Source organism: Callospermophilus lateralis, chromosome 9 (genome assembly GCF_048772815.1).
Source record: "Callospermophilus lateralis isolate mCalLat2 chromosome 9, mCalLat2.hap1, whole genome shotgun sequence".
Classification (NCBI taxonomy): Eukaryota; Metazoa; Chordata; class Mammalia; order Rodentia; family Sciuridae; genus Callospermophilus; species Callospermophilus lateralis.
The window spans coordinates 33,008,446-33,130,341 of NC_135313.1; the positions used below are offsets into that span (position 1 = coordinate 33,008,446).

Sequence of the window (121,896 nt, forward strand, 5' to 3'; positions counted from 1 at the left end):
CAGTGAATCTACTCCTAGAGATATACCCAAAGGAAAGAAAAGCATACATTGCCCCAAAAGTGTGGACATTATTCATAGCTCCCAAATGGAAACAACCCAGATGTTCCACAACTGACAAATGGATGAATAAAAATGGTACATCCATACAATGGAACATTATTTAGCCATAATAAGGGATAAAGAACTAATGCATTCTACTATATGACGGACTCTTGAAAATGTGCCAAATGAAAGAAGCCAGATACGAAAGAGTACAAATGGTAATATTTGGTAATATTTGGTTTATGAGAGGATAGGCAAATCCATGAAGACAGATTCATGGTTGCATAAGACTGAAAGGAAAGATCAGAGGTTGATGGCTAAGCATTGTGAGGTTTATTTGTGGGGAAGAACTGGAAACATTCTAAAATAGACTGTGAGATAAAGCAGAAGAGACACCACTCTTCCCAAGCTGTCTTTGCTTAACTTCCTAGGTCATCTCCTGACGTCACCCCTGCCACCCCGCCATCATCCCACACTCTGCCCCACTTCTGTGCCTTCACAGATGAGATGCCTTCTGTCTTCTGTGACTTGTTTCCACCCTCCCAACTCCTTGTCTGGCAAAATTCAATTCACTCCTTGGGAAAGAAGAACCTCTGGGCAGCCTTCTCTGGACCCCGGGCAGTGTACTTGTGCCCATAATTCTTTGCATGACTCACCATCTACACATGCCCTGAGATTCTCTTTTATCCTGTCCATCTCCCTCACTCCACTGTGAGCACATCAAGGTCAGGGATGACACGATGGAGATTTATGAATCCTCAGGGCCAAACAGCACTCCTGAGACATAGCAGGCCCTTGGAACACAAGTGGAACGCTTGAGGGTCCTGAACTTGGGATAGTAAAAGTGCATTATTTTAGTAAGTTATGTCGTTTTCTCGCCCTTTTGAAACTGAGAAGAAGCAATCAAGTTTATGTATAAACAGAACCTTCAAGAGTTGGGTTTCATTCTTGTGGCATCTTTTGAACAAGAATCCAGTTGTAGTGTGGAATGGAGACACATCACCCACCTCAGGAGGAACATCTCTTCCCTCTGACTCAGGATCACCCTCTTCTTTGTTGAGGGAAATTCCTGAGCATCTCAGTTTGTAGAAGTTAGGGAAAATAATGAAAGGTTCAATGTCTCTGGGTCTAGTTCCCACCGATAGAGACAAAGAGGTTGGAAAAGTGGTGAACCTTGTGAGAAAACCATCACGTGGCCATTGTTCACCTCCAGAGACTGTAGCATGTGTCTGCAGCTTTGCCCCTCCCCGCCACCTCCGTGGGTCTTCCTAGCTTGTCCCAATCTATGCGAAGTTTTTACTTATAAATGATGTGTGTACTACTGCACTAATTGTATACAGTTAGAATCATGCAAAGGCTTTATGTATACCATGATCTCTTGGAATTTGCTAGGGGTTGGTTCTAGGACCCCTGCAGCTTCCTAGAACTGCAGATGCTCAAGTCCCTTATATAAAATGGCCTAGTATTTGCATATAACCTACGTTTAATCCTCCTCTATGCTTTAAATCATCTCTGGATTACTTATAATACCTAATACAATATAAGTGCTATGTAAATCATTGTTATACTGTATTGTTGAGGAAATAAACATGAAAAAGTCTGTACACGTTCAGTAGATATGTATTTTTTTTTTTAAAAAGACTTATTTATTTATTTTTTGGGACATTGGGGATTGAATCCAGGGCCTTGCACATGCTAACCAAGAGCTGTATCACTGAACTACATTACATCCCTGACCCTTTTTATTTTGTTTTTGAGACAGGGTCTAAGGCTTTCCTTGAGCTTGTCATTATCCTAACTTAGCACCCTAAGTAGTTGGTATTATAGGTGTGTGCCACCATGCCAGGTCAGGACTGACTGTTAATACACACACATACACACCTCTACATATGCATGTATATAAAGTAAACAACTTTTGCATTATTATAGATTTACATATTTAATACAAATTTATATTTGTTAATATTTATGTAGTATCATGTAAATGTAATAATATTGACATATACTCAATTTTTTTTTTCTCAGCAGCTTACTGGATCTTACTCTGTACTACCACTCCCTTTCCACTCTGCCCCTTAATTTGGGAACGACCCATCTAGCTCAGCCCAAGTCCAGAAAGCAGAGCTCCTTCTCTCCTATGTAAGGCTGAGAACAATAAGGCTTATGAGTTATCAGAAGAGCCCCAAGCCCCACAGCTAGTGGATGACAGAGCCAAGTCCCAAACCTTCCTAGATAAAGTATTACCCTCATTCCATTGGCCCAGCTTCTGGGAGGGGTGGGGAGCAGGGCAAGTTGAGGAGTCTGTGAGAAATCTAAAGGGCAGCTACAATTTGGGCAGGACCCAAAATGTTGTGTAAATCATTTAGGAATAAACAGAAACTGACCCTTTTGAAAATATTAAAACATGTAAGAATAAGTGTTTTAGCAAAGCATCTCTGCTCCATACAATTCCCGGACCTGAAACATTATATGCAGCAAGCTTTGAGTTGATAGTGAACCAGCCTTCTGTGTATATACAGAATAAGTGATGGCCCCATAAAACATGGATTTCTTTAATCTACTGAGGGAGCACCACTGACAAGACACCACGAGGGCACAGCTGTGTTTACTCCGGGGTGACCTGGTGTTATTTATAATAAATGCTTTCGCTTTTGCACTTTGGATATGAAGTATGTTACCACAGGACCAGACGCTGTTAATGGGCCCACACGGCAATGAACACACCAGCCGGTCCCGGATTTTATAGCATCCATCATGGGACACCAGGATCCTTATTAAAGAGGAGAGCTTTTACGGTGTTTTCCAGAGCACCATATTTTCTGGACTCAGCCCGCAGGGAGAGTGCTACAGTGAGCGATATTGAACTGCAAGCCTTTAGATGGGGTCTGAGGCCTTGAATGTGAGGGGAGAAAATCATCAAACGGTATTTATTATGTGCTGTCCTGGGTTGACGCAGTGTTAGGGGCCGTATAAGGAAAGTTAGAATGTCTTGACACTTTTCCCTTAGGAACCTCCATCCAGAAAGAGAACACTGAGGCATAAGTAAAAATTATGACCCACTTCACCATGCACACTGTGGAGTAAAAATGTAATTAACTTTGATTTACAGCATGTGGTACAAACCTTAATCTATTCAACCCTCTGGCCACCAGAAGTTCTTTTTCATTTCAACCCTTGTTTAATGTCTTATCAATTGGTCTTGGGCCACTTTTCCTATTTAGGAAGCTGAGTTCACTGAATATAATCTTATCTTTCTTTGAGAACCAAGAATCTCTCGGTGTTAGATTGATGTTAGTGGATGTTAGTTCTCTTCCTGGGGACGCATTTCATGTGCTCTGTGGTGAGCAGTGGATGAAGTGGACTGCCTTTGATGTCCAAACCCGGCTCTGCCACTTTATTAGCTGAGTGGCCTGAGACAAATAGCTTCACCAGTTGTGCCTTCTGAGCCTTAGTGTTCTCATCTGTAAAATGGAACTAATAATGGTTACTTTACCAAGACTAGAGATAGTGATTGCAAGGTTCTTAACATAAAGTCTGCTTCATAGACAGCACGAAACTAATAATGGTTCTTACCTGTCATATCAAGTCAACATGGAGTATATAATATATTGATCTCAGGTGCATACTTACAAATATTATTGCTTGCAGTGAATGTTCTAGTGTCTGCCTGGCTCAGGGCCAAATCACCTGTCCCCCAACAGCTGAGACCATCCACTGTTGATGGCTCACAGCATGTTTCTTGCTGGGCTTTTTTCTCAGCTACCAGGAACTGCCCCAACCAAAGTTATACTCCCTCCCAAAATGGATGGTGTGGATACAAAGATCCAGTTTGGGACAACTCTGAAGGGCCATTCCAGGTCCATAGTTACCTGTAGGATGGGCTAAATCTTTCGAAGGCAACCATATTATAGGCCAGCATCCGTGGGTCCAGCTTTCCTCACCTGAGACCTTTCCCAAGTAGGCCTGTGGCACCCAAGTCATGTCAGAGTCTGTTTCTGGAGAGCTTAACCTAAGATCTTGCTTAAAAGTAAATTTCTGATTTAACTTTTTCTTGAGATTTGAATATTTCTCTTAGAAGTGAAATGCAGGAAAAGGGTCAATGAATCATGCTTTCTGGTCGTTTTAGTCTTAGTAACCCATTTGTTTCCACTCACTGCTATGACAAAAAGAAATCGAGTGGTTTAAAATAACACAGTTATTATCTTATAATTCTGAAGTTTATAAGTCTAAAATGGGTCTCAATGTCTCAGGAGGGCTTAGTTCTACTTCGGAGGCCAGAGGGGAAAATCTGTTTCCTTTTCTGCTTCTAGAGGCTGACCATATTCCTTGGTGCATGGCCTTCTTCCCTTATCTTCAGAGCCTACAATAGCAGGTCCAGTTCCCTGTCACAGTACTCTGCCTTCCTCTTCTGCCTCCTTCTGACTCTTTTAAGGACCCTGTGATAACACTGGGCACACCAGGATAATCCAGGACACTCTCTCTTTATTAAGGTCAGATGACTGGCAATCATGATTCCATCTGCAACCTTTATTCCCCCTTGTCATGTAATGGAACACAGCCTTAGGTTCCTGGGATTAGGACATGGGCATCTTTGGGGGACCATGATCCTGCACACCACACTAATCAGAGTTTTACTGTTCAATCGATAAGACAAATGGGAACCACACCAAAGTAAGACAAGTACAACATGTAGACATTTTATTGTATGGCTTATTTCAGGGTTGTGAACCCCTGGGAAGCTCAGTATGGGGAGGAGGTGCTTTGGGAGGAAGTGGGCATCAGTGTAGGCAAAACCAAAAGTGACAAGTTCGTGTTACTGCAGAAAGTAGAATGCCGAGCTTTGAGTAAATTAGCAGAGAAGCACCTCAGTGGAGTCTGATGTAATGACTCAGCCCAGTGAGAATGTCTTTGGGCTGGGTTAGGCCTACTGGCTGATTCATCAAGTGTTGGGGCTGAGAAAGGCCAAGGAATGGTAGTCCCATAAGTCTGACATTGAATTGATTATCAAATGTCAGGCCACATAAAAGAAAACACATGGAAAAGTCGACAGTTTTTTGTTACAAGTTGTCTGGCTCTGTCTGGGCTCAGATGCCACACCAGGTGTCCAGCAAGTGGGAGGCATATAGATTAAGCTTAGGGTAGTTGCATAAAAAAAGCTGAACTCAGTACTCAAACTGTCTCTTCAGAGCCGCGAACTATCCTTGTAACTGCCATTTCTGTCTTAGAGTTCAGCCTTGCAGAACTGAGATGGGTCTCTGTGTAAGTGTGGGGGTGTCTGTTTCAGTGGGATCTCTTTCCTCAGTGGAGCCTTTTGTTCATGTTTATAAACCTCTGAATAAAAGTTTAGAAGTCCAGGGAAGACACAGTTCAAAAGAATTTGGTGACCTCATCAATTTCCCCTACATCGGCAAGGTTGAGCGTCTGGGGCACCCAGGGAAGTTACTTGTAAATCTGTGGAAGGAAATTTAAGGTATGTTTTAAATAAACATACCAGAGCGTATGCATCCCACATGAGTCGCCCCTTCAAAGCAATGTCCTTGGAAGACGAATCACTTATCCCAAAGATGCTGTTAAAAATCCCCTGGATCATTTCTTTTCAGACACTGCAGTGAATTCTTTGGAGTATCTTGACGAGGGGAAATATTTATCTTTTAAAGGTGGATTTGATTTTTAACAACAGCCAAAATTCATTCAGATCAAAGCCTAGGGAATAAGGTGCATAATCAAGTTAAGTAATGCCATTTTAGATTAAAAGATGAGATTGATAAAATTGAATTAGATTAGCTTTCTCAGGAGGCTTGTGTATGGACCTAAAAGTGGGAACAACGGCGGCACTGACGGGATGAGCCGACAGCTTTCAAAATGCTTTCTTCAAAATACAGCACACCTTTGAGTAGCAATATTAAGAATTTATTTCTTTGTAAAAGTCTAGTATGTCAGAGAGGCACCATACCATAGCACTTAGCACAGGCTCTGAAGTCAGTCCTGGATTCTAAATTCAGCTTCCCCCTTTATTAGCTGGGTGACTTCAAGCCAGTCACCTAATCTTTCTGAGATTCATTGTCTTTCTCTGAACAGGAGATTATAATATCTTGCAAGGTGGCCACAGGAAATAAATAAGATCATGTATTAAAGCACAAAGTCATGTATATAAAGCACCAGGTCTACTAGATGACACATAGTAGGTGCTTGGTAAATGGTGGCTGTTGCTTTCCTTCATTGTCACATTGTGGACCCACAAATACATATGCCTGTTCACAACTATGTGGGAATAAATAACATTGATTGCATTTGTGAAGGATATGATAATTCTAGTAACTGTCATTTATTGAGCACTCCCGGTGGGTCAGACCCTTTCAAGCTTATCATAACCCCCTCAGAGGCAGGTACTATTATTGGACCCATTTTTGCAGATAAGGAAAAAGAGGCCTCATCAGGTTTAGTAACCTGCTCACAGGCATTTAGGTACAAGGCTAGGGCACTGGGTCGAATCCAGCACTTGACTTACAAGCTGGCACCTATATCCCCTTCCACGCAGCTGTTCTGGAAGTCCAGTCAGTCTTCTGCAGCAGGAGCAGGGCTTCAAGTATGGACACTGGAGCCCCACGGGCCAATTTGAGCTTGAATCCCACCTCCGAACCTGTCCTGTGTCCCCTGGGGCTGAAAAAGAGGAGCTATGGGAGCAAGGTCTAGCATGGAGCTGGTCCTCAGGAAACAGGGGCTGTAGTTAATGTAAGTGAAAACCTCAAGTAGCCCAACGTGCCCCCTGGCTTTGGTGGCCTACCACCTTCTCTTAAGGCACTGCCCCCCTGCCCCAGGTGATAGCAGTGCCCTGATGTGAAAGCCTTTGGCGATAACCTAAGTATGAAAAACAGCCTTACTGATAGTGGAGGATTCTCTGAAAGTGGGCAAAGTGTTTCCATCAGATAGTGGCCCAATTCCAGCTGGGGTGGAGGAGGTGACAGACAAAACCACTTAGTGTTCCTCCTCAGCCCACACTTTTCCTAACACACATTCCTGGAGAGTGGATGGCTATCTGGGCTGGGGCTGGGGGCTGCCTGCGGAACTCAAGTGACCTGGGACCTGCCCCCTAGTGCTTTCTCACATGTCAGGTGAAGTCGGAATGGACAGAGGAAAGCCTCGCGGTGTTTATGGCTCAGTGTGTGGCTGCAGCACTCATCCCTTCAAGTTTCTTCCACACATTAATTTCCCTTTCTTCTGTATCTGGAAGGTTCCATGCGAGGCTGTCGTGAAAATGGCTTTCAGACCTCCCAGGAGTGACTCGGCTCTCGGGCTCATGTCTGTTGAGGTGATCCATTTTTGAAAAGCAACTTATTTACTTGGTTATGTCTGCTACATGCTTTACCTATTAAATGACCCAAGTCGAGCTTCTTCCTGCCTGTGAAAGGACAGCAACATAAATTTAAATGGATACTGAGTAGAAAGCACTTTGTTTCCCACGAGAGGAATTATACAATCCAGAATTGAAAATATTCAAAGGTGCCTGCAGGGAATTTTTCTAAAATTTATCTCAGTCTCCCAATTTCTCATTAGGTGCCAACTAGGGGCTTCCTAGCGATGGAGCCCTTCCCCAACAGATCGCTGCTGAGGGGACTTGCTTTCCTACTTGGTCAACATCAACTTGTAGCTTTAATGTTGAAATTAAAATGGCTTTCCTGACTCGTTGCCTTCATCGCCTCACCTTGTGAGAACCTTTAAAGGTGACCTTTGACACTCCTTCCAGCTGCCACTGTGTGTGAGTTTTGTAAGATGGGCACTTCTGTGGCTCTCCAAGCTTAAACAGCAAGCCACCATTCTAACCCCAATAGCATACATTTCATTCACTAACTTAATAAATGCTCGTTGAATGAGTGACTGAACTCATTAATGAATGCCTACGGTGTTCCCGCCCCAGGGAACACACAGATAAATCAGACAGTTTCCACCTTGGAGTTCACACTCTGAAGGGGAGACAGACATATAAACACAAGGGTTGTTCCGTTTAGCTTTCTTCTCAGTTAGTTTTGCTTGTTAGTATAATAAAAAAAAGTAATTTATTTAGTGCCTAGTCTGTGTCAGCCAGGCAGCTGGGTGTTACACTTACTTTACAACGTAGGCAGTATCAACCCTGTTTTAAAGATTAAAAAAAGAAGGCCCAGTAAGTGACAGAACCTAAATCTGTTGGCTCCTGGTTATGCCTGTGTGATTCCTGAGTCATACATGTATGGTATGAGCTATATGGGCTCTACTGATTCTGGAAAGAAAAGCAAAATGGTACCATGATTTGATCTCAAGGAAAGACAGCGAGTGTTGATATGTTTTCGGTCCATTCACTGAACCAATCAGGACCTCAGATTGATCCTAATTCAAAATAGGTGTGGCCTGACAATGTGTATAGTTTGTATTTCTTCTATTAGACATAGAAGTACCCATCTTCTCTCCTGATTATTTGTTTAATTATTAAAAAGACTATGATGATGTCTTTTTCACCACTGGAAAAATGGTAGTATTTTTATACATATAAATTAATATATATATATATATATATACACACACACACCTACACACACATATCTCTCCATGTGTGTGTAATTTAAAAATTGTGAAGAACCAAACTTAGATCAAAAATGTTTAAATGGGCTGGGTTTCATGGTGCACACCTATAATCCAGAAGATCAGGAGGCTGAGGCAGGAGGATTGTAAGTTCAAAGCCAGACTCAGCAACAGCAAGATGCTAAGCAACTCAGTGAGACCCTATGTCTAAGTAAAATACAAAATAGGGCTGGGAATGTGGCTCAGTGGTTGAGTGCCCCTGAGTTCAATCTCCAGTACAAAAAAAAAAATAAGTTTAAACGGCCTTCACCATTTTTTCCCATTCATCTTCACCCATGAATTTTAAAAGGAAATAAAACCTTTATTTCTTTGTTACATGGATAGTTTTGTTTTCCTTTTACTTGTGAGAGAAGTCTAGAGGATTCATCTGAGCCTCAGTTTCCTCATCATAAAATTAGGGGTTGATTTCAGTGACAGCCAAGTACTCTTCCGGCTCCAGCATTTCTAGAGTTTGGCTGTGATTCTGTGTCAGTTTTGCCACAGGATCTCCAAGAGCTGGTAACACTGAAAAAGTTTTTTTTTTTTTTTTTTTGGCTGGTTTAATTTAACTTTTTTAGAGTACATTTCTATAATAAAAAAAAAAAATAGTAAGGCTCCATTGTCAGAGCTGTGTCTTAAAGGTGTTTCCAAACTTGTTTCTTATTCTTTACTTGACAAGTGCTGTCACAGGGCTCCATCACTCCTGGGCTAACAGCTACCAATAAACAGAAAATTATTTCCAACCAGCTAACATGCTGTTTACTTTCCAGAAAAATTGCACTTTCCAATCTGACAGTTGATCAAGGGGTATCCCGCTGCTGTCAGCAGGAAGAAATGTTTAAACACAGAGATGGGAGTTTAAACATTTTCTCATTATCACAGAATAAGGGGAAAAAACACAAATAAATAAATAAGTAAAAATGGCATCCAGACTCTCTAACCCCCCACTGGGAGCGTAATGAAGCTGTATCATGTGACCAGAAGGAGTGGGCTTTTATCTCTGGCCCCAGTATCTTACTCAAGTGACACCTGTCACATGACCTAACTTGGGTCTTTTATCTGCCTTCCCCAGCCACCCTTTTGGGGAATCGTCTTTTCCAGAACTGCGAGGCCCATTGCAGCCATCGTGGGCTCTGCTAGGGCTGTTAGCTTGGCTTTTTGTGTTTCCTGCCTTGAATCCTCCAGATCTTTTCTCAAACATTGTTTACACATAATAACAAAACCCCAAAAGAATCAGAGATGAAAAAAATCAATGCCATTATTATATTTTATAGAAGGAATTGGAATGTGACTGAAGAGAACGGTATCTGTGTTTTTAAACACTGATCCTCAATTTTAAATCTGTGTGTTTGACTAAGAGGTCAGGGAAAGCCAAGTACACGCCTTAGAAAAGTACCCGCAGCCATACCTAGTCAGGCTCACCGGGAAGAACCGCAGTCACAAACAGAATTAGGGGTTGTCAACTACCTCCCCATGTCATTCCCAGAGCCAGTCTAACTCTGGAACCTAACTTGATATCTTATTACTGCCACCTGAACTACTACTACTAGCTAACTTTTGAAGTGCTTACTATGTTCCAGACGCTAAATAAAGCTGGGTGTGGTAGTGCATATCTATAATTCCTACTACTCAGGAAGCTGAGGCAGGAGGATCATGAGTTTGAGGCCAGAACCGGCCACCTAGACAGACCTTTTCTCAAAAAATATAATATTTAAAATGTATTAACTCATTTAAACCTCATAAGCAAATCTCTGAGACAGGTACTGTTATTATCTGTGTCTTACACAGGAGGAAGTAATAGCACAGAGAAATAATTTGCCCAAAAGTCAGGCAGTTAGTAAATGGCCAGATCTGAGCAGAAGTCATCCTTCGGCTCCCAATCTTGTACACCTGCATAGCAGCTTCTTAATATTTGTATCGGTGTATTTTTTCCTTTTCTCTCATCTCAGAGGACACACCACTCTTACCTTCTCCCAGGCAAACAGAGACTCTTTGTCTCATTTCCTTCAATTCTGAATCTTTACTGATTTATTTATTTGTTTGTTTCATAAATATTTTGTAAACATGACTATGCATCGTGCACAAATCCACGTGCTTAGCATACATCAGTGAGTAGAACGTGTCAGAATCCTTGCTCGTGCAGGGCTCACACGGAGGGAAATGGAGGACATACAATAAACAGAAAACCTGGGTGTCTCATATGTGGAAAAAAAGCCAGAACAAACAGACAGGGCAAGGGAGAAAGGGAACGCTGGGCTGCCTGAAGACATGGAAAAGGTGTTCAATTCATTCAAAAGACACTTGTTGAGGACCTACTATGTGCAGGGCACTGATCAAGATGCATCAGTGACTAAAAGAATAGATTCCTGTATTTGTGGACCTTGCATTTTAGCAATGGAGAAATAAACAATAAATGTCATAAAAAGGAAATAAGTTATTGAGCATGAAATTGAGTGATAATGTATTGGAGAAGCACACAGCAGGTTAAGGGGATTGATGTGCAGGAAGGTGATCCCCTTATTTAAGGTGGTGTGGCTGGCTTTACTGACAGGTGACAGGAGTAAAGGCTTGCTGTAAGCTAGGGAGCTGTCTGTGTGGACATTGGGGGAAAGAGGTCTAAATTGGGAAAGAGCCAGACACAAGCCCCAGAGTGGAGCAAGCCTGGTGTTTTTAGATTATTCGATGATTCCTCCTCCTCCTCCTCCTCCTCCTCCTCCTCTTCCTCCTCCTTCTCCTCCTTCTCCTCCTCCTCCTCCTCCTTCTCCTCCTCCTCCTTCTTTTTAAATTTAGCCCATAAAAATGCATAGCTTTCCTTTGCTAAAGAAAATATGAAACCTCCCATTCCTTCCACTCTCTAGCTAGTATCCCAAGTTTTTCATCCTTTCATGAAAAAATTTCTGATAGATGTTCCTTGCTTCTGCTTTCTTACCAGTCACTCTCTTTAATCCATGTTTTTCTGTGACCGTAATTCCATGAAAGCTGCTCCCTTGTAGGTTACCAATGACCAACTGTCAACACAACCATGACCCTTCTGAGTTTACACCCTCCTAAAGTTTTTCTCTGGAGGCTACTCAGTCTCAGAATGCTCTTCTTAACTTTTGTCACATAGAATGACTCTCGTTTTTTCTCCCCTCCTGATAATACCTCCTTTCTCCATCAATTTCTAGCCACTAACGTTACATCTCTGTATCAGTCCATTTTCTGTTATTGTGATATAATTCCTGAGAAAAGAAGAAAAGAGATTTATATAGCCCATGATTCTGGTTACTGGAGGATCCAAAAGCATGGCTCCAGTGTTTTGGCAAGAGTATTCTGGCTGCATCATCCTGTGGAAAAGAAATGGAAAGGGAACCAGCTTCTTGAAGAGGGGCAAGCATGTGGAATGACCTACTTCAGAATAATCCATTATCTAGAGATCTAATTCCCTTTGTGAGACCAACATTAATTCCTTCTGAGGGGAAGGCCCCAAATGGCCCAATTACCAGGCATTGTGCCCCCACCTCTTACAGATTCCACCCTGAAAATTCCTCCACACTGGGGATCAGTCTTCAGGATGTGAACCTTTGGGGGACAAACCATATGCAAACTACAGCAATCTCCTTTGCCAGTTCTGTTTTCTCCCACTCCCTAAATGTGGGCCTAGTCTAGTTCTTGTACTTCTTCCCTTTGCCTATGTCCTTTTGGGAAATCACACTGGGGAACTTCAAGGACCATCAGTATTAGGTGATGCCCAACATGGCCAGGCTCCACTTCCTGCAGTTGGGCCAGTGGTTCTAATTGTCTGGTGAATGCAGTACTTCAAATTCAAGATATCTAAAAATGAGCTCATAACCTTCTCTCTTAGACTGATCACCTGACTGTGAAGGGTGTTACAAGTCATCCTGACCCCAGACTGGAAAGCTTCCAGCCATTCTTTACACCCCCTGAGCCTCCCCACTTGACCCCACAGTCAATCAGTTGCTGTAGATTATGTTGTTCCTGCTTCCATGGGGAAGGGGCAGACTGGTATGCTGGCATGACTACCCAGGGAAGGTGGTCCTGCTTCAGGTCAGGAAGAGATCATGAACCTTCTAAAGTGGTCCTCTAATTCTCCCTGCTAGCATTCAATGTGACTATGTGACAGCTTGATCAGTAAGGTGTAAACAGAACTTGTGCTTTCTTTTAAAAAGAATCACACAGGAAGAGATCCCCTCTGCTTCCACTGCATGTGATGCCTGGAAGCGTGACATCCCCCTTGTGACCATGAGGGGAACCAGCCTGAACACTGAGGCAGCAGACCCTGAAGACACAGAGAAGAAGGACAGAAAGAACCTGTGTCCTTGGGTCCTTGGGTGTCATTCTCCCATTAACTTAATTCTGGAGCCAACTAATTTAAACTTTATATATATATATATATATATATATATATATATATATATATATATATATATATATATATTTATTCTAGATGGACACAATATATTTATTTATTTTTATGTAGTGCTGAGGATCAAACCCAGTACCTCACACATGTGAGGCAAGTGCTCTACCACTGAGCTACAATTCCAGACCCTTGAACTTCTTGAGACCTTTAGACTGGGGTTTTCAATTCCTTATAGTCAAATACATCCTCTCCCTTCTACATTTCCCTTGCACAGGGCTGTTTCCATTTTTCAATTCCGTGCCTGGCAAACTCCCACTTCAAGACAAGGCTTCCCATCATCTCCTCTGTGATAGGATAGATGGATATGTTGCCATGGGATCTTATGTTTACTTCCGTCTACCTCTCCATTAGACCATGAGATTCTTGAAGCCACTGATAATCTTTGTATTTCTAGTGCATAGATGTTTGTTGAGTGAATTAACAAATGGATTGGGAGATTATTTTATGTTTTGGTTCAGTTTTGCACTCCCACAATACGTTTTTGTAATATTCAATGGTAGTGCTTATAATGATGATAGTGAACTTGGATGAATTCATTACTGAGCCCATCAGATCTCATATTCATGCACATTAAACCACCTAGGGATAGAGAAGAAAAATAAAGAAGTAAAAAATGCAAAGTTCAGAGACTCTGAGAGGATGAACTACAATTCAATTACTTGGGAATTAATTTATGTAAAGTGGTGGCACAGGCTGTAATCCCAGCTACTCAGGAGACTGAGGCAGAAGGATCGCAAATTTGAGACAGACTGGGTAATTTAGTGTAACCCTGTCTCAAGATAAAATGAAAAGTACTGGGAGTGTAGCACAGTGGTAAAGGATCCAAGGGTTCAATCCTCAGTTCCATCCAAAAAAATAAATTAATTAATTAAATAAAATAAAAATAAAGGTATCAAGAGAAACAAAAAGATATTAATCTTCTTTATCAATGTGACTTTCAGGAATGAACTTTCTGAGCTCTTTGGTTCTAAAAAATGTAACTGCTCAGAATGATTTCTTCCACAGGGTAACCTCCATTGGATGCTCCTAGAGATTTAGTTCATTCATTTACTTATTTTTAAAATTTTTTTTACATTGGTGCACTATAATTACAAATAATAGTGAGATTCATTATACTATATTTGAACTTGCACTTAACATAATTGGATCAATCTAACTTCTCAATCTCTTCCCCTTTCCTCCCCCAACCCACTTGCTCTACTGATCTCCCTTCTATTATTATTATTTCAATTAGTGCATTATAATTATATGAAGGATATATATATATATATATATATATATATATATATATATATATATATATATGAAGGATCAGAGATTTCATTTTAAAACTTAAAACTTTATAAGACTAACTCCAAGGTGGTATTAGATGCACACACTTAAAATATCAAGGCATGTTAGAAGATAGCATTACCAACTCTTATAAAAGTCCTAGCAGTCTATCAGCACTAGTTGATAGAACATTTTGCAATGATGGAAACATCTGCATCATGCAGCATGGTGGCTACTAGCCATATTGTCTAATAAGCCCTTGAAATGTGATCAGCATATTTGAAGAGCTGATGTTTTAAAGTTACTTTAATAATTAATTCAAATTTAAATATAAACAGTCACATGTAGCCCTGCATGTTGGGCACTGCAGTTCTGAAATTTTTGTGCCCCACTACTGGTCAGGATAGGCTAGATAACACTGTAGTAACAAATAACCCTAAAAGACGAGTGGCTCCAAACAGCGGACAGTTTTATCTCTCTTTCCCACTACACATTCATCACATGTCATCTGGGGAATTCTGTTCCATGTTTCCTTATTCTGGGATCCTCTTGAATGCTGCTGGTCTCTGTAACAGAGGGACAATTTTTTAAAAAAAAGTCTGAAGAGCCTTGCACCAGCAACCAAATGAAAGCTTGGCCCGTGAAACAGACCACTTCATGTCACAATTCGTTAGCCAGAACCAATCATGTTGCCCTATCTACCCACCAAAGAGCCAAGAAGTGCCATCCAGTTATGGATGTCAAGAGAGAGAATTTTAGATGATCAGCACTCATGACTAAATAAGTAAGCATTACTAATAAAATTGAGCAAAAATAAATAATGCTTTTAAAATTCAAGTGTGTTTCTATCAAAGGAACCAAAGGAAACATGGGAGGGAAAAACTGTGCACAAACACCAGAAATGCTCATTTTATAAAATCAAGGAATGAAGGAGGATTTGAATGCTGTTTCAGAATCTTACACATAATTTTATTAAGCTTTTAATAGGCAGATCTATCATTTGAAGGAGAAAAAAGAAGGAAGCATAAGCATAATTTACTTTTCATTATAAAGAGGATAATTTTGTCAATTTAGACTTAAGTGAAAAGATATCTTTTTTAGAAAATAAAATAAGTCTCTCTATTCTTGCAACAGTAATATCGTACCCGAATTCCAAGTATAATCTGTCCATATTTATTCACAAACCGTTATCAGAGAATTTTGAGAGAAGATAGGGCCATAAAGATCAGCTGTTCTAACCTCCAATATGAGAGTCCTTCCCATAGAAATCTGTATCTTTGGGGTGGCAGAGGAAGTCTGCCACTGTGTGGGAACACAGTCGATTGGTGGACAGGAGAAAACATTTGGGGACTCCTCCTGCTGCATCAAAAGTAGCATCAGATTGGGTGTGGTGGCACATGCCTGTAATCCCAGCAACTGGGGAGGCTGAGGCAGGAGGATCAAAATTCCAGGCCAGCTTCAGCAACTTAGGGAGACCCTCAGGAAATTAGTGAGAACCTGTCTTAAAATAAAAAAGGACTGGGGATGTGGCTCAGTGGTAAAGTGCCCCAGGGCTCAATCTGCAGTACCAAAACAAAACAAAAAAGCATCCTACAGCTTTCCATCTGTCCTAGCTGGGCAGCCACCCAGTGGGGGCAGCTGCTTTGCTTTGTGACAACCCTTAACTCTCAGGAAGGAGTCTGCCTGGCCTTTGGCCTTTCTCTTTTCTGCTACTGTTTCTCCCTGTGGCTTGGCCCACATGCCCTCTCTTCTTGGAGGATGCAACAGAGTTGGAAGTAGGCTGGAGAAAGCACGGACGCTGGGCACAGAGAGTATGGGCATCAAATTCTAGCAACTAATATTTGATTCTTAATGTTCTTCTCTGTAAAATGGTGACCAAGGGCATTGATGTCTTAGTCTCATTAAGAGGATTAAATAGGATTAGATCAGCAGACTAATTGGTGCACAATAAATATTTATTTCAGCATGATGTTTCTTTTAAAATGTGATGTGTGGAGTTGAACATGATAATTTAAATGTGGTCTCTTCTATAGGGAGCAAGATACTTCCCTTCTCTGGGATATCATCTTAGTCCTTCATTTATGTAGCCTGAAAGTATTAGCACTATCTTTTGAGGGCAGCCAGATTATACTATTTATTCATTCACATTGTACTTAACAGTGCCAATTTCCTCTAAGTCACCGCTTGACTTAAGTTGTAGGCATTTTAAGCCCAACATGCAAGAATTTAAATCAGATAAAATTTGATAAGAATGAATATTGCTTCAGCTTATTGCTCATTAGCTTCTAGCCAAAGCTTAATCCTTTGAATCATGATCCAATGCTAAATATTAACTATTTCTTCAAGAGATGTATATTCTATAAATCTGATATGTATGTGGTTCCTGGAAAGATCACATTGGAGACAGCCAGACCTGAAGTTTGCATCTGAACTCTGGAGTACTCCCAGGGAGGAATGATTAACTTTGTTAAGCCTCAGTTTCCTTTTCTGTTAAATGGAACTAACACATGCATAATAATAGTACTTCAGTGAGTTGTATGAATAAGCTGTCCACCTTCTCAGATTTTATTTGAGCAATTAATAAAAAATATTTGACCAGAATAAGACAAGTCTAAACTCTGTGCCACACAACCATCAGCCTTTTTTAAAAGCTGGACAGTCATTATTTTTGAGCACACATATCTGCCCCATGATCTAGCCTACACTGTTCCATTTCATCTTTTAGGTACATCTGGGCAGGTTTTGTTTAATGCCTTATTAATACTCATAAAGGCAGTTTTCATGGGACTATCTGTATGCATCTTTCTTTCTTCCATCTGAAATTTTGGATGGATAGTTATTCTTTTTAAAATTCTCTGTTAATTGGTCCTCCTTTTTCTTCTGAAGGATACATAGAGGTCTCTGGTTTCTAGGCTACTAAATTTCCCAAAATGAAGTTAGAGTTTCCCTGGTTTCTTTTAAAGTCATTGCAGTAAATGGGGGTAGCCTTAGTCAAGACAGATCTCCTTTAACTCCAGGGCTATGTGTGTGTGCACACATGTGTGTCCAATAGTGCAACTTGGCTTGAATGACATTTGTGGACTCTGCTCCTGTCTATTCAGTATCTCCACTGTCAAATGGGAGCTAAGGTTCCTCATCACTGTCACCATAGACAATTAGGATTCTGAGGGAGACAGTTTGAAATTCAATTCTAACCAGTGGCTCAATCCAAACTTGAAATCTGTGTGGGGTGGGACGGCAATGTGTTCTGATAGGGCAGGTGGTGAAGGAGAAGCGCCCCCTACCAAGGCATAACAACCAGTCTTAAGTAAGTCCTTTTGTTGATGACTTTATCCAAGAGACCATTTTCCCTGGAGACTTTTCTCAACTTTAGACTAATCCTTTCCTGGCCACACAAGTCCTTTTGTTGGGGGACATTGTAAGTGAATATAAGAGGGACAGCCCTCTATAAGCACCAGCTCTATCTACAAATTCTTTCAACTGCCAGTTTCCCATCTGTCCTGTTGGGAAATTGACTTTCTGGCCCAAGAATCTCTCTCAAAACAGATGAAATTGTTCAGAAGTTCTCACTCAGAGAACCTTAGTTTCTGCCCAGTGTTTGAGCCAATCACTGTTAAATTCTAGGCAATGACCATAACAATCTTCTGTGGCTTTTTCTTTGAGTATTATGAACCATTGCCTTGAATATCATATTTAAAATATCCCAGGTGTGCAGTATGGAATTAGATTGGAAGCTTCTTAGTAAGCTGAAGCAAATGAAAACTGAGGCAGCATGAAAACAGCCCTAGAAGGGAATAAAGAATAAATAAGATCAAAATAACGAACAACAATATATAGTTTGAGTCAAGAAAACCCCGTTAAACAGTATTGCAAAGTTTCTAGTGGTAAGTATACGAGGCAGTATATTGCCCCTGATAAAAGAACTGAGACTTAAAAAATAATCCAAATCTAACTCTGGGTGTACAAACTACAGTTTTAACTCACCCCAATCCACTACTCACAATGCTTTGAAATAACATGTGAACAGGGCCCACTGCAGTGCCTGGCACATGGAATGCATCCAGAGAATTTTAGTTCCTTCCCATTTCTCCTATAGATAGCAGTAGACATTTTTTTTTTTTTTCATGCCTGAAACTGACATTTTTAAGGATCTATCATGAGTTTTAATTTTGAGGAATTGCTGCCAGTTACCAAATCCTAACACCTCAATTTACATTTTGACTCTCCTGAAAAGTGAATATTTTAACATAAATTCAATTCAGTGGAAAAGATTTACAGGCCCCCAGTGTCTGTGTGATTACAGCTCTTAGTCTCTTTAACTCCAGCACTCTCAGATTTTGCAGATCCCAAGCCATTTATTAAACAGTTTAATTGCTCTAGCTTTTCCCTCTTGTGGTTCATCTCCTACCGGTTTTATCTCCTTACATTAGTCTCAAGGCCTAGGGATATCATGAGAATACTCCAATCGAGACTCAATCTGCTTCTTCCCTTCTTCAGTCGCTGGCACAGGCACCAAACTTGACCAGCTGCAATTAATTGATCTTCTATTGTGACTAATTTATGCCTATAGGTGACAATTCTTTGTGCAAAGTCACTGTAGATCGGAAAGGCAAGGTTATCTCCCCACCTTCTGGCTGCTAAGTAGGGCCAAATAACATAACAACAGCAATTGAAATCACCATGATAATGCTAAGGACCACCACCATCTGAGACCATTTTCGTTAGTATCTTTGATCATTTTATGAAGGGCACATGCTTCACTTTATTGATTGCAGTTGAAGTTCATCCAGCTCTCACACCTAGGTGGTTTGATGTGGCATAATTAAACAATAAAAACTCTGCTCTAGAAAATATTTTTCTTGAGGAATACCATGCTATTGCATTGCCAATTGTAATTCCAGTTGTATATTGTCAAAATACAAACTTAACGTATTTCATAAAATACTCTGGGGAATAGCTCTAACTCTAAACTTCCCTGTTCTTTGAAGTCTAGATCATTGTTGAAGAGCCAGAAGGCAGACATCCTTGATGTACATATGCCTTTAAATAGTGACAGTCAAAGATAGAGATCCAAGAGAAAGACAAAGAGAAATCCAAAGAGCTGAATCCTGCCATGTGAGTAAGTTGGGTGTGTGTGTAGGGAATATGTTGGTAATTACCATCTAGGCCCCAACAGCTCTGTTAGCAAGCACGGCCCAGCTGTGCCCACCAAATGGATGGTCAGATTGTAGTATAATGCTTGTAGTTTGGGACATAGCCAGGGTCACCTCAAGAGCTGGCTGGCCCTATACATGAGTTTCAGCTTGACTTCTCTGTCTAGCCTCCACAGAAGAACCATGTGGGAAGTGCTCCTAGGGATGTCTCTACTATGGTGGCTTTTGGGGTTGTCCCACCTGGTTTTTGGTTCCTATTGGCAGAATTTCTTTTAGAGTATGGTAGCTTTGGAAAAATCCTCCACAATATCACTTCCTCCTTGAGATTACCTTGGAAGGTCATTTGTACCATTAAGGTGACTACTTATCCTAGTTTACCAGGGACTGTGCCAAATTTAGCACTGAATGTCTAGCATGGCAGGAAACCCCCTGTTTGGGACAAACTAGGACGATTGGTCACCCTTTCTTATGGTCTTGCTTTGTCAGACAGCCACCTAAGGAAGGGGAAAACGAGGTCAGTTGTAACGTTTTGTCCCAGCTGCATGGGCCAAAGGTGTCACAGTGATCTGGAAGCTTTCTACAGAGCCCCACCATGCCAGGAGTGAGAGAGACAGGTGATATACACTGTCCTCTTCCCCAGGGTAGGAAGTATGATAATGGACGTCTGAGGCATAGGCCACCTGTTCCTCAGACCCAGAACAGAGATGCTCTGAACTGGTGAATAATGTTCTCTCTGCCTGGAGGCAACTGCTTTTCAGTTCTGTCCATAAGGAGCCTCCTTGTTGGGATCACTCACCTGGAAGAAATCTTGGTGACTCCACTCCTTCTTTTCACCAGCATTTGCTAAACCAGGCTGGGTGGTGACCTTTCTGGTAGGAGGCCAAAAGGTCACACATTTCTGGTTTTAGCCTCACTCCTGAAACTGTAAACAAAGACTCTTCTGTAGGGAAGAAAAAAAAGCACCAACATATTATTTCCTGGGATGTTTCACAGTATGTTATATTTTTATGTCTGTTGTAACATTCGTCACCTGAAGAGATGTCAAAACACAAGCCAGACTTATTTACAAGTGATTCATAGTGACTCAAGGATGACTCACTTTACCAAATCTACTAATAATCGTCAAGTTCTTCCTACTTGACTCAGGTCACGGCGTATTTACCAAATGAAGACTAGGGCAAGGTAGGGTGCTATGCGTGGCAGATGGTAAAAACAGAGATTGAGTTGGGAGAGACCTACAGACACAAGCAAGGGCGGAAAGTGAGGTGCAAACAAAAGAATTTTGATAATCTGTCCCCTTGGGGAACATCAAGAAAGAGCGTCACCAACCTGGAAAAAGATCAAAATTCAGAATTCTAAGTCCAGTTCTCCGTTGGTCCCTGCTTCCAAAATCCAAGAATCCAAATCCTTTTATATAAAATGGTACAGTATTTGCTTACAACCTCTGCAGATCCTTCTGTATACTTCAAATCATCTGTAGGTTACTTATAATACCTAATATAATACACATGCTATGTAAATAGTTGCTATATATTGCACTGCTTAAGGAATAATAACAAGAAAAACAGTACATATTCCGTCCAGATGTGAGTTTTTTTTCCCCTGAATATTTTTGATCTGTGTGGTTGGTTGAAACCAAAGTCGGTAAACCAACTGATGAGGATCCTTTGGGCACAGAGGTCTATTGTAAGGTTTCTGTTGGACGTGTGTATGACTTCTGTGCCATCAAAAAGTTAAAAAAATATATATATAAATAAAACCACTGTCAATTAGGGACAATTGGTATTTGGTTCATTGAGCACACTGGCAGTTTGCATGTCCACAGACGCCTGTTTTTATTAAGCGCCTATTGTTTCTGAGTGCTTACTAAACTACAGTTATGGGCCAAATCCTCCAAAAGTTAACATTTAAGAGTTCCATCTACAAATGGGGAAAACAGAAATTCCTGGCAGATTGCTGTAAATTTAAAGAAGTGAACATATGCAAAACACCTTGAGGAGTTCCTGCCATACAATGTTTCTAATAAGTAGTAGCCATTGTTAGAAACTTTAACAATGGCACCAAAGCAAATCTACTATAGAGCTTGGTCAGGTTTCCTCCAAGTCTCACAATCAGCACAAACCTGGGTAGCTCAGAACATTTCACAACTCTATAAAGAGAGAAATTTCTATGTTTGGCTTGCCACATGCATAAAATGTCTTAATGATAGTGTTTGCTGGAAGATGCTCTCACCCAAAGGATAGAAATAAACCTGCAATGCTGGCCCTGCCTCGCTTGGCCAGAAAAACTTTCTTAGATGCTGTGGGGAGTCTGTGGCTCTTACTTCTTTGGTTTGGAATTATATATTTGCTAGACTAGAAAGGGGAGACAAGTTTTGTCAATATGCATTTGACATCCCCACAGGGACATTATAATATGCACTTTTGTAGTCAACTTTCTTTTAGCTCATGTCATAGCATGAACAGTTAAATGGCTAAAATAAACAGTGTGTACACTTTACAGGTGATGCTCAAATCCAAACAATGTTGGGAACTTCTATGGGGGAGAAGTCTCCGTATGCCTTGGGGACAGTGGTGTGAAAAGCTGGGATTTCCCCCAGGCTTCTTTGCCTATCAAAAGCAGCTCCTCAAAAACACAGAGGACTGCGAAGAGAGGGAAGGAGGAAGAGAGAGACAGAGAGAGAGAGAGAGAGAGAGAGAGAGAGAGAGAGAGAGAGAGAGAGAGAAGGAGACAGACAGAGAGAACAAACAAGGAATCAAAAGGATTCTGGTTTGACTGTGGACTGCCAGGCTCTCCTTCCCAACTCAGAAAAAGAAAAGAGAAAGGTGGGAAAGAAAAAGAAAGAAAAAAGCCGTAGAGCCGCTCTTCTTCTTCAGCAATCTCACAAATGCAAAACCTTCCACTCTGGTGACTCCTCATTAGCTGACTGAATCTGACAGCATAATTATCGCAGCTGCTTCGCGCTTAGAATAAATAAATACGAAAGTGGGTGTTTAAAAATTTTTTTTTGAGATGAGAAATTCAGTCATCTCGACAAGTCAGTAGGACAAGTTTATTTAAAACTTTTAGATTCTTATGTATTTAGATCATTTCGGAAGGAGATAATGAGATAGTTGTCTTTCATTCTAATTGAGTTCCCAAGCTCAGGGCTGTTGGCTGTCACCCCTTTCAAACTTTGCTTTAACTTTCCTTCCTTTAGAAATCTGATCCTGGTGTCTCCATTTACTCTTCCTGGGCTGATAACCTGGAGAAGGCGCGGTGCACTGGAGTGCAGAGAGTGACTTAATGGGATTGAGAGGCTAAATAACCTTTCACAGGAAACAAGATAATCAAATCCCTTTTACTTGTCTGTAATGGCGAAAGGAAAAAGCGTAAGTTAAAAAGAAAGCTTGGAAATTATGCCATCCTTTCAAAATGTCTTGCCATTCCCCTCATCACATCGTCTTTGCACTATGCTTACATATCATCAATCCATCAGCTGGGGTTGCTTAGTGCATGCAATTATTCAGAGTGCACACGTAGTCCTGACTAGGCGGTAATTTTAGCTCATGTGTATGTATAGAGGCTTCATGTCTTCAAAGCCCAAAGGATCACACAGTACCTTAAATTGAAGCTGCTAACTAACAAGGAGTGCACTTCCGACTCTGACTAGGGGCACGGCACATATGCATTTCCCATTAAAGCAGATGATCTTTCCTTTTAAAATTAATTAATGCCTATTTATCTTTCCTCTCCCTCCTACTTCTCGTTCTCCTAGGATTACACTTACATGAACCAGTGAGCTAAAAGTTTTACAAAATAAACATCCTGTTCCATTTGGGGTAAGGGAAACTTGTGTTGGCCCACTGTGCAGATGGAGAAATTAAGGTTTATGAAGGCCAATAGTGCATGTTGGTTAAATGGGGGAAAAAAGAAGAAAACATAGGTATTTAACTCTCAATCTAGAACCCAGGCTCCCCGTACCATTTTGTTTTAATCAATTCTTTTAAACAATAAAAATAATTCAATATCAATTTTTAAAAAAATTTGAAAGGGGAAAAAATAATCTACAAACCCCCTAAACTGGAAGAACATTTTAATTTTTGTGTGCTAACTTTCAGTTTTATTCATAAGTATGGTAATTTTCACAGGTACATTATAATTTTGTATTCTAGTTTCTTGCAGCTCATGTCCCAGCAGAAGCATTTCCATAGTACCGCACACCTCTGTTAATTATGTTAATTGGCCGCATGGAACTGTATGTTGAATCAACATACACTTTCCCCAATCCTTTCTCTAGTGTTTAATATTTGAACTTGTTTCCCTCATTTTTATTTTATATTTGTAAAAACCTTATAGATACCACTGCAATGAACATTTTCATTAACCTAGTTTTTATTTTATTTTATTTTTTCCTATTCAATCATTTCTTTGAATAGTTTTCAGGAATAAAAATACAGGGTAGAATAGTTGATGGTGTTTGATTTCTAATGTAATAAATCAGGCAGGAACCACAAGTCTGCATGATTTCAAATTAAAAAAAATAAAGTAATGGAAAAAACCCCAGCTTTTTGTATTGATTGTTTTGATTACATACATGTCAAAACTGATCAAATTGCATGCTTCAAAATATGTGCATTTTATCGTACTTTAGTTTTACCTCAATAAAGCTATCAAAAAAAAAAAAAAAAAAAAAAAAAAAGAACCCAACACAGGGTAGAAGGGTATGACCATTTATTTGTGTGATTCCTACCCTGATGCTTTGCAAAAATTGCCCCAGTTTACAGCAGAGAATCATTTTACCACAACCTCACCAGCCCTGGGAGTCATTAGGTAAAAGGGAGAATTAACTAACTTAACAGTTATTTGTGTTTATTTAACCCCTAGTAAAGCTGTCTGTTTATTCCATGTATCGGTATGCTCTTTTTGTTTCCTCTTGCATAAACTGCTATTTTATGCTTTGCCCCATTTTCTATTTGATTCCTGATGTTTGTCTTGTAAAACGGAATGAGTTATAGAGTGAAACAAAAACCATAACCAACACTGAAGTCTTAAAACCCAAGGGTGACTGTGTATGTTATTATAAAAAGAAAAGAAAAAGAATAGAAACTAAGATCAGATGGCACTGAGGAAGGAGTCAGTGGTACTGGGCTGTGAGTCTATTAAATCTAAAAGTGAACCTTCAAGTGTTGCATATTAAACATATTACCTAGGGACGTTCGGAATCTTTCCCAGGAAGATTTTAAACTAAACATAGAACATGAGACAGCAGAAAGGGCAGGGACTGGGAATCCAGCTCTTGGTTCCGCTCCTGGTTTTGCTCTGAAGTTCTTAGGAGGTCTCTACAAGAGCAATATGTGGTGGGAAGAGAGTGGGCTTGGAGTCTGATGTGAAGTCAGGTTTAGACCCTACCACTCACAGCCATAAATTAAGCAATTGGCCTCTCTTAGTCCAATTTCCTAATTTCTGTAATATGAAGATAATAATCCTAGCTTCATCGATTAGTATATAGTTTGAATGAGAATTATGTAAAGTACATGGATGCTCAATAAAAGGCAGTAATTACCATTCTGCCCTGGGTGTCAGCAACCCATCTCTGTAATGAAGGTATAGAACAAGTAGTCTGCAAGTCCTTTCCCTTTCCAAGGGTCTCTCTTTCCTCAAAATTTCATCCTTACTTGGAGATTCTTTCAGAACATAATGATAACAAATTTAACCAATTTAAGAGCTTGCCAGGGCAGAGGGACTTGGTTTACCCAGCTGTCTCCTAGCAACAGTCTATGCAACACCATAAACCATATCTCAAAATAAACCATATTTCAACCTGAGACTTCCTCTACTGTATTGTAATACATTGAGGACAACTGTTGAGTGTAGAAGGTATGAATAAGTGTTTTATGAAAGCCATTTCCTAATTTGTTTCTTTTCTTTCTTTCTTTCTTTCTTTCTTTCTTTTTTTTTTGTACCATGAATTGAATCCAGGGTACTTGACCCCTGAGTCACATACATCCCCAGCCCTATGTTGTATTTTATTTAGAGACAGGGTCTCACTGAGTTGCTTCGTGCCTCATCTTTGCTGAGGCTGGCTTTGAACTCTTAATTCTCCTGCCTCAGCCTCCTGAGCCACTGGGATTACAGGTATGTGCCATGGCACCCGGCACTCAATTTATTTGTTTCTTTTCTTTCTTTCTTTCTTTTTTTTTTTTTTTTTTTTTTTGTGGTGCTGGGGATTGAACCCAGGGCCTTATGCATGCAAGGCAAGCACTCTTCCAACTGAGCTATGTCCCCAGCACTCCCAGTTTGTTTCTCAATGTATTGTTTTTAAAGTACTGATTAATGGAGGATTTGAAAATTGGAGAGAGTGGTGTAAGGTATGTTGGAAACCCCTAGAAACTGTATAAAGTTCAGACAGCTGGCTCAGAATCTGCCTTCCCTCTTCCCTACCACCTTCAATTCCTGAAACCTGGCCTCCAGAATATTCTGGTTAAACTCTGAGTAAACAGACAATAAAAATGATAAATGAAATAAATCTGAAATCACATAGAAGCATATAAGTTAAACTTCACTAGTCAATGTTAAAGAGTGTTTAAGAGTGTTAAAGAGTGTTGCAAGAATATACACAATGATAAAAGTAAAAATTACCATGGTATATGAATTAAGATTGTGCTACTATTATTAAAATGAAGACAGCTTTAGGATGATATTACATGGTTTGAAGAGGAACATGACATTCCTTTCCCTGGATGTCCTTTCTCCCTGGCCCTCCAGACTCATCATCTTTTAGGACTCACTCTTTCAAAGTCATCCTGGATCCCCACAGCTGGCTTTAATCTGATTAATCTCTGCTTCTCGGAGCATTTAAATATGTTATCTGATCTGTAATTGTTTACATACTTGTCTCATCTCCTTAATAGTCGACTGGAAGCTGTTTGAGGACAGGGTCCATGAATAACTCATTTGTATCATTTTCAAAATCACAACTAATAGACACTTGTAAATCTTTGTTGAATGAACTGGAACATAATTCTCCCACTGTATTAGAAAGCTGAGTCTACACTGGGTTCAGAATCTTTGAGATAAGCAAAATAATTGGAATGGATTAACAATAGACTAAGAAAGTGGAAAAATCAGCTGGGTGTGGTGGTGCACGCCTATAATCCCAGTGGCTAGTGAGACTGAGACAGGAGGATTGCAAGTTCAAAGCCAGCCTCCACAACTTAGGCCTTAGTGAAGCAACTAAGGGAGACCCTGTCTCAAAATAAAATATAAAAAAGGGCTGGAGATGTGACTCAAAGTTTGAGCGACCCTGTGTTCAATCCTGGGTACCCCCCCCCGCCCTGAAATAAAAAGCAAAAAGAAAGAAAGTGGAAGAAACAATCTACATTTGGAAACAACAACAAAAATGGTGGAAGATATTCAGCCTAGAGAAGTGACCTTTGGGAAGGGATATCACAGGGATTTTCCAGTACATTAAAGTAATGTTAAAAGAATTTGTTTAGAGTAAAACAAAATATGGTTTAGATTTTAATGGGGCAATCTGAGTGGGGCTTGCTGAAGAACTTGAAGCATATAGGTATTAGGGTGGTGTAAAGACGGGCAGGGCAAACGCCATGCCTCCTTCCACCCTGTGTGTACAAAAGTACATGATGTGGCACATTGTTTTCAGAAACTTACTTGTGAAACAACTGCAAGCTTTTAAGTTTTAATTTTTTTTCCCTAAGATGCTAAAATCTGTTTTAAAGGAGAAGGGGGATTTAGTACAGGAAGAGGAACAGTAGACACTGAAGCCTGGGATTTGGAGAGAAAATGGGACCAACCCAGAGAGAGAGAGAGGGAGAGAGAGAGAGAGAGAGAGAGAGAGACAGCCTTTGATGTCTTGACAATCAAGGATGGTGGCTTAAGGACCAGACTCTTAAATCATGTGGCATTTGCTGCCCCAGATTAAAAAAAAAAAAATACTTTTCTGGATCAGTGTGTGTAATTCAAAATGGCTAGGTTCCAAAATCAGTCTTAACTTTCCAAGGGCAACATTTGGAAGGCTTCCTGTAAAGACCAGAGTGGAGCCAGTTTCTAGAAGGGGCAGCTTAATGATTTTCTACTCCCCCCGCCCCCAGATCATTAAGCAGTGCTCCTTTCCCAGAGCCCAAGTTCATGCTGGGGGCAAAGGGAATTAAGTGAAGAGGCTGAACCTGCAGCTAAGATTAGAGAGTTGCCAACAGCCTAATTTTAGGTCCTTGCTGCCCCAGCTGACGTGCTGCACTGCTGGCTCAGCCAGGGGGACCACAAGTGTGGCCGTAAGCTGGTGCCTGAGTGGGGAGAGCGGCTCCCTGGCCATCTGCAAAAGCAATTAGTTTGATGTTGGGTGTGTTTTGAGAGGGACTACCAATAATTTCTCCTTCAACAAATGTTTCTTCAGGTGTTCAAGAGTCAATGAGGGAAAATGTCAGAGCTTGGCTGAGGTTCCCACATGCTTTCCATTCCCGTATTCACGCTTTTCCATTTAAGAGCCATCTCCAAAAGGGAACGAATCCTGGAATTCCTGGTTTTTCATGGCAAATAACCCTCTGATAAATTTCCTCTGGCTCTGAGTGGACTGCTACAATCTAGAGAAAATGTTATTCGGGACTTGGTTTGATGAAAATCAAGTTGGCTGGATGTGGGAGCTGTTCTTTTGGGGGGAAAGGCTAAGCCAGGCTTCTGCTGAGATTTAGGCTATTCCTTTGCCCTCCACATATTTCCCAGGCACAGGTTTCATGCTTTAATTGTCTTCTTCAGAGGGCAGACAATAATAGCTGGCATCTTCCAGATCAAAGGGGAAACAGAATATATTTTAAAGTGACAACTCTGTTATCCTGCAACCAGAATAATAAATTGATATAAATATAAGCTCCTAAATGATTCCATACTCAAATGCTACCAGAGAGTAAAATTTCTTGCATAATTATGGTCAGAAAACTCTCCTTACAAATCACCAACGAGGGCGTACCTCATTTTTGCTAGATTCTCATGCCTGGGGCAGCAGGTGATGGAGATTTTATGTCCCTGCAGGTTGGGAACTGTGATTACCCACTGGTGCTGTCTATCTGCAAAAGAGACTCTTAACAAAGGCTCTTTGCCAGAGGCAATGAAAAAGCAGACTGGCACTGCCAGGCCCAGGGAATGCAGCCCTTCGTGGATAATGCGCCCTTGGCAAGGGCCACTGTATCGAAGGTGCACAAACTGGCTTCAGGGGCTTCTCTCTCTTCTTCTACCTCTTTTACCAATTTTCCTGGTAGCGTTGCCTTTCCTCTCTACTTGTCCCCTGTCCTAATGTCGATCTGTCTCTTTATGTATTTCTACCCCCTCCCCATAGCATACATGCACACGCAGGGGCACATGCACACACACACACACATATGCACGTGCACGCACACACACTCGCCCCCCTCCCCTGTCTCTTGGCGCTGGCCCTTTCATCTTCTCCCTCAGGGATTCGAGATGTCGCTGCAGGAAGTGCTTGTCCGCAGAGGCAGCAGCAGCAGAGCCCTGTGGCTTTGACAAACCTCATTTAATTGGGAGGAAGCCAGGAGAATTTGAAAGAACTGAAACATCCACGAAACTCCTTTTATCAGGCATAATTTAAACTCTGCATGGAAAAACCCCTATATGTATAAAGAAAAGTCAACTTCCCTCCTGCTGCGAGCACCCCTCATCTCCCCCCAGCACAGGCAGGCTCCTGCAAGATTCCATCTTTTCATTTTTCTAAAAGTGTCAAAGTAGATTTGGGCTCTGTGGCTGGGTGAACAGAGAAGGAATACAGATTGTTCTGTCTCTCTCACCCTTGCGCGCACACACACACACACACACACACACACACACACACACACCTCTAGACATACATGCACCAGGGCCCCTCTGTTGGTGGCTTTGCCAGGAAGAATCAAAACTCAAGTTTCCAACAACACATCAATTGGACAGTGATTGTTTCTTCCTAATTACCCTTCATCAAGAAAAAGCTGGTGCCCAGAAAACTTTGAAGATCCCCCAGCAGTTCTCAGAATAATAGACCCTGGAGAGGGCTGATGGGGGAGGTTTCTTTTAAGTGGGGAGAAGGGTGTGTGTACACCCAAGCATGGACACTTGCACGATGTGATGGAGTTAGGAATCCCAAACCCCGAAGAAGAAAGCTAAGAAGGAAAGAGCTAGGGGCTGAGGTTGGGAAGAGGGGATTGGGATGGGAGAGGACAAGGTGGGGCTGAAGTGGGGCAGAGGTGCCAGGAAGGAAGTGAGAACTGTAGGTCGGCCTGCCACATCTTTCATTCCACCCACATGCCAAACCCTGTCCCTCCCCTCCTTTTGAATTCCATTTCAGATTCACCTCCAGCCTAATCCATCTCACTTGAATTATTCCAGTTTCTCCAAAGAACTGCCGTTAGCACACGCAGTCCTGAACATCTGCAGTTGATTACGCACAGATTTTAGCTGTTTAGATATGATTTGTGCTAATATGTGTACGAGGGTGCCCTGTTTCCTCTTCCTCACCCTCTTTTCCTCCCACTCCTTGAGGCCAAGGACAAGTCTCTTGTTTTCTTCAACTTTTTATAGCACTTCATATGTTCTTGACACTTATGTCAACTTAATAAATTCGAATGACTGATTCTTCCTACAAGGGTAAGTAAGACATTAACCCCAGTTGTATGATTACAGTTATTTTTGGAGAACTTAAATGACTCACTTTAATAATAAAATTCCTCAACAAGTCCCAAACTAAGAGTTTTGAACTACTGCAGGACAATGACACAGATACAGTGGAACTGCAAACCCTGGCCACTTGGACCAGACTGTGTCTACACCTCCTGGGCAGTAACTCCTCACCCCACTGCACCCCAGTGAACCTCATTCCCCCTGCCCCTCCTCCCATCTCAGTCCCCTCTTCACAGTCTGAACCCCTAGACCCTCTTGCTTTCCTTCCTTTTCTCTGCCTCAGGATGCCTAAAAACTGTTTTCAGTTGAATGGTGGATATTTTCAAAGAAACCCCACCTAAGGACAGTCCCCTCAAACAGCCCAGACCTTGACCACAATGCCCACATCCTCCTTATAGCCCTTCCTGGCCACATTCTGAGGAACAAGAGGACAGCTCCAACCACATGACCCCTCATCAGATTTCAGATTTGGAGGATGACTTCAGGCCCAGGCAGCAAAGGCTGATTTCAGGGTAACTTGCCTCTCCAGCGGGCAGCTGGCCTGGGAGGGTGCTTCCCTCCCCCCAGCGCCCCACCTCCACACTTCCTTCTGCAGCATCATGTTACCAATCAAGAAAGGCCCAGCTCTGCTCTCTGACATATCCATGTCACCTATCATCTTACTCTCTATGGAAAGAGAGAAGGGGCTTGTTAGAAATTTTGGTTTTGCTTCTCCTGGCAGATGCTAGCTAAAGCAAACAACTCAGAGGGAACTTTCATCTCGTCCAATTTCTAAGTGTAAGTTGTGTGTTTGAAATGTTGGATCCTTGTCACCTCTCTACCAGTGCTTCAGGGTTTTAGAGAATCTCATGCAAAACTCAGGCAAGATTCGGTCCCATCTTGCATTCCTGCAGGCAAATTAATTATTATCTTCATTTTATGATTTTATGATTCTCCAGGTTGAACACTGAAGACATGGAAACTTAACACCCATGCGCATGCACACACTCCTCACTCACCATCAGGAAGCTGGTACAGCTGGGAGGGCAAAGCACTGAAATAATCATGGCCCAGTGCTTCCTGGGCGGAGACCCGGTCTCTAGGAAAGCCCTTCAACATTTGGGAGGCCAAGTCTTCAGCTTCAGGAACCCTGCCCAGCCTGGAAAAGGGGGAGAGAGAAATAGAATTTCTCCAAGGCCTTCATCCTGGAAAATAAAGGTTGGGGGAGGAGGGGGAAGGATGTGTGTGTGTGTGTGTGTGTGTGAAATGTATAAAAAAGGAAATGGCTAAAAGTATAGAAAATGCTAGATGTAGAATAATGTTTCAAAAAGAACTTTCCTGGGATTACCACAATTGTTGGAGTAATAACCTTCATCCTGAAATTCTTATCTGTCCTATTACTAAGATTAAGGGGGAAAAAAAATCTCAAAGTTCTATCCTTCAGCTTGCCTGCCCTCCATCATGTCTCTGGGCACCATGTACACGTAAAGGACACTGTTTTGTAATTATAGAAACAGAAATATATAATTAAGGATTCTTCTTGGATAGACACAGCAGCCTCAACCAAGCGGAAAAGCCCAATTGACAATGCTTTCTAGGTCTGGACTCCAAAAGCATCAAGCATGGAACCCTGGAGGGAGAGAGGTGATTCTGGAGGGTGAAGCTCGAGTGGAAAATTCAATTATTTATAGTGTTTCTGAAGCTCAGCCCCAGGGTTTTTAGCTGGGAAGTCCTCTTCGTTCTTCCTGAGATAGATAGAGCAGAACAAGAGAGATAATTAAGCACCCAAATCACACGAAGGATGAGTTTTTAACTTGACTTTATGTTGAACTGTATATTTGGAGATGAATAAAATAATTTACCAAACAATTATTATGTGCTAGTGAGTGGTTGGCTCTGGGGGGTATGGGGCAAGACTGTCTTCTGGCATCTTGGTCTAGTAAGCCAGAAGTTCACCAAATTATCACAAAAATGCATAGAGACCATTTTGAAGAAAAGGCTCCTGCTCTAGTCTGAATGCTTCTGTTTTTCCTGAAATTCTTAGGTTGAAATCTAATCACCAAGATGATGGTACTGGAAGATGGGGCCCTTGGGAGGTAATTAGATTATGAAGATAGAGCCTCATAATGGAATTAGTGCCTTTATAAAGGAGACTGCCCCTTCTACCATATGAGGACACACCAAACAGACACCATCTTTGAGCACAGAGTTCTCACCAGTTACCAAATCGACTGTGGCCTTGATCTTAGTCTTCCCATCTTCCTGAATTGTGAGCAATAAATTTCTGTTGATTATACATTATATAATCGCAGGTATTTTATTATAGCAACCCAAATCAAGACAGCCCTGGTACCTGGCCCAGAATGGGAGAAGGCAGTCAGGGAAAACTTTCTTTCTTTCTTTTTTTTAAAAAAAATTTTTAGTTGTAGTTGGACACAATATCTTTATTTAATTTATTTTTTTATGTTGTGCTGGGGATCAAACTCAGAGCCTTGCATGTGCAAGGTAAGCACTCTACTGCTGAGCCACAACCCCAGCCCCAGGGAAGACTTTCTTGAGGAAGTGACATTTGAGCTGAGAGCTGAAGAACTGGGGACAGGCAAGGAGAAGGCATTGCTGCAGAAATCTCTGGTGCTCATTCAGAGCCTGGAGTGGAAGGCAGAAGAGTGAGTTTAAAGAAGGGAATCAAGGCTTAGTGACTGGCCTGGAAAAAAGAGAGGGAGAGGCGCCTGAAATGAACCTGGGGAGAGTGGTAGGGTAGGGGACGTCCTTCCTGTTGCCTATTTACTTACAATGCTTTAAAGTTTTTTGCTTATCTAGTGCCTATCATTTAAGTACATCCATCTCTACAAGCCACAAATAGGTTTACAAGTAGAAAGCCACAAGAGGGAAAACTATGCAGATCCTGGAAGACAATTAACCACAGGACTGATGTTTGACATTCAAAATTAAATTGCATGGTCATGAAACAATCAAGCAAAAAACAGAGCAGCTTACTTAACATCAAATTCACATACCAACTTAGAGCAAAAGCAAGAAAGTGGAGACTTCTTCCCTCTACATTCCATGGTGCTGGGATGCTGGAGGTCTTGGTGCACATTTGTAATTTGCCTAATTTTTGCACTAGGCTTGCATAAGAAGTTTTCAGGTCCCTGATTTCCATGACATAAGACTGTTTCTGCAAACAGATTACTATCCTCCAACACAGGAATAAATTCTTCATAGACAAGATGAAGAAGAAATTTGGAAATCCCCAGTCCTTACAGATTTCCAGGTCAGTTAGGACTAAAAGGAGCCTGAAGGAGGAGGACTGAGGAGGTCTGGCAGGTATACTCTCCATTCAGGGTGCCGAGCCCAGTCTTTGTGATTATGTCAAACACTGTCTATGAACCCATCATTCAACATATGTTAAATCTAGTTGTTCTCAGAAGAATGAGACAGTGGTTTTAATTTCTTAGCACAACCTGGCTCTAAGTATGAAAATCTCCACCCCTGTTGCTGCCATTGATCTTTGCAGCACAGGATGAGCCTGGTTACCTTGAGCTTAACTGGGTTTTTTGCTTTCCCCCCAGCAACCATAGAAAGGAAAAGGGCAGGAATGGAGTAGGTAATTTTCTTACTGCTTTCAGTTTAGGACATGGTAAAGTAGATGCCCACAGGAAGCAATCACTGGCATTAGGAAGAAACAACATCAGAGAAGCTGTCTTACAATTTGCTAATCAGTCTAAAGAATGTGTCTTACTAGGTCCACATTAAAGAGGTCACCATCAAACCCCTAGCGAGAACCTGTGCCCATTTACAGGCCAGAGCATAGTTCCACCACACCTCTGTAGGAATTATGTAGAAAAGTCATGAAAAGTCAGCTGCTCTTGATTTAACCACACTAACAATTGAATTGTGGATTCAGTTGGCAATCCATAGAGACCTGTACACAAAGTGAATCCTGACTCCACCAGCTACCTAACTGGATGACCTTGGCCAGGTTAGTTAGCATCTCCGATCCTCAGTTTCTTCCTCTTTGACATGAAAATGACATTTGTAAGGATTGAATGTAATGATATAAGCAGCACTCTGCTAAGCACATAGCATGTAGCTCACCTAATGCTACTGCTCTTTGCAGGGCTCTTTTGAGCATCAAGAATTTTCTCATGTGATAATCTAGGCCAGCACTGCCCGAAAGAACTTTCTACGAGGAGCCAGGTGCCATGGTGCACACCTGTAATCCCAGGAAGCTAAGGCAGGAGGCTAAGATAGGAGGATCACAAATTGGAGGCCAGCTTCAGCAACTTAGACCCTGTCTCAAAATAAAAAGAGGTAGGGATGTAACTCAGTGAAACTCCTGGGATCAATCTCCAATACTGAAAAAAAGAACTTTCATTGATGATGGAAGTATTCTATTTCTGCTCTGCCCAATATGGTAGCTACTGCACACATATGGTTCTTGAGTCCTTGGAATGCTGCTTGTGCAACTGAACAACTGAACTTTAAATTTAATTTGGAATATTTAAGTTTAAATAGCCATGTGTGACTAGTGGCTTCTGTATTAGCACAGCTCCAGACATTATCCTTGTTTTGAGAATCTGAGCAGAGAAAAGCCTGAGCAGAGGCAAACCACTGCCATGGGCAAGGGGATGGGCAGAGGTGGTAGGAGTTGTGTAGTCAGAAAAGTCAGAGTAGGGATTCAAGTCGTGCTTGGCCCAGAAGGAAGGGCTGGTGGGCAAACAGCAGGAGGCTGCAGCTCCAGACAGCATTAGGATGCCTCACAGGTGTGGAGGTACCATTTATTTTGAAAACCAATAGTGGAATGAAAGCAAGCCATGGGCAGTGTGAAAATCCAAATGTTTCTGGCTAGGGGTTAGGGAACCTGACTATACTGGCAAGAGAAAATGTGAATGAAATGATAAGCAGCAATTCTCTGGAAGCTTCCCCTGAGTTAATGAGGAGTTTCAAGTCATCCTCCCAATACAAGGTCCTGTGGTAGTCCATAGCTTTGTTTCCAACGTATTTACCCTTTGTGCCCTGGTATTCGGTCTACGTGGTGACTTTTTAAAGCATGCAAAGAGTAGGAATGGAACAGTCAAACGACATTTGGTTAGATTCAACTATTCCATATTTTCAGTCAAGAACAATGTTCAAATGTTCGGTTAGGATCTTGGCTTGTGAAACTCTTCACTTCTCCCCACCTGTGTGAGTGTGTTTTTCTTTGACATTTGAGCTCGTTTCCCCTGTCTCTGATGTTTTCCTCACTGCCCTTTTTGCCTCCTCACTGAAGCAAAAAGAACAGAGGCTCGGCTAATTACTCTCAGATCAAATAATACTGGTTATTGTAATTGGTCATTGTCCGAAAACACTGAGTTCTTCTTAGCCTCGAGGTTGCCTGGCACAGCTTAGTTAGCTAACTATTCCCGGAATGTCTCTATTATCTGTTTTACTTTGCAAAAGAAACTAGGGATTTGTTGAAAGCTGGTAATAAAAGTCTGCCCTGGTCTGAGCCGAGACTGCGTTGAGAGGGCCTGGGAAAGCATGACCTCCATGAATCAAGTTCCCCCTCCAATGACCACTCAATGATGTTATTTGGTTTCTCTGTGTCAGAGAATAATAAACCCACTAGGTTTTCTTGCAAGCCAACACTCCCTGTTCTCAGGGCCTGGGGCATGACTGAGGGGCACAAAACAATTTTAATGACCAAACTCACTGAAAGTAAAATGGTTCATAGAGAAAAACCCACATTCACAGGGGGCTGGGTCTCTCAGAACTTCTTTCTGGGACTCAGAGCCCCCAGGTCAAGGCATTGGAGGTTGTTCAGTGGATCAAGGTCCAGGGATGTGTCTCTTCTTCCTGCCTAAAAAACAGCTTCCCCAATGTGATGCTCACCTGTTCCAGACAATCTGAAGGCTCTGAGGCTTCGACAGCGGAAACCATTCTGGAAAGCACAGAGAGAAACATTAAAAAACAAAAACAACCCTCCCATATGTTGCCAAAAATATTATTAAAATTCTAAATACTCTTCTTGGCCTGGGTAAAAGAGGACTCAAGGATCAGCCGGGTGCAGTGGTGCACGCCTGTAATCCCAGCGGTTTGGGAGGCTGACGCAGGAGGATTGCAAGTTCAAAGCCAGCCTAAGCAATTTAGCAAGGCCCTAAGCAACTTAGTGAGACCCTGTCTCAAAATAAAAAATAAAAAGAGCTGGGGATGTGGCTCAGTGGTTGGTTACTTGCCCCTAGGTTCAATCCCCAGTACCAAAAAAAAAAAAAAAAAAAAATTAGATAAGCTAACTAATGACTTCTTAAGGCCTCTTCTCACTCTGAATTTTTATTTTGAAGTCTTAATTGCAAGCATCTCACTCAGAATATGACTTTTTTTTTTTTTTTTTTTTTTTTTTTTTTTGGTGACAAGGATAGAACCTAAGGATGCTCTACATAGCACTGAACTACACCCAGCCCTTTTGTTTTTTAATTTTGAGACAAGGGTCTGGCTAAGTTTCCCAGGTTGTCCTTCAACTTGTGATCCTCCTGTCTCAGTCTCCTGAGTCACTGGGATTACTGGCACACACCATAACACCCAGCAGAATATGACCCTTTATGGAAATTGGGTTATTGCAGATATAATTAGGTAAGATGTAGTCATTAGGGTGGACCCTAATATAATTTTACTGGCTTCTTCATGAAAAGGGAAAATTTAGCTGGGGAGGGTGGTGCACACCTATAATCCCAGCCAATTGGGAGGCTGAAGCAGGAAGAATACAAATTGGAAGCCAGCCTGGGCACCTTAGCAAGACCCTATCTTGAAATAAAATTAATGAACTGAACTGGGGAGTGTAGTTCAGAGGTAGAATATCCCTGGGTTAAATCCTTATTACTCACCCACCACACATATACATACAATAAATAATAAAGACCAAAATCATAAAATAAAAGGGACTGTGGATATAGCTCAGTGGTAGAGTGACCCTGGGTTCAATAGCCGGTACTGCAAAACAAAAAACATCACACACACAAAAAAAATTTGGACGCAGAGGTAGACATTTACCAAAGTATATGATGTGAAGAAATACAAAAAGAAGATAGACATCTACAAACCAAAGAGATAGGCCTGGAACAGATTCTGTCTCATAGTCCTCAGAGAGAACCAACCTGAGGACATCTCAGTTTCAGGGTTCCAACCTCTAGAACTGTGAGACAATAAATTTCTGTTACTTAAGCTACTCCATTTATGGCACTTTGTTAAGGCAGCCCTAACAAACCAATAGAGTCAAAATATTCAGTAAAGTCAACAAACATTTATTTGACATATATGGTGTGCAGAGCATGTATCAAGTGCTAGGAGAATATGAAGGAATCAAAAGAAACTTTGCCATAGACACATTGAAAAGCCATGCAAGGAACAATAGGGCAAAGTTTCAAAGACTTAAAAGTGGTAAAAAGGAAGGGGAGCTAATTTTATATGCCATTTGTGTTAAAAATAATAATAATTGTAATTTTAATTTGGAACATTCTAGAACATTTATATTTGGATACAGGGTTTTCCCATAACTTTTGGCATTGATACTAACCCCAAATAAAACCACATTGAAAGGGGACATTTTTCATTCAAGAAATCCAATGTCACCTCTAGGTGAGGGCCATGAAAAGATCCATAGAAGATGCTTGCTGATGTTGCTTATCAAATTTGCTGTATTTCTCATCCAAATTGAGAAAAGAGTATTTTGACTCTCATGTAGAGTGATATTTCTGCCTTACCTTTTTCTAAAGCATGAGATTTTGATTTTAAAAAATTTTCTTCTTTTTGGTTCTATACAAATGGAATATACCAATGCTGTATACTACAACCAAGAATTTCATCAGAGTTTGGCAAAAGAAAAAAACATTTTGATAATACTGACATATTCAAGCTGCTATGTGCATATAAACATGTAGAAGACTACTCACTAAATAGTGACTGTGGTTAGAGGGGCTTACCCTTTCTACTTTTGTGCCCATTTTCTCAAAAATATTAATAAAAAGAATATATGGTTGGCCTTTTATTTTTTTTAGTATCTATTTATTTATTTTTTGTGGTGCTGGGGATTGAGCCCAGGGCCTTGTGCATGCAATGCAAGCACTCTACCAACTGAGCTATATCCTCAGCCCAGTTTTTATTTTTTATTTCTTATTTTGGTAATAGGGATTGAACTCAGGGGTATTTTTAATCAATGAACTACATTCCCAGTCTTTTTTACTTTTTATTTAGAGACAGTGTCTCACTAATTGTTGAGGACCTCATTAGGTTACTAAGGCTGCCCTCAAATTTGCAATCTTCCTGCTTCAGCCTCCCACATCACTGGGGTTACAAGTGTGCAGCACCACACCTAGCTTACTGTTGGCCTTCTGTCTCTGCAGGTTTCTATCTACAGGTTTCCCATCCAAGGATTCAACCAACCATGAATTGAAAATATTTAAAAAATTGCTGGGACAATTGTACTGAACACGTACAAACATTTTTTCCTTGTCATTATCACCTGATCAATATATCATAACAACTATTCACATTGTACTATATACAATAAGTAATCTAGGCATGATTAAAAGCATATGGGACAATGTGCATAAATTATATGAAGATACTAAGATACTTGAGCTCCTGCAGATTTGGGTATCTCATGAGGTTCTGGAACCAATCCCCTGTGGATACCGAAGGATGTCAGTATCCTGCTGTACTTTCAGAAGCAAGTTCAATTAAAAGCTGAATTTATAGTGCTAAGAGTTGTAGAGTAAAAGGAGTGATCAAAGAAAATGGTTTGAATTTTCAAGGTCAGATGCAATCAAATGTGAACCACTCTGCCGGTGGTTTATAGTCTCAGGTGGGCACTAAGGGAAGCATTAGTATATATAGGTTATTTACTCTCTGTTCAGTACAATTGTGCCTGAGTTCAAAATAACCAATAAAGATAAGAATATCTGGTATTCGTTTGGTATGTTTATTTCCAAACCACTTTCTGCTGTCTATTTACAGTTCTTCCCTGGCCAAACAACATTAAAATATTTCCTCATTCAGTCATATCCCAAATTCCAATTAGCATAATGAAATCCATGTCAGTCCTCTCCCATTTTCTGTCTTTCCCATCGTAGAGCTCTCTGCGCTGTGTTTTTTAGCCTTTAGTAATTTTATACTATTTCCAGCTTTAGTGTTGTTCATGTTGGGAGTTAGCTGAATCCATCTGGGTACTGACTGCTGCTTTAGTTTTGTCAAGACATGAAGCAAATATTTGAACCCTGGTGACCCTCGGTTTCCTTAACCCAAGTTGCAGGTCACAGTCACCTTCAAGGACATTAAAGTAATTCAATTACACAATGACTGTAAAGTGCCTGCTCTGGAGCATTAAGCAAAATAAACCCTATCTGCCTTTTCTTCCTCTTTCTATGAAAAGTGATGAGCAGTGTAAACTGTATGGTGAGGCACTTGGACCCTGGACCCGGGTTTTCATTCCTCAATATACCATTTACTGATTGTGTGACTTGAAAGTGTGGCTTAACTAGGCCTCAGTTTTCCCATCTGTAGAAGGGGGATAATTACAGTTCCTTCTGCACAGGGTTGTGGAACTGGATAATAAGTGCCTGTAAGACTTTGCTCAGTCTTTCTCCTGCTCCTTTCCCTTGTCTGGTGTACCTTGTTTCTCTCTCTCCTCTCAGGTATCTCTGCTTTATTGTTCTCCTAGGAAACCTTCCATAACTGTTTCCTACTACTGAAATTCTAACTTGCCCCAAGCTCCAATTCTTATAGGCCTGGCTTGATTTCTTTTGAGGCCTCAGTGTGAGCCAGAGGTGTGTTTCTTAGCTGTGTAGTGCAGTAACCTGAACACAAACCCAGGCTCAGATTGCTTCCCTGCTTCTTAGGAGCACTGGGACTTGGGGAAAGACTGCCTAACCTCTCTGGTCAAGTAACCGAGAAAGCTTACAAATCCATGAAATGGGCACAATTTTCCAGTTGCTGGAAGGATTAGAAAAGAAGAAGCATTTGGTATACAGAGGGGATTTTTAAAAAAAGGTGTTTGTCTCGTTCCTTCTCTCTTCTTGTTCTTACCATTGTCTTGGAGAGGTCCCATGGTCTAACATGGTGGCTCTCAAGGGGGCTGCATATTAGCCTCACCTGCAGAGCTTTTAAAAGAAAGGCAGCCCTGGCTCCACTCCCCCCAGAGAGTCTGATTTAACTAGTCTGGGAAGGTCCAGGCATTGGTTAGTTGTTGTGCTGTTATTATGTCTTTAATGGTCTCCAGATGTCTGTAGTGAGGCTAAGACAGAGGACTGCTGGTCTAGCTAAGAGAGTGGGTCCAGCACTTACCAGCGGCTCCACATGCTTCTCTGAGCCTCATTTCCTCAGCTGTGACAAGTGAGGTTGTTGTGAGAATTCCATTAATCAATGTATATAAAAACTGCAGTAGAGTCTGACTCATACCTTAATATGTTGTTGTTCCAGGATGTAAAAGAGGAAGTGTGACAAGGCAGAAATCAGCTCTCATAAATTCAACCAGGAAAGGATGACTGTGAGAGTTGCCCCCAGACCCCAGGAGTGACAACATTTTGAATTGGAGGTTCCATGTTCTGTGCAGAATGATAGGGCTGGCTCTTGCCACTCCTATCTTGTAGCTACATTCTCACAGCAACTGATGTCGCCAGGAGCTGCTAGGAAGCCAAGTCAAAGCCTCAGGCCTATTGTGGCCTACCCTCCCACTCTTAAGCAGGTAACCAGATGTTGAATAACATCGAAACACCTTGTCTCTCTTCCATTGATTTTTCCCAGTAGTTAAGCTGCAAGCGATCGATGAGGGAACCGTCCACAAACAGATAGGCATTGTACACATCACCATTTAGCCTTCAAAAATAACAGATCTGGAGTAGCTTGTTTCCCTTCTCCTTCCATAGACGATAGTAAATCATTAGACCAGATTTCCCTCCATCTCCTCCCTCTGCGGTTCTCTTTTAAGAGTTCTCTCATTTGAGTTCAACTGAAATTTGAGGCAGGAAAAGCAAAGCAAGTTGCAAAAGAAAACTAAAGATGGGATAGTTAAATGTCCAAAGTAAGCGGAAGAAAATTCACTGAAGGCAGAGCTGTTGCCACCATAAAAATAAATAAATAAATAAATTCTATTTTGCATAAATGTTTAATAGAACTCATTTCACAACTGACTCAAATATGGGAACCTTAGTCAATAGAGATTTGTTGGTTGATTGATAAAACATCACTGGGACATTTGGAGTCTCCGCTCAAAGTAAAACATTTTCTAGTCTTGCCACAATCACTCTAAGGTTATCTTATAGTGCGGTCTACTGAACTACACCTCTGGAATTTCCTGAATACAATGCATTCTTGAGATACCATATATTTAGATAGTTGATAATGTTGTTAGCCTTACTTTGGTATCTCAAGCAGTAACTTTAAAAGTGCACTACCAAAATCTGTAGCCTTTTTCTCCTACCTGTGCCTCTTGTCCACGCCCCCCCCCCCCCCCACACACACACACGCGCGTGCGCACACTGATTCCCTACCTCCCAACTACTCAACTGCTGGCTTTGCTTTTCCTCAAGGAGCTAGCTTGGAAGGTTCCTTATTCTTTGGCTCCAGGAGCTTTTACCAGGCTTTAGATTCTTCTTTGAGCATCATCAGGACTCAAAAAGTCAGTGTTCTCCTGGGCAGGGTTCCTTGGCATTTGAGGTTGGATTCTGATTCATGTTTGTAACTTGCCACTTTTCTAACTCTGCATCAAAACTTTCTGTGAGTCTGAGAAGATACATCATCCTCTGAAGCCTGTTCCCAAGGTCTCTGTAGGTGAAGCAGCTGGGCCTTGCTCTTGGTGGATGAAGGTGAAGGGTGTGGGCATAGTCAGGACTCACCTCCCTCTCAGCAAGCAGTACCGAGGTTAAAGTTATCCACCCCAACAAATGGATTTTGAACTTGATCATGCTTTTCAGGGTTTATCATCTTTTCACAGTTGCATATTTGACAACATTTGTCATTCTCCTGTAGTCTCTACAAATATTTAAGGGCCACCAGGTCTAGTCATTGTGCTCAGTACTGAGAATATACACACATGGTACCTGGCTTCCTCCAGGAAGCTTACAATCATGTGGTTTTCTATGTTATTATTATCATCACCTCCTGGTCTTCTCAGCTCCCAAAGACTCTTTTCCTTCTATCAGGTCCTTTTGGTACTAGGTTGGCAGTGTCTTCTCTCTCCATATTGTCTCTCATGGGTAACAGGATTCACATCTTGGGCTTTAAGCAAATGACTTCCAATTCTGCATTTCTAAACTGGACTCTTGTGATCACATACTTGTATTTCTAATTGCTTTTTAAATATCTCCATTTGGCTCAAAATGTTGAAACTTTATATTTATTACCTTCCACATAAATCTGTTCCTTCCCCCTTTTATTTCCTGTCCCAGTGAATGGTGTGCGCTCTCTCTCTCTCTCTCTCTCTCTCTCTCTCTCTCTCTCTCTCTCTCTCTCTCTCTCCCCCTCTCTCTTATCCATAGAGACAGGTTTTTGTTCCTTCACAACTCAAATCTAATCAGTCACTGCTCAAGTACAGACATCCTATTGTCTTCTAGAATCTAGAGCATTGCTTATTGCCTCACCTTGCTTAACCACCAGTTTGATTCTACAGTCTTGCAAGATTTTTTTTCCTAAAAATTAAATCCTGCCATATCACTTCTCATTAAAAATCATTCAAGTCCTTCTCTTTGTTTACAGGTCAATGTGCAAATCCTTAGTATGATTACCAGGCATTTCCCAGTCTGGCTCTTGACTACTCTTCCACTTCATCTCCAGTGATGCCACCATTCTAGCTGCCCCAAGCAATTGACTGGCTTGGTATATTACCACATAAGCCTGCTTTCCTATGCTTCTATGTCTGGTCCCTTTGTCTGGGATCATCTTTTCCTCCTGCTCACCCCTATCACCTTTCCCTTCTCATTGTAGAATCTCAGCTCATGTTTCTTCCTCTTACAACGTTTCCAAACTCCCCAAAATAAAGATGGCCTCTCCCCAGCGTTCTTTAGGTCCCCAAGGCATGCTGCTATAATGTACTTTCCACCTTGTGTAATTGGTTTATTTCTCCCTCTGGGTTATATTCCTTGAAGGCAGAATTCCATGCTGTATTTCTTTTTTATTCTCCCAGTCCCAGCACCTAGCACTTAATAAATATTTGCTAAATGAAAGACAGAAGTTGATGCTTGGATAAAAAATAAAAATGCAATAAATTTAGTTAACCTTACTCTTAAAATGTAAAAGTAACTCATGAGAACCCACTTGTGTATCCAGCTCTGTGTGTAATAGAGATTGACGACTCCACAAGGCATTGGCACTAAAGTTAAGGAAGGAACCCCTGGTTTGAGTCAGTTCCATGACATTTGGCACTTTGAAAACCCTTTTCTTCTGAAACTGTACAAGAATACAGACAGGTTTTGCTTTAAAAAATTTTTTTTAAACATCTAATGCATTTATTTATTTTAATTAGACAAATACATACATATATATATATATATATAATTTATATATTCTATGTATAGCACACAACATAAAAATTGCATGTTTCTTTTCTCTTAGAAAGACATGTGTTTTACCTGTTTTCACTCCCAATTTTTCCTAATCTTAATTACTTTAAGATCATCTACTCCCCCTCCATAAAAACTAATAATTGCCACTAAATAAATTAAAGATGAGAAAACTAAAAATAAATGTAGAAACTAGAAGAAACTATTAATGAAGATCAAAGTGGGCTGTGTATCTAAATGAATTTCACTGACTGATGTGGGGGACGGGTTAATAAAGATGTTAATAGGAACTCCCCGGGAGCTTTCGGCAGCGCTCCAGAAGCGAAACAGTAATGAGCCCAATCTCGGTTCATAGATTCGGTGATCGCTGGTGGCTTCATTAGCTGTAGCAAGGGAGGGCTGCCAGAGTCCCAGGGTAGGGACGGCAGTCACATTACATTCCAGAAACCCGTCGCCAAGCTCACAGATTCGAACATCAAGACTAGGTGGAAAGACATAATCATCTGGAAATGGACTTGGAAAAGTGACATAGGATGGGCCCCTGTGTAGGACATTGTCCTAATCACCAAATCATTATCATTGCCATTTGACAGTTAAGGTAATGTGAAACACAGCTAAGAGCACCATCTTGGGGTTCAATGTGTCTGTAGATACTGGGTCACCCCTTACTGGCCAGGTGACCTAAGTAAGACATATACCTGTCAAAACTTCAGCACTCTTTTGTAAAGTATGGAGGATAACAGCGCCCTGATTTGATTGATTGTGAATCAATGTAAAATGATGCTTCTCATTGTTAATACTCAATAAATTATAGTTACTATTGCCCAGTAATAAAGTCAATAATAACTATATGTTTTTTTTTTCCTTGGGAAAGCAGACAGAACAGGAATAATTAGAGTCCTAGAGGGTGCCACTGGAATTTGAACCCAAGTTTTATAATTCCTAGTCATTGATTTCATTTCACAAATATCTACTAGAAGTGCTAGAAGTTTGGTCTGGAGAAAACTCTGTCTCTTTCCACCATGCCATCTTTGATCTTTGGGTAAAATGAATGAAGATAACACAAATGCTGTTGTGATTTGGTGGCCCTTACTGAATATTCATTATGTGGTAGGTAGTTCACAAGGATTCTCCTAGGGAAGGGCCTTGTGGACCTAGAATGGGCAAACATCTCACAGCAGTTCAGGTGTGAGGAGCAGAATGGACAGACCATTTGACAGGGACAGCCTTACCAGGCACTCAGACTGACTCTACCTGTTTGAACACTGAGCACCCACTCTTAGAATGTGGGGATTCAGGCAACATTTAGGTCTAAGCAAGCAAAAACAAAGTCAGTTCTGTTGTTGGGAGACACACCTGACATTTAGAAGGAGGCTATGCTTTTGAAGGAGCTAAATATAAAGAAAGAGGCAGCATCAGTTCTCACACCTGTCATTGGGTCTGCACCATGGTGAGTCATTAGGCAGCTGAACTTCTATACTGCAAAAAATAAAACAAAATAAAACAGAATGTAGGAGCTGGGCTGTGGCTCAGTGGTACAGCACTTGCCTAGCATGTATGAGGCCCTGGGCTCATCCCCAGCGCTGAAAAAAAAACAAAAAAAAAAAAAGCAAAACCCCCAAACCCTAATTTATTGAGCACCTACTGAAGGTTAAACACATAGAAAATGCAATTTAATAATTTCATTGACTTCTCAACACCGCCCTGCGAAATCAGACAGGGACACAACATGATTAATGGAGAGAAAACAAGGTTTGGAAGCAGATTTGACCCATTTCCAGTCAAGAAATGCCTCTTTGTGAGCCTGGGAGGAAGGCCTCTGTTTCTTCATCTGTAGGATGGTGTTATCCTTTCCAGCACTGCCGTTGGCAGGCCATGGTAGGGATTAGCAGTTATGTATATTAGCAACAAACATATGCATATTGCTATATTGTGTATGTACATCACATATGCATATAATTATGAACATTGCCTGGCATATAGGGAGCACTTTTTAAATGACAGGATTTTACAGATTTGGGAACTGGAAACAACTTCCTCAATTCCCTTGACATTAAGAAGGGGAGCTTGGACTTGCTATTCCATATGAGAATTGATGCCCCTAGTTAATGCCTTGTCTTTTCAACATTTTTCTTCAATCCACTGAATAACGCACTCGACTAATAGCTCATGTGACAAAGCTGATAACAATGCAGATGCAATCTTAGGTTGAATTCATAGCAAACACAGAGATATGCTCAGAACCCTTTGAGCCTAAAGCATAACAGCTCTTTATAATCCCAACGGAGATGGATTATTTAGATTTTATTCTTCCTCCATCCCACAGTGGTGTCAAAGGCAGTGAAACTCTCATGCTGCATTTAGTCAAAATTAGACATTCTGAGAGCGAGACTGTGGTGCTGGAGGGTTGCTCTGTGTCAGGACTCATTCCACCCTGGTTATTTCTTGCTTCCACCTGGTGGTCAAAAGTTGAAAAAGCAAGCATACCAAAAAACAACTGGGCGTTGCTGCCTATCCCTGGCCATGGGCCTATCACTTAGAGTGCATCTGATTCTGGTCCCTGTGGGGTTTTTTTGTACTGCTTTTCTGCCTTTTGATTTCCACTAAGTTCCTCCAGTGGAAAATCTTCCCGTGTGAGGCGTTCTTTCCTGGGACTGAAAGAACTGGGCTAATCCCGGATGCTTCCCTGTGGTGGAGTTCATGTCACAAATCAGGCATGATTTTCAGCAGATATTGCTTTAAAAGTTTGAAGGCCTCCGTGGACTCTGGTCCCTTCTCTATGGGAACAGGCATCAAAGAGACAGGAGTAAAATGCTTTGCACGCACATCAGGAACTAATTGCCAATTTGGCAAATGCATTGACTAATATCAGGGGCTGTTATTTCTAAATCCTCTCCTGTCCTTGAACCCTAGTATCTAGACGTAAACTTGGAACCATTAGTGGAGGAGGATAAAGTCTTCTGGTGCCTCAAATGGAATTGAGAGGGATTTAAACTCAGCGCTTTTGAGTGTGGTGAAATGAACTCAGCAGTGCATTAATGCTAGGATTTGAGCTCACACAGCGTGAGCGCTTTCAAAAACCGTGTTTAAGGAAGCAAACAGAGCCACGACAGACCCTTTCAGGGGAGCAAAAGGAGTTGGATGAAACAATCAACGACACATTAAAAACCACAACTGGGCTGCAATCATGTGGGCAGAAAAAAAGTTTCTCTTTATCACAGGATCTTTGCATCTAATGAGGTAGTGGGTGGACTGGGCAGCCCCTGGAGGAGGGAGGCCTCCATTTACTTGAGCTGAGATGTGTCCAAATATTTAGTTGATCCTCTGAAAAGCCCTACATGATTCTGTAGCAAATGGGTCTCTAAGGTATGATCTTATCAGGTCCCTATGGCCAACAGAAAACCTATTAAATGGGGACTTGGAAAAGAAAAACCAGAAAATATCATGATGAAAAGTACAAATGTTTGAACTTTTTCTCACAGAACTGGCTATTTTCAATGTCTTTCAAATACTTAGTTTAGGACCAACAACTTCCCAGTTGATGCCTTGTCTTAACTGGTTCTAAATGGCTGGCTGTTTTATTCCTGTTTGTCCCTGCAATAGTGAAACCTCTGCTGTGTGGATTGGCATGTCCTCTGTCTAGTGCTCTAGGCTCAAGGCTGGTGTGACCTGAGTGGGTGTGGAAAGGCTAGCTAAGACGGTTGAAGGAAGTTTGCCGAGTTGTTTAGAGGGCTTCACTGTTCAAATCCATACCACTATATGAACAGATTTTAGCCAACACGAATATCCAGTTTGCTCTAAGCTTCTGGGATCTTCTGAGTCACAAACCAACCACATCCCAGATAAGGCATCAACTGGGCCTTTAACTTTTTCTAATTCTCTGAGAGTAGAATCCCCTCCAGCGTTCACGTCTTTATTTTTGCTACCCAGGGTCTCTTAGGCAGGATCACCAAAATCTCTCCCTTCCCCCACTGCAGGAGGCCAGCACAGCCCCAGTTCCCCCCAGCCAGTTTGATTAATGTGTCTTGACTAATTGTGTGAAAGATGGCAGCCCTTTAGCAAGTGTGACCAGTTCATTGTTCAGCCAATCACGGGCACCTCAGTTAGCATGTGAAAAGGGGGTGTGTTGTGGGGGAGGGGGAGTGTTCTGGCGGCTGAGTCAAAGGAGGAGCATTTTGGGGGGTCAAGAGCAACACCCACTTCTTTGAGGGGATGTTACTATGCTCTACTAAACCTGTAAACCTCGTACTCAAAGCACTTTTTTTCTCCTCCCTCTTTTTTCAAGATCTTTTTTTTTTCCCATGGTGCAAGCAGGCAAGACACCGGCTACTCTGCAGATGGAGTTCACGTTCCAGGGTTTTTAATATTTCACTTTTATATTTCTGTTAGAGAATGATCCCGCTGAGCGTCTGGGAATCCGGGCTCGTCAGAACCCCCTCACTGACACTTGGATATATTGCTCTGAAAGCTATCCCAGGAGAAAAGATTAAACAAAAAAAGGCCTACTTTTCAAAGCCTACTTCTCAATCTGCCCACATCAAAATAAGACAACTGGCCCTTTGAAGTGGAGGACACAGAGTTCTCAGCCAGCTTACTTAAATGGGGAGTGGGTGAGAAGGAGAGCAAGGAAGGAAGGAAGAAAGGAAGAAGGAAGGAGCCAGACTCTAAAATAATACACCCCTTTCACCTTGCCAGATTTAATCAGGCAAAAGAGTTTGCATTGTAGCTAGAAAGCTTACCACCCTGCTGATCAGAGATCCAAGAAAACAGGTAACAGCAGAGATATCTTAAAGCTGAGTCAGCACCAGGTGAGTTTTCAAAACTGTACAAACAGAAACTGTGTTGTCCTCCTAGACAGAGCCCAGACAAAGCAGAGAAATGGAAGAGCGGACGTGGATGGACCCTGGATGGTTTTCCTAGGTTCAGAGCAACTGATTTCTCTCAAAATTGCAGTGGCTAAAGAATATATAAGGAACTCAGACAACTCTACAGCACAAAAATAAATAATCCAATTAAAAATGGGCAAATGACCGGCTTAGATAAATCTTAAGAGAAGACATACAAATGGCCAACAAGTACCTGAAAAATGATCAATATCGCTAATCATCAGAGATGCAAATCAAAACCACAATATCACCTAAATCCAGTTAGAATGGCTATTTTCAAAAAGACAGAAAATAGCCAGTACTGGGAAGGATGTGGAGCAGGGTGGGTGGCCCTTACACACTATTGGTGGGAATGTAAATTAGTAGAGCCATGATAGAAAACAGTACGGAGGTTCCTCAAAAAACTAGAAATAGAATTACCATACAATCCAGCCATCCCACTACTGGGTATATACAGGAATTAAATTTGGTAACGTCAAAGAAACATCTGCACTTGCGTGTTTAATGCAGCATTATTCACAATAGCCAAGATATGGAATCAACCTAGGGGTCCATTGACAAATGAATGGGGGAAAATGTAGTATGTATACATCATAGAATCTTATTCAGCCATAAAAGAAATGAGATTCTGACATTTGCAGCAATATGGATGAACAATATGGATTAAGTGAAGTAAGTCAGGCACAGAAAGGCAAATAACACGTTTCATGTTTTATGTGGAAGCTAAAAAGTTGATCTCAAAGAAGTAGAGAATAGAATAGTGGTTTCCAGAACCTGGGAAATGGTATGATGAAGGGAGAGAGGCTGGTCAATGGGTACAGGGTACAGTTGGATAGGAGGAATAGCTTCCAATGTTTTATGGCACAGTAGGAGAACTATGGTTGGCATATCTAGGTAATTACCTAGATATTTCAAAAAAGCCAGAAAAGAGGATTTTTTACTATTCCCCACACAAAAAAAGATTAAATGTTTGAAGTGATGAATATGTCAATTACCCTGATTTGATCATTACACCTTGTATGCACATATTGAAATATCACATTACACCCCATAAATATATATAATTACTGTGTTAATTAAAAATTAAAAAAATACTTATAAGATTATGCTGATTGAGTTCAAAGTTTCGGTGTTCTTACTTATGTGGAATGAAAGGGAAAGGTGAGGAAATCATGTCCAGAATGGTGTTAACATTGTTCCAACTGACACTTTTCCTGACTCCCATCTCCCCTTCAGTTGCCCTTTAATTGCTGGAGTTCATATGTATGGAAGCAGAAGCAGCACCTCAGGGCTAGGGATGGGGGTGACTCAAAAGGGACTTTCTGATTCACATGAAGGGATGTTCCTGGAACACAGATCCTGATGACCTTTTAAAAACATATTCCTTATAATTGAGTTATTAATAGTACTGACCCCATGCCCAAGATAGGATGAACTCTTAAGATTTGCAAAGGCAGGATTAGACATCTTGGCTCTGGCTAAGGTTTTGGCTCCCTTCCTTCTATAAACTCAGCCAGGCTCAAAGCCACAAGCCTCCCAAGCCCAAGGGAGCAGCACTCACAAATAGGCACCCTGCTAAGGAGGACCAGTGCAAGAGTGTGGATGAATGAATTCAACCTAAGCTTCAGAGATCCAAAAACACACTGTATTCATCCCCACAGCCTCAGCACCTCTCCTAATGCCTAACAGATAGTACTCAAAAATTTTTGACTTACTTGAATTAAGTTGAACTCTTACTAAAAACAATGCAAAGTATGAACCCTCCTGGTGTTAAACCTTGAGAGTTTTCTTTGTAAAAAAAAAAAGCACATTACTTTGATATGACAGTAAAATGCAACTCACTTCTGTTTTATTATAGCACAGATTTCTTATTTAGCATAGACTCTGGCAGGAAGGCAATTTTGGCCAAATTTATAGCATTGTTATTCTCATCAAGACATTCAGTATTAAGGATCTCTATTTGTTGCATGGACAACCTGAAACCCAAATGTTTGAAGTTTGGGGGAACAGCACATGTGTTTACCACAGCAGCTTTGTTTGGACCTCATGCACAATGTTTTCTGTGACTCCAAACTTCTGTTTGCATACATGTTAGAAAGCTGAGGAAAGTTAAGGGTCCCCTTTCATCCAGATGGAGAGGAGAGTGGACAGGAAGAAGTAGGGACAGGGTGGGAAAAGACGAGAACATCACTGTAACTCAATGACAGTGTGTTGGGGGGTACTTAAAAGTGAGATCATATTTTAAGTTTAGGGGTTTTTAATTTTAATTTTTTATTTTTGCCATCGGGCAGTTGGAAATGAATGAGGAATCCATAGTATTATTAATTCCAGATTATGTTTCAGTTTGCTACTTGTGTTTTACAGAATTGGGAAAACCAATCTAACGTTAACTACTATTTCAATGTCTTTCTCATAAAAGAATCAGGAAATAGATGAATTGAACTCCATCTTTTAAGTTAATTTCACAATGCAAAGCAGACACTCTGTGTGGCCAATGCTCTCCTGACATTGCTAATTCCAAACATTCAGAAGTTTGGATTGATATTACCTGGATTGTAGTTAGGTAGCTTGGTGACTCCAGGCCAAGTGTCCTCTGTAGGGACTCCCAACACCTATATAAAGACAGAAAAAGACAAATAAAGGTTGATGGGAAGACCAGGAGGATGAAGCAGGTACAGAGATATGAAGGATAGATCAGGGAGGAGTGGGGAAAATTTGATTATGTCATATTACACCAGCTAATATATATGAGAAACTGTAGTATTTCCAACATTGGGCAAAGTCTAGTACATGCCTATGGTCTGTGTGTCTTTGCTAATTGACTTGATATTCTGAGGCAGATCATATGGCCTTGCTTAAAGTTACCCTCATCTGCAAATATTTATTGCATGAACACCATGCACGAGGAGGTCATTTTAGCAGATGAGGTATAAACAAACCGGAATGACTGTCCCTTTGCCTTACATCACGTTACCGTAAGCATGCTGTCAGAGGACATTTGACAGCTTAAATCATGTCTCAGCATAGGCATTCAGCTGTTCCCAATGTGCTCAGATTAAAAAGGATTCAGATTACTGACCTTTAGGCAGTGGAATGTTAGCTAAAAATGACCCCTAGCCTAACTCCAGTCCTTTCTACCAAATTCATCTCATGGGTTGTTTTCTTTGTATCCAGCAGCCTAGAATATAGCATTTGGTTTTTTCACTAGTGAACTATAAGGTAGCATCACTTGAAAAAGAGCTAGCCTGTGCTTTAGATGACCAAATCAAAGGTCTTGATTCTAAATTAACATGCTGTATGAAAATAAAAGTTGTTTGGAACACAAAGCCAAAATACATTTTGGATGGTGCTGTCCTGGGAAGTTCCCCTATAGGATTCCTCTTCCCATTCTTTTAAGATGATCATGAAAGCCCATAGCTAGTTATATCTGGGAGTCTGAATCACACTGTTTTTGTGAAATACTAGTAAAGCACTTGTAGCTTCCAATACACTGCTATAGCACAACTCTTCATAGATGCATACTCACGATTACTCTTGAGAAGCATCTCGCAGAGACAGTCTGGAGGATCCATGTGAATAAAGATGCTGGCGCAATTTTTATGACAAGAAGTTAATTGCCCAACACCAGCAGTATCATCAATAAGGAATCCAGAATCTCAAATCTATCAGTTTGCTGACTAGGACTCTGACTGAGAGGTCTACTTTTCCAGCCTTTTAAGCTTGTCCTTAAACAAAAGATACTGAAGTGCTATTTTCCCTCATATATTTAAAAAAAAAAAAATCATGCCACCCAGCAAAATGTTCCTGCTTTGATCCATTCTCTAAACAAACTGAAAAGCGACCGAGGAGATTATAGGCTTTTCCTATCAACTACCCTGGGCCTGAGGGAACACTCAGAATCCTAGAATCCATTTTGAAAAACCAACTGGATTAATTCTTCTTTTGTAGGAAAAGGCCAGAGGACGGGAAGCTAATTCTTCTTTCTTAACCTACCATCATATGTATTTGCCCGGATGCAAGTATAAATGAGTGGGTGTGATTCATGTGCACCCATTCATCTTCTGATGGGTGGCAAAACATGAGGAAAAGAAAGCAAAGATCAAGAGAGAAAACAATACAAACAAAATAACAACCACGTTCATATCTTCTCTAGGTATCACCAGACTTGTCGGTTACTTAGTGTTGCATTTTGTGCCAATGAAACAGATACCAAAGTTTTTGGAAACTCTTATGAGCTAAAAGCTTTAAGCTTAAGATTTTAGAAGTGTAAACCAAAATATTCAATATGCTGTATTTGGAAATTTGATGCTCAGTTTCCATTTGAAAGTTAGAGAATTCTTTTTTACTTGAGAAAATTACTAAATTTCATCTTCATTTTCTGGGAAACTGAAACTCAAAAAAATTGCTGATTTTCTCTCTTCCCATGGGCTCTTGTAAGGCAGAGAGTTCTAGGTTTTAAACACAGTGGTTGGAGGAGCTGTTTATTTGCCTTCGTTGGAATGAAAACTAAAGGCATTTTGATGAATGGATTTAAAGTTTGCATAGTTTATTCTGATAGTTTACTCTGATTTTAGGACTGAATACATGATTGCTTGCAAAAACACTTTAAAAATATATTTTAAAAACACTTCAGAAAGTGTTGGCAGCTATGACTTTAGATGTAAATACATCACGTGTACATGCACACACACCCACAGACCAAAAGATGTTAAAATAAATATTCAGAACTTCTCATTTTGTCTTTATTGCTAAGTCTGAGATCTAACTGTAGAGAAAAATGTGGTTAGAGGTTGGGAAATTTAGAATGGGCCCATTGATTTCAAAGAAGCAATTCCTACATCAAATATCATAGAACCTCAAATAGCTTTCCTATTTTTATCTGTGAAGACCACATTTAGTAAAACACAAATTCAGAAACTATTTGTAATCTGTTTAATTTTCTAGCCTACTTCTCAGGCAACAAAAGTGAAAACAGACAAATGAGATTACATAAAACTAAAAAGCTTCTGCACAGAAAACAGAACAATAATCAAGAGACAACCTATAGAATGGTAGAAAATATTTACAAACCATGCATCTGGTAGGAGATGTTTGGAAAAAAGAAGGAAATCCTGTCATCTGCAGCAACGTATATAAAGCTGTAAGACATGTTAAGTAAAATAAGCCAGGCACAGAAAGACAAATGCCTTGTGATATCTTCGTATGTGGAATCTAAAGAAGGTCAACTCAAGGAAGTAGACTAGACTAATGATGAACAGGGACTAGAGCTGGGAGTTGGGCAGATGTTGGTTGAAGGATACAAAATTTCAATTAGATATGAAAAAGGTTAAGAAATATACAACATATTGATTATATTTATATAATTTTAAATTATATTATATTGTTGTATTATTTATCATAATACAACATGATGATTATAGTTAATGTATTGTATTCTTGAATATCATGGAGTAGATTTTAAGTATTCTCAATACACTTACACACACACACACACATACAGACACACACACACATACAGACACACACAAAGTATATGAGGTGATGCATATTTTAATTGGCTCAATTTAGCCACTCCAATATGTATTTTATTTGATTTTTAATTAATTTTTTTGTGTGTGTGGCATGAAGAACTGAACCCAGAAGTCTTCTACCACTGGGCCACACCTCCAACCCTTTTTGTTTTATTTATTTATTTATTTATTTGGTACTGGGGATTGAATTCAAGGACACTCAACCATTGAGCTACATCCCCAGCCCTATTCTGTATTTTATTTAGAGAAAGGGTCTCAATGAGTTGCTTAGTACCTCGCTTTTGCTGAGGCTGGCTGGCTCTGAACTCAGATCTTCCTGCCCCAGCCTCCTAAACTGTTGGGATTATAGGCTTGCGCCATGACATCCGGCTTTGTTTTATTTTGAGACAGTGTCTCACTAAATTGCTGAGACTGGCCTCCAAACTTGTGATCCTCCTGCCTTAGCCTCCCAAGTTACTGGGGTTACAGGTGTGCACCACAGTACCTAGTTCCAAAATATCTTTTAAAACATCATGCTGGCTCTAGGGTGTAGCTCACTGGTAGAACAATTGCCTAGTAGCATAAGGTCCTGGATTTGATCCCCAGCATAACAAAACAAAAAAAACCCAAGAAACATACTGTGTTGTATATGATAAATAAACACATTTTTAATTTATCAATCAAAAAGAAAGAAATCGATCCAGACCAAAGCACATATCCACTATACTTAGAGGTATAGTAGAGCCATATGGATAAGCTTATAGATATCGTGATGTCATCAAATGTAATGTTAGTGGCTTCAAATAATATTCAACAGGGTCTTTTTCCTCTCTATGGCCTTTTTGCTGTGACTTTATCTGTGCAAACTTGTCTATGTTGAAACTACTCTGGGACATTATTCCTCAACTGTAAAAATAAAAAACTGGAATCCACAGTTATATGCTCCCTTTGTAGATGTTCTTTCCTCACTTTTCCTCCAGACACTCACTTCCCTGATGACCCTATTGCTTCTAAAGCAATATATACTAATTACAATCAGATTTTACATATGGAGACCAAAGTGGAATACAAGTATTATTATCAATAATAATATGATTAGGGCTGGAGATGTGGCTCAAGTGGTAGCGCGCTCACATGGCATGCATGTGGCCCGGGTTCGATCCTCAGCACCACATACAAACAAAGATGTTGTGCCTGCCGAAAAACTAAAAAATAAATATTAAAATTTTCTTTTCTCTCTCTCTCTCTAAAAAAATAATGATAATAATAATATGATTATTAACTTTGCACTTTCCAGAGGCCAGGCACTGCACTGGGGAAAAAATAATTCTAATCTGCTTGAGATTAACCAGATGAGGTACAGTGATACAAAAGACAGCAAACCTGCTAACTCATGATTTTCACATTTTTCCTCAAAGTATGGAACTACAGATGTAATAACAAAACTGCTTGGAGAGGACAATGAGAAAATGAGCTTTCATGACTCTGAACTCCTAGTGCCCATAATCCACAGCTACACAATACAGAACTATCTTCTGGAAGCACAGGTTGAAAGTCAACAGTGAACAATGCAATTACATAAACTTGAAAAAAAAAAAACTGAGGGAAAAATTTAATGAACAGAGAATATTGTGATTAAAATTCATAGGAGCTACAGTGTTCTCTTTGCACTTTGGTTATTGAAGTCACAGAGTCAGAGAATCAAATACAATGGAAGACTCTGAGACCTGGGGCCAGGGGGTTGGATATACACTTGCTCTACTTCGTGCCTGAAGTTGGAGTTGTGTTCACGATTCCTGAGTCCTGACTTCAGACCAGTGTTATTTCAAATATGTCCACTTGTTTTACATTTGTAGTGGGTTGTCATAAATGTCAAAATAAAGACCCCTTCACTCATTGCAATGTGGTAAAAGTAACGGTAGACATGAACATGGCTTCTGGGACAGGTCCTGTTAGATTCTGTGGCCTCACTCTTTTTTGGTACTTTACATCCAGATTCAAGTTCAGCATCTTTCACTTACTGAATTACCTGACACATCCTTCAGGCACCCAATGTCACTTACCAAGGCCAGGCCTAAACACTTGAACTAATAGCTAGAGTGTCATCAGGTCCTGGGAAACAACTAGTCTGCTCTTTCTGTTCATGATTTCTAAGTGCTATGCTAAATGCAAAGAAGTATAAAATGATTGCTTTTTAAATGCATGGTAATTTAAATAGTGTGTGATATTTAAAAAGTCAGTTTATACACTGCTCTTTAAACACTTATAGCATATAAGGATATATTCTTTTAAAATATGCTACTTTTCAAATCTCTGAATATTACATCTTATTTCAATATTAAAATTTATCTTAACTATACATATATCCTTTCCATATATACATATTTGTTTGTTCTATATGTATTTACTTGGACTCTACCCATCATCCCACCTAGACCGAACAACTCTTGAAAACATAATCACGAATATTTCTTATTCTCTTTTTTTCCATGACTTGCTGCTTCCTATAAGTCCTTGAAAAGAATTTATATATGGTGAATGTTCAATAGGTATCAAACAGCTGGGAAAAATTCTTTGAATGTGTAAAGAGTTCTTGCAGGGTAAAGTTTAGGCAGTGCTAATTGTGCTTTTCCATTGTGGATAAGAAGTAATAATGCTAAGTGGAAGAATCGACCAAATAAATTAAATATCAGATAACATTCGCTAGCAATTGGGTTACTGAAACATCTCTGTAACAATTTATATGAGAAAGGAAGAAAGCAAATATTTGCCAAGCACTTATGGCATACTGAGTTTGTTATGCATTTGATCTTATGGAATTCTCACAGCAAGATTAGAAAGTCATGAAGTCCAGAGATATTACATAACATTCCCACATTCATAGCTAGAAAGTGGCTAGAATTCAGGAAGATCCAGGTTTTCTGATTCCAAAGCCATTTCATTAGCCTGTCTCCAGTTTAGATGGTTACAACCATCTAACAATATTATTTTAAAGTAGCATTTTATCTGTTTTGCTAGGAAAAAGTTCTAAGTCTTTTTGATCTGAAAAATGTTTTTTTAGTTTATGAATGCTTTCCAATTTGTCCCAGGTTTCTTCATAAAAGCTGCTCTGGTTCCAAAAGAAAATATAAGTCAGTGATTAATTGCTATATAATGTGCTAATTTCCCAAAGTACATTTTATCTTGGCCAGAAGACAAGGAGCAGGATCCAGAATTGCAAGTGATAAAAGCCCCAGTGTAAAGTACCAGACATTGTCTACGGCATGAATGAACTTTGAAAATACTATGCTAAATGAAATAAGCCAGATACAGAAAGACAAATGTTACTCGATTCTACTGACATGAGGTACCTAGAATAAGCAAATTCATAGAGACAGAAAGTAGATTGGAGGTTACCTGGGCCTGGGGGGTTGGGTAGATGGGGAGTTATTGTTTGATAGTTGCAGAGCCTGTTTAGGATGATGCAATGGCGCTGGAAATGATGTCACCGATGGCATTCAATGGGAATGAACTTACTGCATGAACTGTACAGTTAAAAATGATGAAATTGGCAAAAGCTTTCACTTTGTGCATTTTAATTGACACATAAAATTTGTACAGATTTTTAGTGTACTGTGTGATGTGTCAAAACATTTGTATATTGTGTAATGTTAATATCAGGATGAACATATATATGTTTTTAAACATTTATCATTTCTAAGCCAGGTACAGTGATGCATGCCTATAATCCTAGTGACTTGGGAGGCTGAGGCAGAAGACTCTCAAGTTTGAGGCCAGCCTTAGCAATTTAGTGAGGCTCTCTGCAACTTAGTGGAACCCTATCTTAAAATAAAAAATTAAAAGGGCTGGGAATATAGCTCAGTGGTAAAATGCCCATGAGTTAAATCTCCAGGGCCAAAAACAAAACAAACAAACAAGAACCCCCCCCCCCAAAAAAATACCCCAAAACAAAAAACATTTCCTTGTGATGAAAACATTCAAAATTCTTTATTCTAGCTTTTTTTGTGCAATAGAACATCAGAACTTATTTATCCTATCCTAATGGTAACTTAGTTCCCATTGACCAACCTGTCAAATTTTATGTATTTTGTCACAATAAAAGAAACCACCAAAAGAGAAACATACAGGTGACTATAGTATGACTGCAATACAACTATGTAAGGGACATAAAAACCAACCACATCGTAGTACCAAAGAAGGTAGAGATAAATAATATAAAGGAATGGAACTACACTACACGGGCATCTAGACATCTTAGGAATCTGGTTGTTGAGGGGCATGATAAAGAGAATACCTATCTCATACTGACAAGTGAAGTCAAGGAATTCTCTGTTTGATGAGGGTTCCATGACAGTATGTCATTCAACTGACAAACATCCAGGGTCAAATACATGGTGGAAATAGTCAGAGGTGAGAAGGCAGAGAAGTGCTTAAGTAGTAATAACAGAAATTGCCCCAGGAGGTTGAGACCATAATAAGAATAGGAATCAGGAGACCTATGTCATTGGTGGGGTGGCTTCATGGGCTGCTATGGAGCAGCAGGGGTTTTCCTAAACACTCATCTCTAAGGTGCTTATCCCTGTAGCAAATACCACAGTTTCTATAACCTTAATACATGACTCAGATGGACTGCTCCGTTTGTCTCTAAGGCAAATTTAGTTCAAGGTTTGAAATGTGGATATTTCTTTTTCCTTAAGAGGAATTATTTTCTTACCTCCCAGATCTTCTCCAGCTGTTCAAGGATGTTGGAAACCCCAGGAAACAAAGGTTGACCCTGGAACATTTCAATAAAGATGCAGCCTGCACCCCTAGCAAAGGAAAACAACACATTTTCAGGGAAACCACACATGCAAAACTGAATTATTAGAGTGTCAACTTCTGAGAAATATTTTGGAGACTACTAAATAGGGATCATATGCTATTAAAAGTCCCCACGTCAAATGAAAGTGAGAACAACTTGCAGCTTTTTGTTAAGATGCAACTAAGCCAGCAGCAGTAAGGAACACTATGTAATCATCAATCATCTCAGGTCATTCAAGCTTATTAGTGATCCATTTTATGAGAAGATGGGAAAGTACTGAATTCACAAATTGTGTAGCCCTTTCCACTGAATCTAAGATGTTATCACTGTAAAAAGACATCACTAGGAGCAGCAGTGCATATCTGTAATCCCAGTGGCTCAGAAGGCTGAGGCAGGAGGATTGCAAGTTCAAAGTTAGCCTCAGGAAATTAGTAAGGGCCTAAACAACTCAGTGCAACCCTGTCTCAAAATAAAAAATAAAAAATGGTTGAGATTTGGCTCTGGTTAAGTGCTCTCTTGGGTTCAATCCCCATTACCCACCTACCCCCCAAAAAAGACCACATTATGGTGTATTTCATTAAGATAGTTTAAAAACTCCTGCAAGTTATTCCATAAGTATGTACAACTACTCCATGTCGATTAAGTTTTTTTAATAATTTAAAAGATTTCAACCCCTTAGAACATACACACACACACACACACACACACATAAACACACACACACAAACACACACACCTTGCAAGTTAAACTATGACATGGTCAGAACGTTTATTTCGTACTTATTGAAAGGAATGTTATAAATTTAATTAGATTATTTTATCATACACACGCAAGAAGAAAAGGAACATTAACAAAATAAATTGGTTCCTAAAACTTATTCACATTTAGCATTTGACTCAGACTCCTCAATATCTGTCTGTATTTACTCACGGTATCATCCCCTGTATTAAGAGGTTGATGACGCAGCATTTCTTAAAATAAGTTATAAAAGAACTAAGACATTGGTTCTGGGCTTCTAAAGTGGTTTTGCAATTACATAGTTAGCTTATTTTTGACTCCTGCTTAAAGAATGTTGCTAAACATGTTCAACTCACTCCTTCTCCACATCATTTGGCTCATACAGTTTTTTTTTTTTTTAAGGCTCTTTATTTGTAAGTTTTCCTCCCAAGTCAGTGATACCCATTCTGCAAGTTTTGATGCTGGCTCATTTGATGTTCATTCTGCAATTGTAACTACAGTCACAACTGCAGCTGGCTGACTTCTATTGAAGATGCTACTATTGGTGAGATGCATCCCAATTTAACAGAAAATGTGCATCTTCAAAAAGATTAAATAGGGTGAAATATAAATTTTCCTTCCTCCATTATCAAACTGAAAGATCATTCCTGAGGCACAAGAAGGAGTGAGATTTATTTTGCTAATAGTGAATGTACATTTTTGTTTGTTGCAGGTGCTTAGGACCCAGCCCAGGGCCTCTCAGATGCGAGGCAAGTGCTCTACCATGGAGCCACATCCCCAACCCCATGTGCACATTTTTATGTCTTTTGTGTGTTAAAAATGATTCAGGTCAAAAATGATTCAATTATCTTCATGGCCCAATACTTCTCAATTTTTTTCTACTCCAAATCCCATCACCCTAACACATAAATTTGTAATTTTTGTGGGGCACCATGAACAAGGAAATTTAAGTAAAACAATTTATTATGGATTGTTGTATTATGAAAGACTTATTATCAAGTTCATATAAAATGTTGTCTCTACTGCATATACATTTACTTCATATGATAGGTTGTTACTTTTTCCATCCAACTGTAAATATAGACTGTTTAATTTACTTTTACTGATTGTGCAGAAGGTGACAGGTTTCTCGACAATCAAGTTTAATAAAAAGTCTTATCTTGTATTTGGTTTGGGGAGAGACTATATTTTCAAAGAAAACTGAAATTTATCTTATGTCACAATAGGCAAAAGCTGGTTTCATGACGTACCCTTTGAACTTAATCAACTGGCTTATTCTCATAATTTCATGAAAAAAAGAAAGATATCAGACTAAGCTTTACAAGCAGGTTTTTCTTTACCCTCTTGAACAATAGGTCTTTGTTACACATTTTTTAAAAAGTCAATTAGTATATAAGAGCTACATTTAAAAAAAATTTTTTTAGTTGTAGATGGACAAAATACCTCTATGTTTATTTAAGTATTTATTTTTTGTGATACTGAGGATTGAACCCATTGCTCTACCACTGAGTCACAACCCAGCCCTCAATTTTTTATTTTTATTTTTTGTCATACATTTTAAATTTTGATCAGATAAATGTAACTTATGGATCTAGTAAAGAGTATTTTGAGGTGGAGTTCTGGAATTATTGTTATTTTAAAACTCATTAATTTGTTTCTAAATATTCCTATTCTTTTTGCTTGTTGTCTTTAAAACAACAGATACAAAATGTATAAATGAAACAATATATGGAGGGGAATGAAAGTAATGGCACCCTACCAAATGGTAAACCCATCCTGGTTGCTAGCAATGGTAACATAAGGGGCAAGTCAACTGAGGAACAAGTGGCAAGGGCCCCCAAATGGTCTCCACAGCCCAAGCTTTCTCCAAACACACTTGAAGAGCCTAACACCATTTCATTTTGAAGTGAAATGCATACATTGTGTGGACATAAAATATATATATAATTGGTTTATCACTTGGTTATAAAATAAAAATTAAAATGTATTGGCTTTTGAAGACTAGACCCAACACTCCATCCAGTTCCCAACTACCTTCAAGAAATTATATGGCTTACGAACCACTAGAAGAGAAGGCATATTAAACAAGGTTAAAAAAAAATATGTCATGCCTAGGGTTAAACTGGAAGTCGACCTTTTTTTCTTCTCCCTAAAATAGACTTTCATTGCCTGGAAAAAGTTTGTTGTCTTTTCAAGGTGTGTGTATGTTGCTGGGATTTGAACCTAGGCCCTGGGTTCTGCCCACGTCCCCCACGGATGGTGGAAATGGGATTCCCCTTGGTGGGGAATGGGCTGGCTGAGAAATAAAAGCTAAGAGAAATAAAACACAGGGAAAAAAGAAAAAAAAAAACAAAACAGAACACAGAAAGTAGTTTCAAAAACGGGGGGCAGAACCAGCAAGCTGATCAGATGGATAGAGCTTCTGGAATAAGATGGAGCTTAGCCTATCGGAAAACATCAAAGGCCTTCTGTATTAGACTATTCTTCACCAAAATAATATAAAGGTGGACTGTTCAGTTCCTAATAGGATATGCCCATCTCCAGTACTACTTACTATGAAAGACCTTTCTAGCAGAGTGGAGGGGAAGGTCACATGCATTGGGCAATCTATTGCCACAGGAGAGCCACAGAAAGTTCCCTATGCCAGGCCTATCCCTCCCTAGCTCCCATGCCTAGAGAAGGTCCTCATGTATTTCACAGATGGCTTCCTGCATTGGGCATGCTACTTTGGCCCTTACCTATACCCCCAGCCCCTGCTAGTATCTTTTCAATTGGTAGATATGGAAAAACAAGAAGGAAGTCCTTTTGTTACACAATTTCCTCCTCCTCCACCTCCTCCTCCTCCTCCTTCTTTTTTTTTTGTACCAAGGATTGAACCCAGGGGCACTCGACCACTGAGCCACATCCCCAGCCCTATTTTGTATTTTATTTAGAGACATAGTCTCATTAAATTGCTTAGTGCCTCACTGTTGCTGAGGCTGGCTTTGAACTCACCATCCTCCTGCCTCAGCCTCCAGAGTGGCTGGGATTATAGGTGTGAGCCACCGCACCCAGTTTGTTACACAATTTTTTAATGTCTTTATCTTCTACGCTGCTAAGACGGAGCACAAAATTATGTAAAATATATTAAATCTAGAACATTCAGGCCATTATACAATTCTACAAAAGTAACACAAGATATTTGTGTTATAGAGATAAAATAATAATATTTGGTTTATTGGTTGAAATGTTTCATAATCATTTCAAGGCAGGCAGAAATTTAACAAATCTGGAGTATAAGTATATATATATATATATATATATATATACACACACACACACACATTTATATATAGATACATATGTGTATATAAAAATATAAGAATGTGTGTATGTTTATATGTGTGTATATATGTACATGTATGTATTATATGGATATGAGAATAGATGTGGACATAAGAATATATATGTATATATAAATTCCTTAGCTGCTTTATTTTTTATTTACTTTTTAAATTTAAGAATATAAGCTGTAATTTGGAAAGCAGTATGGAGATTTCTTGGAAAGCTCGGAATGGAACCACCATTTGATCCAGCTATTCCCCTACTCGGTTTATTCCCTAAAGACCTAAAAAGAGCACACTATAGGGACACTGCTACATCCATGTTCATAGCAGCACAATTCACAATAGCAAGACTGTGGAACCAACCTAGATGCCCTTCAATAGACGAATGGATAAAAAAAATGTGGCATTTATACACAATGGAGTATTACTCTGCATTAAGAAATGACAAAATCATAGAATTTGGAGGGAAATGGATGGCATTAGAGCAGATTATGCTAAGTGAAGCTAGCCAATCCCTTAAAAACAAATGCCAAATGTCTTCTTTGATATAAGGAGAGTAACTAAGAACAGAGTAGGGACGAAGAGCATGAGAAGAAGATTAACATTAAACAGGGATGAGAGGTGGGAGGGAAAGGGAGAGAGAAGGGAAATTGCATGTAAATGGAAGGAGACCCTCAGGGGTATACAAAATTACATACAAGAGGAAGTGAGGGGAAAGGAGGAAAAATATAAGGGGGAGAAATGAATTACAGTAGAGGGGGTAGAGAGAGAAGAGAGGAGGGGCTGGGGGAGGGGGGATAGTAGAGGATAGGAAAGGCAGCAGAATACAACAGACACCAGAATGGCAATATGTAAATCAATGGTTGTGCAACTGATGTGATTCTGCAATCTGTATATGGGGTAAAAATGGGAGCTCATATCCCACTTGAATCAAAGTGTGAAATATGATATATCAAGAACTATGTAATGTGTTGAACAACCTACAATAAAAATTAATTAAAAAAAAAAAGAATATAAGCTGTGAGGCTATCATCCATTTTGCCCACTTCATACTAGGATTAAGCAAACATTTAAAATATTCTGAACACTGAAGTTTAGATAGGAAGCTAGCTCTTTTTTCTTTTCTTTTTCTTTCTTTCTTTCTTTTTTTTTTTTTTTTTTTTTTTTGGTACTAGGGATCCTTTACCACGGAGCTACATCCCTAGCTCTTTTCATTTTTTATTTTGAGACAGGGTCTTGCTCATTTGCTTCAGGCCTCACTAATTTGCTGACTGACTCCAACTTGCAATCCTCCTGCCTCAGCCTCCTGAGTTGCTGGGATTGCAGGGATACACCACTTCGTCTGGCTTCTGCTTTGTTTTTAAATCTTCATTCTGGTGGCTGTTCTTATCCTAGGCTTCTCAGTGGATTTCTGGTCTGGAGATACCCTTGGGATTGTTCATGTAGATGAAGAGGAACTTCACACACAAGAAGGAAAAAAGACCAGGTGGCATAAACAGTGTTCCTTCGGAAGGGAGAGATGCCCTGGGTCATTTTATTGCTCTAATTGTGGTACTTCAGTCAAGTTAGAGAAAATAGCTTACATGTTTTCTACTCCTTCTGGCAATCTTCCTAACTTTTTCTCTATTCTAAGCATGAATAAAATCTTCCATAAGAGAGAAAAAGATTCCTCAAATTCCTCAGGCAATCCCTGGGGAGAAAACTATCTCAGGAGTTTTGAGGCTTTCAGAGATGCAAGGAGCATATAAAGATATATTGTTGGGAGAAATGAATCAGTATTTCATTTTAGTGCTGAACTTGATTCAGAATAGCATCATACATTGCAGGGACATGACATGTCCATTTGCTTTTCCTGGCCCGCATTTTTTATTTGCAAGTTTGCAGAGAGAAGCCTGACAGGACAGGAATCAGGCAGGGACAACTTTCCATAGTCTTAAAACCAGCAGCTGATGGCAGTCAGTACTCAATAAGGAAGCTGGTATACCCAAATAAAGCCTCCTTTAAAACTCTACACTAGACTGCCATGAACCTTGAAGACAGTACACTGAGCAGAATGCCACACATGGAAGGACAAGTGTTACATGATTCCATTTAGATGAGGTACCTGGAAAAGTCAACTTCATAGAGACAGGAAGCATAAGGAGAGAAAAGGGGAGGGAAGGGGAGGGAAGGGGGAGGTGCTGGGAATTGAAAAGGAGAAAACTATTATATGTATGTATATAAGTAGAATATGTCAAAACAAACCCCACTATTATGTATAACTATAATGCACTAAAAATAAAAAATAAAATAAATTTTACTCTAAAACAAAAAAAGTAAAACAACAACATTGTAATCATTCTAAAAAAGTTTTTAGAATGAATTTAGAGTTTTTCTCACTGAAGTACCTCATGAACTCTTTTAAGGTCTGAAAAGGGAAAGTAGAGAGAAACAATGTGAAGTGCCTTTATTCTATTTCGTTATTTTTATGTGGGGCTGAGGATCGAACCCAATGCCTCAGACATGTTAGGCAAGCACTCTGCCACTGAGCCACAACCCCAGCCCTGGAATCACTGCTTTCTTTAAGAGAAAAACTCCAATGCTCACTCACTGACATTTGCCTCCTACAAAGTCATTTGGTCTGGACCTTATAGGTTTGCATGGTCTAGCAGAACAGGATTTTTCCTCCCCTTTCTTTCCTTTGTAGATTAGAGATCTTCTCCCTACTCACTTGCCCTCTTATCCATCTGAGAAGAAAAATTTTTAAAAAATTTTAAATGGGAGAAGAGTGGGAGAATCATAATGTAAATACTCAATTTCTAGCAATGGCTTTGAGGGTAAACAAATATAGTAAACTGCATGGAAAATGCCTGTTGATCTATTTCTATATTCCTGCTGAGGATGTAGCTCAGAGACCACTAGCATTCTCAAGGCCCTGGTTTAATCCCCAGTACCAGAAAAACAAACACTATTTCTATATTATGTTTTTAGTTTTATTGGCAAACAATAATAATAGTGGGATGAATAAGAGTAATGACATCATTTTAACTCATAATTGAATTTTTGTTTTATGCCATCATCATCCATGGTTAAATCCATGAAACACTTATCAAAGTAATAAAGCACATCTTTGTACATGCAATAACATGGTTTAAAGGAGATTTAAAGAACTGGCACAGGAGCTAAAGAAATTATTCAGAATGCAGCACAAAAGGTTCAGGAGATGGAGAATATGAAGGAAAGAAAAAGAGATATGGCTAATAGGTTATGGTCCAAAAATCTCTCATTGGAGCTCTAGAAAGAGAAGACAGAGGTAGCGGAATAAAGGTAATATTTAAAAAAAAAAAGTGACTGATGAAAGGCATGAATTCATAAATGGAAGAAGTGCTATCTATATCAAGCAGGATAAATGAAAAAAATGTATACTAGACTCCTCATAGTGAAACTGCATAACAACAAAGGCAAAGAAAAATTTCTTTAAAACATTCAGAGAAAATGGGGATCTCAAGGTAAACACGCAACACCTGCAAAAGGAAGACTGAAAAGCTTAAAGCAAACTTCTCAGCAGCCACAATGGAAGACAAAGCAGGGTATTACCTCTTCAAAGTTCTGAGAGAAAATAAGTGTCATCTAGAACTGCACCCCCAGAAAAACTGCCTGTGAAGGTGAAGGTTTACCATCAGAAAACAAAAGAGAGAGTTCGCCACCAACAGGCCTATACTAAAGAAAATTCCAAAAGACTGACCTCAGAAGAAATAAAATTATTCCAAAAGTAACATCTAAAGAGCAGAAAGGAATAATGGACACTCTTAAAATTATTTGTACTTAATAAAAATAGCTTCAAAGTAAGTAAAGCAAAAATGAATAGAAGGCCAGGCACGGTGGTGCATGCCTGTAATCCCAGAAGCTCCGGAGGCTGAGACAGGAGAATTGAGAGTTAAAGCCAGCCTCAGGAAATGTGAAGGGATAAGCAACTCAGTGAGACCCTGTCAAGTGCCCCTGAGTTCAAACCCACTACCTGTCCCCCCCCAAAATGGATATAATTGAGGTAAACTGACAATACAGTGAATGATTTCAACATATCTCCATTGATAGGTTAAAGAGACAAAAATTACATTAAAAATATTTGGGTGAGGGGCTGGGGATGTGGCTCAAGTGGTAGCGCGCTCGCCTGGCATGCGTGCAGCCTGGGTTCGATCCTCAGCACCACATACAAAACAAAGATGTTGTGTCCGCCGATAACTAAAAAATAAATATTAAAAAAATTCTCTCTCTCTCTCTCCCTCTCTCACTCTCTCTTTAAAAAAAAAAAAAAAAAAAAAAAAAAAAAAAATATTTGGGTGATATGATTAACAATCTTAAATTTTTGGATATATTAAAAACCTGTACTTAAAAATTAAGGAATACTTTCTTCTCAAACATGCTTGAAATAATTACAAGCACTGATCATGTACTAAGTAGTGCTTCTTACACTATCTTTGTGGAAAGACCAAGTTTTTCATTTTTTGGTAACTCTTAATCTTGAATTTTTTTTTCCTTGTTGGGGATCAAATGTAGAGCCTCCTGCATACTAGGCAAATGCTCTACCACCGAGTTACATCCTCTACTCTGAAATAATCTCAAACTTACAGAAAAGATATAAGAACAGAAAGAACTCCTTTATGTCTTTCAAACACAGTAAGCCATTGCCAGTGTTTTCCTGCTTCCATTTCATCTTACCCACCTGTCTCTCTGTCCTGAAGCATTAGAGAGCAATTTGTAGCAATCATGACTCTTCACTTCTAAATACTTATGTGTTTTTTCTTTTGCCCCATAATTAATTAGCCAGTTATTATTATTTTCCCATCAGTGCTTATAATTATACATTATGATGGGACTCATTGTTACATATTTGTTCATGCCTGTGATATAACAATATAATCTTGCTAATGTCATTCCCCCTTGTTTCTCTTTGCCCTCCCCTCCTCCTGGCCCCCATCCCTTTCGTCTATTCATCTCCCTTTGATTTCCATGAGACATCCTCCCCCAACCTTTATTTTCCTTTATCCTTTCCAGCTCCCTTAGGTGGGTTATTTTCTGAGAATACAAACATTGTCTTATATAAAAAAACAGTACAATTACCACAATTAAGAATTTTAACATTGATTCCAAATCACTAATTCATAACCCATGTTTAAATTTCACCTATAGTCCCACTAATATTCTTTTTTAAGTTAAATTATTTATTTATTTTAATTTGTTATATATGATGGCAGAATGCAATTCATTTCATATTACACATATAGAGCACAATTTTTCAAGTCACTGATTGTACACAAAGTATTTTCACACCATTCTTGACTTCATACATGTACTTAGGGTAATGATGTCAAATTCATTCCACCATCATTTCTAACCCCTTGCCCCCTCCTTTCCCCTCTCTCCCCTTTGCCCTATCTAAAGTTTCTCCACTCCTCCCTTGCTTCCCGCTCCCCCCATTGCCATTATGAGTCAGCCTCCTCATATCAAAGAAAACATTTGGCCTTTGTTTTTGGGGATTGGCTTGCTTCACTTAGCATTATATTCTCCACCTCCACCCATTTACCTGCAAATGCTATGATTTTATTCTCTTTTAATGCTGTTTGTATGCACAATGCTCCATTGTGTATATATACCAAAGTTTCCCTATCCTTTCATCTACTGAAGGACATCTGGGTTGGTTCCACAATTTAACTATTGTAATTTGTGCTGCTGTAGACATTGATGTGGCTGTGTCCTTGTAGTATGCTGTTTTTTAAGTCCTTTAGGTATAGACTGAGGAGTGGGATAGCTGGGTCAAATGGTGGTTCCATTCCACGTTTTCCAAGGAATCTCCATACTGCTTTCCAGATTGACTGCACCAATTTGCAGTTCCACCAGCAACGTATGAGTATGCCTTTTTCTCCACATCATCATCAACATTATTGTTTGTGTTCTTGATAGCTGCCATTCTAACTGTAGTGAGATGAAATCTTAGAGTACTTTTGATTTGCATTTCTCTAATTACTAGAGATGTTGAACATTTTTTCATATGTTTGTTAATTGATTGTATATCCTCTTCTGAGAAGTGTCTTTTCAGTTCTTTGGCCCATTTATTGATTGGGTTATTTGTTTTTTTTTTTTTTTTTTTTTTGGTATTAAGGTGTTTGAATGCTTTATATATCCTAGAGATTAGTGCTCTATCTGATGTATTTGTGGTAAAGATTTGCTCCCATCCTATAGGCTCTCTATTCACCTCACTGATTGTTTCTTTTTCTGAGAAGAAGCTTTTTAGTTTGAATCCATCCTACTTATTGATTCTTGGTTTTAATTCTTGTGCTATAAAAGTCTTATTAAGGAAGTTGGGGCCTAATCTGACGTGATAAAGATCTGAGCCTACTTTTCTTCCATTAGGTGCAAGGTCTCTGATTTAATTCCTAGGTCCTTGGTCCACTTTGAGTTGAATTTTGTGCATGGTGAGATATAGAGGTTTAATTTCATTTTGTTACACGTGGAATTCCAGTTTTCTCAGCACCATTTGTTAAACAGGCTATCTTTTCTCCAATGTACGTTTTTAGTGCCTTTGTCCAATATAAGATAACTGTAGTTATGTACGTTAGTCTCTGTGTCCTCTATTCTGTACCATTGGTCTACAGGTCTATTTTGGTGTCAATACCTTACTGTTTTTGTTACTATTGCTCTTTAGTATAGTTTAAGGTCTGGACTAGTAATGCCACCAGATTCACTCTTCTTGCTAATGATTACTTTGGCTGTTCTGGGTCTCTTATTTTTCCAGATGAATTTATCTATTTCTATGAGGAATGTCATTGGGATTTTGATTGGGATTGCATTGAATCTGTATAGTGCTTTTGGTAGTATGCTCATTCTAACAATATTAATTCTGCCTATCGAAGAACAAGGTAGAAGATCTTTCCATCTAAGGTCTTCTTTAATTTCTTTCTTTAGTTTTCATTGTAGAGGTCTTTCACCTCTTTCATTAAGTTTATTCCCAAGAATTTTATTTTTATTTTTTGAGGCTACTGTAAATGGGTGGTTTTCCTAGTTTCTCTTTCAGAGGATTTGTCACTGATTTATAGAAATACCTTTGATTTATGAGTGTTGATTTTATATCAAGCTACATTGCTGAATTCATTTATTAGTTCTAGGAGATTTCTGGTGGAATATTTTCGGTCTTCTAAGTATACAATCATATCATCTGCAAATAGTGATAATTTGAGTTCTTCTTTTCCTATGTGTATCCCTTTAATTTCTTTCATCTGTCTAATTGCTCTGGCCAGTGTTTCAAGAACTATATTAAATAAAAGTGGTGAAAGAGGGCATTCCTGTATTGTTCCAGTTTTTAGAGGGAATGCTTCCATTTTTTTTTTTTTTTTTTCCCATTTAGAATGATGTTGGCCTGGTGCTCAGCATAGATAGCCTTCATGATGTTGAGGTATTTTCCTGATAACCCTAGTTTTTCTAGCATTTTGAACCCACTAATATTCTTCTTTTTTTTTTTAAGAGAGAGAGAGAATTTTTTAATATTTATTTTTTTTTTAGTTTTCGGCGGACACAACATCTTTGTATGTGGTGCTGAGGATTGAACCTGGGCCGCACGCATGCCAGGCGAGCGCGCTACCGCTTGAGCCACATCTCCAGCCCTCACTAATATTCTTTATAGCTCCATTTGCCCTAGGATCCAATCTAGCACTGTGCATTGCATTTAGTTGACATGTCTCTGTAGTTTCCTTTAATCTGGAACAGTCCCTCCATTTTTCTTTGCTTTCAAAACCTAGACCCAGGGGGTGGTATGTAGCTCAGTGGTAGAGCACTTCCCTAGCATCTATGAAGTCCTGGGTTCATTACCTAGCACGGCCCTCCAAAAAAAAAAAAGGGGGGGGGGGCTTGACCTTCTAAAGAGTGTACCAATCAGGCTGGCTACTTCTGTAGAATATTCTTAAATTGGCTTTATCTCCTGTTTCCTCGTGCTTAGATTCAGGCTATGTTTTCGGGAATACCAAACAAATGATGGGCATCCTTCTCAGAGCATAATGTTTGGAGGCACATGATGTCAGTAGTCTTATCATATTAACTTTCATTACTTAGGTAAGATGTTGCCTGCCATATTTCTCTCCAATAAGGTCACTATTGTTTTTCTTTGTAATTAAGTGATTTGAGAAGAGGTACTTTGAGACCATGTAAATATCTTACTGCTCATCAAACTTTCCCCTTCTAGTTTAGCACCGATGGTTCTTGTTTCAACTAATTACTCCCATACTAGTTATAAAATAGTGATTTTCCACCTCCATCATTTCTTCTTCAGTTTAAATTGGCATTCTACTGTAGGAAGGTGACGCCCTTCTTATCCATCTAACTAGCTAGCTATCTTTAGCGTAAACATATGTATTCTACTCTCATCATTTACTTTAATATTATCCAAATTTCCCTAGATTTGGTCAATTGAAATCTCTTCAAACAGATTCCCCTGTCCTTTTTTGTTTTGGCAATGATGGGAATCAAACCCAAGACTTCTTGTATACTAGGCAAATAGTCTAGGCTTGAGATACATCCCCAGCCCTTCTGTGTCCTTTTGACACACCTTCAACCATTTGGATCACTTTGTAAGATGCTCCTGGCTACATATTCTACCCAACTATTCCTCTAAATTGTCACAGTTCTTTTTGGTAGATAGTGGTAAAAGAAATCAAGAAGGTAATTAATGTAGGTAAAACTACATTAATAAATAATTAATGCAATTAATAAAATATTGTATTATTTTGATAAATATCCCCAGTGTCATCAAATACAAATCCTCTCTGAATGACTCACCTCATTTAAGACCTCAAAGAAATCCCACAAATAAAACTCCAAAGCAAATTAACATCACTGTCAAAAACAACTAAACACAGATGGGGGAAAACACACCATATATAGGAAACAAAAGAAACCATAAAATAGGCTTACAAGAACTTCTACTTGTTTTTCTTCTTATAGTGCCGAATCCAGGGCCCCATACTACTCTACCACTGATCTACTTCCCCAGTACTTTTTAATTTGTTTTGAGTCAGAATCTTGCTGAATTACCCAACTGGCCTGGAACTTGGGCTCCTTCTGCCTCAGACTCCCTCAGATGTTGTACTCTTATATCTGGCTAAGAACCTTTATTTTAGATATGTAAGAACTTAGATTAAAAGAAAATTATAAAACTTTGCCAAAAATCACCAAAGAATAACTAAATAGATGGAGAGATATATAATGTTCAAAAACTGGAAGGCAATATCATGGGTGTTAATCTCAAAGTAGTCTATAAATTTCACATAATCCCAGTGAAAAATCATATTAGGAACTTTATGAAACTCAAAGTATTGAATCTAAACTTTATACAAAAAAATCATCAGGACTTTTTTTTTTTCAGATGGGATTTTTGCTATGTTGGCCAGTGGGCTCCAACCTGCAATCCTCTAGCCTCAGCCACCTGAGTAGTTGGGATTTTAGATATGTGATAATCAAAATACTCTTGAAGGAGGAGATGAAGTGGGTGAGGAGACTTGTCCTACAACCTATCAATTATTATTATAATGATATAGAAGTTAGGACAGATAAATTGACCCCAGTGGACTAGAATAGAGAACCCAGAAACAGACTTATACATTTATGGAAACTTGATATATGAGAGATTTGGCATGGCATGTCACTGAAGAAGTGAGTGAGACAGTTTGGTTACATACACAAAAGTCTATGCACCAAAGATTGAAAGTGCAAAGGAAACACTTTATAACCTTTGATGGAGCATTGTGTTTCAATCCTGTAATCCCAGCTATTCAGGAGATTGAGACAGGAAAAAGCAAACTCAAGACCAACCTGGGAAACTTAGTGAGATCCTATCTCAAAATAAAATAAAAAAATTTTTTTAAAAGGGCTGGAAATGTAGCTCACTGATAGAGTGCTTGCCTATCCTGTGCAAATCCCAAGTGGTGTGCATGTGTGCACATACACACACACACACACACACACACACACGTACACAACTGTTCAATCTTTAAAAGCATCTATTAGGTAATATCATCGTCACCTAAGGGAAGGAAGGAAGGAAGGAAGGAAGGAAGGAAGGAAGGAAGGACTTTTGAAATGTGAAATTAAAAGGGATAAACAAAAGAAAAGATTAATAAGGTCATCAATATTAAAATTAAAAACTTTATCCAAAAGAATAACATTAAGATATGAAAACATAAGCCCTGAACTGGGAAAGGCTACTTGTTAGACACATAACTGATAAAAGATTAAAATCCAGAATACATGAGGAACTACTGTTAATCAACAATGGAAGAGAGGGAAACAGAGAGACCAACAGCAAATGAACAAAAGACATGAATAAGTAAATCACAGAAAAGACACATAATGGCAAATCATCCATGAAAAGATGCCCAGCCTCATTAGTGATTAGGGACAAGCAGATTTAGATCACAACATGAAAATATTCTGTACACTCAATGAGCAAGAATTAAGAATTAAAAAAAAATTTTTGTTGTTGTTGATGGACTTTTATTTTATTTATTTGTTCGTTTGTTTATATGCAGTGCTAAGAATTGAACCCCAAGAATTAAGAATTCTGCTATTGCAAAGTGGTGCAGATATGAATCAGGGGCTACAATCCACTGCTGGGATATCAACTATTATAACCACTTATGAAAACAATGAAGCACTATTTTATAAAATTGAACATTTACATCCCCTGGGAGATAGCACATTTATCCCCAGATAAGTATCTTAGAAAAACCCTTAAAAATAAACACCAATTCTTTTCAAAATAGCAGGAACAAAACAAAATCAAAGTAAATGAAATGTTCAACAACAGGAAATAAAGTGTAGCTACATAAATCAATGTGGATGAATTCTAGAAACATTGCATGAGAACAAGAGCAAGATACAGAAGACTAAACAATGTAATCCCATTTTTATAAAAGCTCAAAAGCAGGTAAAATAAAATAACATTTTTAAAAATACAAATAAAATGTGAAGATATTATTATTATTATTATTATTATTATTATTATTATTATTATTATTATACTAGGAATTGAACCCAGAAGCACTTTGCCACTGAGCCATATCCCCTGCCTTTTTAAAAAATATTTTATTTAGAGACAGGGTTTCATTAAACTGCTTAGGGACTCGCTAAATTGCTGAGGCTGGCTATAAACTCATGATTCTCCTCCTGCCTCAGCCTCCTGAGATGCTGGGATTACAGGCATGTGCCACTATGCCAGGTAAGATACTATTTTTAAAAGGGGTAAGGGAATAGGATCAAAAAATAAAATAAAACAAAATTCAGGAGGACACCGATCCAGTGGAACAGCCAGTTGATGGAAAAGGTACACAAGTCAATATGACAATATTAAGTTCTAGCTGTTATACAGGGTAGTAGGTTCATGCAGTTCATTTTATTATGCTTCTTAATCTGTATCAGCTTTTTCAGTCTTTCCGCCACTGTCAATCGGGGCTGGATAAATCTTTGCTGTGGGTAGCTATCTTATGCATTGTAGGATATTTAGCAGTCTCCCTGGCCTTTCTACCTACAAGATGCTGGTGGCAACCCACCCCACTGCACCCCATACACACAGCTTTGACAACAACAACAAAAATTTCTCCAGGCATTGGCAAATGTTCCTTGGGGAGCAAAATTGCTCCTGGTTAAGAATCACTGATCTACATATGTGTTCTCCATATGTTTGAGTGTTTTAAATATTCTATAATAAGAGCGAGCTTAAAATTGATGGGTAGAAGTTTCACTCTGTGAAACACAACAGGAAGACATCGTTATGAGCTGAGCATGCCTGAGCCTGTTGAAGGCCTTTGAAGTGACAGTGCAGAGCAGGGTAAGCTGACAGTTTCAGAGGGGTTTGACTATCAGGTGATATTTCTAGATATGGGACCAGATATCAAAAATCCACGATTCTAGATAAACTGGAGGAAATTTTCTGCAAACTTTTTCAATTTGTTGGGAAATCTAAAAGCTTACATCAGCCTTTTAGTGTACTGTTTAATTTTTTTTAATTTATTGATTTTTTAAAACAAAGCCTGTGTTTATAGAAACCTTTCTTCTAAAGCCTCTTGAGAGAGGTCTGTGCATTTTATCACCTTCGAAGAGTTGACTGTCTAACTGTGGCCCTCAAATGATGGGCTACCTCCAGGAACAACACCCAGGGTGCATAACACCACTGAGGTCCCATTCTCTCCACATACCCCCTTGACCCAAGAGTCACCCTAACAATGTGGTTCTACTTATGGCATCTATCTATCTTGTCCTTATACATGCACTACAGTTCCATTTAATCCCTGGTGGGGAGAGCTTATGACCCTCATTTTTAAAATAAAGAAACACACACGAAAGAAAGATATATGACTTTTTCAAAATATTAGAATCAAGATTAATTGATTAGAAATAAAGCTGGGTATGGTGGCACATGCCTCTAATCTCAAGCAACTTAGGAGGCTAAAGAAGGAAGATTGCAAATTCAAAGCCAGTCTCAGTAACTTAGCGAGGTGTTAAGCAATTCAGTGAGATCCTGTCTTTAAATCAAATATAAAAAAAAAGGGCTGGGGTTCTGGCTCAGTGGTTAAGTGCCCCTGAGCACCCTCAAAAAAGAAAGAAACAGAATTGGCATGAATATCAAGTCTCCTGGTCTTAGTCTTCATGCCTTTCCCACCAGACTGTGCCCTATGTTGGGGCACATGTGAGTGTGTGGGTGCAGTTGTGTGTGTTTGTATCTGTCTTTTTGGGGGGTTTATATGTGTTTTTCTGAGGACAAGGTGTTAAGGAGAAAAGGCAAAAGACTGAAATGAGGAGCCAGGAGGAGGGGAGTGGTAGAAGGAGTATAGAATGCAGAAGATCCCTTGGGCAAGACCTCTCTGGATAGCAGTTTCTTTACCATAAAAACTCATAGACTGATTGCAAAAATCAAATGAGATAGTGCATTCGAAACACCTAAGGTCTCTCTATATAAACGTTAGTGACTGTCCTTATTAGATCATTACTTGACATGTATTATAGATGATCAAGCAACCCTCATGGCTGGGTGACTCACATTTTCTTGAATTTCTCAGCATCAGCTCTTACCATATGTCCAGCTCAGAGGAGTATTCAGTGGCTCCCAGCAAAGCGTCAGGAGGCCGGTACCAAAGGGTCACGACTTCTGAAGAGTATGTCTGGCTAGGAATGGACTTGGCCCGAGCAAGACCTGCCCAAAGGAGGAAAATCATGGAACTCACTGTGGTGACCCTTCTGGGAGGCACAGTGATTCACTGTACTGGGAGAGTGTGTGAATGGCAGAGTAAACAGAATTTAAAAAATAACACACAAACTTTGGGGGATTTTAATAGAAGCACTCAACTCTCTTGACCCTTGATCCTCACCAAGAGGATTTCCCAAAGCTTGACTGCTTTGTAGCTGGGTATGGACTTCCTGGTAGCTAAGTGTGATCAGGTGACCGAGTTCTTGCCCATATGATGTGAACAGAGATGATATGTGAGCTTCTGAGTCATGAACTCATGGAGGAGTGAAGTGTTCTGTCTCCCTTTTCTCTTTCTCTGAATTGTGATGAGCCTGAAGTGGCAAACACGTTGAAATATACAACTGAGAAAATGTCATGGGAATGGTGGGGCTAAGGACAGAAGAAGCCTCAGCGGAGACACCAGGGGCCACCATATAAGCTTGACTGTGTGGTTAGGACTCTTAGCTTCTAGCATGCTACACCTCTATAATTTGTGGTCTCTGCAACAGCAACCAAACTAACTGTGTTTAGGACTAATATGTCTACCCTCGATTTTTGCAGGAACCCCCAGTTTCATAGGTAAATGATAGGGACTGATGATCCAAATTATTTCATTTATTAGGACCTGAGATAATTTTCTCTCAAGCACTATTCTACAAAATGACAGTATTTTTGTCAGCTTCTTATTTCACATAATTATATGATTTGTAATTGGGGAAAAAAACTTAAAAGAGGAGTTCACTGTTGTAAAGAAGTGGTAAGTGAATTTCTGTTAAATGCTTATGTGTCAAGATGAATGATACTACCTCATAATAAAATCCTGCAGCTATAGCACTACCATTTGACATTTGTCAAACAGAGAAGAGTGGTTCTTCCACTCTCATGGAATCAGTTTGTCAACAAGCATTTATTGAGCACCTAGTGTGGTACAGGGCAGTAGGGATAAAATGATAAGCAAATCTAATCCCAGCTGCCCTCATAATGCTTATGCTCTAGTGGAGGAGGAAAAAGCTATGTGTATGTACATACGTGTATGGGCATGTGTGTGTGTTCGTGTGTACCTGTATGTGTGTGCATGCATTGGTATGTGAATATAATTATGAACTGTGATAAATGCTGAAATGGAAAGATAATTGTGATACTCAGAGGAAATCTGTCACTTTGATGGGAACACAGTCACACTTCTGTAGGTACTTAGGTGAGCAGGAAAAAGTGTCCATTCCTGCAAGAGTCTGTGCTGTAGTCTGGAGGTAACCTCTTTATCCTGGGATAACCTTGATCTATTCTAACAGAATTTGTAATATCCACTCAGATGTAGGGAAACCTACTGAATAGAGTCTACTCTGCAAATGCCACTATATTAAAAAATGGCAGCAAGGGTGTAGGGGATGCCTAAGTTTTGGGGCATCTGACTAGATTTGGGCTTGACGGAATCCTAAGAAGCTGTTGATCTCCACTCTCTCTTGCCTCACACTTCCTGGATGGTAGTTATCCGATATCCTCACTGGGCATCTCCTTCCCAGTCCCCAAGTTTTCAAAGGCCAGGACTAGTCCATACACACAAAAGCATCATTGTTCACAGCCCAGAAAGAGACCTGAGGGGCAACTTACCGAAATCAGCCAGTTTGAGCTCTCCCAGGTAACTGATGAGCAAGTTCTGAGGTTTCAGGTCCCTGTGAAGGACGTGTTGGTGGTGGATGTACGCCAGGCCCCGCAAAAGTTGAAACATGAAAAGCTGGAAGGAATGAACACCAAACCTAAAGACATTTGAGCCACTATGTGTTGACTTCTCCTCTAAATCAAAAACAGGCATCTGAAAGAATATAGCAGAAGTGTCTCTTGAGAGAGAGTGGGGGGGGGGGAGACTTTACATTTATTCAGAGGGAGGAAAAAAGGACAAAGAAAATCTAGTAACTAGACCACATCTTAAACAAAGGGATTCTGGCTTCTCCTGACATCTCATTTCTTTGACACTGCAGGAATTACCCTTCCTTAAAAATATAAAGCCAAACTTTGAAGTTTCCCTTGGAACACTAGTTATTGATTTAGATGTGAAAGATATAATATTCCCCCCACCAATGAATTTGGCATATGAGATCAAAGTTGACCTGGAAATGATATTCTAAAGTTTACATTATGAAAGTTTTCCAGATTCTGATATGAAACCCTCTTTGAAACACAATGCAAGGAGACCTGGCTGGGAAATAGATCCTTCGATAGATCCTATACCAATTGGTATAGGAAAGAAAGGAATCATTATCTTTTTAAACTTAATTTTAAAGTCTTAAATCCAAAGCTAAAAATCTATACATAGTATAGATTAAGAGGAAGAGAGACCAAGCGAAATGAACCCCCCTCCAAAAAAAAATCAAAAGAAAATAAGGAATCAATAGTAGGGAGAAGAAAGGAGAAAGAGGGGTGGTACTGGTGGAAAAAAGCAAAAATTCATTCCAGGCCACAATTTCAAAATGTTTCACATGGAGGCCAGGGGTGCAGCTCAGTGATAGAGTGCTTGCCTAGCATGCACGAAGCCCTGGGTTTCATCCTCAGCACTGAAAAAAAAATTTTTTTTTTCCCTTGTGATTGTGAAGCACAGAAACCAAAGACATTACTAAATTCCCATCGATGTAAAAGCTTACAAGGAAAAACTAATGTGTCTCTTGCTATTTTCCAGTGCCACTGGCAATGAGAATCCAAACACCAACATCAGTGTTTACAAAGATCTCTGCCAACTGGGAACATGTTCTGACAGTTTAGAAAAGAAAAGGCCAGGCCCAGCATTCCTGGGAACACAAGCAAAATGGCATCTGCAGAGGTGTGTGGATAAATCCAGTTTTCTCATGGCAATTTGAAAACTAGGAACTTCAGAGCTACTAGGAGCAGTAGTACACTGCTCCACCACCAACACGTCCTTAACCTAACAATGACATGGAGACACTGGGGCCAAGTTAATTAGCAGCATGGTCCAACCAAAGCAGGAGACAGGCAAGCTTATATGCCAGTGAATCTGAATCTCTCTATATATAGATATCTGGGGATATGGGTCTGTGGTAGAGCATTTGCCTGGCATGTTTAAGGCCCTGGATTCATATCTAATACGGAAAAAAAAAAAAAGTTAGAAATTTCTTGGGCTGAGAATGTAGCTTAGTTCTGAAGCACTCATCTAGCATGTAAGAGGCCCCCGGCACTACCTACCACCCTCCAAATTTTTTTCATATGACTCTTTCTTCAAATGTTCACTGTTCTTATGAGTCTTTCCAACACTTTATGTTTCTGGTACCTCAGACACATACACTATTCAATTTACCATTCACCAATAAGCTACCAAAGCACAAAATTCCTATGCTAACATTCAAAATTTCCAATTGGTATAAATAGAAATTTTCATAGACAAGACAATAAAAAGAAGCAATTTGAAATTTCAGGCAAAAGATAAGGTATCATAGTATGCTCTTTCAATGAGAAGGGATGAAGAAAGAGGGAGATGAAGACAGGTGAGAGACAGCAGATAGGAATACGGTGGCCAGAGAGCGTTCCAGCCTTTGGAAGACAACTTGTCCTCAGTTTACAGGTAAGAAAACCAGGACTCAGGAAACTTTAAAAATATGTCTAGAGCAGGGCACAGTGGGTGTATGCCTGTTATCCCAGCCACTGGGGAGGCCGAAGCAGGAGGATTGAAAGTTTGAGGTCATCCTAACAAGACCCTGTCTCAAAATTTAAAAATAACAAGGACTGGAGATGTAGCTCAGTGGAAGAGTATGCTGAATTCCTCCAGTGCCAGGGAGAGAAAAAAAAATGTCTAGGAAGGGTCTAGAAAGACACAAGGCAAGGCACAGACTCAAATTCAGGACTGCCTGACTCCACTATACCATCCTGAGAAAAGACAGGAAATAAAAACATGACGAGAAGGAAAGAGTCAGCTGGCTGAGTCAGAGATACAGCTTCTTGGTGGGTCAGCTTGAAATGCCTTTCATGTCCCAAGTGTAGACAGGTCTCACTAATTAGTCACACCCACCTCCTACCTTCTTGCTGCTTAGCGCTTGCTTCTCTGCCTCTTCAGGTACCTCTAAGCATTGTAAATGGCAAAGCCCTGCGGCGGCAAGGTATAGTATTTTGTAGCCACAATTCTTAAAACTGCAGTGTGTGCTGACTAAGCTCACCACCCACTCACTCTTTCATCCCTCACAACCTGGATTCTTCCTTCAACAATTACTCCATCATTGCTATCGCCAAATCCTATGGGGTTTTCTCAAAGTCAAGCCAGACCGTGGGCGACTCTTTCCAAAGAGACTTCCCATACCCCACGGATTAGACCTGTTTCCAACACAATAAGGTTTGAGGGGAACAAAATAATCCCACTGGGCTAGTGCCATCTGGACTAGAGTCCCTCAAAAACAGAATTGAGTCATTTAGCCTGCTATGTGCAGGGAAGCCTGCCTCCTGCCACTTACCAGGGATCTCTAGGACTCATATTAGAAATCTAAAAAACAATGTCATTTTTTTTTTTTTTATGGGGTGGGAAGTACCAGGGATTGAACTCAGGGGCATTCGGCCACTAAGCCACATCCCCAGCTCTATTTTTTATTTTATTTAGAGACAGGGTCTTACTGAGTGGCTTAGCACCTTGCTGTTGCTAAGGCTGGCTTTGAACCCACAATCCTCCTGCCTCAGCCTCTCGAGCCTCTGGGATTACAGGAATGCACCACAGTGCCCAGCAGATATCATGTTTTGACATGGAGAGTGGCCCAAAGCTTCACGTTTTGAAGGCTAGTCCCTAATGCAACGATGTTCAGAGGTGGGGCTTTGGGGAAGTGATTGGATTACAAGGGCTCTGATCTCATCCATGGATTAATGGATTAATTGGATGGGCTCATAATTGAATGGACTACTGGGAGGTGGTGGAAACTGTAGGAGGTGGGGCCTAGTTGGAGGAAGTGTGTCACTGGGGGCATGACCTGGAAGAGTATATTTTGTTCTAGATCTCTCTTTCTCTCTCTTTTCCCTGTCTCAATGAGGTGAGCAGCCTCTTCCACCACATTCTCCCACTATGATGTTCTGCATTACCACAGGTTCCCTGACCAAAACAACAACAACAAAAAAAAACCCCAGAGGCTAGTGACCATGGACTGAAACCCTGAGCCAAACATCTTTCCTCCTCTGAATTGATTGTCCCAGGTGCTTTGTTACAGTGATACAAAGCTGACTAACACAAAGTTAAACCTCACTAGGATTCCACCCTGTTTTTTTCTTGGTCACTTTTCAATATGTAAGTCTGTAACTATTGCCTTCTCTCCCATAACCTCATCTCCATATGGCTCTGCTTTTCCTATCACTGAACCCAGTATCTGTTGCTTTTTTCTTTCCCGAACCATTTCATTCTTTACGCTTTACTCCTCAATCCTGGTTTCAAACACTCCAAAGACTAAGCTCTAATGAATTTTTTTTTCTGCCTCCTTTCCTTCAATGAGATGTGAATTCATTGCTTCGTTACACTATTCTCTAGTAGATACTAGTTTTTTTTTTACTTTTCATTTTTTTAGATTTATTATTGATTTTTTCTTTTCTTTTTTTATATGCTAGTTTTTCTACAACTTCCTCATAATTTTGATCACGAAAGGTAGGATATGCTACCTCTCCCTTCCCAATATCACTTCAAAACCATTACTTTTTCTAGGTATGGTGGCATTCATCTGTAATCCTAGCTACTTGGGAGTTTGAGGCAGGAAGATTGCAAATTCCAGGTCAGCCTGGTCAACTTAGCAAGACCCAGTCTCAAAATAAAAATTTAAAAAGAACTACAAATATAACTCAGTGGTAGAGGGACCCTGAGTTCTACCCCCAGTACCTCAAAAACAAACAAACAACAGAAGCATTACTTCTCTACCCTTAATTTTAGGTATCTCTTAGATTTTCATGTGTTCAGCTAGTCTTCCTCTACCCTCTCTTCACTGTCATCTAGTCAGCTCCGGTTCCCTGTCTATCACACTGAAGACGTGGGTATCTGAATCACAGCTGTTGCCTCAGGACACCAGTGCCCGGGAGAGTGAGTCTAGTCAACCTCCCCAGTACCCCCGATCTGCTTCTCGGGTCTACTGTGGCCGCGGACTCCATGGTTACATGCTGGATCTCGCCATCACATGAAACTGTCCTTTGAAATGTGAAATTCATACCCTTATAAAAAGGCTTCAACGGTGAGGCCTAGAAAGAGGTTTTCTACAAAAGGCCATGATCAACAATGCCTTTTGCCCTGAAATCCAACAGATTTCTCTTGTTTCTTATTTCTGCAGCGTTTAGGCATTGTTGACCATGTTTTCCTTTGTAACACACTCTCTCTCTTCTTTGTTCATCAATATCCTCATTTTCCTCCTGCCTTTCTGGCTGTTCTTTTAATAGGTTCCACTTCTACTAATCTCTAATATACTGATGTACCTTAGGGCTCTGTCCTTGACCTTCCTCTCTTATGGGTCTATATACTCTCCCTTCACAACTTTACCCATAGACAGGACTTCGGGGAACACCCATATTCTGATCATTTGAAACCTTTATCTCCAACTTTGATCTCTTTCCTGGCCTTTAGACTCACATGGCCTGATGTTCACCTGGACATCCCATCATCTCCTCACTCAGCAGGGTCTGAACATCATTCACTGTACCTTCAATATCCATTGTCTTCCTATTCCTTTATCTCAGCAAATGGCACCACCATCCTCCTTAATACTCAAAGCCAGAACAGTTCTTGCCAACACTTCCTCTTCCTGTCAATGCTGGCTAGGTAACTGATCGCATATGGAGCCACTTCCCTCCACCATCACCTCACATGGCACCACCGTTGTGCTGATTAGCCTCACGGTTAAGGCTGAGACACCTGGTAGACACCAGCACTTAGGGAATGAGTAGAGGAAGAGAAGCCTACATACTGTGTGAGTGGGAGTTGGGGGCGGGGCAGGTAGGATAAATCAAGGAGGATGTTGGGTCTGGATAATACAATATTTTTTAAGAGTATTTCCCTCCTTTCAATCACCACACTTGTTATCATCATGAGCTTTACAAAAAGAATATCTGAGTTTATTCCTTTCTTGTTTAAAACCATTTAATGGGTCCTCATATGGCGCAGAATGACACAGGCTCCTACTCATTATCTCATCTTTACCCATCCCTAAGTCTGCTTTAAACTCTGGCCTTACTGAATTAGCTTCGGTCTCGGGAATGTTCCATGCCTTCTCTGGCATTCTGACATTTTCACTACTGCCTCCATCCTGGGGAAATCATCCCCACTCCCACCTGCTTTGATTGGATTACTTTTTCCTTTTTGCCTCCATATACTCCCAGTAAGTTCCTCTGCTTATTAGTGTATCCCTCACAGATCTACAAAGCCCTTGAAGCCAAGAGGATGATTCTTTTATTATAATTTATTTTATTTTACCATCTGGGAAGTTCCAGCCATCAGCAGTTCCAGTGCAATTTCAGGTGCAATTGGTAATTCAGGAATCTCAGTGGAGCTGTGAGGGTAGTGAACCTTTTGATAGCACATGTGAAGGATCTCTCTAAAACTGACCTCAATGGTTTCATTTCTGGCAGACTGATTTGGGTCATTTTAGTGTATGTTCTCTTTTTACAACAAATTCATGACCATCAGAAGATATCAATGTGACATAGATGGCATCAGGGTCCACTATAGGTTTTCTCCTCTCTATCCATTATGTTTTTATAAAATTCAACTGCAGTTCCACAGGAACATTAGTAGTTTCTCTCAGTCCCCTGACCACTGATGTCACATCCCCTCAAACAACTGCAGCCCCAACTCCAGGACCTCCCAAGAGGATGATTTTTTAACTGTATTTCTTGTGTTGATGATACTCTCCACCATGCCCCTCTTGACTTCCATGAGAAAGTATTTCTCAGGTTGTATACATTCCTGAAAGCTGCTCCCTTTTGTCACTTGCTATCCTGTTCCTCTTCTCATCCTTAAACTGAAAGTTCCATCTTCAGTCCTCTTCTCTTGGTGCACTTTTGGTTATCTACTCTCCATTTTTTTTTTTTTTTTTTTTGTACTGGAGATTGAACTCGGGGGCACTTGACCACTGAGCCACATCCCCAGCCCTATTTGATTTTATTTAGAGATAGGGTCTCACTGAATTGCTTAGTGCCTCACTGTTGCTGAGGCTGGCTTTGAACCCGCGATCCTCCTGTCTCAGCCTCCTGACCCGCTGGGATTACAGGCATGTGCCACCGTGCCTGGCCTACTCTCCTGTCTTTTACTCCAAAATTCATGAGTTAACTACCATCAGATCTACATCTCCAGCTCACAGCTCCCTTCTGAGCACCAAGATCCTCCTTAATTGCTTGCTGCTCATTCCCTTTGGGTATCCCATCTCAACTGGACATGTCTCCACAGGACTCTTCTCCCTCCCAAGCCAACTTCTCCTATTTCTATTAATAAAGCTATAATTCTCCTTGTCAATCAAGTTCAAAATGATTTTGAACAGCCCCGTCCTTTTCTTCCTTGTGCCCAGTTAGCCCTCAAGCCCAAAGTAAACTCTTTTTTTATTATTGTTTTTCACAGTTCTTTCCATTCTTACCATCACTGCCATAACTTAGGCCTTTATGACTTTTTACCTATATCCATGCCACCCAATGTTTGGTCCTTCACTAGCAGCATCTGTATCACTTTGGATCATGGCAGAAATGCAGAAACTCAGGCTTAACTTTAGACATACTGAATCAGATCCCCTGGTAACTTGTCTGCCAATAGAGTTTGAGATGTGCTAGACTAGACCACATCCTAGATAACTCCTAACTGGAATCTCTGACTCTAGCCTCTGTTTCCCTTTCATCCATCCCACAGATCACAGTCCTAAACATTTCCTTCTGATTGTGTCATTCTCTCTGAACTCAAACCCCTGTAATGACTATACTAAGGAATAAAGTCCATACCTCTGAGAAAATAAGGCTCTCAGCCACCTAATCTATTTCCCTAGACTGTATACCCTGTTTCACTAATATTCTCTGTATTTCAGGCCAACAAAACCAAAAATGCAGTATGGAACTTGTAGAAAAGAATCTTAACCAGGTGTCACTTTTAGTAACAGTAAGTCTGGTCAGGCATTATAGTGGTCCTCTCAAATTCTGGATCCCTTGTATGCAAAATAAGGAAGTCAGACCAGTCCTGTGCCTTGAAGCTTTGTTGACTGCAATCCACAGTAAGAAATACATCCACATCCAGCATTTATCTCCATACATAAATATAAGTATGGATACAACCAGAACAAAAGTTGCACAAAATAATATTTGCTCTAAGTGAAATGCATTATAATGTTTTCTATTCTCTTCTCATTCATTTTATTTTGTTTTTAAAATGCTGGTTGCTAATCACCAAATTGATTTTATGACCCACTCATTGGTAAGAACCTGTAGACTGAAAAACACTGTAGTGCTTCTAGCCCTAACAGGGCAGAACTCGGGGTCCCTCTTCCTTAAGCACATCCTTGACTTCCCACTCTGTGCCTTTTCTGAGAGCATTCCCTCCCCCAGGACCATCTTGTGCTATTCCAGCCTCTTCAAATGCAGTGCATCTTTTAAGGCTTGAAACTTTTCCAGAAGTCTTCTTTGCAAGTCTACACTACCAGGTCTCATTTCTTACTTGGCATAATTCACAAATGTCCCACGGTAACACCAATGTATATATCTTATCTGCTGTTTTTAGGTGCAAGGTCCTGAAGGTCAGGAATCATGCCTTCTATATCTTTTTATCATTGTCATCATTTTGGACAGTGTCTGGTTATGTAAGTCACTCAGACCTGAAAACCTGTCCTTCTCCGTTATCTTTCTTCTGCCTGGTCATCTGTTTAATCAACACTCCAGTTCCTTGGCCCTTCCATCCTCTCCTGAGCAACTGCTTAGCTTCACTTCCTATCTTCAGTTTAGACACTGTCTAGAAGCCGCTGACCATCACTGTAGCAATCTCCTCATCTCCTCTTGCTTACCTAACTTTTCTTTTCACAGGTCTGGCAAAACTAACTCTGAATCAGTCCAAATGTTTACTTACTCCAATTGTCCTCCATTCAAATTGCTAAACACTGACATAAAAAATACATCCCATTGTCATGCAGATGAGTTAATGAACTTCATCCTTAGCAGAGTCCTCAACAGACTAAATATTCCTTCTTGGTTTCCCTAGTTAGTTCATTATCTCATCATCCATAGTTATGTTATTTTTTTCCCCCCACTCTACAGGTCTTGTCCTCAATCTTCCCTACCAGAACCAAGACTGGGTTAGGTCCACTCGCCATGTATTCCTATAATATTCTTAGTTAGGTGTACATAGTTCTTAGTACTGCACTTCAAACTGCCTAGTTGAGTCCATGTATCTTATTTCTCTTTAGGCTCATTGAAAATAAGAAACATAATTTGTTATTGAAACTATAGAACTTAATATAACACTGAGTACTCAGTATTTCTTGAGTGAATGAATAAATGAATACATAAATATTAGTTCAATGAATAAATATATCCTATACAAATCTCATATGGTTATTCTAAGAGTCGATCAATTAATTAATGCCAATAAAACTTTAGGGAGTAGAAAGTATGAAATATAAATGACTTCTAAAATTTATAATGTAGAATTACTGCTAGTTAAGCATTTACTATTATTTCTATTCTAATGACTGAGAAAATGGAATTTAGTCCCATATGTATAATAGGATCCACTAGAACAAGCAATGCAAATTTTATCATGGGCCAGAGTAGTCTCCCATGAAAAAGGTCTTTATTTTATGAAGACCTACCTTCATTTCTTTTCTTTTAATATAATGCTTTTTAATTAGTTTATATTTCTGAGGACACCTTGGCATGATATTGATGACTGACAGGGTTACGTTACCCAGAAAATAGCTAGATATTGCTCCAGTTCTCAAGGGACAACTATTTATTTATTTATTTATTTATTTATTTATTTATTTATTTGATGTTTCTCTAAAATATCAGTGTGGCCCATCTCTTATTTGGTGTCATGTGCTGGGAGCCATCAGCCAAGTAGGTATGACAATTTCCTTGCCAGCTACTCCCATGCTGTCTAATGGAAGGACTCCTGAAAGGTGACCTTGCTCAAGGACCAGGGTGGATCCGTGTTTAGGGTGTCCCCGGTTTAGCATAATAGGAGATTAGGGTGTTCCCCCTTTAGAATAGGGCATATCCTGCTGCCTGAGTTCCTCTTGAGTTCTTAGGGTCAGACAATATATTTGGGAGACAGAAGCCCATGAGTAGTGGATTTGGGCAGAGAACGTGGATTTCCCCAGAGCGTGTTTGTAGAAGGCCGGTGTGAGATTGGGAATAAAGAATTGCTGTTTGAATCTACAAGCTGTGTGGTGGCTCGTGATTTGTGCCCAGCCAGAGACTGCGGCAGTCATGGTACTTGGCTATGTGACGTAAATCTGTTTCAAAATTCTTCTGTTGTAGCTGGACTATGGTGGTACATGCCTGTAACCCAGCGGCTTGGGAAGCTGAGGCAGGAGGATTGCGAGTTCAAAGCCAGCCTCAGCAAAGGTGAGGCGCTAAGCAACTCAGTGAGACCCTGGCTCTAAATAAAATACAAAATAGGGCTGGGGATGTGGCTCAGTGGTGAGTGCCCCTGAGTTCAATCCCCAGGACCAAAAAAAAAAAAAAAAAAAAAAAAAAAATCTGCTGTGGACAGGAAAGCCTGACCTTTGCAGTACTCACCCTGACGTTGTGAGGATGAAGCCCTCCTGGATGCTGAGACATATACTGGGCCAGGTCTGTGTGCTGAATGGAGCAGCAGAGGAAGAGAAGACAAGAGTGAAGTCAGGGGTGCTGGGATGTTGTCCTAAAGCAGACCACAGACCTGACCATGAAGGACGAATGACGAAGTTAAGGATTTTGAGACCAAGGTGTTAAAGGAATATAACCAGGTTTTCTGAGACTACACTGTTAAGGTCAAACACAATGTGTCTTTCTAACAGGCTGCTTGTAGAAGGAAGCCTGTTTCTTGGCACAAATGGAGATGCTCATTATGAATGACTGGCACTGAACACAACACAGGAATTTTTCACCCTCCAAGGATCCTTGGAGGCAAGTCAAGCACATGCGCCTTGTGATTTCTTTCTGCTCATTTGAATCTTTTTTCTTTTAAAAATACAAAATGAGTTGTTCTTTAATAAGTCTACATATAATTTTAAAATATTTGTGACATATCTTGGTTATCAATGAAATAAATGTTGGGTTCTGCTCAAATAGTGATTAAAAATAGGTTGTTTTTAAAGGGCAAAATTTTATGTAGAAGGCAAATTCAAAATCCTAGTTTATTATTGGTGGAGACAGGAAAAGAGACGGCAAAAATAGTGGACAAGGAAGCCAAGTGTGGTGGCACATCCCTGAAATCACAGCAACTTGGGAGGCTAAGGCAAGAGGATTGCAAGTTTGAGGCCAGATTTAGAAATTTAGAGAGACCCTGTCTCAAAATTAAAAATAAAAAGGGCTAGGGTGTGGCTCAGTGGTACAGCAACCCTGGGCTCAATCCCTAGCATCAAAAAAATAAAAAATAAAAAGAGTGGACAAAGAAGCTGGACTAAAGATGGATACAGGAACATTAAGGCTTCACAAATCACAATATAATGGAAATTTCCATGCTCCCTTCCACATTGTAATGAAAGTTTTACCATGCCATAAAATATTAACAGATTCATTATACAAGCACCAGGCCTCTCCTTCATGTGTTGTAAAATGCTGGAGAACTCACCATGTATTCAAAAACGAATGTCAGGGTCTCTTTGGTGTGAATTATGTCATGCAGAAGCACAATATTGGCATGTTTCAAGCCCTTAAGGAGAGAAGCTAGAAAGATTAAACAAAATATTAAATCAATCACTGATAACGAAAGTGCTGTTTTAAAAGCTATCAAGCCATATTTATTTTTTTAAACGTTTCAAATCAAGCATTCTGTTTTCTTACAGCAAGAAATAAATCTCTCTGGAAAGAATACTTAAAATGACAAAGTCCATTATTTTTTAAATGGTAAAATCACTGCATATATACAACTTATCATTCTTACAGGCTAGAATGGTTGCAAAATCTGTTTCTGTTTACCTCATCAATTTCATCAAAGCACTCAGAGCACTTTGTGAATGCTCTCCTCTGGGAATCTCATCATCCCTGCTCCACAGCAATAGAAGTAGGGGCCTGGAGAGATAAAGGCCACTGGGAGAGCAGGAAATAGACTGTCTGCCTTCTAGAGCAGGACTTTGCAACGTAGGACCGGTTCCAAAATACAAAGTCCTGCTAGTGGTCAACAGGGTCAGTGAGGGTGATTATAACTGGGAAGCATAGGGCGAAGATTTGTTGAGGCATATTAGAGAGTGGAAAGGCTTTCTTAGGGAATGTTGCATACCACTGTGGAAAGACAAAAAATGCAAACTTGAAAAGAAAGAGCCAACTTGGGAAGTCAGGGGAAGAGAGGGGAAGGGCCAATGACTGTTTCTTGCCTCTTCAATCACAGGTTGCTCTTAGATGGCTAAAGGCAGCCCTTTAAAAGGGAGAAGTAATCACAAAGGCTAGGAGTGGCTGGGAACAGAGTTGAAAGGCTATCATTGAGGGCTCTAGAGATAGGAAGACCCTGTCTTCAGGAGAGCAAAAACCAGAAAAGCCACCTTAAAGAGATGATAAGTCTCAGCTCAGGGCATTCCTGAATGAAGAAATAGTGTCTTTAAGATTTAAAAGAGGGCTGGGATTGTGGCTCATCGGTAGAGTGCTCGCCTAGCACGGGCGGGACCAAGGTTCGACTATCAGCACCACATAAAAATAAAGGCATTGTGTTATGTCCATCTACACCTAAAAAATAAATAAATATTTTTTTAAAAAAAGACTTAAAAGAGGGTTGGGATGCAGCTCAGTGGTAGAGCACTTGCCTAGCATGTGTGAGACCCTGGGTTCAACCCCCATCATTGAGGAGAGAGAGAAGGAGGAAAGAAAAGAAATGTTAGTATAAAAGTTCTGAAGGATACACCTGCATTTCACAAATCTCTTGCACCAACTCCCTCCTAGTATAGAATTCCCTAAGATTAAAAACAAGTAAACAAACTTAAGTACTCAAATTGGAGAACAAAGTTATTTCCTGCAAGAATCTTATCCAGTTATAATGAATCCTTATTATAGCCCTTCTGACAGCCATTCTCCCTTCTAATGGGGACGCCTCTGTTTTTCTCTGTTTCAACCCTCTTCTGACTTAGTTCATGCCCTTCTGTTGTGGCTGACTTCAGTTCCATTCAATGTGGGCATACGACCCAACCAGAGATCAGCCCCAGTGATGGAGATTGGTTCAGACACAGGCACAAAACCCAGGCCTGGGAGAGCCCTACTTTGGTGGTACCATCAGGAAATAGGTGCTTTCTTTTCTACCGAGAGAAATGAATTTGTGGAGTTTAGCCAGGAGTTGCTGGTACGAAATTACCAACACCTGGTGACAGCAGGCCTAGGAATAAAACTAAGGCAGAGAAAACCAATGTTGAGTGATGGAGATGCATGGCTTCCCACCATCACTGTTTGTACCCTGCAAACCTTTAATTATCAGATCTGTGGGCTAGTGCATTTCCTTCTTTATTAAGTTGGTTGGAATTGGGACCCTCTTACCACCAAAGGAGTTCAAAATCCTATTATGCTCTAATTTATACTTTTTGCTCCCAAAGTCCTTTTGGACTAAATTCAGTATTTTGCTTTTACAAATGCACTGTTTTATAAATGTAATCAGCAGTTCCACAGGCATCTGTTTCATTTCTCAAGTTCCAGACCAAAGACTACATGGGAATAGAGAGATGACTTTCTCTCTCTTTTGGATGCCCCGCCACACCACCTATTACAACACTCAGCCAAGAGTAAGCACTTAATTTATCAAGCATATTTATTGAGTGTCTTAAGGGAGAACTGTCTGTGGAGCCAGAAGCCCTACATGAATCCTGGCCCTGTCACTTTCTATCTGAGTATCTCTGGAGAGTATCTCAACCCAAGTCTCCATGCAGCCACTCCTAGTGAAAAGTCCTATCAGCTTTCCTGACTTTACTCCACAGGATTGATGCAAAGATGGACTCAGCTCCTTTTTGAAGAACGCTTGGAAAGCATTACTCAAAGGCAAATTCAAATGTCCTCAAATCTGCTTCTCTATACCCCTTTCACACTGAACCTATTAAACCCCCACACCCAGTCTTAAAGTCTTGTTTTTGGTATGTTTCTGCAAGAGTTTTCAACACTTTCTGAATTTATAACCATGACTTCTGATCATTTACTGAGAATGCTTGTATTTTATGTATATTTTTACTTATAAATTGTTTCATAATTTTTCCCTCTTACACTCATACACTCACACACACACACACTACAAAGTATGTATCAAAATTAGATATTAGGGGCTAGGAGTGTGGCTCAGTGCTCCAGTGCTCTTGCCTAGCTTGCACAAAACCCAGGACTTGATCCCTAGCACCCAGTGTTCTTGCCTAGCATGTACTAAGCCCTGGATCTGATCTCTAAAAAAAAAAAAAAAAAATTAAAAGGACATAGTAAAGCTGACATTGCTATGAATATTAAGATTTTTAATATAATTTTAGTCTTAATTATATTACTAAAAACCCTTATGCTTATTTTAAAAATCCTGATCATATGTTTTATTAATCATGATGACTTCAAACTATCATTAGCTAAAAAGCTCAAGGAATGATATCTACTTGAATGAGACTACTAACAACAGTGAAACAGTGAATATAAATCTTTATTTCATGTAGTTTTCTTGATTATTTTACTTATTAGGAATTTTGCCATTTCTCTGTTTTGATTTATATTTGTCTGATTTGTTTTATCTAAGGTAACAGTTTCTTATTTTATTTTATTTTTTAGTTGTAATTGAACACAATACCTTTATTTTACTTATTTATATTTATGTGGTGCTGAGGATCGAACCCAGAGCCTCGCATGTGCTAGGCGAGCGCCCTACCACTGAGCCACATCCCCAGTCCTTACAGGTCACAGCTTTTTTTTGCAGAAATATTTTTAAGCCATTCATTCATTTTAAGAAGGTTTGCTGCTCTAGCAAATGGCTAATTCTCTCTACTCTTTTTTTCCCCACACCCTCACCCAATCCATCAGCAAATCTGTTGGCAAGACCTTCAAGACATTCCAGAAGCCCTCTGCGCTCTTCCTGAGCCAAGTCACCATCCTACCCTGGCAGAACTGCTGTAAATGCCTCCTAACTGGTCCCCCTGCTCCTACCACCTCTTACACAGCTAACCACTGGGATCCTTCACTGGAGAAGGATCCACACCCTGCAGTGACCTTTCATCTCACTCAATAAAATCCGAAGTTCCTGCTCTGGCCAGCCCCACCTCTGCTCATCCAACCATGCCCATCACTCCTGGGCATCTCCTCATACTGCCACCCTGGCTTGCTGGGCTTTAGCCACATTGGCCCCCTACCTGTTCCTGAGGAACTTGCAAACACAATTCTTCTCTGAAGTCTCAGGTTTGCAATCCTTTTACTTGCCACTCTCTTTCCTCAGCTCTCTGCACACTTCCTTCAGGATTTTGGCCGGATGATACACATTAGGTCTGGGCTTCTTTGGCCCATCCCACCCCAGTAGGCCTCTATCCCTGGACCCTGCTTCATTCTTTCCCATAGCACCTACCAGCACCAGACACAAAATACATACATGCACACGTGTATATACATGCACACATACGTTTACTGTTGGCCTTGATCCTTGTGAATATAATATTCATCAACAATAGGGACTTTTATGTTTTTTGCTTATTGCTGTGTCTATGGTACACAGAACAACATCTGGTATATTCATATTATCAATAAATTCCACCCATTGTTGGCTGGTAGAGAGTGTTTCTGATTCAGATCCTTTTATTCCTGTTTCTTTAGTCTTCTCCCTCCCAAATGTTCTGCTTTATGACCATGTCTATTACAGATTTTTTTAATATATTTATTCTTCAGTTGTAGGTAGACACAATATTTTTATTTTATTTATTTATTTTTATGTGGTGCCGAGGATCAAACCCAGGGCCTCACACTTGCTAGGCTAGCTCTCTACCTCTGAGCCACAATCCAGCCCCTACTAGTGCTTTTTTAATGCCTGAGACTACTAAAATAGCTATGTGGAAACTGAATTTTACTGAGTAATTTATAGGGAGTTTGCATGAAGGAGCATATGATGTTTAAAGTTTTTATCTTGTGGTGGCATTGGTATGTGGTTGAGTGTATGCACTACAGGACCAAAAATGTCTTTATTTCAAATATGAGAGTCTCAAACCCAGGGAAGAACAGTCTTTCTTCAAATTTCAAGGACATCTTATAATCTTTGCAGTAGGATGTAATGCCTGTTCTGCAGACTAAACATATTGAGGATGCAAAAGTCAACTGAGAAAAAGGGAGACAGATCCTAAAACAAGCATTCTGATTCTGGTAAAATTGCTGTTTTCATAATCATATTTCAAGTATTATCTATCTATCTATCTTTCTTTCTTTCTATCTATCTATCTATCTATCTATGTAACTGGGGATTGAACTCAGGGGTGCACTACTACTGAGCTACATTCCCCAGCTCTTTACCTTTATTTATATTTAAATTTTGAGACTATTCTCACTTAGTTGCTGAGGCTGACCTCTAACTTGTGATCCTTCTGCCTCAGTCTCTCCAGTAGCTAGGATTACAGGCTTATGCCACTGTGCCTGACATTATTTTTGTTTTTCTTCGACAAAAAGACACACAAATAAATGGGGTGCAGGGTGCTTAAAGCTCCAGACAAATCACAATGGGGGTTATTTATTTATTTATTTTAATGTGGAGCTGGGAATCAAACCCAGGGCCTCCCACGTGGTAAGCATATGCTGTACCACTAAGCTATATGGTGCTTCTAAAGTAATTTCAGTGATGGGGGTGTAACTCCGTGGTAGAGAATTTGCCTGCCATGCATAAGGCCCTGGTTCAACCACCAGCACCGCAAAAGAAAAAAACAAATGAAGTAATTTTATAAATGATGTCAATGATAATAGCTAACACTCATTGAGTATTTAGGCCATCCCAGGTATTGTTGTAAGAATTTTGTATGTATCTACTTGGTTTGATCATGAAAACATCCAGAAAATCTGAAGAAACATGAAAAAAGAAACACAATCCCAAAGATCAGGAAAAATCATGCATGGTTGATTTTGATTCTGTTCATAAGATATCTTTACAAATCTAGATAGTAATATGATAATGTAAACTATTTCAAAATTCAGACAATTATCACTTTCATCTCACAATGATAAGAGAATATTTAATATCTTGGTTTTGTCCATTTCATTGGATTTTGTGGCTTAATGAAGTTTTAGGAAAAGTAATGCTTTTCAAGTGCAATGGGTCACAATGTCTCTTCCTTGTCCTGAAGATGTGAAGAAAATATGGAAGATGATGACAAGGGAGAGCAAGGCTGCCTCCCCAAGTCGTGGTTAGTGCCTGCAGGTCAGAGTCCTCTCCAGACTGTGGGATCCTTGAGTATGGATTGAATCCATCCTTATTTTCCCAACTCCAGCACTAACACAGGCCTTGAATGTGGTGCTCAATAAGTACTGAGAATTAATAAAGAGCAGGTCACTTGTAATGAGTTTATGTAGGAGTCAATAAGGCAACCCACTTCAACTCCCACTAGACATTGAATAAAAAAGAGTCGGTGTGCTGGGGGTGTAGTTCAGTGGTAAAGCTCTGACCTAGTAGGCATGAGGCTCTGAATTTGATCCCCAGCACTACAAAAAAGAAAAAAAAAAGTGGGGTTGCAGTTATAGTCCCATTTTCTCTGACATGGAATCAGGTCAATGAGTCAAGTTATACATTCCAATAAAAGATACAATCTAGGTAAACATTAAGACAAGTGTCAGATATGAAGTTATCCTCTGGGCGGGTACAGTGGTGCATACCTGTAATCCCAGTAACTCAAAAGGCTGAGGTAGGAGGATTGCAAGTTTGAGGCCAGCCTAAGTAATTTAGTGATACCCTAAGCAATTTAATAAAACCCTATCTCAAAATAAAAAAATAATAACTAACAGTGCTGGAGATGGGGCTCAGTAGTTAAATGTCCCTGGGTTCCATCCCTAATGCAAGAAGAAGGAGAAGGAGAAGGAGAAGAAGAAGAAGAAGAGGGAGAAGAGAAGGAGGAGGAGAAAGAGGAGGAGCAGGAGGAGGAGGAGGAAGAAGAAGAGGAAGAGGAGGGGGAGGAGGAGGAGGAGGTTATCATCTGATTTTTCTGGAATTATAATCTCCATCACATACCTTCATTTTGTTTTATAAAGATCTAACAATGCACATGTGAATTTGCTGTGTGTGATGTGATTTGCTTGCATTCCACTGCAGACTATTTGTCAATGTTTTTATTTTAAGACAGGGTCTTGCTAAATTGCCCAGGCTGGCCTTGAACTTGCTATTCTCCTGCCTCAGCTTCCCAGGTAGCTGGGATTACAGGTATGCTCCATCACACCAGGAACAACTCTGAGATTCGAATCACACTCCTCCTTTATCTCATCCCATGACCTCAGCAAGGCTTCTTGGACGATTTTTTGGCTTACTTTTCTCTTGTATGGATTGGAAATAATTACTCTGTAATTTTCCTAAAAGCAAATGGTCTTAAAAGATCCTTAGCTGAAACTTTCCAATTTAGAGAATGCAATTACTGGTGTTGTAGAATCAATGATAGAATCAGAATTGCTAAATATACAATATTATTTTCTTTAAAAATGTTTCTTCCGCATTTTCCTTAATGTTTATACAGAGAACATCATAAAACCAGATTTCTATTTTCACTTTTAATCTTGTTAAAAAAGAAATGCTTAGACCAAGCATTTCCAAATTTATATAATAAAGTAGAAAAAAATTTAAATAGATTAGATATGGATTCTAATACCTAATAACTCTTATTACTAGCTCTGTGACCTTGGACAAGTCACCTAACCTCTCTGAGACTCATATTCTTTCATCTCTGCAACAAAAATAACACTTTTTACTACCAAGAGTTCATGAAGGGGTTTAAAAAATTGATTATGGAGAGGGGCTACCTTGTATGCCTGGTTCTTAGAAAAGGTTAATTATACGATTGCTTCCTAAGAAAATACTGGTAATACTCGAAGGTCCTAGGTTTAAACCAAAAGTTGAACATTTGTACAAAGATATTTAAAATAAGGCATATTACTAAGATATTGATGAAGAGTTGAATAAAATGAAGACTCTTCATCCTGATATAAAACATAAGCATATTTTCTTCTAGTTATGAGAAGAAACATTTGAAATATAATTCTGAGCAATTGTAAAAGATTTTCTAAGTTTTTGCAAAAGCTCCTGATCTTTTTAATTAGCAAAATAATGTAAGAAACATGTGCAGTGCTGTGTACCTAGCAGTCAGCAGAGTGCTTGGCCACAGCAGGTACTCAATAAATATTTGTAGAATGAATGCATAGGAAGTTGTGGATTTTTGAATCAGAGAGATTTAGTTTGTGTCTTACAGTGCTATCATAACACCTATCTCTAAAGGTTGTTAAGAAGACTGAAAGAGGTATAAAAAGGACCTGGAACTTGAATTAAGATGTTTTCCTTAGTGCTGTTTATACTTTTGCTAATTTCATAATATTATATGTCAAGATCAAATAAAAACAAATAGTATTGTACTTGACCAGACTAATAAACTGCCATGTGTATTCTCCCTATAACATACAGAGAGACTGTTCATGTAGCAAAATCCTCCTCAATACGTCTCTGGCTGCTCTGCCATCAGGGCTGCCAAACTGCTCAGAAGTAATTCCTGCTTCAAGGCTTTTTAAAGCAGGCTGTGGTACTCACTTGGTTTTTCTGCACTTGGCTTTCGGTTGCCTTTTTAGCTAGTGACCCTGGATTTTAACTAATGAACTCCAGCTGTTCTTATTTTGCCTTCCAGCCCTACTCAGTTAACCTCCTGTCTCCCTGGGCGCACATCCTTCGAGTTCTTTCGGGAGAAATGGGACAGTGCCAAAGTTCTTAAATGAGGCCTCACATCTTGAAGGGAGAGGGCCTCTTTGACAAGGACTCCAAGTTTTTATATTGATGGAAAAAGAAACATTCGTTGTTGGAAACTGGAAGCCTAACAACCTCCAATGTGTCAAAAATCCTTTTGTGGTTTTTATTATTATACATTGCAATCCTTTCAGTAAGGGAAGTTCATAAAACCAACCAAGAATGTCCTCAGTTCAATACTAAATGTAATTGTAAGCACCTGTGACCGGGAGGCAGCTCCTTGGTAAAAGTGCAATGAAAGAAGCATCTTGCATACAGAACAAGACAGATCCAGTTTTTCTGAAACATGCTGAGAACCATCTGTTAGCAAATCCAGCAAAAAGATTTCACTGTTAGCCTCAAATGTCAACCTGAAAAATGTGGCTGTGGGCAAAAGCTAAGCAGCAACACTGGCCTTACACAATCAAGCTCACAAAGGGCACAACTGGAGAATGAAGTGAACCTGGACCTGGATCCCATCCCTGAAGGAGAGTGACCTGGTGATTTCTATTCTATTCAGAAATACTCTTTATCCTATCCACACATTTCTTCTAAACATGATCATCTTTCACAGGGACCACTAATAAGTACATTAGTAAATGCAGCTTCCATGGTATTACACACTTAAAACTATGCATTCCCCAGAATGCACCTGATCCTACCAGGATGGGTCCCTGGCTAAGCTGACAGCCATTTGGCCCTTACACTTCAATTTAAAGTGATGTATTCCCCAGAGGCTCTGAAAGACTTTGAAAATGGCATTAAATTCAGTTATAAACTCATTTGCTGAATTGCTTTTTCCATGCCCGTTTGCATAAACCCATCCTAAGCTCAGCATCTACTGACTCCATTAGCCATAATGAGACCACTGGTTCTTGTCTTGCTTTACAATATCTTTTACACACTTGTTCCATGAATTATCTGCTCCACATGGAAAACCACATAGAAAAGAGACTGGAGCTTTCTCTTCCCATCCTTCACAACACTCAGCAATATGCTTTGCACATAATATGTGCTCAGTAAAGAAGAGAAGATAAAAGGGGGAGAAAGTAAAGCCAGGGAAAGGCATTTCTTTTGTTTTTTGCTGAAATTGTCAGTAATCTCAATTTCATTTTAAATGGCCCATGTAAAAAAGTTGATACATTGTATTTTTAATGATTTATTCACTCTATTGGCTTTTCTTTTTTATTTTTCTTTTTGTAGTACTGAGGGTCAAACCCAGTACCTCACCCAGTCTAGCCAAGTGCTTTACTGCTGAGCCATATCCTCAGTCGTTTTTATTTTTTATTTTGAGACAGGGTCTTGGTAAGTTGCCCAGGTTGACCTCAAACTTGTGATCCTCCTACCTCAGCCTGGCTTTTCAATTTTTATGGTGTAAATTATTAGTTATTTCTATGCTCAACAAGAAATTATCCAAAGAAAGGAGCAAGAATGGAATAATAAGAGCCAACATTTACTGAAGTCTGAAAACAGACTCTGTGATAAGTGCCTTGTATATATATTCTTGTTTAATCCTCATAGCAACTTGTGAAACATGGACTATTATTATCCTCTCTCTACAATAAACTAAGTCTTGGGCAATCTACCCAACACCACACCACTGGTAATGGTAGACCTACAATGCAAACCCAAGTCCATCCTTCCTCACTTGCTATACCAACCAGGGTACAAAGGAAATACAGACACAACACTTAAAGTATATGCCTTCCCAAAAGAGTTTTTCAACTATGAGGGAAGAAACATTTGCTACATTTAGGCAAATTTCCCACTAATAATTTGTATGATTTTTAAAAAAAAAAAATTTCATATGAATTTTTTTGGTGTTGTATAGATGCAGTTTTCACAATCAGCATGAGGCCAAACACTTGGAACGTATTCAGAAACACTGCTTGAGGTCAAAGTTTTGGTCAAGTGATATAACAGTTTTGAATCTTAATGTCCTCAAGAATAAATAATAAAATAGTAGTATAAGTATTCTTAGAAAACTGGCATCAAGAATAAAATTGTAATAGTAATATTTCTTTCATAAATATAAAAAAACAGATGTTGAACAGATAAACTCAAAGCATTCTTTTACCAAATCCAGGAATCAAAACAGATCTCTTGGGTTTGCTTTTCCGGTTCTTACCTTCCCGAATTGCTGTGAACGGGACTCCTTCCTCTGCATTCATGCTGATGACTTTTAAAGCCACTAGTTGTCCATTTATCCTAGAAAAGGGGATGGGAAGTATGGCACTCACTTATTGACATGGTTCAAAGCAGCAATAGAAAAAGAAGGCTTAAGAAAAGGAGTTTTCTGACAAAATATATTCCAGCATATGGATCTACAATTATCTCCAAACAAAAAAATTTATACATATAAGTACATAAAAATATTCTCCAAACAAAAAGTTTTATATATATATATGTAAAATATATATGATTCATATATTTTAACAACACTATATCTACTAAAGCCATGTATGTTCATTATAGAAAAAAATTGAAGAAAATAGAAGCACAGAGAAATCAACCCCCTCTTTATAGGGGTGCTGGCGATTGAACCCAGGGCTTTGTACATGCGAGGCAAGCACACTAACAACTGAGCTGTATCCCCAGCATCCTTTTTATTTTTTGAGACAGTCTTACTAAGTTTCTTAGGACCTTGCTAAATTGCTGAGGCTAGCCTTGAACCTGTGATTCTGCTGCCTTAGTCTCCTAAATCGATGAAATTATAGGCATGTGTCACCGTGCCCCGCCCTCATAATAGTTTGATGTGCATTGTTTTTTTTATTTCCCTTTTGTGCATATTCTTCTTATCTGACTTCTTGTAGTGGTCTCCTAACCATCTCCCTGCTTAAATACTTGTACTCCCTCTATCTATACTAAACAGAGTAGCTGGAGGCACATTTTAAAAACCAAAGTCAAAACAAGTCACTTCTCCATTCAAAAACCAGCCAGACTTTTACAACAGCCTCCTGATCAGGCAAGTGCTGCCTGATCTGCCCAGGCTTCACCATTCTCTATCTCTCCCCCTTCATCCTCCTACTCTCCCCTTATTCATTGTTTTGTTTGTGATGTAAGCCAAGTGCCCAGAACAGAGATTAAAAAAAAAAAAAAAAAAAAAAAAAAGAAGGAAGGAAAAAGAAAAAGAACAGAGATTTTAATGCAGGTATAAATATGTTGGGTTGCTTTGGTTTGTGGGTCCTGGGGATTGATCCCTACGGTGCTCTACCACTGAGCTACAGCCACAGCACTTTCTACTTTTTATTGTGAGGCAGGTTCTTGCTACATTGCCCAGGCCGGCCTCAAACTTGTGATCCTCCTACCGCAGCCTCAAGAGTAGCTGGGATTATAGGCCTGCAACACCACAACCAACTCTAAATGTCATTTTTACGGAGCAGGATTTATATCATATTGTCAGTAATCTGATCTTTCTCCATTTAACATTTTCTCTTATCATTCCTTATTGTGTTGTATAATGTTTAATAATGGCTTAATATTTTATCATGTAAATATACTAAATTGTTCAGCCAATTCCAAACATATGTAAATTGTTTCTACCTTTGGACTACTATAAAAATACAATAATGATCATATTTAAAGATTCATCTTCTCATACAGCCTTAATTATTATTTCCTTAGGTAGATATGGAATTGCTAAGTCAAAGGGTATTCAGTGCCCATGTTTTCATTGACTTGAATTCACTAAGTGATCACACAATGATGGCATGAGAGTGGCCATTCCATCACTTCCTTGCTAACACTGAGCTGGGTTTTGTTTCTATATTTGTATTTTTAGATTTCTTTTTTTTTTTTTTTTTTAAGAACAGTTTCACTTTTTCAGAAAACTTAGGAAGACAGTGAACCAACTAAAGCCCAGAGTTGATTAAGATTTCTTTAGTTTGTACCTAATGGTCCTTTTTATTGTCCAAGATCCCATTCAGTTGTCATGTGTCCTTCAGCCACTCTTGGCTATGATAGTTCCCAGATTTTCCTGGTTTTTGATGATCTTGGTAGTTTCGAGGAGTACTGGTCAAGTATTTTGTAGGATGCTCCTCTCTTGGGATCTTTCTGTTTTTCTTATGATTGGTTTGGGATCATGAATTTGGGGAGGAGCCATCTTCACATTATATTCAGGATACCTATTGTGGACATGAATGTCCTTTGATGTGGACCTTAACCATGTGGTTGGAGTAGCATTTGTCAGATTTCTCTACTGGGAAGTTACTCTTTCCCTTTTCCATTCTGTACTTCAGGATGAATGTCACTACATACAAGGAATTGAGAGCTATGATCTACCTCCTTGAGATCCGGTTGGAATTCTACATGGGAGATTTATTTCTCCTCTCTTATTTATTAACTTATTGAACCATTTATTTATATCAGTATGGACTCATAGGTATTTTATTGTTTGGGTTATAATTTGATATTACTTTACTTTGTTTTTCAAATGTTTGCAGATTTGTCCTTTGAAAAATCTTTCAGTTAGCTCTCATGTCACTTTGGCACACCCACACCAAACTGGGTTTTGTGTTGTTGTTGTTTTTGGATGTTTTTGTTTTTATCTTCACATTTTAGCCTATATGGTAAGTTAAAGACGTTATCACACTTGAATTTCTTTACTTATGCAAGTGAGTTTTCATAGTCTTTTCTATTTCTTTTGTGCTTTCCCTAAATTGCCTACTTTTTTCTTGAAATACTTACATATACATCTCACCAGTTATTTTCATTTTGCTTTATAATGTCTTTGAAGATTTATTTACTTGTTTGTTTATTTTTGTGGTGCTGAGGATCGAACCCACAATCTCATGTATGCTAGGCAAGTGCTCTACCACTGACCTACATCCCTAGCCCTGAAGTTTTGAACTTAAAAAGATTTTTATGATGTCCAGTATTTTCCAAAGTGTTTTGCTTAGAGCCTGTTTCTGTAAAATTCTACCCTACTCTCCCCCAAGAAAATGGTTTTTTTGGTCAAATATGTTTAGAAAATGCTTCTTAATTGTTCTTAGAAGGTCACAGTATACACTGACATTTTTAAAATACTGAAAGAATCTATAATAAAGAATCGAATTTGGTTTTGTTCTAGGGTTGTCCATATTGATTTGGCCATAACTGTTTCAATGAAACATCTATCAAGGTCTCTCAGAACTGGGGATCCCTAGAACATACTTGGATATATGGGGCACCACGGACACTTCCTATCTTCTCTCATGGATTCTTATTTGAGTGTTAGACACAGACTTTCCAGCCTAAGAGTTACAAAGAATACACTTATCTTTTTGTAGTTCTTGTATGTTTCTTTTTCATTTATCTCCTTAATCCACCATGATTATATATTTTAGTGATACTTGGATCTTTAACTGTTCTGGACTTTTCAAAACCATGTTTCTTTGATCTGTCTTTTCTTATATTGTGCTGGTCTTTTTTTGTTGTTTTTGGTTTTGGTGCTGGGGATTGAACCCAGGGCATGTGAGGGAAGCATTCTACCAACTAAGCTATATCCCCAGCCCTGTGCTGCATAATTTTAATTATTGTAGTTTAGAATACACAGTTGGACCTCTGAATTTGTAGTTTCTGTATCTGTTAAAATAACTGCAGATTGAAAATAATCTGGGAAAAATTATGTCTATACTGAACATGTATTTTTTTGACTTTTTTTCTTGTCATTTTCTCTAAATGATACAGTGTAACAACTACTTACATAACATTTACATTGCATTAGGTATTAATTTATATTCAAATACTGCCCCCTGTTATATAAGACACTTGAGGATTCGTAGATTTTGGTGTCTAAGGGGATCTAATCCTTATATCTAGAATACATTAAAACTTGAAATTAGACAATCACTGACATGTTTGCACAATTAGAATTTCTTTCTTCTTCTTTTTTTAGTTGTAGATGGGCACAATACCTTTATTTTATTTATTTATTTTTATGCAGTGCTAAGAATGGAACCCAGGGCCTCACATGTGCTAGGCAAGCCCTCTACCACTGAGCTTCACACTCCCAGCCCCACAATTAGAATTTTTAATTCAAATACCCTGTACTTAATCAGTCCTTGGACTGGTCATTGTACAAGACCTACGCAATCTCCTGAAGCACACATACGACCTCCTGCCTGCACTCATCTCTATCTACTGTCCCCTCCAATGCCAGGCTGACTCTACCCCAGGGATTGCTGTACTTGCAGTCTCCCCTGCCTTCCACTGTGCTAATACATAGCTCACTCCTTGCCTCCAACAGGTTCCCTGTTCAAGTGTTTCCTTCTCAGCCAGGCCTCCTCTTGGAGCCCTATTTAAAATGGTAATCCAACAACTCTGGCGCTCTCTCTCTCTCTCTCTCTCTCTCTCTCTCTCTCTGTTTCATTCTTTTCTATGAATTATTGGGGATTGAACACAGGGGTACTCTACCACTGAGCCACCTCCCCAGCCCCTTTTATTTTGAGACAGGGTCTCACTACTTTGCCCAGGCTGGCCTCCAACTTGCATTCCTTCTGCCTCAGCCTCCTGAGGAGCTGGGATGACAGTTGTGCACCACCACGCAGGCCATTTTCATTCTCCCTGGCACTTTTCATCCTTCAACAAATTCAGTAGTTTACTGATTTGTTCACTGTTTATCTCACTCCCATCACACTCCATAAGAGCAGGGATATTTGTCTTTTTTGTTTTCCAATGCATTTTTTTTTTTTAGTTGTCAATGAACATTCCTTTTATTTATTTACATGCAGTGCTGAGAATTGAAGCCAGTGCCTCACACATGCTAGGCAAGCGCTCTACCTCCGAGCCACAACCCCAGCCCTCAATGTATTCTTATTAGCTTAAGTAGTGTGTGACACATAATAAATATCACAATTAGAAAAATTAATAGACTTTAGTAGAATGAATGAATGTCTGACTCTTTAAGTCTTGGATGTCCCTTAGTAAATCTTTACATAAATCCTGCTCTGCTTTTTAATGTTAATCATCACATTTTGTTGTTATTATGAGAGGAGCTTTTCCTACTATATTTTCTAAATAATCATTTCTAATACACATGACAACCTTAATAGGTATATATTGATTTTGTAACCGATTACCTATTGTTCCATTACTACTTTTAATAGTTTCTTAGATGATTCTCTTTGTTTTTTTTTTTAGGGGGACAATGATATCATATACAAAAAAATTATTTTTGATGTTGTTTGTCAGTTATGGATAATGGTCATTTTTGCCTTATTTCAACCTTACCAGGAAAGTCTCTGTAATTAACAGAAAAGTGTGTGTGCTATTGATTTGAAATATCCTTCACGGTAATGAGAAATTATCGTTCTATTTCTGTTTTGTTCAGAGTTTTAAAAACTAGAAATTGATGTTGAATTTACCAAATGCCTTCTTGGCATCTATCTTTACGATATTTTTGAACATATTTTTATATTACAAATGTAATGCCTTTGTGGTGGGGAATAAAGTGAGAAGTTTAAGAATGATCTTTGTTTCCATGCTCCAGTTTCAACCACTAGAAATAACTAATCTCTTGTGTATTTCCCCAGACTCTTTTATGTACATACAAATCTATATATGTATAATACATCTGAGTGTTTTTTTTTTCTAAAAGGGATCAAAAAGTATGTATTGTTCAGTAACTTGCTTTTTTTCTTTTAAAATACTGGACATCTTTTCATATTAGTACATCTACTTCATACTGCACATGGCTGCATACAATTTCACACTATGGTGATTATTTACCCAGTCCTGCCTTGATGACTATTTGTGACCAGGTTTTTATTTATTCTATTATAAATCCCTAAGTGAGCTGCACACCTCTACTTATATCCCTGTGTACTTGAACATGTACTTCCAATGCACTTTTCATCCTATTCCTGGTGAGTTTCTTGAAGGAGCAATAATTTTTTTATATCATTAATTCCTATGACAATCTGCAGGTGTGAGTTAAATCTTGCTTCTATACAATATTTTTAAACTGTATTTCCCTTATAATCTTGTTTTAACAAGTAAAAAAATCATAAAAATCACAAACCATTAAGATAAATAATAAGTACTTAATTTTGTAGTGTTTATATTAAATTTCTAAAATTAACATTTAACCACTATTAAGCCATTATTTTTCTCCATCCAAGTAAGATAAATGAAAGAAATAAGGCCTTCCAAACTTCCCACCCTAAAAGGCAATGGAATTCAATTTTCCAAAATGGGTAATTGTCTTAGATAAGTAGTATTTTTATTCTCCAATTATTTGCATATTTTGCAAGTGTAGAAAACTCAGGATTTATCATTTTTTTGCATATTCCATACTTTGCAGAAACCAACTTTAGATTTTTTATAAGAAGGCAAGGTGGAAGAATTAGCAGCAAATTCAATAAATTACAATTGTAAAACTTTATCATTATGACTTACTTATGAAAAACTCTCTAGAAATACCTTCCCAATTGTGTTTCCCACCAGGCAATAATTGTTCTTTTTTGGTTAATAGTAGAGAAAGTCTACTTTATTTTAATGGAATAAAAGAGAGGAAAGGCTGATAAACATTTTAGTGATCTGGTTTTAATTGGAGTAGGACAGGTTTATTTTTCTTTTAAGGCTATTTAAGTCATCATGTCTCTCTCCCTGTTGGCCCTGGTGTCTTATTCAGGTTCCAAACCATGTGAACTTCTGTACTGTGTCATCTGGCTCTATAATATAAAAGGAGGGGGATGGAGCCCTCATCTTTTAAAGTCTCCTGCAACTGTAACTCACCTGCTAATCCCCTTGTAAACTGTAGCATAAGAACCTTCACCCAGCTTCTCCAAGTTCAAGTAAGATGAGGCGGCCCCAAAAGGAAGGCTCTTCCTCTGCTTGAAAGGAAGGGGAGGGGTGAGAGGTGGAAAAGACAGAAAGATCAATTTTTTCTTTTCTTTTTAGTGTTGACTCCCCTGCTTCCCCCAGGGAAACAGTATGTCAAAGCTACCTGAGAAGGCCCTGCTCAGTAATTGTCCTGGAAGTTGAGGACCAGCTTCCCGGGACCAGCGCACATTAAATTCTTCTAGATCAACGTCAGCGGTTCACTCACCCACTGAAAACCCTGCCTCGGATCCTCTTCCTGAAAAGAATCGCTATTACTCCGTGGCCTTTTACTCTCAAACTTCCGGGCACCAGCCCCCTGCACTCCCCTGGGGTGAAATGAAGTCATGCAGCTTGATGCTTCTTTTAGGTCTGTTAGCTAGAGAAAAAAGAAAGCGCAGGAGTAAAATCTATGCAAAGTCAAGATTCAGGAGCTGCCAAAACCATCTTTTTTAAAATTTACCCGATTCTCACCCTTAAGATGTTTTCTAAGGTTCTTCCTACACCCCCAAAAGGCACCCTTCTGAAAGTCAGGTCCAAAAACAAAAAAACAAAACGACCATAATGGTATCATCTGCGGAAATGCTGCAATCTTTCTTCACTTGAATACATTTACCTTTAACGCTTAGGTTAACCTGAATCTCCTTGATACATGTTTCTCGTTAACTCAGTCTCCTCTGCCCCACACACATCTGTGTAATTTATCACTTTAGAGGAATAGTCTTCTAGCACGGCATGGCTAATAGATATGAGCTAATTATTGAAATTTTGAATCCACCACAAACCAATACTGCAGCCTGTCAGCTCTGCAATGTAGTACCTTAGAGATTTTAGGAGAAGAACCACTTTTTCCACTTCAAGTCAAGGGGAGTTTCGTGCAACACAAAGTCAAGGATTATTTTTCCCTTTTGGTTTACAAGCACATCCCCACAATTGATAACTACAGCCGTAAATTCTCTGTGACTTTAATAGAATTTTCTTTTTATGGGTTTCGACCTACCGCAGAAGGAATCAGACCTCTGCTTCGGAAAGGGAGCATATGTCTGAACTCCTTGGTTTATCAATAGAGAAAGATGTTCCTCCTGGGATACCAATACCTGAAATTCAGCCTCCATGGTCACAGGCTGACTCCTCCGGCTGCTGTGTGCCTCGCCTCCTTTGGAACGATGATAGCAGCTGCATCCAGGCTGTAGACTCTTAGCACACAGCTCTTGACCCATAGTCTTTCAGGTTCAAGGAGAAAACCCACACTTGAACCTCTCTCCCCCTCTGCCTCTCCTGTCCTCTCTCACTCCCTTTTTGCCAGAGGTCAGCAGTGTGGAGCTTTCATATGACTCACATGAGGCTCTGCCTGGAGCAGCCTCATGACTTCAGCAGTTTCTCCTTCTCAGTGCAAGTAGCTGGACATCAGAAAGGCGGCTGCTTGCATTCATAAATGCACAACGAAAACAAGGCAGCTCTAGTATGAGATTGAATAAAATTGGGCACAGTTAAAGTTCTTCTTCCAGCCACAAGTTAGTGCTGTTTATGCATACTTTTTCTGAATTCACATTGCTTATCCATGTGATGATATTTACAAGATGTCATGGATAATGATATTGATATTTGGTAGGCTTTCCTGGCACTAAAGCAAATACACTGAGGAAGTTTTTTCTCCCTACCTTTCATCTGAAAGCATTTTGGTTTTCCGACTTTTAAAACAAAATTGCAATATAGCCAATGTTTAGTGGTTAAAGAAACCATAGAATGAGAAGAGGAGGAAAGCTGAGGATGTCTACTTCATCTCTTTGCCTCCAAGCAACAGTGTATCTAACAGTCCTAGATGGATAGTCATTCATTCATTTATTCCAACACAGTGTGATGAGCACAGTGTTGTTCTTACTATACAGGTAAGGATGTAAGCCAACGGTAAAGAGACACGAATTTACATGAAACATCTTCTTCCCTCTTTCTCTCCTTCTTTCTCCCATTCCTTCTTCCCACATAAATATAATACTTATTATTATATGTAAGGTACTATGTTAATATTGACATGACCAGGAATCTGGCTCAAACACGTTTATATCCTTCAGTTTTTGAACAAAACTTTTTTTATAATTTATTTTTATGTTTTTGTTTGTTTGTTTGTTTTGTGAGAAATTGAACCCAGGGGCACTTCAGTGCTGAGTTACATCCCTTGTCTTTTTTATTTTTTGTTTTTGAGGCAGTGTCTCACTAAGTTGCTGAGGGTCTTGCTTAGTTGCCTAGGATCCCCTCAAACTTATAATTGTCCTGTCTCAGACTCCTGAGTTGCTGGGATTACAGGTGTGTGCCACTGTGCCCAGGTGAACAGAATTTTTTTCTGTGACAGACGCTTAAGACTCTTGCTACTATAATGTACCACTCACAGAATGATACAGAAAGGAGGTCACAAATACACACACACACATGCACATGTGCCCACGTGTGGGTACGAGTCATGTCCATTGTCACAATAATATTTATGGATGTTTGATATCTGAACCTCACAATACTTTTTAAAAAAACTTTCTGATAATTCATTTATGAACATGTATTTAAGCTTTATTTCAAAAAATAACCAATTCAAAGATTCATATTTCATAAAAAGGAGACTAATTTCACTAATATACAAAAATATTTTTAAAATAGTCTTGAAAAAGTATTAAACTTTTAACCAACAATCAATTAACAAAGAACAAGAATCTAGTTTTTCAGAATATTTAACTCCACTAGAATTTATCAAAATGTTGATTATAATACATTTTATTAGAAATGCCAATTTCTTCCTAAAAGGAGGTTATGTATTTCATCAAATAAAAATTATATTCTAGACCAGGTTTAGGATAATTTTTTACCTTCTCTAATTATCCTAAGCTTTAGAATTTTTAAATGATCATTATTATTATTGGCCAAGGAAATTATGCATAAAGTAACAAGTATACTAGAATAGAATAGTCTGATTTATTTTGTTTGTTTGTTTATTGCCACAGCAGATTAAACCCAGGAGGTACTTTGTCTCTGAGCTGCATCCCAACCCTTTTTATTTTTATTTTTTCTGAGACATACTCTCATTAAGTTGCTGAGGCTGGCCTTGAACTTGCATTCCTGCCGCAAGCAACCTCCTGAGTCGCTGGGATTACAGGCATGCACAACTGCACTGGGCTAGCCTGATATTTTAAAGATTAAAATTGCTGTTTAGATACCAGAATGGGCTACTGAGGAGAAATTGCAAAATATTCTTCAGGATTTTCAAAAATTAAATAATTTATGGTCTTGCTTAAAGTTAAGGAAAAGTATCAGATGAATTCTTAAGGTGTTTTCTAGCTCTGTGTCCAAAACAATAATTTTTGTTACCAAAGATGTCTGAATAAGGACAGAAGACTTAGATGATAATCTCCTTTTGAATTCTGCTTCAGACCCAGTTCGTGCACCACTCCAGGTCAACTTGGCTGCCCTGCTTTTTTGCAGTCTGACTAGCTTTCAATGGGAGAAGCCATTCTTGTCCTGGGGAAGAAGGTCCATTATTGCCGTTACCTCCTGCTTTTGTAGAACAAGAGCCCCCACACATGAGGCTGACTGACAGGGAGAGACCCCTGGGCCTGCCCACCATCCCAAATGGACTAACAGAGACTCTGGCTTCAGCAAAGTCCCACAAGGGCCAGCTCACACAATTTGGAAATGCAGGAAGACTCCTGGAGCACACTTCTACCATTATGAAACCAGCAAGAGTTGGGCAACTCAGAAACCAGCTCCATTCATTTGCTCTCTCCTTTCCCCTCACCTTTCTTGGGATTGCATATGTCACCTACTCCTCCTACCTTTTTTTTTTTTTTTCAGGCTTTGTTTTCAAGGAATTATGTCAAGAAAAATGCCAGCCATTTTAAAATTAGCAGTAAAATCATATTATTGACAAATTCAGGTTAGCTTCTCCACTCATTCCATTTTTTTGAATTATTTTTTTTTCTTTTACAAGTGGTGTGAAATTGAACTACCATATTTAACTAGGAGTATGTGTTTTTTTTCCCTTTTGTGTGTGTGTGTGTGTGTGTGTGTGTGTGTGTTTGTGTTCTATCTTTATTAAATTTAGCCAAAATAGTGGGAATTATGTTTTAATTATAACTTTCTAGGATATGTAGATTACCACAGGCATTCAACAGATAATAACATGATAAATATATAAAATTTGTATTAGAAACATTAAAAATAATTCATATACATCTACCCAGTGGGATAATATGCAACTATTAAAAAAGATCTTTATATAATGACATAGAGTGATCGCCAAAATATTTTAAGTGAAAAAACAAAATGCAGAACAATGTTTATAGTGTGTTGTTACATTTTGTACCAAAAAAAAAAAAAAATTAGGGGAAATAAAATGTAGTTAATTATCTTACCAATAGTAGCAATATTACCATTATTTTTATTTTGTTGTCTATTGTAAGGGAGAAATAATTTCTTTTCTTATCTATTGCTTAACTTCATGGTTGAGGTCTCTATAATGAATAGATTAACAAGAGAAAATCATACAGATTTATTTAATGTAAGTTTATGTGACATGGGAGACATACATGACACACATGAAGACTCAAAGAAATAGGGAAGCCTGTATATTTTTATTCTAAGTTTGATGAAGTAGATAGTTGGGAAGAAATATGACTGGAAGATAAAAGGGTCTGATTTGATGGTTAATAAACTGGGGCGAACTTAGCAAAACCTGTTTTTTCAGATTCTTCTTGGTATCCCTGTATCTTTAAAGATAGGGATATTCCCTTCCTCTGGGTAGAGAGTGGTAATCCCTAGAATTAAGTATTATAACCCATTTTATAGAAAGGTCAGCTAGGTTTAATGGCCTATTTTAGGAGAAAAGAGGAAGAGGAAAGTAAGAGAAAGCTTTCTGCTTCAGCTGTTTTTTTAGTTATCAAGGTGCCGTATTGTGGGGTAATACAGACTGAACCCCATCACTTATATGTGTATCTAAGGCTAAAACTAATAAACAAATATGCTAATATCATTAGAAATCTAACTCTTCGGTGTAAGAGAAAATAGACATAAATATTAAATCAAGGAAAACTTACGTGAACTTAAATTGGACTTGGAAACATATACTTATGTTTCTTATTCCTTTAACAAAAAGAAAAGCCCTGGGGGCTAGGGATGTCACTCAGTGATGCTTAGCATGTACAGGCCTTGGGTTCAATCCCAAGCACCTAAGGGGGAAGCCAAAAGCTCTGTCAATCAAAAAGACCTAGGAACAACAACACAATAGAAATGAGTAACCTTAAGTTCAATTTAGATACCCTAATGGTCTCTAAATACCATGTTTTTTTTCCCTCTAAAAAGAACTAAACATCCATGGAGAAATCATGGATTCTAGGTCTAGAGTACAAATTCCACAGGATAAGATGGGTATCTGACTGGCTAGAAAGCAAGAAAATTATCAAGAAAGATGTCTCAGGCTTATGTAAGCTGACAGGAGCCTTGTTAAAAGGACACAGCAACCAACCTGAAAGGGACCCCCCCATTGTCTTAAGGTGGAACAAATTAAATGTCAAACAGAACAACAACAAGGAGTGCATAAAATCGAGAACTGTAAACTAATTCTTAAAAAAAAAAAAAAAAAAGTTGTCACTTGGAGGTTTCTAGTGTACAAACATTACTCAGAATATCAATTAATTTTTTAAAAAGAAAAGAAACAAGTATTTAAAGAATATTTTTGCAAATTGTTTTTCCAGATTTATCAAATTGCTAACGAGGAGAAAGTCCTCATAGAATTCCAGCTAATAAATGTAGTAGAAAGAATAAAAAGAGAAAATCACTATCCTTAATGCAATGGTAGATCTAATCAGTCATCAGTGAATGCTGAAAGCCTGAGATAAAAGACTGATGAGGAACATTGTCATGAAATCAGCTGAGCTCACTGATCAGTCATGTGTTTAAGGTTTTTCTGAATAAAAAGAAGAACAATATTTTAAAAAACACATTCTCGCAAAATCCATACCTTTTGATTGTTTATTTATATTCCTGTCTATTTCCAAAAAAAAGATGGGTAAGCTGGGCATGGTGGTGCACGATTATAATCCCAGCAACTCAAGAAACTGAGGCAGGAGAATCACAAGTTCAAGTCCAATCTCAACATTTTAGGGAGACCTTGTCTCAAAATAAAAAATAGAAAAGGCTGGCGATGTAGCTCAGCGGTAAAGCACCCCTGGGTTCAATCCCTGGTATCAAGCAAACAACAACAACAAAAAGGCAGGTAGGCCTTTATAAAAATATAGCAATCATCATCATCATCACAGCTACTATGTTCATGCTTGATCTGGGGCAAACTGCACACTGAGTGGAGATTGATCATCATCACTATGCCATGACGATGAGGTAAGTACCATTACTATCCCCATTTAATCATTAGGGGAAATAAATCTTAATGAGTTCAAGTAGCCTTTTTATAAGGTAACTGAACGAGCAAGTACCAAAAAATATTTATAAAGTTCCCCAAAGATTACATACCAAGTTTCACAAATCTCATTTAGTGGGAGATGCTAATAAATTATATTTGCACAAAGAGCATGAAATCTCTTTAGTTTGGATGCACTCCTCAGTTTTGAGGGCTAAATTAAGATAAGTCATTTTATTCAAATATAATACTCAATTCAAAATATAATACTTACCAACAATAAGTAAGTGACTCTAGTTCATTAATCAGGAGCATATGACATCATCTTTGGTAAAATACATATCTTTCTGAAAAATAAAAGCTACAAAATATAATTTCTTAAATCACCCTTCTTCCTTCTTCCTGTAGTACTTTAACTTGTAACTGTCACATGTTGACAGTGCTGTCTGATGACAATAAGCAGAACTGCAAGCACATGGCATGTAGGCTTTTCTTTGTATCTTTACATGCATATATTGTTGTTTTCCACTCCATATTATTATTGCATGATAGTGTGTTATTTGTTTACTAGTACTTAATTTTCACTTTGAAGTTGACATTCTAAACATGCTGTCTTCTATTTCCACTGATTTTAAGACATTAATGTTCAAAACTGGTGACTTAGTTATTGGAAAAGAATGTGGAGCAAGACGGCCATATTTCCAGATTTTAAGAATTCTTACTGACTTAAGAAGGTAATTTCTGAAGCCCTGGGAATTTCTGTGCACAAATGCCAAATGTCCCAGTTACCATGCTTAGTTTTCTAGTTTTAAATTCCATGTGTAGCTCAGTGATAGAGGGTTTAGCTAGCATATCCAAAGTCCTTGGTACAATCCCTAACACCAAAAAGAAAAGAAAAAAAAAAAATCTATGTTCCTTGCCCTCCTAGTAGACTCCTACCTCTTATTCAGGCTTTTCCCACATCCTGGCCTTCACTTCTGAAAGCACAGTTTACCTGTTGTGGATCAAAACTCTTAATGATAAATGGAATGCTCAAAGATGCCAAGTAATTCCATATGTGTAGTCCCACACTCTGAAACAACTGGAAAGGAAGGATAGGTTTAAAGCAAAACGTTTCACAGGCAAGTAGGGAAATCTAATTGCAAGGTGTTTCTGTGACAGAATGGCTTGTGAAACTATAAATGCAATTTTACTAAACAGTAGACCTAAAAAAAGGACCCATTGTCTAAAATTGTAGGGATCCTTGGGATAGCTGTAGATGTAGGGAAAGAGGAAGACTTCCTTTTTCTAGTCTTAAGTGAAAAAGAAAACAGTGTTTCTCTATACCAGATATTTTCTTGGTTGTTCTTTGCATGTGTATGATTGTTTTATTATTTTAATTTCATTTCCTTATTTATTTATTTTTATTTTGCAGTTCTGAGTATCAAACCCAGAACTTTGTACTAGGCAAGTATTCTACCCCTGAGCTATATCCCCAGCACTGTTTTAATTTCTTGAGCCTGAATGGACAAAGGAGATATTCCAGAAATGAATTAATAATTTGGTCCCTATTGAAATGAGAGAAACCAATGCTATATTTAATTTTCCGCTTTCAATTTAACAGCTCAAGTTTTAAAAAGAATGAGTCAATGCTCTTTTTATAAACAACATATTTGTAAATACAGCATAGTCGGGTCCCCTAGTAAGCCAATTTGAAACATACTTAGTCCAACTCTTCTGACTATGGGTAGAGGGGGACAATTGACATTAATAAAGAAAATACTCAGTTTTCTTGTATTTTCTTATAACAATTCTGTGATCAAAGAGATTCTGCACTAACCTGACCGAAAGCCTAAGGTTTGGAATCTTCCCCTTGGAGACTGTTGGGATGGCTAAGATGCCAGGGTAAGGGTCCCTGATAATTAGTGCATGCTGTGACAAGTGCAGAGCAAGCCCTTTCTTTCTGGTTGCTGTGGATTTTGTACACAGGTTGACCTCTATCTGGTGCTAGCCAGATCCTAGGAATTTATATTTTTCCTGTGTTAACCTGTGTGAGTAGGTGTCAACTTATTGGAACAAAGACTGATTAGAAATTTTGGGACAGTTTCAGTTTTCACTTGAATTTGTTCTTAACACAAGTATCTGGTTCTATAAAAGGGATCCCAATAAAATTTTTCAAAGCAAAAACCAAAAACTTCCAGGCGCAGTGGTGCATGCCTGTAATTCCAGCGACTCAAGACTGAGACAGGAGGATCACAACTTCAAAGCCAGCCTGGGCAACTTTGTGAGATTCTGTCTCAAAATAAAAAGGGCTAGGCATGTAGCTGATTGGTAAAGCATCCCTGGGCTCAATCCCTAGGACCAGGAAAAAAAAAAAAAACTGTGGTCAAAAGTATTAAATAATTTGGCCTAAAGTCAAACTAGCCAGAAGTGGTAGAACCAGGATGTGAATCAAAACAGGTCATCTCCTAAGTCAATACTTGTAAGCTGCTTGACCATTTTCCTGTCTGATACAAATTTAAGACTGTCCACTCATACCCAAAGAGTGTTCATGTCTGTGCTTGTTTCTTCCTTAATTAGACATTGTCACTAAATACATCTACCATTTTTTAAATCTGTTCTAAACAATATCTTCATATACATTTCATCTCATTTAATTTGGCAATGTATTTATTCCCTTCATTTTAAATGAGGAAGTGGGTTCATTCATGTTTTTTTAGACAAATGTCAGAATTAGAATTTAAACCCAATGGTCTTGATTCTAGTCTCTTGCCTCCATACAATGAGCACTCAGGTTCTGTGAGCAAGCACCCTTTTTCCAACACTGTGAGTTGGTCGACTTAGCATACCTATGTGGAAAGGAATTTTGCTCCTTGTACCCAACCCATGTGAAAAAAAAACTTCCTTTTTGATAGAAAATGCATTTCTGAAATAGGGATCTTCAACTCCATGGGCTCTCTTTCTGCCAGTCCCTCTCAGTCAATGTCCAGTTAAAACAATTTGTCCACTACAGATGTGCTCAGTCTGTGGCTAAAGAATAATGATACCTGGGCTGGGGGTGCAGGTCAGTGGTAGAGGGCTTACCTTGTCTTGATGGGTTTGACCCCGAGCACCACAAGGAAAAAGAATAATGATACCTTTGTCCAACTAGTTATTGTTAATTTCTCTGAATGTGTTAAAATGCTCCAATTACCTCTAACATTGTCCTGACGTTTCTTCTGTGTCAGGGTAAAATGGTCTAGCTGGAAACATCCTTTTGTCACAGTGAAGTTCAGAGCACTCTGCAGTTTAAAAGCAGTGGTTTTAGGAATGTTTGAAAAATATCTACTGCAAGTTATTACTACTTTAAAATAGGTACTTACTGTGTTACATAAATGCAAATAAATGCACGTTACAATATCCTGACTTGTAAATTTCTGATATTCACAAATTGTGGGTCAGATCTCTGAGTCTTCCTCTCCTCATCTCCATTCCCAGGGTTCCTAGGCCCCCTGGCCAAGTCCAAGTGAAGACAGTCTTGTTCCAACAGCACCACTCTGTGGCCAGGGTGAAGAACTGACTAAAAACTCTTCCTACTCAACTTTTTCCTCAGACAATGTGCTTCAAAACCCAGTCTCTCCACCCACCCCAACTTTCCCTGGACTTAGCTACCCATAGTCAAGTTGATTCCACCTCAGGCAATCGTTTCTCACACTTGCATACATCCTTTTAAAGGAATATTTCTTCTTCTTCCTACCAAGCTGCTTCAAATCTTTTCTTATTCCTCCAAATGCCTTTATCAACATAGGTAAACCTGGCAGCTACTAGAGCCAGGCCACCCACTCTTGGCCCCCATGCTTGGAAATGTGGAAGAGTTAACCATGACTTTTTTTGTTTGTTTGTTTTTAGTACTGGGATTGAACCCAGGGGTGGTCTACTGCTGAGCCACCCTCCTGGTTTATTTTGAAACAGAGTCTCATTATGTTGCTTCAGTCCTCTCCTCGATAAGTTGCTGAGGCTGTCCTGCCTGAGTCTCCTGAACTGCTGAGATTACAGGTATGCACCACCATGCCTGACACTAACCATGATTTTTAGAGTTGAGCATTTCAAAACCTTATTCAAACTGCTTAGGCTACTTGGACTTCAGAAACACTGTCCTCTTTCCAGTTCCTAGCCCCCAGTACCTGATCAGCTTCTTTAACAACCAGGGAGGGAGACACAGACCCACAATAAGAAAAGGTAGCAGTGTATGTGTGTGTGTGTGTGGGGGGGGCAGATAGAAAGAGAGAAGGGAAAGAAAGCAAGAAAACAAGAAAGGGAGAAGGAAAAAAAGAAAGAAAGGGAGGAAAGGAAAGAGGGAAGGAAAAGAGTGAGGGTTTTCTAGGGGGAGACATTTGCAGCTTCCTTTCCTACTGCTTCCCCCCAGTGTGGGGTTGAGATGAGGAACAAGGGGGCACCAAAACCCACTCAGTAATAAAAATAATAAATAAATAATTGTGTGATGCAATATTTCTAAAAATTAAGCTAAAAACTACATAAACATTCCTGATGAACAAAATACAGTATCTGAGGGGCTGGGGAGATAGCTTAGTTGGCAGAGTGCTTGCCTCACATGCACAAGGCCCTGGGTTCAATCCCCAGCACCACACACAAAAAAAGAGATTAAAAAAATAATATAATATCTGGGGGCTGGGGTTGTGGCTCAGTGGTAGAGCACTTGCTTGGCATGTGTGAGGCACTGGGTTTGATTCTCAGTACCACATAAAAATAAATAAATAAAGGTCCATTAACAACCAAAAAAAAATGTTTTTAAAAAAATACAGTATCTGAATTTTAAATCTAGACAAGTGGCCTGTTTCAAAACCCATGTGATTATGCAAAGGGAACAGTCCTTTCCAATCCTGAGCCAGTGGTTTGCAGGCTGCTGGACACCTGATGCACCCACTGTCCCCTTACCACCCTGACATCATCACAATCCCCCACCACAGGGCAGGTTTATGAGAGTTGATAGTAGTATGAGAACATATGGACATCGTGGGGCCTTATGTATAGACATTTTTCTAAATTGTAGAGCTTTTGTTGACTTTTTCCACTTGATTCAAAATGCAGGAGGATGCCAGGAGTGGTGTTGTTAATCCCAGGGACCCAAGAAACTGAGTTAGAAGGATCACAAGTTTGAGGCCTCAAAATAAAAAGGATTGGGGGTGTAGCTCAGTGGTAGAACACCCCTAGGATCAATCTCCAGTAGCCTCCCTGCAAAATCTGGGGAAAGGATACCTGTTCTATTAGGGCACATTTTCTCTTCTGCTTCAGGCTCCAATGTGGCTGAATAGGACTCTGCTCTCTGCTTGTACATCCTTGCTTCTCTTCCCTCCTCAACTGCACCACCTCCCAGAAACTCTTCACTGTCCCTTAAAATCTGCTTTTCTACAAGGACCAGCATTCATGAAAAATGATTCACTCAAAACCGAACAATTTTTCTTCTTGTTTCTTTAACTACAAAATATTGCAAAAGTATTATGTTCATAAAGGAGTGACATCATAAATAATATTATAACCACAAATAACATTTATAAGTTAACAGAAATTAAATATTTATTTACCTCACAGTACCCATGATTTTCTTTTTTGGTCCTGGTGATTGAACCCAGAACCTTGAATATGCTAGGTAAGCACTTTACCACCAAGCTACCCCTCAAGTTCCTTACGATTTATATAGGAAAATGTGTTCTACACTTGCAAAATCTTTCTTGTTTTTTATTTATTTATTTTTTTTGTAGATTGGGAATCTAATGCTTTTTAAAAAATATTTCAGAAAAATGTACATGTTCTACATCGTAACACATGAACAACAAAAGAAGTTCTTTAGCCCCAAACTAGTAAAACAAACCCCCCAAAAAAAGCAACTTGTAATGCTAAGTTTGAGATCAAAATGCCAAGATATATCAATAGAAAATAGATTTTGTCAACAAAACTGACACAAGAATAAGAAATCGTTGTAGCAGTGTTATGCACATACTATATAAAGTAATTCAGATTTAAAAGAAGTTTTATTTAAACATGGACATTTAAATATTATTTAAATATTTATTTATATTATTTAAATATTAAACATATTATTATTTAAATATGCTTCCTGTAGTCCATGTGTGGCACACTCCTGTGATCCCAGTTATTCAGGAGGCAGAGGCATGAGGATCACAAGTTCAAGACCAATCTGGGCAATTTTCCAAGATCCTATCTCAGAATAAAAAGGACAAGGGATGGGGCTGGGGATGTGGCTCAAGCAGTAGCGCACTCGCCTGGTATGCGTGCGGCCCAGGTTCGATCAGCACCACATACAAACAAAGATGTTGTATCTGCCAAAAACTGAAAAATAAATATCAAAAAAGTTCTCTCTCTCTCTCTCTCTCTCTCTCTCTCTCTCTCTCTCTCACCTCTCTCTTAAAAAAAAAAAAAAATTTAAAAAAAAGGACAAGGGATGTGACGCAGTGGTAGTGCACACCCCTGGGTTCAATTCCCAGTACCACACCAAAAAAAAAAAAAAAAAAAGCTGCTCTAATATCTAATTACTTACCTGTCATAATATAGGATTTATGAGTATGTGTCTCAACTATCCTCGTATAGCATGTGCTTCCATTCTAAAAATAACAAGTTAGCATCTGCTTACCTACATCTGGTGATTAGTCATTCAATCCACTAATTATTTTTTGGTATGAGATGAGTGGAAGCATTTTTATTTAAATCATCCCCTGAATTACTACATGTCATCTGCAGGTCTTTGCTCCTCATTTTGGCCAATATCTTGCGTGAAGTTCTGCCATACAGTAAAGTGCTCCCAGATGTCAGTGAGAGGTGGGTGCCCCCATCCAAAATCTCAACCAAATCTCATGTGTCATCCATTAGTCAGTCCTCCAGAGAACCACTCAGATGTATCTTATTCTGTGCTCATACTGCTCTGTTCCCAGTTCAAGGCATCACCATTTCTCATCTGGCCAAATGCAAGAACCTATTGTGTCTCTCTGCTTCCATTCTAACCCTCCTGTATCTATTCACCCCGAATGAACTTAAACAAGAAACTATTTGTATTAGGATTTAGCCCTTAACTAAACATCTTTTTAAAATTCTGTGTAAATTGGGGCTGGGGATGTGGCTCAAGCGGTAGCGCGCTCGCCTGGCATGTGTGTGGCCAGGGTTCGAACCTCAGCACCACATACAAACAAAGATGTTGTGTCCACCGATAACTGAAAAATAGATATTAAAATTCTCTCTCTCTCTCTCACTCTCTCTTTAAAAAAAAAAAAAAATTCTGTGTAAATAAATGGGACATATACTTGGAGCATGAGCCAGAATCAACTTTTTAAAATTTGGATCAGATCAAATCATTCTCCTCCTTATAACTTTCTCAGGGCTGGGGATGTAGCACAGTGGTCAAGTCCTTGCCTATTATGCCCAAGGTCCTGGGTTGAGGGCAGGGGAAGAAAACCTTCTCATGCATTTTGAACAAAATACAAACTCATATAATGGCTTACCAACATTTCCATGGTCATTACAAGTTCATTTTCTACTGTTCTTCCCTTTCACCCATTCTCTGCTAATTTGGCCTTCTTTCTGTTTCTCAAACACAGGTCACTTGTTCCCTCGGAGAACCCAGCAGGAGCCTGGGCTAGGGCCTCCTCATCTTCTCTGTCTCTAGAAGAATGTCTCAGAGCTCAGGCCTCAGGTTGCTTTTCTTTTTCAACGACTTCTCAAGTTATATCTCTAGCCTGGATTTTTCTCTCAACAAGATCATCTCCTCAACTGTCTATTTGATATGTCCATTCAGATGTCTAATAACAATACAAAATATATGACATATCCAACCTCACTGTTTTCCCAGTCTTTCCCATCTCAGTATTAAATAAAAATTATAGGAAGCCTTGTTTGGAACAGGCTTCTGTACTAGAACCTAAATGACCAGGATAGAAATCAAAACGGACTTATTGATCTTAAATTTCCATATCACCAATCTGAAAGTAAACTGTTTATCTAAACTTCAGAGAAATCAGCATTAGAGAGATAAAAGCTGAATTTCCTAATAGTTCATAATAATAAAGTTAAGCTTTACACAAAAGAAATGCCTCAAAATAACCTGACATTAACTAGTCAGTTATTTTTCTATTTTGTCTCTGCCTTGAAAGGAAGTAACTTGAAATGAGCAGCCTACTTTGTCTTCTTTGTTGCTGTTTTTTTTCAACCTTTATCTTTCTATAATACCAAGCTGGTACTACTCAGTACCCTGGAACACTTATTCTACTTATGGAATGCAATGTTGCCTAAGTCTAGAATCAAAAATAAAGCCAATTAAGATCTTTAAACTATCCTTCTTGACCTTTTAGCGAAGATCAAGTGTATTATCTGTTCTTATCAATTTACAACTCGCTATCTGATATTTCCTCTATATGAGGACAATATAGTTAATGGATTTTTGAAGAAGGGAAAGGGAACAGGAGTTTTCTCCATCCACTCCACGCATCCACCTGGTACTGCAGTACTTTTAGGAACAGGGCAACAAAAAGAAGAAGAGGAAGAAGAAAAAGAAGAGGAGGAGGAGGAGGAGATTTTAAAATAAGTTGTTGCAATTTTGTCATTTAACATAATAAATGACGGCTCATTTTTACCAAAAACTCAGGTCTTAAGTCCTTTCTTTCTCTCAAAGCTTGTAATTAATCCATGAACAAATAGTGTAGCCCTTACCTTCAAATTATATCCAGAATCTAACTCCTTTCAATAGGTAACAGAAATGAGCAGTGGGAACATGAGGTTCAAGGGATAATTCTGTAAATTGGGCCTAGTGAGTTGACTGACCCCAACATGCTTTCCTTTAAAAAGCAATTTATGTGCAGCCCTGCCTAGTATAATTCAATAGGATATATTATATTTTTTAGCAAACAACTCTTATCTTCAGGCGATATGCAGATCCCCCAAACTCCTCTCTACTGATAAGAAAAGCACAAGTTACCCTAAAGGAGAAGGGTGACTTTTGTGACCTTTACACCAACCAGATTTCAGAATTCAAGGAGAGACGAACATAACAACCAGTTAATGTGGGCCAACGTGACTCAGAGTTGCCTTGGATTTTTAGCATGCCATCATAATAATAAGATCTCTCTTCCATGGGGTAAGGCCCTGTGAAGTGGGGACTTGACAGTCTGATGCAATCCTGCTATCAGTCAGAAGTCAAGAGGTGACCTGGGTGGGACTCTGGAAATTTCCCTCAGCTCCACCCCCACCAATAAATCTGGAGGGTAGGAGGGGTGCACCATTCTTTTCCTCTCTGAGAGGACCTACTCTCTCCCTTGAGAGTGTCCTTTTTGTCCCTTTTCCTATCCCTCATGCCTGTTACTCTGAGTGATACATATGAAATCTTTCTGGCATAATTATAAGAACCAGTAACTGAGGACCTCCATGACTGCCTTGGCTTTACTGCAGGCCCTTGCTCTGTAATACATTTTTTTTTTTTTTTTTTTTTTTTTTTTTTTTTGGTA

The 121,896-nt window shown here is 39.3% G+C and overlaps 1 protein-coding gene, 1 non-coding gene and 1 pseudogene across 2 annotated transcripts; 1 reads left to right on the forward strand and 2 right to left on the reverse strand.

The window, feature by feature from the left end:
- Positions 1-17,670: 17,670 nt before the first annotated feature.
- Positions 17,671-107,234, reverse strand: Cdk15 (cyclin dependent kinase 15). The gene is made up of 14 exons (XM_076865944.1): positions 107,112-107,234; positions 106,244-106,393; positions 105,931-106,025; positions 99,344-99,423; positions 88,915-89,009; positions 87,879-87,941; positions 77,772-77,895; positions 76,007-76,127; positions 58,763-58,856; positions 51,087-51,150; positions 35,998-36,046; positions 31,143-31,282; positions 20,279-20,422; positions 17,671-18,113 (listed from the first exon to the last, which is right to left on the reverse strand). The coding sequence occupies exons 1-13, from the start codon at positions 107,232-107,234 to the stop codon at positions 20,313-20,315; spliced, it is 1,308 nt and encodes a 435-aa protein (XP_076722059.1). The 3' UTR covers positions 17,671-18,113; positions 20,279-20,312.
- Positions 83,575-83,858, reverse strand: LOC143407179 (elongin-C pseudogene; annotated as a pseudogene).
- Positions 107,235-120,727: 13,493 nt separating the features above from the next.
- Positions 120,728-120,925, forward strand: LOC143407673 (U2 spliceosomal RNA). Its single transcript, XR_013092415.2, has one exon. It is a non-coding gene; the product is annotated as a U2 spliceosomal RNA (small nuclear RNA).
- Positions 120,926-121,896: the final 971 nt, after the last annotated feature.

What these genes read in the sequence shown, in the direction of transcription:
- Cdk15 (XM_076865944.1), bottom strand. Translation starts at nt 107,234, where the DNA reads ATGGGTCAAGAGCTGTGTGCTAAGAGTCTACAGCCTGGATGCAGCTGC. An exon ending in GTTTACAAGGGGATTAGCAG is followed by an intron (nt 99,424 to 105,930) that starts GTGAGTTACAGT and finishes CCCCTTTTCTAG; the next exon opens with GATAAATGGACAACTAGTGG. An exon ending in GCTACCTAACTACAATCCAG is followed by an intron (nt 36,047 to 51,086) that starts GTAATATCAATC and finishes TGTGCTTTCCAG; the next exon opens with AATGGTTTCCGCTGTCGAAG.